The sequence below is a fragment of the Salvelinus fontinalis genome, chromosome 5 (genome assembly GCF_029448725.1).
Source record: "Salvelinus fontinalis isolate EN_2023a chromosome 5, ASM2944872v1, whole genome shotgun sequence".
Classification (NCBI taxonomy): Eukaryota; Metazoa; Chordata; class Actinopteri; order Salmoniformes; family Salmonidae; genus Salvelinus; species Salvelinus fontinalis.
In genome coordinates, this window is record NC_074669.1 from 5918239 (window position 1) to 6040134 (window position 121896).

At 43.3% G+C, this 121896-nt stretch overlaps 7 protein-coding genes and 1 pseudogene across 9 annotated transcripts; 2 read left to right on the forward strand and 6 right to left on the reverse strand.

Annotated features, from left to right (window-relative positions):
• The window catches only part of LOC129854833 (tripartite motif-containing protein 16-like), a 16105-nt pseudogene extending 11840 nt beyond the window's left edge, over positions 1–4265 (reverse strand).
• A 2624-nt stretch (positions 4266–6889) lies between these two features.
• Positions 6890–15979, forward strand: LOC129854966 (tripartite motif-containing protein 16-like). Its single transcript, XM_055922178.1, has 6 exons — positions 6890–7494; positions 9061–9165; positions 14082–14306; positions 14527–14686; positions 14812–14871; positions 15103–15979. Exons 1-6 carry the CDS (start codon positions 6898–6900, stop codon positions 15612–15614), a joined length of 1659 nt encoding a protein of 552 aa, XP_055778153.1. The 5' UTR covers positions 6890–6897; the 3' UTR covers positions 15615–15979.
• Positions 15980–24255: 8276 nt separating this feature from the next.
• LOC129854967 (tripartite motif-containing protein 16-like) lies at positions 24256–32369 on the forward strand. 2 transcript variants are annotated; one of them, XM_055922179.1, is made up of 6 exons: positions 24256–24862; positions 26684–26779; positions 30498–30731; positions 31091–31181; positions 31307–31366; positions 31603–32369. In XM_055922179.1, the coding sequence occupies exons 1-6, from the start codon at positions 24281–24283 to the stop codon at positions 32109–32111; spliced, it is 1572 nt and encodes a 523-aa protein (XP_055778154.1). In that variant the 5' UTR covers positions 24256–24280; the 3' UTR covers positions 32112–32369. The 2 variants fall into 2 exon arrangements, with proteins under 2 accessions (XP_055778154.1, XP_055778155.1); XM_055922180.1 differs by having other exon boundaries at positions 24260–24862; positions 31022–31181.
• Positions 32370–42474: 10105 nt separating this feature from the next.
• LOC129854969 (tripartite motif-containing protein 16-like) lies at positions 42475–51944 on the reverse strand. Its single transcript, XM_055922182.1, has 6 exons — positions 51326–51944; positions 48230–48358; positions 45249–45482; positions 44694–44856; positions 44511–44570; positions 42475–44273 (listed from the first exon to the last, which is right to left on the reverse strand). Exons 1-6 carry the CDS (start codon positions 51920–51922, stop codon positions 43759–43761), a joined length of 1698 nt encoding a protein of 565 aa, XP_055778157.1. The 5' UTR covers positions 51923–51944; the 3' UTR covers positions 42475–43758.
• Positions 51945–57091: 5147 nt separating this feature from the next.
• LOC129854968 (zinc finger protein 572-like) lies at positions 57092–59094 on the reverse strand. The gene is made up of 2 exons (XM_055922181.1): positions 58620–59094; positions 57092–58510 (listed from the first exon to the last, which is right to left on the reverse strand). The coding sequence occupies exons 1-2, from the start codon at positions 58801–58803 to the stop codon at positions 57507–57509; spliced, it is 1188 nt and encodes a 395-aa protein (XP_055778156.1). The 5' UTR covers positions 58804–59094; the 3' UTR covers positions 57092–57506.
• A 2819-nt stretch (positions 59095–61913) lies between these two features.
• LOC129854971 (kxDL motif-containing protein 1-like) lies at positions 61914–67779 on the reverse strand. Its single transcript, XM_055922184.1, has 5 exons — positions 67564–67779; positions 67010–67117; positions 66586–66738; positions 65081–65127; positions 61914–64442 (listed from the first exon to the last, which is right to left on the reverse strand). The coding sequence occupies exons 2-5, from the start codon at positions 67102–67104 to the stop codon at positions 64174–64176; spliced, it is 564 nt and encodes a 187-aa protein (XP_055778159.1). The 5' UTR covers positions 67105–67117; positions 67564–67779; the 3' UTR covers positions 61914–64173.
• Positions 67780–68363: 584 nt separating this feature from the next.
• Positions 68364–77788, reverse strand: LOC129854973 (SIN3-HDAC complex-associated factor-like). 2 transcript variants are annotated; one of them, XM_055922187.1, is made up of 6 exons: positions 77619–77788; positions 75502–75629; positions 74976–75075; positions 74701–74824; positions 74003–74153; positions 68364–71354 (listed from the first exon to the last, which is right to left on the reverse strand). In XM_055922187.1, exons 2-6 carry the CDS (start codon positions 75627–75629, stop codon positions 71057–71059), a joined length of 801 nt encoding a protein of 266 aa, XP_055778162.1. In that variant the 5' UTR covers positions 77619–77788; the 3' UTR covers positions 68364–71056. The 2 variants fall into 2 exon arrangements, with proteins under 2 accessions (XP_055778162.1, XP_055778163.1); XM_055922188.1 differs by lacking the exon at positions 77619–77788 and adding an exon at positions 75823–75978.
• A 403-nt stretch (positions 77789–78191) lies between these two features.
• LOC129854972 (DENN domain-containing protein 5B-like) lies at positions 78192–121515 on the reverse strand. The gene is made up of 21 exons (XM_055922186.1): positions 121160–121515; positions 112537–112646; positions 110553–111282; positions 109807–109994; positions 105801–106301; positions 105372–105603; positions 103645–103795; positions 103451–103526; positions 102987–103106; positions 93449–93601; positions 92774–92858; positions 92431–92506; positions 91811–91939; positions 91435–91556; positions 89444–89589; positions 89165–89283; positions 88642–88829; positions 88275–88357; positions 86640–86766; positions 86223–86385; positions 78192–80404 (listed from the first exon to the last, which is right to left on the reverse strand). Exons 1-21 carry the CDS (start codon positions 121269–121271, stop codon positions 80221–80223), a joined length of 3795 nt encoding a protein of 1264 aa, XP_055778161.1. The 5' UTR covers positions 121272–121515; the 3' UTR covers positions 78192–80220.
• Positions 121516–121896: the final 381 nt, after the last annotated feature.

Here is a 121896-nt window from a genome sequence, read left to right on the forward strand (position 1 = left end):
CTTCCCAGTTCTTCCTAACGCACCCCTCCGAGCCCAGAGACACACCAAGGATCTTGAGTCACTCACTGCGACCCCCCTGGAAGCTGTGGAGGTGCCCAGTTCCTCCATGCCCCACATAACAGAGCATCACTCTTGCCCCAGTTTAACTAAGCTGAAGACGCCAACCTCGTACACCCTCAAACTATTCTCCAGGGCCCGTTGGTCCTGCTCATCCCTAACCAACACAGACGTCATCAGCGTATGCTGACACTGCTATGCCTGTCCCCAACCCTGTGCATGGCTCCCACACTCCCTGTAGCCTCCTGCGTAGCAGGCTCAGAAATGGCTCAATAACAAGAGTGTATAGCTGCCCCGACAGAGGGCATCCCTGGTGAATGCCCCGCCCTACCCAGACTGGCCTACTGAGCCCTCCCCCCACCTTGACCATACATGAAGCCCCAGCATATAACATCTGAACACAGCCACAAAATTCTCTCCACAACCAAAACAACACATTGAACAGATATTTATGGTCCACCCTATCAAAGACTTTCTCCTGATTATGATTGAGCGTCCTGGTACACAGTACAGTTGGTCTCCTTTTTTGGGCAGGAGAGTCAAAGCCGCCCGTCTACCGCTTAGCAGCAGCTCATCCACCCCGACGCACTCACGCAACACGCAAAACAAGTCCTGTCCAATAATTCCCTGAACTTTTTATAAAATGCACAGGCAGACTGTCATAGACGGCAGCTGAGAGTTTGTGAAAGGCCAGGGAAATGTCAATTTGATTTCTCTGTGACAGATAGAGTTTGGAAAGGTCTGTGAGCAGAACCTGAAAACACCCAGGATCACAGAGTTCTGCCCTCTATAAATCAGAGTACAACTCCACAGCCCGCTGCCTCATCTCTCCACAACAGAAGTACCCACCAATCAGGGTCCCTCATCTCCCCACAACAGAAGTTACCCACCCATCAGGCTCCCTCATCTCCCCCACAACAGAAGTACCCACCAATCAGACTCCCTCATCTCCCCCACAACAGAAGTTACCCACCCATCAGGGTCCCTCATCTCCCCCACAACAGAAGTTACCCACCCATCAGGGTCCCTCATCTCCCCCACAACAGAAGTTGCCCGCCCATCAGGCTTCCCTCGTGCCCCCCCTTCCTATTCAATGAGCAAAGCACCTTCCTCCTCCATCTGCCCCCCTGGACTTCCTCCCTGATCAGTGCCTCTTCCGCAATGACAGGCAATATTTCCTGGGATGAGCCCACCAAGCCCTTACCCACTGGAGTCTCCGTTACTACAGCAACCTGCCTCTGCTCATGTTGCCCAGCTGCAAACTGCCTCACTTCCACCAGCCCTCACCCCTCCCCCAGTCTTTCACCACAGCCTGCACACCACCAATTGGCCCTGCCCTACTCTCTTCCCTCCTGGTACTCCCTCCAGTAGCCTGCCCCGTATCAGAGCTAGACCCATCCTCTGCCCCCTGAGTCGTAGGCCACATGCTCTTCTCAATTTACATCAACAACATAGCTCATGCAGAAGGAAGCTCTTTCATCCATTTATATGCAGATGACAGTCTTATACTCAGCTGGTCCCTCCCCGGATTTTGTGTTCAACGCTCTACAACAAAGCTTTCTTATTGTCCAACAAGCTTTCTCTTCACCTTGTTTGGAACACCTTCAAAACAAAGGTCATGTGGTTTGGTAAGAAGAATGCCCCTCTCCCCACAGGTGTTATTACTACCTCTGGGGGTTTAGAGATTGAGGTAGTCTCCTCATACAAGTACTTGGGAGTATGGCTAGACGGTACACTGTCCTTCTCTCAGCACATATCAAAGCTGCAGGCTAAAGTTAAATCTAGACTTGGTTTCCTCTATCGTAATCGCTCCTCTTTTACCTCAGGTGCCAAACTAACCCTGATTCAGCTGACCATCCTACCCATGCTAGATTACGGAGATGCCATTTATAGATCGGCAGGTAAGGGTGCTCTCGAGCGGCTAGATGTTCTTTACCAGTCGGCCATGAGATTTGCCACCAACGCTCCTTATAGGACACATCACTGCACTTTATACTCCTCTGTAAACTGGTCACCTCTGTATACCCATCGCAAGATCCACTGGTTGATGCTTATTTATAAAACCCTCTTAGGCTTCACACCCCCCTATCTGATATATCTATTGCAGACCTCATCTTCCACATACAACACCCTTTCTGCAAGTCACATTCTGTTAAGGTCCCCAAAGCACACACATCCCTGGGTCACTCCTCTTTTCAGTTTGATGCAGCTAGAGACTGGAATGAGCAGGAAGAAACACTCAAACTGAACAGTTTTATCTCAATCTGCTTTGCTTTATCTTGGCCAGGTCGCAGTTGTAAATGAGAACGTGTTCTCAACTGGCCTACCTTGTTAAATAAAGGTGAAATAATATATATATATTTTACCTCTTACAGGTTAGCCAGGTGCTATTTGTCTGTGCGCCATTTTATGATCTTTGTCATAAAGATGCACTGGGTTCCTGGGATTCCTTATAAATCTGGTCAATAGTTCGTTGCCAAATGGCTGGGGATGATGCAATGCCAAAAACCAGGCGGTTCTACCTGTCTAGACCTTTGTGTGTGTTTATTGTCAGGTACTGTTTGGAGATCAACAATTGCCTGTCAGCACCCCATTCATAATCAGAGACCCACACAACCAACTACCACGAAAGTGATGGAATGAGAGAGAAAGAGAGACATAATTAAAACACTGTACATAGACATAATATAACGTTTCTTGTTCTTTGGAGTTTAACGGCGATTGGAATCCAATATGTTGCATTACCTCCCAAAACTGAGCTATAATATCAATCTACTTCACTTTGTGATACAAAATGGGAAAAGGAACATTTTATTGAATTAAAAATAACAATACTAAAAAACACTCTTCCAACAAACCCTACACTCATTAAAAACCCTACACTCATTAAAAACCCACTACCCCACTCAACTGCTTTGACCCTATATGCTCCTGCACCATGCCAACGACCTGGAAGGACGGGACACCACCACTCAACACACCCTGGAACTCTTCTGAAATCAAATCTCATATGACCAAATACTTCTCTGTAGCTGTCACCACAACATCTATTTCCTGTGATTTAGGTTCCATTTCTGTGGTACAGTTGATAACCATTTCTATGAACGCTAAGAAGCTAACCTTACTGAAGCATATATCACTCGTTGGCCTATCCCTCTGTGCTGCACAGATCTACTACTCACAGGGATCCTCTCAGGATCCCTCACCCTTGACCCATCCTCCTCTACTTTCTTCACTGCCTCAGCATACAACACCTTCTGCACTACTCTGACTCTATCCACCTCAACCTGCCTCTCTCTCACCGGACACTTCTGATCCCCAGCAACATGGGCATCCCTACAGTTGACACACAACTTTATAAACCAAAACGACACAATCCTCTATCCCATGACCTCCTGCACACTTCCCACATCTTGGAATCTCCCTCCTACAAACTGCTGCAACTTGACCATAAACGTTGCACCTGAAACAGCTCAGTGGATTCAACACAAAGACTCTAACAGGATAACTGATATATCCTAACATGACTTTGTCGGGTAAAGACTCAAAACTCAAAAGGACTGACAGTGACTCCACTGTTTGACCACACTCACCACCGGATCTGTGTCGTACCAAACGGCAGGCATCACAAACACCAGGAGTCTTCAACTTGCTCCACCTCCACACTTAACACAATCCCAGAAATCACTCCTTTCAATGGTGTCCTGTTCCCAAGGCCAAATCAAGAAGCAGATCCTGACCAATGTAAACATCTGTTTCCCATGCCAATATAACCCTTTTGACAGAGAGAGAGAGAGCTCCAAGTTAATGTATAGGGGACACGAGTCAGTCATGGTTATGTGATGAGGTAGGCCCGCTTGCGACTTCAAAATCAGTGTTGGCCCAATGGGGACTGTCCTCTTGGTGTAACGGTCAAGATGTTGGTTTCTCCCACAGTAGACCTAGGTTCATATCCCGTTGGTTACATTAAGCAGTCTATTGTCTGAAAGGGGTCTAGACAGCCTGTTCCCAGCAGTAGGGTCAGTAGGATTGGACTGGAGGAGAGAAGTGAAATGGTATGTCTCCTCTGGTCAACAAGACTCACCTTGAAAGACTCCACAGCCTGTTGGAGCTCCTTCAGCTCCTTCTCTCTCTCCTGGAATCTCTGCTGGACCTTCTGCTGACTCATCCCCAGCTGCCTCTGTGGAGAATCACTCTTCAATGAGCTATCAAGCTGTATTAGTCCAGTAGATCAATAGTATAGTAATGTGACATAGGGCCCATAGAGAGGAATTGTGATAGAAAAATCTGAAATTAATAGTAAACAATGATATAATTATCTAGAGTAAGACTGGCCTGCTAAGGCTGAGGTTTATTGTGTCCACTCTATCTTCCTGCAGATAGTCTGGGTTTTAATAGAGATAGTCTGGGTGTAGAGGACATTGGTTTTAATAGAGATATTCTGGGTGTAGAGGACATGGGTTATAATAGAGATAGTCTGGGTGTAGAGGACATGGGTTATAATAGAGATAGTCTGGGTGTAGAGAACATGGGTTTTAATAGAGATCGCTTGAAGCTGACAATTGATTAATGTCTTGATGATATTAACCAAACAGTCAGATTCCAGTCTATGATTAGTGATGCATGTGAGACAAATGTCTCCGGTCTGACTGAGCCTGCATTCTATAGATCAGATTGTGTGAGTGACTCGAGATAGAGATAGCCTGAAAGAATAGAACTAACATGTCAGTGTTTTTTCTCATCCTTTCATCTGGGAAACGTAGCCTGAAGGAGTAGAATAACCTCCCCATGCAGATAAACATCAGGATGAACACAGGGTGGGTTATAGTGTCCAATCTACATGGGGGGCAGCCATGGTTGAAGCAGTGTTAGGTTTGGTATATAAAGACCCGCTATTCTCTGTATGATTCTAGCACTCGGTCCGACAGTCAAGACTGTTGGATTGACGGCTTCATTATTGTAATAATTAATCTATTTGAAATAAAATGGTAGTTGATGAAATGACCAAGTCTCTCTCAGTACTGAATTTCCACAACAATATCAAGCTGTATTTGTCCAGCGGATCAATAGTATAGTCATGTGACATAGGACCCATAGAGAGGAAGGTCCACAATCTTGATGACCTCTACCCCATCCCTCTCTAACTAACTCTAACCTCTACCCCCTCCCTCCCTCTCCAAATAACTCTAACCTCTACCCCCTCCCTCCCTCTCTAAATCACTCTAACCTCTACCCCCTCCCTCCCTCTCTAACTAACTCTAACCTCTACCCCCTCCCTCTCTAAATCACTCTAACCTCTACCCCCTCCCTCCCTCTCTAAATAACTCTAACCTCTACCCCCTCCCTCCCTCTCTAACTAACTCTAACCTCTACCCCCTCCCTCCCTCTCTAAATCACTCTAACCTCTACCCCCTCCCTCCCTCTCTAACTAACTCTAACCTCTACCCCCTCCCTCCCTCTCTAAATCACTCTAACCTCTACCCCCTCCCTCCCTCTCTAACTACCTCTAACCTCTACCCCCTCCCTCCCTCTCTAACTTACTCTAACCTCTACCCCCTCCCTCCCTCTCTAACTACCTCTAACCTCTACCCCTCCCTCCCTCTCTAAATCAATCTAACCTCTACCCCCTCCCTCCCTCTCTAAATCACTCTAACCTCTACCCCCTCCCTCCCTCTCCAAATAACTCTAACCTCTACCCCCTCCCTCCCTCTCTAAATAACTCTAACCTCTACCCCCTCCCTCCCTCTCTAAATCACTCTAACCTCTACCCCCTCCCTCCCTCTCTAAATCACTCTAACCTCTACCCCCTCCCTCCCTCTCTAAATCACTCTAACCTCTACCCCCTCCCTCCCTCTCTAAATCACTCTAACCTCTACCCCCTCCCTCCCTCTCTAACTAACTCTAACCTCTACCCCCTCCCTCCCTCTCTAAATCACTCTAACCTCTACCCCCTCCCTCCCTCTCTAAATCACTCTAACCTCTACCCCCTCCCTCCCTCCCTCTCTAACTAACTCTAACCTCTACCCCCTCCCTCCCTCTCCAAATAACTCTAACCTCTACCCCCTCCCTCTCTAAATAACTATAACCTCTACCCCCTCCCTCCCTCTCTAACTAACTCTAACCTCTACCCCCTCCCTCTCTAAATCACTCTAACCTCTACCCCCTCCCTCCCTCTCTAAATCACTCTAACCTCTACCCCCTCCCTCCCTCTCTAAATCACTCTAACCTCTACCCCCTCCCTCCCTCTCTAACTAACTCTAACCTCTACCCCCTCCCTCCCTCTCTAAATAACTCTAACCTCTACCCCCTCCCTCCCTCTCTAACTAACTCTAACCTCTACCCCCTCCCTCTCTAAATCACTCTAACCTCTACCCCCTCCCTCCCTCTCTAACTAACTCTAACCTCTACCCCCTCCCTCCCTCTCTAAATCACTCTAACCTCTACCCCCTCCCTCCCTCTCTAAATCACTCTAACCTCTACCCCCTCCCTCCCTCTCTAACTACCTCTAACCTCTACCCCCTCCCTCCCTCTCTAACTTACTCTAACCTCTACCCCCTCCCTCCCTCTCTAACTACCTCTAACCTCTACCCCTCCCTCCCTCTCTAAATCAATCTAACCTCTACCCCTCCCTCCCTCTCTAAATCAATCTAACCTCTACCCCCTCCCTCCCTCTATAAATCACTCTGACCTCTACCCCCTCCCTCCCTCTTTAACTCACTCTAACCCCACACCTCTGGCAGAACCAGGAAGTCCTTTCCCCTCCCACAAACTCTCTTCTGATGAAACAAAACTGATCTGAGTCTGTCTCATCTGTCTGTGTGAGAGTGAAGAACCGTCCAAATGGCTCAACAGGGAGTTCTGCTGGACCAGGACCAGTTCTGTTGTTCTGTCTGTCTGGAGCTACTGAAGGAGCCGGTCACTACTGCCTGTGGACACAGTTACTGTAGGAGCTGTATTGAGGGCTGCTGGGATCAGGATGTTCTGAAAGGGGTCTATAGCTGTCCTCTGTGCAGAGAGACCTTCAATCCGAGGCCTAATCTGAGGAAAAATAACATGTTGGCTGAGGTGGTGGAGGAACTGAAGAAGACAGGACTCCAGGCTGCTCCCCCTCCTGCTCTGTGCTATGCTGGACCTGGAGATGTGGCGTGTGATTTCTGCACTGGGACTAGAAAGCAGAAAGCCCTCATGTCCTGTCTGGCATGTCTAGCCTCTTACTGTGAGACTCACCTCCAACCTCACTATGAATATCCTGCTTTCAAGAAGCACAAGCTGGTCAAAGCCACCGGACAACTACAGGAGAAGATCTGCTCTCATCATGACAAACTGCTGGAGGTTTTCTGTCGTACCGATCAGCAGTGTATCTGTTATCAGTGTGTGATGGATGAACATAAAGGCCATGATACAGTGTCAGCTGCAGCAGAGAGGACTGAGAAACAGGTAAGACCATAACAACTTGTTGGTGACTGTCTGATAAACAAAGAATTAAAGATACAGTAGGAACTAAGACTGATTGAATATGAGATCATTCAAATGAAATGGATCCACAGCAGAACAAATATGAACACAAACCTTGATTATGTTAACCCAGATTCTCCAAATGTATCACCATTTTCTAAAGTCAAACACTATTATCATTCTGAATGCCCTTTAATGAGTCCAAAGTTCAGCCTCAACTCATTGATACATTTACACCGACTGTTAAAACTATAATCATTCACATAGCAACAAATCAATATCATATTGAAAAGGGACAATCAAGATTGTAGACCTTCCTCTCTATGGGTCCTATGTCACATGATTATACTATTGATCTGCTGGACAAATACAGCTTGATAGTGTTGTGGAAAATCAGTACTGAGAGAGACTTGGTCATTTCATCAACTACCATCTTTATTTAAAATAGATGAATTATTACAATAATGAAGCTGTCAATCCAACAGTCTTGACTGTCGGACCGAGTGCTTGAATCATACAGAGAATAGCGGGTCTTTATGTACCAAACCTAACACTGCTTCAACCATGGCTGCCCCCCATGTAGATTGGACACTATAACCCACCCTGTGTTCATCCTGATGTTTATCTGCATGGGGAGGTTATTCTACTCCTTCAGGCTACGTTTCCCAGATGAAAGGATGAGAACAAACACTGACATGTTAGTTCTATTCTTCCAGGCTATCTCTATCTCGAGTCACTCACACAATCTGATCTATAGAATGCAGGCTCAGTCAGACCGGAGACATTTGTCTCACATGCATCACTAATCATAGACTGGAATGTGGCTGTTTGGTTAATATCATCAAGACATTAATCAATTGTCAGCTTCAAGCGATCTCTATTAAAACCCATGTCCTCTACACCCAGACTATCTCTAGTAAAACCCATGTCCTCTACACCCAGACTATCTCTAGTAAAACCCATGTCCTCTACACCCAGACTATCTCTAGTAAAACCCATGTCCTCTACACCCAGACTATCTCTAGTAAAACCAATGTCCTCTACACCCAGACTATCTGTAGTAAAACCCATGTCCTCTACACCCAGACTATCTCTAGTAAAACCCATGTCCTCTACACCCAGACTATCTCTAGTAAAACCCATGTCCTCTACACCCAGACTATCTCTAGTAAAACCCATGTCCTCTACACCCAGACTATCTCTATTAAAACCCATGTCCTCTACACCCAGACTATCTCTATTATAACCCATGTCCTCTACACCCAGACTATCTCTATTAAAACTCATGTCCTCTACACCCAGACTATCTCTAGTAAAACCCAGACTAGCTGCAGGAAGATAGAGTGGACACAATAAACCTCAGCCTTAGCAGGCCAGTCTTACTCTTAGATAATTATTTAATTGTTTACTATTAACATCAAATAAATCAGATAAGTATGTCATTTTTCTATCACAATTCCTCTCTATGGGCCCTATGTCACATTACTATACTATTGATCTACTGGACTACTACAGCTTGATAGCTCATTGAAGAGTGATTCTCCACAGAGGCAGCTGGGGAGGAGTCAGCAGAAGGTCCAGCAGAGATTCCAGGAGAGAGAGAAGGAGCTGAAGGAGCTCCAACAGGCTGTGGAGTCTTTCAAGGTGAGTCTTGTTGACCAGAGGAGACACCATTTCACTTCTCTCCTCCAATCAGAGAGAGAGAGATAGGGGCCCCTCTCCAATATCACTGACCCCACTGTTGGGAACAAGCTGTCTGGACCCCTTTCAGACAATTGACAGCTTAATGTAACCGATGGGATATGAACCTAGGTCTACTGCGGGAGAAACCAACATCTTGACCGTTACACCTAGAGGACAGTCCCCATTGGGCCAACACTGATTTTGAAGTCGCAAGCGGGCCTACCTCATCACATAACCATGACTGACTCGTGTCCCCTATACATTAATATGGAGCTCTCTCTCTCTCTGTCAAAAGGGTTATATTGGCATGGGAAACAGATGTTTACATTGGTCAGGATCTGCTTCTTGCTTTGGTCTTGGGAACAGGACACCATTGAAAGGAGTGTTTTCTGGGATAGTGTTAAGTGTGGAGGTGGAGCAAGTTGAAGACTCCTGGTGTTTGTGATGCCCACCGTTTGGTGTGACGCAGATCCGGTGGTGAGTGTGGTCAAACAGTGGAGTCACTGTCAGTCCTTTTGAGTTTTGAGTCTTTACCCGACAAAGTCATGTTAGGATATATCAGTTATCCTGTTAGAGTCTTTGTGTTGAATCCACTGAGCTGTTTCAGGTGCAACGTTTATGGTCAAGTTGCAGCAGTTTGTAGGAGGGAGATTCCAAGATGTGGGAAGTGTGCAGGAGGTCATGGGATAGAGGTTTGTGTAGTTTTGGTGGATAAAGTTGTGTGTCAACTGTAGGGGTGTCCATGTTGCTGGGGATCAGAAGTGTCCAGTGAGAGAGAGGCAGGTTGAGATGACTAGAGTCAGAGTAGTGCAGAAGGTGTTGTATGCTGAGGCAGTGAAGAAAGTAGAGGAGGATGGGTCAAGGGTGAGGAGTAGATCTGTGCCAGCACAGAGGGATAGGCCAACGAGTGATATATGCTTCAGTAAGGTTAGCTTCTTAGCGTTCATAGAAATGGTTATCAACTGTACCACAGAAATGGAACGTAAATCACAGACAATAGATGTTGTGGTGGCAGCTGCAGAGAAGTATTTGGTCATATGAGATTTGACTTCAGAAGAGTTCCAGGGTGTGTTGAGTGGTGGTGTCCCGTCCTCCCAGGTCGTTGGCATGGTGCAGGAGCAGATAGGGTCAAAGCAGTTGAATGGGGTAGTGGGTTTTTAATGAGTGTAGGGTTTTTAATGAGTGTAGGGTTTTTAATGAGTGTAGGGTTTGTTGGAAGAGTGTTTTTTAGTATTGTTATTTTTATTCAATAAAATGATCCTTTTCCCATTTTGTATCACGAAGTGAAGTAGATTGATATTATAGCTCAGTTTTGGGAGGTAATGCAACATATTGGATTCCAATTGCCGTTAAACTCCAAAGAAGAAGAAACGTTATATTATGTCTATGTACAGTGTTGTAACGATGTCTCTCTTTCTCTCTCATTCCATCACTTTCGTGGTAGTTGGTTGTGTGGGTCTCTGATTATGAATGGGGTGCTGACAGGCAATTGTTGATCTCCAAACCGTACCTGACAATAAACACACACAAAGGTCTAGACAGGTAGAACCGCCTGGTTTTTGGCATTGCATCATCCCCAGCCATTTGGCAACGAACTATTGACCAGATTTGTAAGGAATCCCAGGAACCCAGTGCATCTTTATGACAAAGATCATAACATGGCGCACAGACAAATAGCACCTGGCTAACCTGTAAGAGGTAAAATATATATATATTATTTCACCTTTATTTAACAAGGTAGGCCAGTTGAGAACACGTTCTCTTTTACAACTGCGACCTGGCCAAGATAAAGCAAAGCAGATTGAGATAAAACTGTTCAGTTTGAGTGTTTCTTCCTGCTCATTCCAGTCTCTAGCTGCATCAAACTGAAAAGAGGAGTGACCCAGGGATGTGTGTGCTTTGGGGACCTTAACAGAATGTGACTTGCAGAAAGGGTGTTGTATGTGGAAGATGAGGTCTGCAGTAGATATCTCAGATAGGGGGGTGTGAAGCCTAAGAGGGTTTTATAAATAAGCATCAACCAGTGGATCTTGCGATGGGTATACAGAGGTGACCAGTTTACAGAGGAGTATAAAGTGCAGTGATGTGTCCTATAAGGAGCATTGGTGGCAAATCTGATGGCCGACTGGTAAAGAACATCTAGCCGCTCGAGAGCACCGTTATCTGTCGATCTGTAAATGGCATCTCCGTAATCTAGCATGGGTAGGATGGTCATCTGAATCAGGGTTAGTTTGGCAGCTGGGGTGAAAGAGGAGCGGTTAAGATAGAGGAAACCAAGTCTAGATTTAACTTTAGCCTGCAGCTTTGATATGTGCTGAGAGAAGGATAGTGTATCGTCTAGCCGTACTCCCAAGTACTTGTATGAGGTGACTACCTCAAGCTCTAAACCCCCAGAGGTAGTAATAACACCTGTGGGGAGAGGGGCATTCTTCTTACCAAACCACATGACTTTTGTTTTGGAGGTGTTCAGAACAAGGTTAAGGGCAGAGAAAGCTTGTTGGACAATAAGAAAGCTTTGTTGTAGAGCGTTGAACACAAAATCCGGGGAGGGACCAGCTGAGTATAAGACTGTCATCTGCATATAAATGGATGAAAGAGCTTCCTTCTGCATGAGCTATGTTGTTGATGTAAATTGAGAAGAGCGTGTGGCCTACGACTCAGGGGGCCACTGGAGGGAGTACCAGGAGGGAAGAGAGTAGGGCAGGGCCAAGTGGTGGTGTGCAGGCTGTGGTGAAAGACTGGGGGAGGGGGGAGGGCTGGTGGAAGTGAGGCAGTTTGCAGCTGGGCAACATGAGCAGAGGCAGGTTGCTGTAGTAACGGAGACTCCAGTGGGTAAGGGCTTGGTGGGCTCATCCCAGGAAATATTGCCTGTCATTGGGGTGGAGGCACTGATCAGGGAGGAAGTCCAGGGGGGCTGATGGAGAAGGAAGGTGCTTTGCTCATGGAAGAGGAAGGGGGGGGGGGGGGGCCTGATGGGTGGGTAACGAGGGGAGCCTGATGGGTGGGTAACTTCTGTTTTGGGGAGATGAGGGAGTCTGATTGGTGGGTAACTTCTGTTGTGGAGAGATGAGGCAGCGGGCTGTGGAGTTGTACTCTGATTTATAGAGGGCAGAACTCTGTTTTACTGGGTGTTCTCAGGTTCTGCTCACAGACCTTTCTAAACTCTCTCCGTCACAGAGAAATCAAATTGACATTTCCCTGGCCTTTCACAAACTCTCAGCTGCCGTCTCTGACGGTCTGCCTGTGCATTTTTATAAAAAGTTCAGGGAATTATTGGACAGGACTTGTTTTGCGTGTTGCGTGAGTGCGTCGGGGTGGATGAGCTGCTGCTAAGCGGTAGACGGGCGGCTTTGACTCTCCTGCCCAAAAAAGGGGACCAACTGTACTGTGTACCAGGACGCTCAATCATAATCAGGAGAAAGTCTTTGATATGGTGGACCATGAATATCTGTTCAATGTGTTGTTTTGGTTGTGGAGAGAATTTTGTGGCTGTGTTCAGATGTTATATGCTGGGGCTTCATGTATGGTCAAGGTGGGGGGAGGGCTCAGTAGGCCAGTCTGGGTAGGGCGGGGCATTCACCAGGGATGCCCTCTGTTGGGGCAGCTATACACTCTTGTTATTGAGCCATTTCTGAGCCTGCTACGCAGGAGGCTACAGGGAGTGTGGAAGCCAGGCACAGGGTTGGGGACAGGCATAGCAGTGATGACGTCTGTGTTGGTTAGGGATGAGCAGGACCGACGGGCCCTGGAGAATAGTTTGAGGGTGTTGAGGGGGCGCCTTCAGCTTAGTTAAACTGGGGCAAGAGTGATGCTCTGTTATGTGGGGCATGGAGGGACAGTGCACCTCCACAGCTCAAGATCCTTGGTGTGTCTCTGGACTCGGAGGGGTGGTTAGGAAGAACTGGGAAGCAGTGTCACAAGTGGTGGTGTCGAGGCTGACAAAGTGGAAGTGGCTCCTCTCCCAAGTGTCATACAGAGGGAGGGTGCTGATCATCAACAACTTGGCAGCATCCTCCCTATGGCAGAAACTGGCCATTCTCAACCCCCCGGTGGTCTTCTTGTAAACGTACAGAGCAAGTTAGTGATTTATTTTCTGGTCCGGGCGTCACCGGCTGAGGGCGTGACCCAGTGAGGAGGGGGCTGGAGCAGCCTGGAGCAGCCACCGTTTCCACCACTGCAAGTGACAGCAGAGACTGGGGATTGGAAGGAGAGTCCAGAAGACTTACTGGTTACAAACACTCTGAGCCTGAGGGAGTTTTCAGAGGTGGGGGGTAAGGTGCTTTACACCCTCAGTGTCAATGTTAGACACACCAAGAGCTTAGCGGGAGTGAAAGGGCATCAGTGGCAGGGGGTTGTGGGGTCTGAGAGCATGGCAGGGTATAGGTGGAGGGTGTGCCATAAGCTCCCAGTACTTGAAAGGTCAGGGGTCATCCAGTGGAGGGTATTACATGGAGCCATGGACACCAATAGCTAGTTGTCTCGGGATGACCTGGGAGTTGGGGAGGGGTGTCCGTTTTCTGCAATGACAGACTGTTCATCATGTTTTGTCTGTGTTGCCAGGGTAATGCCATTACTGTTGACGCCTTAGGGTTGAGTTTGAGTTTTACAAAATGATCAACAGTGTGGAGATGTTTCAGGAGGTATGGGGGCTCAGGGGGGCTGTCTGTACGGCTGGAGAGGAGGGGTTGGATGTACGGCTGGAGAGGAGGGGTTGGATGTACGGTTGGAATGTGGTGCTGGATGGTGTATTGTACTGTGGTGTTGGGTGCTGTATAATGTGATTGTGTGGAGGTTGTGGGGGCACGCAATGTGTTTTAGGAGGGAAGGGTGTTAGTGTAATGAGGATGGCTCATTAAATTAAGACAAGTCAGTCTCTCTCTCAACAGCGCTCTGCAGTGAAGGACAGTGATAAGATATTTGCTGAGATGAGCCGCTGCATTGAGAGAAGGAGCTCTGAGGCGAAGGAGCAGATCAGAGCCCAAGTGAAGTCTCAAGTTGGTCAAGCTGAAGGACTCCTGGAGCAACTGAAGCAGGAGATAGCTGAGCTGAGGAAGAGAAGCACTGAGCTGGAGCAGCTCTCACACACAGAGGATCACATCACTTTCCTCCAGGTAACTAAACTGCCTTGTTACATGTGATATGAAATTATCTTAATGTGAAACTATTCATCTCAATCATTTGGTTCTGTTCTCTCTTTGTCTCTGTCTATCTCCCTCTCTCCCTGGCCCTCTCTCTCTCTCTGTCTCTCTTGGTCTCTCTCTGTCTCTCTTGGTCTCTCTCTCTCTCTCTCTCTCTCTCTCTCTCTCTCTCTCTCTCTCTCTCTCTCTCCAGAGTTATCAGTCTCTCTCCAGTATCAGTGTATCTTCAGACTTACCCAGCATCATTGTCCGTCCTCTTCAGTATTTTGGAGATATGAGTAAGACTGTGTCTGAACTGAGAGAGAAACTAGAAGACTTCCTTAAAGGAGAATGGACCAAGATCTCCACTACAGGTGTGTTGAAAATAATAAGAACATCAACTTTAGACCATTGAAAGTTCCCTACTAGTCATATACATGTGGAATATGGTATGATGATAACGTTCCCTCTCTCTGTCAATGTGTTTGTGTGTCTGTAGTGAATATAGTGGATGTTGTACTGCCTCCAGAGCCCAAGACCAGAGAAGAGTTTTTACAATGTGAGTCTCTTTATTGGGAAGTAACTAACAGTCTCTTTTTACTGACACTCCTAACAATCTCTCTATAAATATATAGCAATATTAGATCTAATCAAAGACTGGGTATCTATTTGACTCCTCATATTTCTCTGATTTGATCTCTGCTGTGCTCTAATCAAAGACAGGGTAGATACAGTATCTGACTTAACTTATTGTTCTAACTCCCCTCATTGGTCTCTGCTCTTCTCCCAGATTCCTGTCAGCTCACATTGGACCCAAACGCAGCAGGGACACGCCTCTCTCTGTCTGAAGGGAACAGAAAGGTGACCTATACACGCCAAGTCCAACCATATCCTGACCATCCAGACAGATTCACAAACTACTACCAGGTTCTGTGCAGAGAGGGTCTGTCTGGACGCTGTTACTGGGAGGTGGAGTGGAGTGGGGTGTATGTTATTACATCGGTCTCATATAAAGACATCAGCAGAACAGAGAGAGGTAATGCATTTGGATGCAATGACAAGTCCTGGAGTTTACAGTGCTCCAATCATCGTTATTATTTCAGACACAATGATGTTGAGACTAAAGTATCAGGCCCTCAGTCCTCCAGAGTAGGAGTGTACCTGGATCACAAGGCAGGTACTCTGTCCTTCTACAGTGTCTCTGACACAATGACCCTCCTCCACAGAGTCCAGACCACATTCACTCAGCCCCTCTATCCTGGGTTTTGGCTCTCTGGTACTGCTGAGCTGGTTAAACTGTAGTAGGGTCCACATAGATACTAGTCATGTTGGTGTAGTCTATAGCTGAGCTGGTTAAACTGTAGTAGGGTCCACATAGATACTAGTCATGCTGGTGTAGTCTATAGCTGAGCTGGTTAAACTGTAGTAGGGTCCACATAGATACTAGTCATGCTGGTGTAGTCTATAGCTGAGCTGGTTAAACTGTAGTAGGGTCCACATAGATACTAGTCATGCTGGTGGTGATGGTCCCCAGGTGTGATGATTCATTCTGCTCTGTTTTATGTACAATGATTTAACTGATTTGATCTTCAATACTTTCATTTTGATTTGTACATATATACTTTCACTTAGATTTTTTCTGACTGATTAGAATTTTTAGAGATTTAAGGTGCTCATTTATAATAAAATAATAAAAATGTATCTTGTTCATTTCCATGAATCATGATGTATGGTGTTGATGTATATTGGTTGTCATTCAGAACCATTGATATGTTTTCTCAGTTGGTTCTCTGTCTCTATGTAATTCTCCTCAGTGTCATTGAACAGCTTATAGGCTCGGCCCTAATTGATGTGTTTTCCGTCAGCTGGAGCTGCATGGAAAATGGTCCAGGAACAAAAGGACAATGCAGGACTAGTCAGCCCACTACAAGCTGGTATCACTTACTTTCTACTAAACTATATGGTCTGGTTTCTCAGACACAGATTAATCCTAGTCCTGGACTAAAAAGTATGTTCAATGTAGATGTCCAGGAAACCGTCCCGAAATGAGGCAACTTTCATCCTCCCATAATGCTCAGTCAAGCAACATTAAACCTGTCCAGCAGGTGGTGATATTGACCAAACAATTAAACCAGCAGATATCTTGACTTGCCACTCAGTATATCAGTAATGTTCAGAATAGTACTTTAATATCATTGGAGATTGATGGTCTTTTTAATCCACTATCCAGAGTCAGGAACAGATGAAGTTAGGTCTGCTACTGTTCAGTGATTAAATCTGATTTATGGTGATGGGAAATAAAAAATCCAACACTAAACTTCATCTGTAATAGTTTTCCTTTGTTATTTATTCCAAGGTGTGTCTTTAACTTGTAAATGGATTGTGTGGAGGTGAGCTAGTGGCGTGGCTGATAGAATAGAATGAAAAGGGAGGATGGGAGGGGAAATGGGCAGATATATCAGACAGATGAGGAAGAGAAAGATGTTCACACAGGAGTTAGCGTCTCTGTTCCAAATAGCTCCCTATTCCCTGCGTAGTGCACTAGGCTTCTTTAGACCAGATCTAAAGTAGTGTTCTAGATGTTAGATTGTTTCTCCCTGTCATTACAACATGACAATATGGTAATGACTTTAGTGGTGTCCTCCTCTTTGTTGTTATTGTTATTTTGTTATGTGTGTTGTCAGGTTGTTCCTCTGTGTTCCTAATTGAAAATCCATTAACAATGAATCACAACCTAATGATATTCCAGTTGTGTTTAGACAACTTCATGGCTGACATCCCCCAGTTCTGTTCAGACCCATTGAACTGGGTCACATTCTAAGTGGTGACTTGTATTGATAGTCCACACTGCACCTAACTGTGGTTAACCAGACTGGAGGGGTTCTGATCACATATTCCCTCATCTCCACAACTTTACCTGGTGTCCCCTGTCCCTCTCTCTCTCTCTCTCTCTCGCTCTCTCTCTCTCTCTCTCTCTCTCTCTCTGCTTCTCTCTCTAAACCGTATAGAAAGCAGACAACTTCAATATGGTTTTAGTCCTGTAGTTTTCAGAACACATGGGATGTGTCCCAATTATCTCCTTTCTCTCTAAGTGTTAACTTGTCCACTTCCCTTCATGGATTCAAAGGAAATGACTGGTATATGTAAACCCTCCTCCACAGAGTCCAGACTACATTCACTCAGCCCCTCTATCCTGGGTTTGGGATTGGTACAAAATCACATCTCTAAATAATGACCAGTAGATACAGATCAACTATTTCAGATATTCTGGGTTATTAACAGTCTTCCACTAGGTCTATGATCTGGTTAGACTCCCCTTTTTTATTGTAATAAATACATTGTTTAGACAGCACATTGTAATTAGCCTGGTCCCAGATCAGTTAGTGCTATTGATAAACAGATGGCATGACAGCACATTCTAATTAGACTGGTCCCAGATCAGTTAGTGCTATTGATAAACAGATGGCATGACAGCACATTCTAATTAGACTGGTCCCAGATCTGTAAGTGCTATTGATAAACAGATGGCATGACAGCACATTGTAATTAGACTGGTCCCAGATCAGTTAGTGCTATTGATAAACAGATGGCATGATAGCACATTCTAATTAGACTGGTCCCAGATCAGTTAGTGCTCTTGTTAATCAATGTGATCTTTCAAAATAAAAGTCATCATCATGACATTAGAAATGCTCTATTATTGAATTGATTGACACAATGAATCAGTTATTTACAATAATCTATTTACCAGTAAATCCATTTAGACAAATATATGACACATAATACATTCCCACATCATATCCATGTAGACTAATAGACAGTGCATAATACACTCCCACATCATATCCATGTAGACTAATAGACAGTACATAGCACACTCCCACATCATATGCATGTAGACTAATAGACAGTACATAATACACTCCCACATCATATCCATGTAGACTAATAGACAGTACATAACACACTCCCACATCGTATCCATGTAGACTAATAGACAGTAGATAACACACTCCCACATCATATCCATGTAGACTAATAGACAGTACATAATACACTCCCACATCATATCCATGTAGACTAATAGACAGTACATAACACACTCCCACATCATATCCATGTAGACTAATAGACAGTACATAATACACTCCCACATCATATCCATGTAGACTAATAGACAGTACATAATACACTCCCACATCATATCCATGTAGACTAATAGACAGTATATAACACACTCCCACATCATATCCATGTAGACTAATAGACAGTACATAACACACTCCCACATCATATCCATGTAGACTAATATACAGTACATAATACACTCCCACATCATATCCATGTAGACTAATAGACAGTACATAATACACTCCCACATCATATCCATGTAGACAGTACATAATACACTCCCACATCATATCCATGTAGACTAATATACAGTACATAATACACTCCCACATTATATTTCAGTAGGAAGAAACACAAAGGTTTAAGTCTCTCATCATCTAAAGTGACTGTCTAAAACTGACTGTCAATGAACACAATCCACAGCACAGACATCAATAAACCAAGAGGAACTCCAGCGCTACAGAGGACAAAGATTGTGTAGAGGTCACAACTGTTTCTATGGAGACTGTTGTGGAGGAGCGTTCCATGGTGTGGTAGAATCGCAGGCAGGTATTGTACTGCAGGAGCTTCTCCCACTGTCACCTGTCTCAATGCTGTCACCTGTCTCAATACTGTCACCTGTCTCAGTACTGTTGCCTGTCTCAATGCTGTCACCTATCTCAGTACTGTCACCTGTCTCAATGCTGTCACCTGTCTCAATACTGTCACCTGTCTCAATACTGTCACCTGTCTCAGTACTGTCACCTGTCTCAATGCTGTCACCTGTCTCAGTACTGTCACCTGTCTCAATACTGTCACCTGTCTCAATACTGCCACCTGTCTCAATGCTGTCACCTGTCTCAATGCTGTCATCTGTCTCAGTACTGTCACCTGTCTCAGTACTGTCACCTGTCTCAATGCTGTCACCTGTCTCAGTACTGTCACCTGTCTCAATGCTGTCACCTGTCTCAATACTGTCACCTGTCTCAATACTGTCACCTGTCTCAGTACTGTCACCTGTCTCAATACTGTCACCTGTCTCAGTACTGTCACCTGTCTCAATGCTGTCACCTGTCTCAATACTGTCACCTGTCTCAGTACTGTCACCTGTCTCAATGCTGTCACCTGTCTCAGTACTGTCACCTGTCTCAGTACTGTCACCTGTCTCAATACTGTCACCTGTCTCAGTACTGTCACCTGTCTCAGTACTGTCACCTGTCTCAATGCTGTCACCTGTCTCAGTACTGTCACCTGTCTCAGTACTGTCACCTGTCTCAATACTGTCACCTGTCTCAATGCTGTCACCTGTCTCAATACTGTCACCTGTCTCAGTACTGTCACCTGTCTCAGTACTGTCACTTGTCTCAATACTGTCACCTGTCTCAGTACTGTCACCTGTCTCAGTACTGTCACCTGTCTCAGTACTGTCACCTGTCTCAGTACTGTCACCTGTCTCAATGCTGTCACCTGTCTCAATACTGTCACCTGTCTCAATACTGTCACCTGTCTCAGTACTGTCACCTGTCTCAATGCTGTCACCTGTCTCAATACTGTCACCTGTCTCAATACTGTCACCTGTCTCAGTACTGTCACCTGTCTCAATACTGTCACCTGTCTCAATACTGCCACCTGTCTCAATACTGTCACCTGTCTCAGTACTGTCACCTGTCTCAATGCTGCCACCTGTCTCAGTACTGTCACCTGTCTCAATGCTGTCACCTGTCTCAATACTGTCACCTGTCTCAATACTGTCACCTGTCTCAGTACTGTCACCTGTCTCAATACTGTCACCTGTCTCAATACTGTCACGTGTCTCAGTACTGTCACCTGTCTCAATGCTGTCACCTGTCTCAATACTGTCACCTGTCTCAATACTGTCACCTGTCTCAGTACTGTCACCTGTCTCAATACTGTCACCTGTCTCAATACTGTCACCTGTCTCAGTACTGTCACCTGTCTCAATGCTGTCACCTGTCTCAATACTGTCACCTGTCTCAATACTGTCACCTCTCTCAGTACTGTCACCTGTCTCAGTACTGTCACCTGTCTCAATGCTGTCACCTGTCTCAATACTGTCACCTGTCTCAATACTGTCACCTGTCTCAGTACTGTCACCTGTCTCAATGCTGTCACCTGTCTCAGTACTGTCACCTGTCTCAATACTGTCACCTGTCTCAGTATTGTCACCTGTCTCAATACTGTCACCTGTCTCAATACTGTCACCTGTCTCAATACTGTCATCTGTCTCAATGCTGTCACCTGTCTCAATACTGTCATCTGTCTCAATACAGTCACGTGTCTCAATACTGTCACCTGTCTCAATACTGCCACCTGTCTCAATGCTGTCACCTGTCTCAATACTGTCACCTGTCTCATCTACACAGACTATATTGACACTTTGTTCAGGTCACCTCAAGAGTTTTGTATCAATAAAAATCTTGAAGTCCAGGATTGAAAGAACTCTAATGTCTTCCTGTCCTCCTCATGTCTTCCTGTCCTCCTCATGTCTTCCTGTCCTCCTCATGTCTTCCTGTCCTCCTCATGTCTTCCTGTCCTCCTCATGTCTTCCTGTCCTCCTCATGTCTTCCTGTCCTCCTCATGTATTCCTGTCCTCCTCATGTCTTCCTGTCCTCCTCATGTCTTCCTGTCCTCCTCATGTCTTCCTGTCCTCCTCATGTATTCCTGTCCTCTTCATGTCTTCCTGTCCTCCTCATGTCTTCCTGTCCTCCTCATGTATTCCTGTCCTCCTCATGTCTTCCTGTCCTCCTCATGTCTTCCTGTCCTCCTCATGTCTTCCTGTCCTCCTCATGTCTTCCTGTCCTCCTCATGTCTTCCTGTCCTCCTCATGTATTCCTGTCCTCCTCATATCTTCCAGTCCTCCTCATGTTCTTTGCCTCATCTGTAATGACTGTACTGATACATGAGAGGTTGTCATACTGTACCTGTCAGATATCCAGCAGAACACCAGAGTGTTAAAGGTCATCAACATGGATAAGAAGAAGAAACGCTACAGATTCCCTTCATGCAGTGTGTTTGAGTACAAGTTACCTGTAGTTGGACAAGAGAACAGATTCCCTTCATGCAGTGTGTTTGGGTACAAGTTACCTGTAGTTGGACAGGAGAACAAATTCCCTTCATGCAGTGTGTTTGGGTACAAGTTACCTGTAGTTGGACAGGAGAACAGATTCCCTTCATGCAGTGTGTTTGGGTACCAGTTACCTGTAGTTGGACAGGAGAACAGTTCTATCAGTGGCCATAGGACTGAATCACCATAATGCAGACAGACCCCCATCAACCATTCCAACATGAATGTATGTTCCTCTTCAGTTTCTATGGTTACGATGATACATCTGTTAGTGAAGCATTTACCTCCAGAGAGTAGGTAGACCAGCTGGATGATGAGGGCTCCCAGGAAACAGCCCCCTCCGTAGGACAGGGTGAGGAAGTGCAGGGAGATGCCTCTGATATAACTGGGTGTCAGGTGGAAGGAGATCACAGAGCCTGGAACAGACAAGAGAGGAAGGCTGGGAAGACAAGAAGCATTCATTTGGTTCAAACGTCTCTTGTCTGTCTCTAATACACCAGTAGGGGTCATCCTAACTGTAGCTTCCAGAGTTCACAATACTATCCTCCATGTTGGCAGTTGGTTCCAACTCTCCAGATTCTAACTACATATGGCGTCCATTGACATTCTAACTACATATGGTGTCCATTTACATTCTAACTACATATGGTAGTATGCTCTAACGCTAGTTGGCACTGGCTCCCAAAATGACCTCTAACTTCCTTCATACTGGATGCAGAGACATAAAAAGGGTATCCATGAGTTCATCTGACTCTGGGTCAGTAGATAAAGGGCTTCATCTGACTCTGGGTCAGTAGATAAAGGGCTTCATCTGACTCTGGGTCAGTAGATAAAGGGCTTCATCTGACTCTGGGTCAGTAGATAAAGGGCTTCATCTGACTCTGGGTCAGTAGATAAAGGGCTTCATCTGACTCTGGGTCAGTAGATAAAGGGCTTCATCTGACTCTGGGTCAGTAGATAAAGGGCTTCATCTGACTCTGGGTCAGTAGATAAAGGGCTTCATCTGACTCTGGGTCAGTAGATAAAGGGCTTCATCTGACTCTGGGTCAGTAGATAAAGGGCTTCATCTGACTCTGGGTCAGTAGATAAAGGGCTTCATCTGACTCTGGGTCAGTAGATAAAGGGCTTCATCTGACTCTGGGTCAGTAGATAAAGGGCTTCATCTGACTCTGGGTCAGTAGATAAAGGGTTTCATCTGACTCTGGGTCAGTAGTTTAAGGGCTTCATCTGACTCTGGGTCAGTAGATTAAGGGCTTCATCTGACTCTGGGTCAGTAGATAAAGGGCTTCATCTGACTCTGGGTCAGTAGTTTAAGGGCTTCATCTGACTCTGGGTCAGTAGATAAAGGGCTTCATCTGACTCTGGGCCAGTTGTTTAAGGGCTTCATCTGACTCTGGGTCAGTAGATAAAGGGCTTCATCTGACTCTGGGTCAGTAGATAAAGGGCTTCATCTGACTCTGGGTCAGTAGTTTAAGGGCTTCATCTGACTCTGGGTCAGTAGTTTAAGGGCTTCATTGCCTAAATCCTAAGTATCCCTTTAACCTTTAAACTGAGTTGTTAAGTGATTGCCCAGTGATTATGCTCTGAGGAGAGATACGTATTTTATTATGCCTTTTGAAAGTGTTTTGTGAAACATTTATTTTTGACAAAACTCCAGGACATTTTCCTATTTAAACCGGTCCTTTACCTCCAGTGTCCTGGTCAGGCCCTGAAAACACCCTCCAGACAGAGTATTCTACTACCAGGGATGGACAGAATTTATTGCATTTATTAATTTTACATTTACATTTTAGTCATTTAGCAGACACTCGTATCCAGAGTGACTTTCAATTAGTGCATTAGTATATCTTAAGACAGCTAGGTGAGACAACAATATATTACAATCGTATCAAGTACATTTTCCCTCAACAAAGTATTTATCAATATTTTTACATATGCATTTATATTTAGTTCATTTAGCAGATGCTCTTATCACACCATAGTACTATCAGACTTCTGATATCATTGTTGTCATTTAGCAGACAGTCTTATCACACCATAGTACTATCAGACTTCTGATATCATTGTTGTCATTTAGCAGACATTCTTATCACACCATAGTACTATCAGACTTCTGATATCATTGTTGTCATTTAGCAGACATTCTTATCACACCATAGTACTATCAGACTTCTGATATCATTGTTGTCATTTAGCAGACAGTCTTATCACACCATAGTACTATCAGACTTCTGATATCATTGTTGTCATTTAGCAGACATTCTTATCACACCATAGTACTATCAGACTTCTGATATCATTGTTGTCATTTAGCAGACAGTCTTATCACACCATAGTACTATCAGACTTCTGATATCATTGCAGGGTGAAAGGGGGCCACAAAATGTGAACACTGTAAAAAATGGAATAGAAAACTATTTAGTATTTTGAAAATAAAAAATACAAAATGCAATGGAGTGTAGTTCAGCCCAGTGTAATTCAAATGACAAAATACTCAGAAGTAATTAAAATACATTTCAAAAAATACATTTCATTTCAAATTTCAAATACGTGTAACAGAAATAATAACCATCTCTGTCTACTACCCAACACTCTGTCATACTTCCTTATCAAAGAAACCACACCCCCTCTACATACAGAGAACCCCGTCAAGTAGGAAGCCACTCCCTGTCCTCTGGTGTAGAGTTCAATGAAACAGGAAGTCATCTTTGACACTGAACAGAAAGTAATCTATGACACTGCCATTGCTTAACCTACGGGAGAGAGCACCAAAATGGCAGAGAATCAGGAACTGTTCTGTTGCTCCATCTGTCTGGATCTACTGAAGGATCCGGTGACTACTGCCTGTGGACACAGTTACTGTATGGGCTGTATTAAAGAAAGCTGGGATCAGGATGATCTGAAAGGCTTCTACAGCTGTCCACAGTGCAGACAGACCTTTATCCCAAGGCCTGTTCTTAACAGGAGCACTGTGCTGGCTGAGGTGGTGGAGAAACTGAAGAAGACAGGACTCCAGGCTGCTCCCCCTCCTGCTCTGTACTATGCTGGACCTGGAGATGTGGTGTGTGATTTCTGTACTGGGACCAGAAAGCAGAAAGCCCTCATGTCCTGTCTGGCGTGTCTGGCCTCTTACTGTGAGACTCACCTCCAACCTCACTATGAATATCCTGCTTTCAAGAAGCACAAGCTGGTCAAAGCCACCACACAACTACAGGAGAAGATCTGCTCTCATCATGACAAACTGCTGGAGGTTTACTGTCGTACCGATCAGCAGTGTATCTGTCTGCTGTGTACAATGGATGAACATAAAGGCCATGATACAGTGTCAGCTGCAGCAGAGAGGACTGAGAAACAGGTAAGACCAGAACAACTTGTTGGTGACTGTCTGATAAACAAAGAATTAAAGATACAGTAGGAACTAAGACTGATTGAATATGAGATCATTCAAATGAAATGGATCCACAGCAGAATAAATATGAACACAAACCTTGAGTATATATTTTTTTATTTATCCTTTATTTAACTAGGCAATTCAGTTAAGAACAACTTATTTCTTACAATTAATTGTTTTACCTTTCAATAACTAAGTAAGTTGGTTAAAAACACATTCTTATTTACAATCACGGTCTACCAGGGAACAGCGGGTTAACTGCCTTGTTCAGGGAAAGAACAACAGATTTTTACCTTGTCAGCTCAGAGATTCCATCCAGCAACCTTTCGGTTACTGTCCCAACGCTCTAACCACTAGGCTACCTGCCACCTCTACACTCTAACCACTAGGCTACCTGCCACCTCTACACTCTAACCACTAGGCTACCTGCCACCTCTACACTCTAACCACTAGTCTACCTGCCACCTCTACACTCTAACCACTAGTCTACCTGCCACCTCTACACTCTAACCACTAGGCTACCTGCCACCTCTACACTCTAACCACTAGACTACCTGCCACCTCTACACTCTAACCACTAGACTACCTGCCACCTCTACACTCTAACCACTAGTCTACCTGCCACCTCTACACTCTAACCACTAGTCTACCTGCCACCTCTACACTCTAACCACTAGGCTACCTGCCACCTCTACACTCTAACCACTAGACTACCTGCCACCTCTACAGTCTAACCACTAGACTACCTGCCACCTCTACAGTCTAACCACTAGTCTACCTGCCACCTCTACACTCTAACCACTGGACTACCTGCCACCTCTACACTCTAACCACTAGACTACCTGCCACCCCTACACTCTAACCACTAGACTACCTGCCACCTCTACACTCTAACCACTAGACTACCTGCCACCCCTACACTCTAACCACTAGACTACCTGCCACCCCTACACTCTAACCACTAGACTACCTGCCACCTCTACACTCTAACCACTAGACTACCTGCCACCCCTACACTCTAACCACTAGACTACCTGCCACCTCTACACTCTAACCACTGGACTACCTGCCACCTCTACAGTCTAACCACTAGTCTACCTGCCAACCTCTACAGTCTAACCACTAGTCTACCTGCCACCTCTACACTCTAACCACTAGACTACCTGCCACCTCTACACTCTAACCACTAGTCTACCTGCCACCTCTACACTCTAACCACTAGGCTACCTGCCACCTCTACAGTCTAACCACTAGTCTACCTGCCACCTCTAAAAACAGATTTTTACTTGTCAGCTCAGAGATTCAATCCAGCAACCTTTCGGTTACTGTCCCAACGCTCTAACCACTAGGCTACCTGCCTAGTGGTTAGAGTGTTATCAAACATCCAATCAGCTCCCCTGATTTGTGTATTGTTAAAACTATAATCATTCAAATCAAATCAAATGTCATGTTATTGGTCACACACATATTTAGCATATGTTATTGGTGGTGTAGTGAAATGCTTGTGTTCCTAGCTCCAACAGTGCAGTAGCATCTAACAATTCACAGCAATAAACACAAATCTAAAGTAAAAGAATGAATATTTAAAATTTAGATTGAGCAATGTCGGAGTGGTGTTGACTAAAATCTAGTAGGATCACATACCAACATTATAATATAATTTCACACAGTCACTTCATCAACATTTTAATCCCTATCTTCTATGGGCCCTACGTCACATTACTATACTATTGATCTACTGGACAAATAAAGCTTGATAGTTCATTGAAGAGTGATTCTCCACAGAGGCAGCTGGGGATGAGTCAGCAGAAGGTCCAGCAGAGATTCCAGGAGAGAGAGAAGAAGCTGAAGGAGCTCCAACAGGCTGTGGAGTCTTTCAAGGTGAGTATTGTTGACCAGAGGAGACACACCATTTCACTTCTCTCCTCCAGTCAGAGAGAGAGGGAGAGGGGCCCCTCTCCAATCCCACTGACCCCACTGTTGGGAACAGGGTGTCTGGACCCCTTTCAGAGAATAGACTGCTTAATGTAACCGACGGGATATGAACCCAGGTCTACCGCAGGAGAAACCAACATCTTGACCAAGAGGACATTCCCTATTGGACCGAGGGCTGAGTTTGATGTCGCAGGCGTGGCTACATCATCACATAACCTTGAGTAACCATGACTGACTCATGTCCCCTATACATTAACATGGAGCTCTCTCTCAATTCAATTCACAGGGCTTTATTAGCATGGGAAACATATGTTTACATTGCCAAAGCAAGTAAAGTAGACCATCAACAAAAGTGAAATAAACAATTAGAAATGAACAGTAAACATTACACTCACAAAAGTTTCAAAGGAATAGAAACATTTCAAATGTTATAATTCAAGAGCAAACAGAGTGAGTCGTGCACCAGACCGAGTTCTGGAGGTGAAATGGAAATGAATGAGGGAGAGTTAAGTGAGGTAGAAGGTGTGGTGAAGAGCTCAGAACCAGAGCCTGGCATCAATGGACATGATAAAGAAGAATCTGGTGCAGTAGGAGTTACATTTTTGGAGAAAGTGGATCCATACCTTTTGGCAGATCCATTAGTGGTTTCAGGGTGGGTGGGAAAGGAGTTGGCTGCAGTTGAATCAGTGAAGGTAACCTAGGTAACCTGTAGTGGACTTGTGATATTTGTTTGTGTTTCTTCTGACCAGAGGGAGTGGGAGCTCCGTGTCACACAACTTGGGTCAAGATCTGTTTCTTGCTTCGCTCTTAGGAATAGGACACCATTGAAAGGAGTGATTTCTGGGGTAGTGTGGAGGTGGAGAAATTGAAGTTGAAGACTCCTGGTGTTTGTGATGCCCGCCGTTTGGTGTGACGCAGACCGGGTGGTGAGCGCGGTGAAACAGTGGAGTCACTGTCAGTCCTTTTGAGTTTTGAGTCTTTACCCGACAAAGTCATGTTAGGATATATCAGTTATCCTGTTAGAGTCTTTGTGTTGAATCCACTGAGCTGTTTCAGGTGCAACGTTTATGGTCAAGTTGCAGCAGTTTGTAGGAGGGAGATTCCAAGATGTGGGAAGTGTGCAGGAGGTCATGGGATAGAGGATTGTGTAATTTTAGTGGATAAAGTTGTGTCAACTGTAGGGGTGTCCATGTTGCTGGGGATCAGAAGTGCCCGGTGAGAGAGAGGCAGGTTGAGGTGGATAGAGTCAGAGTAGTGCAGAAGGTGTTGTATGCTGAGGCAGTGAAGAAAGTAGAGGAGGATGGGTCAAGGGTGAGGGATCCTGAGAGGATCCCTGTGAGTAGTAGATCTGTGCAGCACAGAGGGATAGGCCAACGAGTGATATATGCTTCAGTAAGGTTAGCTTCTTAGCGTTCATAGCAATGGTTATCAACTGTACCGCAGAAATGGAACCTAAATCACAGGAAATAGATGTTGTGGTGGCAGCTGCAGAGAAGTATTTGGTCATATGAGATTTGACTTCAGAAGAGTTCCAGGGTGTGTTGAGTGGTGGTGTCCCGTCCTCCCAGGTCGTTGGCATGGTGCAGGAGCAGATAGGGTCAAAGTAGTGGAATGGTAGGGTGGGTTTTTAATGAGTGTAGGGTTAGTTGGAAGGGGTTATATTTAGTATTATCATAATTTGTATCACAAAGTATCATGGATGTATATTATAGTCCAGTTGGGGGCGCTAATACAACATATTGGATGTCAACCGCCAGTAAACTCCAAAGAAGAAGAAACGTTATTATTATGTCTATGTACAGTGTTGTAATGATGTCACTCTCTCTCATTCCATCACTTTTGCTGTAGTTGGTTGTGTGGGTCTCTGGTTATGAATGGGGTGCTGACAGACAATCGTTGATAGATATTTATAGATTTCTGATCAGGACAACAATTGATTACGGGTGTATAGTGTATGGAACAGCAGCAAAGCCTTGTCTTCAGAAGCTGGACAGAATCCAGTATATAGCTTTAAGGATATGTATTGGTTTATTTAAATCAACATCTGTATGTGTCTTACTAGTGGAGGCAGGTGAGATGCCTTTGGATATACGGCGTAATAAATTGTCATTATCTTATTGGGTTGAAAGGCTGTGAGGTTGAGCATCCCACTGCTACTGTTCTAGATGACTGTTGGGAATATACTAGTAGACAAGGCTGTGGTTTTGGTTGGACAGTTGGAAAGCTTGCTGATGAGAGTGGTTTGAGGGAGTTGGAGGTTGGCCCTTCTGTGGTGATAGGGGAGGTTCCTCCATGGTTACTCCCAGATTCTGTTGTTGATCTAACCTTGGTAGAGAATAGGAAAGATTGGTCAGAAGTCAGTGATGAAGGGAAACTGTTTGACAGTTGAACTGTTGGTGATAATAGTTGTCCACCAGTGGGTGGAGGACATACAACCTGTTAGAATTATAGTATGCTCAGATTCTCTGTCTGTATTGAATAGTTCATCATCTGGTAAATCTAATAGGAGTGACTTACTATTGGAGGTATTAATGTTATTATGGAGAATTGAGAGAATGGGTGTAGTAGTGAGATACTGCTGGGTCCCAGCACATTCAGGTGTGGAGGTGAATGAAATTGAAGACCAGTTAGCTAAAAGAGCTTTGAAACAAGATATATTTGATATAAAATATATAATTACCTTGTCAGCTCAGAGGTTCAATCCAGCAACCTTTTGGCTACTGGGCCAACGCACTAACCACTAGTCTACCTGCCGCCCGTTCACAGATGCCTAGTTTCCGTTTACATGTAAGTCATTTAGCATAGGCAGGTTGCCGTAGTAACGGAGACTCCAGTGGGTAAAGGCTTGGAGGGCTCATCACAGGAAATATTACCTGTTACTGAGGAGGAGGCACTGATCAGGGAGGAAGTTCAGGGGGCAGACAGGGGAGGAGGAGGACGGTACTGTGCCAATGGAGGAGGAAGGGGGATGAGTCTGCGGAGGAAGATGCCTTGTTTTCAGACGGCTCATTGGATCCAGAGCTGACAGCCAGTCAGGCAGAGGGCCCAGTATATATCTGGGCTCTGAGGGGTGGGTTAGGAAGTTCTGGGAAGGAGTGTCACAAGTGGTGGTGTCGAGGCTGACAAAGTGGAAGTGGCTCCTCTCCCAAGTGTCACACAGAGGGAGGGTGCTGATCATCAACAACTTGGCAACATCCTCCCTATGGCAGAAACTGGCCATTCTCAACCCCCCGGTGGTCTGCTTGTGGAACTACAGAGCAACTTAGTTAATTATTATCTGGTCGGGGAGTCACTGGCTGAGGGTGTTGGTGATGTACCTGCTTGTCCAGGAGGGGGGACAAGGCCTGGTGGACCTGGAGAGCAGGTTGGCAGTGTTCTGAATCAAAGTGGTGCAGAGGCTACTGTACATACTGTCTCTCTCTCTCTCTCTCTCTCTCTCTCTGTCTGTCTGTCTGTCTGTCTGTCTGTCTGTCTGTCTGTCTGTCTGTCTGTCTGTCTGTCTGTCTGTCTGTCTGTCTGTCTGTCTGTCTGTCTGTCTCTCTCTCTCTCTCTCTCTCTCTCTCTCTCTCTCTCTCTCTCTCTCTCTCTCTCCCTCTCCCTCTCCCTCTCCCTCTCCCTCTCCCTCTCCCTCTCCCTCTCCCTCTCCCTCTCTCTCTCTTAACAGAGCTCTGCACAGGCAGCAGTGGAGGACAGTAATCAGATATTTGCTGAGCTGATCCGCTCCATTGAGAGAAGGCGCTCTGAGGTGAAGGAGCTGATCAGAGCCCAAGAGAAGGCTCAAGTGAGTCAAGCTGAAGGACTCCTGGAGCAACTGAAGCAGGAGATAGCTGAGCTGAGGAAGAGAAGCACTGAGCTGGAGCAGCTCTCACACACAGAGGATCACATCCATTTCCTCCAGGTAACTAAACTGCCTTGTTACATGTGATATGAAATTAATTTAATGTGAAACTATTCATCTCAATCATTATGTTGTCCCCCGCCTCTGTCCGTCCCTCCCCCGCTCTGTCCATCCCTCCCCACCTCTGACCGTCCCTCTCTCCCCCCGTCCCTCTCTCCCCACGTTCCTCCCTCCCCCTCTCTATCCGTCCCTCTCTCCCTCTCTCTGTCCGTCCCTCTCTCTGCCCCTCTCGCTCTCTGTCCCTCTCTCTCGCTCTCTGTCCCCCTCACTCTCTCTCTCTCTGTCTCCAGAGTTATCAGTCTCTCTCCAGTATCAGTGTATCTTCAGACTTACCCAGCATCGTTGTCCGTCCTCTTCAGTACTTTGAAGATGTGAGTAAGACTGTGTCTGAGCTGAGAGAGAAACTAGAAGACTTCCTTAAAGGAGAATGGACCAAGATCTCCACTACAGGTGTGTTGAAAATAATAACAACATCAACTTTAGACCGTTGAAAGTTCCCTACTAGTCATATACATGTGGAATATGGTATGATGATAACATTCCCTCTCTCTGTCAATGTGTTTGTGTGTCTGTAGTGAATATAGTGGATGTTGTACTGCCTCCAGAGCCCAAGACCAGAGAACAGTTTTTACAATGTGAGTGTCTTTATTGTGAAGTAACTAACAGTCTCTTTTTACTGACACTCCTAACAATCCCACTCGAAATATATAGAAATATTAGATCTAATCAAAGACTGGGTATCTATCTGACTCCTCATATTTCTCTGATTTGAGCTCTGCTGTGCTCTAATCAAAGACAGGGTAGATACAGTATCTGACGTAACTTATTGTTCTAACTCCCCTCATTGGTCTCTGCTCTGCTCGTCTCCCAGATTCCTGTCAGCTCACACTGGACCCAAACACAGCACACACACACCTCTCTCTGTCTGAAGGGAACAGAAAGGTGACCTATACAGGCCAAGTCCAACCATATCCTGACCATCCAGACAGATTCACCAACCAGTACCAGGTTCTGTGTAGAGAGGGTCTGTCTGGACGCTGTTACTGGGAGGTGAAGTGGAGTAGTTATGTTATTACAGCAGTCTCATATAAAGACATCAGCAGAACAGAGACAGATAATATATTTGGATACAATGACAAGTCCTGGAGTTTACAGTACTATAGAGGTGGTTATTGTTTCAGACACAATAATGTTGTGACTAAAGTATCAGACCCTCAGTCCTCCAGAGTAGGAGTGTACCTGGATCACAAGGCAGGTACTCTGTCCTTCTACAGTGTCTCTGACACAATGACCCTCCTCCACAGAGTCCAGACCACATTCACTCAGCCCCTCTATCCTGGATTTCATCTCTGTGGTACTGCTGAGCTGGTTAAACTGTAGTAGGGTCCACATAGATACTAGTCATGCTGGTGCAGTCTATAGCTGAGCTGGTTAAACTGTAGTAGGGTCCACATAGATACTAGTCATGCTGGTGTAGTCTATAGCTGAGCTGATTAAACTGTAGTAGGGTCCACATATATACATGTCATGCTGGTGGTGATGGTCCCCAGATGTGATGATTCATTCTGCTCTGTTTTATATTCAATGATTTGACTGATTTGATCTTCAGATGTTATGAATAAAAATTCAATACATTCATATTTTTTTAAGTGCAATGTTTTAATCTTGTACATTTCCATGAATCATGATGTATGGTGTTGATGTATATTGGTTGTCATTCAGAACCATTGATATGTTTTCTCAATTGGTTCTCTGTCTCTATGTAATTTTCTTCAGTGGCATTGAACAGGTAGTATCACTTACTAACTAACTAAACTATATAGGATGGACACAGATTAATCCTAGTCCTAGACTAAAAAGTATGTTCAATGTAGATGTCCGGGAAACCGGCCCTAAATTTGGCATCTTTCATCCTCCCATACTGCTCAGTCAAGCAACATTAAACCTGTCCAGCAGGTGGTGCTATTGACCAAACAATAAAACTATCAGATATCTTGACTTGCCACTCAGTATATCAGTAATGTTCAGAATAGTACTTTAATAAGGGATGACAGTTACTTCAAATGGATTGTGATATATGTATTGCCGATTTCATTTTTTGTTTCGATACAAATTTCCCCAGAATGGGATTTATTGAGTGAGGGATTCCAGGAGGGGTTAGGGTACTATCTTCCTGATCTGGTAACTCTTCCGAGAGGTCGCCAGTAACATAAGGGAGTTATCATGGAAGGTGTTGTCAGATCGTGTCTTAATGCATGGAAGGAATAATTTGACCACAAACAGTGTGTGTGAACCTCAAAACCCTCCCTAACCGGCTGAAGAAAGAGCGACAAAGGCGTGCAAAACGACAGTGCCTTTTAGCACTTCTGTCTGAGTCTGAGCCATAGGCCGGGTGTGCGGGCGGCAGGAGTGCTGAGAGCGCGTGTTGTGTGAGCGTGGACAGAGAGATAACGGCTCAGGTGAGATACTCGTTCGTGTACGTGAGAGAAACAGATTTATCTATTAGGATATTGAAATCTGGACATTACCAAGGGCCATCAAATGGGACAGGCAAGAGTTACATGTGCCGTTGGGAAGATAACTGTGAAGACGATCTGAAAAAGAGAGAGATCCGGAAGAAAGGGGGGGGGGGGGGGGTTGGTCTACACACTGTGAACAATTTGGACTAAGTATGTATTGAGATACTGATCTTTGATTACCAGGACACTCGTGACAGGAAAACAGGGGCAGAGGGGGGCTGTAATGAGAAGAGTTATTACCGGCAATAAAAGGATGAAAATGAAGGAGAAGGAGACCAGCATAATTTGGGCATGGAATGTAACGGATGGACGGTTCCCCAGTTTTAGTCGCATCAAGGGTGGTGTGAAGTTATTAAACATGTTTAACTTCAACATTTCTTCTCTTTCCTTTTCAAGTCAATATGTTTTAAGGTTTTGTGGAACATGAGACTGATCATTGTGTGTTATGGGTTAGATGGAATGATATATGTGCAAATGTATATATAGCAGGAGGCGAGGTGTTTCAGACAGAATGTTTACATAGGGTTGTTAAGTGATGGAATGTGACTGCAGTGGAGATCTGTGGGGGCTCATAAAGTAAGGTTGTGCTGATAGAGGAATATCATTCCCAGAGACTGAATATTGTTACAGGAGATAGCTCATAGGAGAGGGAGGACGGCTAACTGTACACAATATAGGGACTATTATGATGTTAACATATATTTTCCCTTCTATGTGCAAAAATAAACAAATTACAAAGTACATTTGTATATTTACCCAAAGACCAGGACCCCAGGAAACTGGTAATTTTCCCTTCGAACACATGATTCACAACGTGATTCAAAAACAACATGTTAAATCAAAAATAAACACATTTGAATAACCAATCAACTTATCTCATGAAGCAACGGTTAAATAGAGTAGAAACTGGTGTTTCTCATTCATTTTATAACTAAATCCCACCTGTTTCTATCATTTCTAGTGAGATTGATCTGGTCTCACCAGAAAGCCAGGACACAGGGCATTCGACAACATTAAATATTTCCTTTCTTTCCCTGTCCTTCAGAAACCATTTCAAAACCTTCCAAACATTTACATCCTTCTTCATACACAATTTACAACTGAATTGAAAAGACCCCATCCAAAATAAATCCCACACTATCAACACAACTAACGTATATTCATAACCAGTCAATTGTGTGTGCGTGCTGGTGAACCGTAGGTCAAAAACACACATGAACAGGCCTCACTTTTCTGGAACTCCGTTTATGGCCTAATCCAGATACTTTTATACTTAAAACTGCCGAATATCCCTAACTGCTCTCCCCAAGACCACAGTCTCCGGGGACATTCCAACGAGAGATAATGAAACCCCCTTTTCTGGAAAAGAAAGTGTACATTTCGTTAGCATTTACTATGTTACATTTTAATCAGCAAGCCAAAGGTATTAATTATAAACCAAACATGATAATTGTAAATCCACTGTCCTTACTCTAATCATTAAATGTTTGTTTCAATCCACCAATGTTTATGTATCTTTAATTTGGCATGTCCTATTCTCCATAACCACCACACCACAATGTTCATGAACTAACTGAAACAATGTCAACAAGTTCATTTTAGGTTTAGTAACACCTCTGCTAATTCCTCGTTACCCCTCCACCCTTTCATACATTCTAGAAATCTATTTCAGAATAAAACCACATCAAATGTAAATCTATTTCAGAATGAAACTACATAAAATGTAAATCTATTTCAGAACAAAACCACATCAAATGTAAATCTATTTCAGAATGAAACTACATAAAATGTAAATCTATTTCAGAACAAACCACATCAAATGTAAATCTATTTCAGAATAAAACCACATACAACATCTCATGAGATAAAACCCCCCAAGGCTTTCTGAGTCTGCAAGGAGTGTTTGGCCAGATCATTTAAATGTGTTACCTTTAGAATCCATTCCCCTTTCATTTCGCCTAGATTCTTCAACCCAAAATATGTTTTCCTATGGCAAATTTAGCCAATTTCTTATCATAAGGAATCCGCAATATTTGATCCCTGGCCTCTACTAAAAAGTTGGGTAAGACGTGATCACATACGTCTTCCTTCACATAGAAACTGTGATTTCTATGAACCACTATCGATGGAACTGAGGCTATACACCGATATGTGACATTTCCTCTCCTGCTGCTCTCAAAAGGATTTGTTGTTGCTCTTTTGTAAAAGATGCAAACGCATGTATAGCGTCATTTCCTTCGAATGCAGCAGGTTCCAGTCCCACTTTACACTCCCTTCTCCAATGACCAATAGCCCCACACCTAAAACAGGACTCTGTCTGCCTACGCTTTGATATTTTTCCACTACATTTCTTTGGTTTACCTTGGCCATTGAAACTATAGTTAGTGACTTTCCTGTGGGCCTGATAACCCCTCACACGTCTGTGAAGTGAGCAGAGTTATATTCCACTCTCAAAATATCTTGCTCTATTTCATCCACAACCTCCACAATTGTCGTTTTGATCAACAGGTTTCAAACCTTCCATCAAAGCCGAAGTACAAATTCTATCAATGTACTCCCGTACCCAGTCTTTTGGTAGCTGAGTACATCTATTAATTCCCCATATCTGAGTAGAATTGGTACAATGCTCGCGCTTCTTTCAGCGACTCCATGGCTTTATTAAAATCCTCTAGCTCCATCTTACAGGGAGAAACAGGGCCGTTTGTTGACATTTCAATAGTTATTATTCCCAAACCTTTCCCTTCTAAAATACACACCTTCTATTAACTATTTTCCAAGGCAGCGCTACCCACTTCCCCGGATAATAAATAATTGGTCACGGCACTTAATACCTTGAATTAGAACCTATACTATAGCGTCTGCAAATGTATTACTGGAGAATACGGATTACTTAATGTCTTATTCCAGTATTGCACCTCAAATATCACTATTATTGATAACCCATATTACCAAATTATTCACACTTGTCTTCCTATTTCCACATAATCTTTCATAACAGTTCAACTTTTCTGGGTTCCTACCTGCACCTTGCTCAGTCTCCCCTGTCCTTTCCAGGTCCTTTTATTTTACCTAAGAGGGCACAGAGAGAGTCTCCTTCTCATCTTCCACCTCTATTTCTCTCTTTATTTCCACCATTCCCGACACTATATTACCCACTGGTGTATGGTGAAGGTTTTGTAAACCATTCCACCTTCTTCCTGTCTGACTTTCCATTGTCTTTCTTCAACATTCCTCTAGTTTTCTTTATACTTTTCAACAATGCTTCTGCTTTGAACATTTTTATCACATCGTTGTTCCTTTTCTTTCCTGTGTCGCTTGTTTTATGTTTTTTTATTAGAGTTTCCATTTCCTCACATACTGAGACATCAAATGTTCCCTTAGTGCCCATTTTCCTGCTGCGTTTTTCCCAGTTCTAAACATTTATATTAGTTCTTCCTTACATAGGGGATGCCTTACATTCCTTACATTTGGTCTTCCTACCGTCAGTCTCAGTTGTATTCCTTTTCCTGTGTTAGGTCTGCTACTTACTAGTATTTTCTTTAATATTAGTCTACTGACAGTTTATATTTTTATTATTGCTGCTCTTTCATTTATTATCTTCCTTATTTGTTCTAACGCTGCTGATATTCTTGTTTCCAGGTTTATTTTCTGTTTATTCCTTCAGCTTCCTGCGATATTCCTTGCTCCCTTGTTTTGTTTTATTGTGCTATTCACTTTATTAAAACTACTCTCTTTCTCTTGTTCTTAGATTTCTCCCTCCTGGTCCAGGGCCAAACCTTCCTAACAGTCCGTTAAGCCCTGGATGTCTTGACCTTCTCTTGTTCATAGATTTCTCCCTCCTGGTCCAGGGCCAAGCCTTCCTAACAGTCCGTTAAGCCCTGGATGTTTTGACCTTCTCTTGTTCATAGATTTCTCCCTCCTGGTCCAGGGCCAAGCCTTCCTAACAGTCCGTTAAGCCCTGGATGTCTTGACCTTCTCTTGTTCATAGATTTCTCCCTCCTGGTCCAGGGCCAAACCTTCCTAACAGTCCGTTAAGCCCTGGATGGCTTGATCTTCTCTTGTTCTTAGATTTCTCCCTCCTGGTCCAGGGCCAAAACTTCCTAACAGCTCGTTAAGTCCTGGATGTCTTGACCTTCTCTTGTTCATAGATTTCTCCCTCCTGGTCCAGGGCCAAAACTTCCTAACAGCTCTTTAAGTCCTGGATGTCTTGACCTTCTCTTGTTCTTAGATTTCTCCCTCCTGGTCCAGGGCCAAAACTTCCTAACAGCTCTTTAAGTCCTGGATGTCTTGACCTTCTCTTGTTCATAGATTTCTCCCTCCTGGTCCAGGGCCAAACCTTTCTAACAGTCCGTTAAGCACTGGATGTCTTGACCTTCTCTTGTTCTTAGATTTCTCTCTCCTGGTCCAGGGCCAAACCTTCCTAACAGCTCGTTAAGTCCTGGATGTCTTGACCTTCTCTTGTTCTTAGATTTCTCCCTCCTGGTCCAGGGCCAAACCTTCCTAACAGTTCCCTCCTATTTATATCCACGTTATTTTGCTTTCTCCGATTATTGCACTCGGTCTATTGGTAATTACCTGTCTCTAGGTTTTTATAATTGTTCTCTCTTTTTGAGTATCTGCTTATTTCAAATGTTATTACTTCTATGTTTCTCGGTACTGTATATTCTTCTACCTTGCAGAACAGTATGCAATTTGTAATGGCCTTACTGGGCAATCGCTGATATCGTCATGACATTTATTACCATTTTATTTTGTGATGTATTTTTTATTTATCCTGACTGTTCAAACTTCTAGCATTATGTTACTTCAATGGTTATTCATGTACCATTCACACTTGCCTCCTTTAGTGTGGGACTGGGTGCGTCCGCCCTACCAGGTCACAGTCAAGTGACGGTCCGGTAGAAGTGTGCAACCCCTTCCCCACCAACAGCAGAGAACTTTTACACTCACTTTTACACACCTCTTACGCTTTCCTAAACGACCTGCAAATTCAGCCTTTTTCTGATACACTTCCTCGTCACAGAAAAAAAGCGGTTTTATACAGGGTTTTACCTGTCTGAGCAGTCCTTTGCTGATTCACTTCCTCAACACAGCCAAGCGGTAACCACAGGATATTTGCCTATCTGAGTAGTCTAAAATTGATTCACTTCCTCTGCACAATAGACGGTAAACATAGGTCTTTTTGCCTGTCTGAGCAGTCCCCTATCGATACATTTCCTCAACACTATAGGGCAGTAACCACAGGTCTTTTATTTCATTAATTCTATTCGACCATGCAGATGGACTGTTGACACTCCAAACTGGATGGAACAGAACAGTCAACAGGACAGATGAATGAGATGGAATAAATGCCACCAGATGTGCGACTGAGCGAGCTGGATGAATTGAATGACCCACCTGACTCGGACTCATTCAATAAGATGAATGGGTTGGGTCAAACAGTCTAAACAAACAAGTCTGGCAAAACTGAATCAGAAACACAATCCTAACTCAAACAGACTGAACAAACAAGTCTGGCAAAACTGAATCAGAAACACAATCCTAACTCAAACAGACTGAACAAACAAGTCTTGCAAAACTGAATCAGACAACACAATCCTAACTCAAACAGACTGAACAGACTGGTCAGATGAACCACCTGAACAAGACAGGAGAATAACCCCACTCAACTGAACCATCCAAAACAGATGAAACACACAACCCCCAATCTGCAGCGACCACACTAATATATATGTTATACTTTCACTGTTGCAACCCTGGTTCCAACCGCCATGTCTTTGTGAGATGCAGAGTAGGTGAACAGATGATCTCTGCATGTGTATTTCCCACCGTGAAGCATAGAGGAGGAGTGATGGTGCTTTGCTGGTGACACTGTCAGGAATTTATTAAGAATTCAAGGCACACTTAACCAGCATGGCTACCACAGCATTCTGCAGCAATACGCCATCCCATCTGGTTTGCGCTTAGTGGGACTATCATTTGTTTTTCAACAGGACAATGACCCAACACACCTCCAGACTGTGTAAGGGCTATTTGACCAAGAAGGAGAGTGATGGAGTTCTGCATCAGGTGACCTGGCCTCCACTTGATTTGTTTAACACGTTTTTGGTTACTACATGATTCCATATGTGTTATTTCATAGTTTTGATGTCGTCACTATTATTCTACAATGTAGAAAATAGTAAAAATTAAGATAAACCCTTGAATGAGTAGGTGTGCCCAAACGTTTGACTGGTACTGCATGTTAAGGGGATTGTTCACCCCAATAGAAAGGTTCATACCTCTAAATACCATCTTATTAGATGGAGCCATTTCCCCCCATTAGTTTGGGATTCAGACCTGCAGTCATCTTGATTTCAGACCACTTTGGAGAAGTGTTCCACAGGCAGTAAATCTATTGTAGAATAAATGGAACTTTGATCAATTTCATTTTATTAACATGGTTTATGTGTGTTCTATCAGTAATGGGGTAAACTGGATATTAAAATGACAAATCCATAGGTGCGTACCAGGTCAGGGGAGTTCATCTCTGCTCCCAGCATCCCTGGGACAGTACTGATCAACATAGCTGACCTGATGCAGAGGTGGACCAGTGATGTTTTCCTCTCAGTGGTGAGACCTGCCCTTCCATTTGACACACCTTTACATGATAAGATCATACAAGACGTTACAGGTTCATTGCATGTGGAAACAGACCTGCGTTCAAATACTATTTAAAATAATGTTGACTATTTAATAATCAGTGGTTGATTGAGTTTGTTGTAATGGAACCAATAGAAAAGTCCTAAAAGTACAAACAAATCCAACCCACCTGGGGGACTAAAGGAAATTCTCAAAGTATTTGTAAGATCTTAAATAGTATTTACTCTGCATGCAGAATTCTGCCCAAAATATCCTCACCAGTGTACAACGTAAAACACCAAATAATGCATGCAGAGCAGAATTAGGCCGCAACCTGCTAATGATCAAAATCTAGAAAAAGAGCCGTTAAATTCTACAACCACCTAAAAGGAAGCGATTCCCAAACCTTCCATAACAAAGTCATCACCTACAGAGAGATGAACCTGGAGAAGAGTCCCCTAGCAAGCTGGTCCTGGGGCTCTGTTCACAAACAGACCCCACAGAGCCCCAGGACAGCAGCACAATTAGACCCAACCAAATCATGAGGAAACAAAAAGATAATTACTTGACACATTGGAAAGAATTAGCAAAAAAACAGAGCAAACTAGAATGCTATTTGGCCCTAAACAGAGAGTACACAGTGGCAGAATACCTGACCACTGTGACTGACCCAAACTTAAGGAAAGCTTTGACTATGTACAGACTCAGTGAGCATAGCTTTGCTATTGAGAAAGGCCGCCGTAGGCAGACATGGCTCTCAAGAGAAGACAGGCTATGTGCACACTGCCCACAAAATGAGGTGGAAACTGAGCTGCACTTCCCAACCTCCTGCCAAATGTATGACCATATCAGAGACACATATTTCCCTCAGATTACACAGATCCACAAAGAATTCGAAAACAAACCCGATTTTGATAAACTCCCATATCTACTGGGTGAAATACCACAGTGTGCCATCACAACAGCAAGATTTGTGACCTGTTGCCACAAGAAAAGGGCAACCAATGAAGAACAAACACCATTGTAAATACAACCCATATTTATGCTTATTTATTTTCCCTTTTGTATTTTAACCATTTGTACATCGTTACAACACTGTATATAAATATGACATTTGAAATGTCTTTATTCTTTTGGAACTTGTGAGTGTAATGTTTACTGTTCCTTTCTAATTGTTTATTATCCATTTCAATTGAGTTGGCAATGTAAACATACCAATAAATGCCAATAAAGCCTTTAAATTGAAATTGAGACAGAGACAGAGAGGGGACATCAGGTAAAGTTGTGGAGATGAGGGAATATGTGATCAGAAACCCTCCAGTCTGGTTAACCACAGTTAGGTCCAGTATGGACTGTCAATACAAGTGACCATTTAGAATGTGACCCAGTTCAATGGGTCTTAACAGAACTAGGGGGTGTCAGCCATGAAGTTGTCTAAACACAACTGGAATATCATTAGGTTGTGATTCATTGTTAATGGATTTTCAATCAGGAACACAGAGGAACAACCTGACAACACACATAACAAAATAACAATAACAACAAAGAGGAGGGAACCACTAAAGTTATTACCATATTGTCATGTTGTAATGACAGGGAGAAACAATCTAACATCTAGAACACTACTTCAGATCTGGTCTAAAGAAGCCTAGTGCACTACGCAGGGAATAGGGAGCTATTTGGAACAGAGACACTAACTCCTGTATGAAAATCTCTCTCTCCCTCATCTGTCTGATATATCTGCCCATTTCCCCTCCCATCCTCCCTTTTCATTCTATTCTATCAGCCACACCACTAGCTCACCTCCACACAATCCATTTACAAGTTAAAGACACACCTTGGAATAAATAACAAAGGAAAAGTATTACTAGATGAAGTTTAGTGTTGTATTTTTTATTTCCCATCACCATAAATCATATTTAATCACTGAACAGTAGCAGACCTAACTTCATCTGTTCCTGACTCTGGATAGTGGATTAAAAAGACCATCAATCTCCAATGATATTAAAGTACTATTCTGAACATTACTGATATACTGAGTGGCAAGTCAAGATATCTGCTGGTTTTATTGTTTGGTCAATAGCACCACCTGGTGGATAGAATTAGTGCTGGTTAATCTCCATTGAACATTCTCTTTAGGCTTAATCTGTGTCCAGGAATCCAGTCCATATAGTTTAGTTACTATCTGTTCCATGTCCAGGAAACCAGTCCATAAAGTTTAGTTACTATCTGTTCCATGTCCAGGAAACCAGTCCATATAGTTTAGTTACTATCTGTTCCATGTCCAGGAAACCAGTCCAAATAGTTTAGTTACTATCTGTTCCAGGTCCAGGAAACCAGTCCATATAGCTTAGTTGCTATCTGTTCCACTGAGGAAAATTACATAGAGACAGAGAACCAATTGAGAAAACATATCAATGGTTCTGAATGACAACCAATATACATCAACACCATACATCATAATTCATGGAAATGTACTAGATTAAAATATAGCATTTTATATAATATGAATACAAAGCATTTTAATGCATGACATCTCAGAAGATCAAATCAGTCAGGAAAATATATATTGTATAAAAAAAAGAGCAGAATGAATCATCACATCTGAGGACCATCACCAGTATGACTAGTAACTATGTGGACCCTACTACAGTTTAACCAGCTCAGCTATAGACTACACCAGCATGACTAGTAACTGTGTGGACCCTACTACAGTTTAACCAGCTCAGATATAGACTACACCAGCATGACTAGTATCTATGTGGACCCTACTACAGTTTAACCAGCTCAGCTATGGACTACACCAGCATGACTAGTATCTATGTGGACCCTACTACATTTTAACCAGCTCAGCTATAGACTACACCAGCATGACTAGTAACTATGTGGACCCTACTACAGTTTAACCAGCTCAGCTATAGACTACACCAGCATGACTAGTATCTATGTGGACCCTACTACAGTTTAACCAGCTCAGCTATAGACTACACCAGCATGACAAGTATCTATGTGGACCCTACTACAGTTTAACCAGCTCAGCTATAGACTACACCAGTATGACTAGTAACTATGTGGACCCTACTACAGTTTAACCAGCTCAGCTATAGACTACACCAGCATGACTTGTATCTATGTGAACCCTACTACAGTTTAACCAGCTCAGCTATAGACTACATCAGCATGACTAGTATCTATGTGGACCCTACTACAGTTTTACCAGCTCAGCTATAGACTACACCAGCATGACTAGTATCTATGTGAACCCTACTACAGTTTAACCAGCTCAGCTATAGACTACACCAGCATGACTAGTAACTATGTGGACCCTACTACAGTTTAACCAGCTCAGCTATAGACTACACCAGCATGACTAGTATCTATGTGGACCCTACTACAGTTTAACCAGCTCAGCTATAGACTACACCAGCATGACTAGTATCAATGTGAACCCTACAACAGTTTAACCAGCTCAGCTATAGACTACACCAGCATGATTAGTATCTATGTGGACCCTACTACAGTTTAACCCGCTCAGCTATAGACTACACCAGCATGACAAGTATCTATGTGGACCCTACTACAGTTTAACCAGCTCAGCTATAGACTACACCAGTATGACTAGTAACTATGTGGACCCTACTACAGTTTAACCAGCTCAGCTATAGACTACACCAGCATGACTTGTATCTATGTGAACCCTACTACAGTTTAACCAGCTCAGCTATAGACTACATCAGCATGACTAGTATCTATGTGGACCCTACTACAGTTTTACCAGCTCAGCTATAGACTACACCAGCATGACTAGTATCTATGTGAACCCTACTACAGTTTAACCAGCTCAGCTATAGACTACACCAGCATGACTAGTATCTATGTGGACCCTACTACAGTTTAACCAGCTCAGCAGTACTATAACAGAGATAAAACCCAGGATAGAGCGGCTGAGTGAATGTGGTCTGGACTCTGTGGAGGAGGGTCATTGTGTCAGAGACACTGTAGAAGGACAGAGTACCTGCCTTGTGATCCAGGTACACTCCTACTCTGGAGGACTGAGGGCTTGATACTTTAGTCTTAACATTATTGTGTCTGAAACAATAACCATCACTAAAGCACTGTAAACTCCAGGACTTGTTATTATATCCAAATACACCATCTGTCTCTGTTCTGCTGATGTCTTTATATGAGACTGCTGTAATAACCACATTACCAGTCCACTCCACCTCCCAGTAACAGCATCCAGTCAGACCCTCTCTACACAGAACCTGGAAGTGGTTGGTGAATCTCTCTGGATGGCGAGGATATGGTTGGACTTGGCGTGTATAGGTCACCTTTCTGTTCCCTTCAGACAGAGAGAGGCGTGTGCCTGCTGTGTTTGGGTCCAGTGTGAGCTGACAGGAATCTGGGAGAAGAGCAGAGCAGAGACCAATGAGGGGAGTTAGAACAATAAGTTAAGTCAGATACTGTATCTACCCTGTCTTTGATTAGAGCACAGCAGAGATCAAATCAGAGAAATATGAGGAGTCAGATAGATACCCAGTATTTGATTAGATCTACTATTGCTATATATTTCTAGAGGGATTGTTAGGAGTGTCAGTAAAAAGAGACTGTTAGTTACTTCACAAAAAAAGAGACTCACATTGTAAAAACTGTTCTCTGGTCTTGGGCTCTGGAGGCAGTACAACATCCACTATATTCACTAGACACACAAACACATTGGCAGAGAGAGGGAATGTTATCATCATACCATATTCCACATGTATGTGACTAGTAGGGAACTTTCAATGGTCTAAAGTTGATGTTCCTATTATTTTCAACACACCTGTAGTGGAGATCTTGGTCCATTCTCCTTTATTAAGGAAGTCTTCTAGTTTCTCTCTCAGTTCAGACACAGTCTTACTCACATCTCCAAAGTACTGAAGAGGACGGACAACGATGCTGGGTAAGTCTGAAGATACACTGATACTGGAGAGAGACTGATAACTCTGGAGAGAGAGAGAGAGAGAGAGAGACTGATAACTCTGTAGAGAGAGAGAGAGAGAGAGAGAGAGAGAGAGAGAGAGAGAGAGAGAGAGAGAGAGAGAGAGAGAGAGAGAGAGAGAGAGAGAGAGAGAGAGAGAGAGAGAGAGAGAGAGAGAGAGAGAGAGAGAGAGAGAGAGAGAGAGAGAGAGAGAGAGAGAGAGAGAGAGAGAGAGAGAGAGAGAGAGAGAGAGAGAGAGAGAGAGAGAGAGAGAGAGAGAGAGAGAGAGAGAGAGAGAGAGAGAGAGAGAGAGAGAGAGATGGACATACAGAGACAGACAGGACAACATAATGATTGAGATGAATAGTTTCACATTAAGTTAATTTCATATCACATGTAACAAGGCAGTTTAGTTACCTGGAGGAAATGGATGTGATCCTCTGTGTGTGAGAGCTGCTCCAGCTCAGTGCTTCTCTTCCTCAGCTCAGTTATCTCCTGCTTCAGTTGCTCCATGAGTCCTTCAGCTTGACTCACTTGAGCCTTCTCTTGGGCTCTGATCAGCTCCTTCACCTGAGAGCTCCTTCTCTCAATGGAGCGGATCAGCTCAGTAAAGATCTGATCACTGTCCTCCACTGCTGCCTGTGTAGAGTGCTGTAGAGAGCGAGAGCGAGATGGAGAGAGAGACTGACTTGCCATCCTCATTACACTAACACCCCCCCTCCTAAAAACACATTGCGTGCCACCACAACCTCCACACAATCACATTATACAGCACCCAACACCACAGTATAATACACCATCCAGCACCACATTCCAACCGTACATCCAACCCCTCCTCTCCAGCCGTACAGACAGCCCCCCTGAGCCCCCATACCTCCTGAAACATCTCCACACTGTTGATCATTTTGTAAAACTCAAACTCAACCCTAAGGCGTCAACAGTAATGGCATTACCCTGGCAACACAGACAAAACATGATGAACAGTCTGTCATTGCAGAAAACGGACACCCCGAGCCAACTCCCAGGTCAACCCGAGCCAACCAGCTATTGGTGTCCATGGCTCCATGTAATACCCTCCACTGGACGACCCCTGACCTTTCCAGCACTTGGAGCTTATAGAGCACCCTCCACCTATACCCTGCCATGCTCTCATTCCCCACAACCCCATGCCACTGATGCCCCTTCACTCCCACTAGGCCCACCTCCGTACGGTACAGTAGCCTCTGTGCTGCATTGAGTCAGAACGCTGCCACCCTGCTCTCCAGGTCCACCAAACCCAGTGATCAGTGGGTTGTGGAAGATGGTCTCCTCCCATACCCATGGCCCAGGCACCACACCCCCCTCTCGTGTGGGTCTCAGCAGCTGCCAGGCTCTCAGTTTTGCAGTATAGAAATCATAGACCCCTGCTGTATTGAGTCTCTCCGGCCGGTTGATGAGGAGCTGCTGATCCAGCCACAAACCCAATTCCATTTTCCCTAAATGGCACCAAAAAATGTCTACCTTTTTATTTGACCACTAAAACCTGTTTTTATGACAAAACTGGGGAAAAAATATAATAATAATAATAATAACTGGTTTACGTTTTAACTACCAGCAATTGGTAACAGCATTGTACGCTGCCCAAACTTACATCATTAGAAATAATAGGTCATCCTGATTAAAATGGTGTGGAACTTCAAAGCATTAACATAAATACATCTATTAGAGATAATTGGAGAAATAGACAGACATGTCCCTATTTCCCCAAAACAACGTCAGTCTGAAAGTTAGAACAGCAGTCTTTTATTTAACCAGTTTACCATTTATCTACGACCATTTGACTTTTGTGTTTAACAGTTAGTGGTTTGTAATCTACCGGTTAAGAGCGTTAGGCAGTAACACAAAGGTGGCTGGTTCGAGTCCCCAAGCCGACTAGGTGAGAAATGTGTCGATGTTCCCTTGACAGATTTAGGCTCTTTACCCCTAGTCACTCTGGATAAGAGTGTCTCCTAAATGACTCACATGTAAATGTAAACTTGGCCTCTGTGAAAGCGTGGCTAAAACTTACAAACTTTTCATTATTCACAGACAGACTCCTCTGAAGGCAAGCAGGCAGCAAACTCCTGAAAACTAACTGCTCAGCAAAGCAAAGTCTCTTCTGAGAGCTACCAGATATATATTAAAAAAGCTCATTTTCAGTATCTGTGTCCAGTGTCTGTGTTTATATGTTAAGGGGGTGTTACTTTGGCAGATAATGTCACCCATCTAGATAAATATACATATTTTTATATAATTAACTAAATGTTTGGCGTTTTTTGGTTTATGTCAGTTTCATTATGCTATACATTTTTATTTTATGGTTGTTAGTGATAAAGTGAACTACATTTTATATTTTGCAATTCTGAGTAATTACTACTTTAGTAAGGATATACACTTTATTCAGTACTGCTGCAGTTGATAAATCAATCAAATCAAATCAAATTTTATTTGTCCATTACACATGGTTAGCAGATGTTAATGCGAGTGTAGCGAAATGCTTGTGTGTCACGATCGTGTGGAGGATTGACGGACCAAAACGCAGCAGTAGGAAAATAAGCCATATTCTTTTTAATGAATACGAAGGCAAAAACGAAACAAAAACACTTACACACTAACAAAACAAGAAAACGATCGTGAGGCTATGAACGAAGTGCACATAAAGGCTACAAACGTATAACATAGACAATTACCCACATCAAATGAAAGCCTATGGCTACCCTAAATATGGCTCCCAATCAGAGACAACAGAAATCAGCTGTCTCTAATTGGGAACTCATTCAGGCAACCATAGACTCTCCTAGAAAACTTAACCAACATAGACACAGCTAGACACATGCACTCAACACAAACCCATACACTACACCCAACACCCCCTTTACCATATAATCACCCAAAACCAACAGAACACAAACATTCCCCATGTCACACCCTGACCTAACTAAAATAATAAAGAAAACAAAGAATACTAAGGCCAGGGCGTGACATTGTGCTTCTAGTTCCGACAATGCAGTAATAGCCAACGAGTAATCTAACCTAACAATTCCACAACTACTACCTTATACACACAAGTGTAATGAGATAAAGAAAATGTACATAAAGATATATGAATGAGGTAATGTGATGAGGTAGCCACGCCTGCAGCTTCAAAATCAGTCTTGGCCCAATAGGGAATGTGCTCTTGATGTAACGGTCAAGATGTTGGTTTCTCCTGCAGTAGACCTGGGTTCATATCCCGTCGGTTACATTAAGCAGTCTATTCTCTGAAAGGGGTCCAGACACCCTGTTCCCAACAGTGTAATTGGAGAGGGGCCCCTCTCCCTCTCTCTCTGACTGGAGGAGAGAAGTGAAATGGTGTGTCTCCTCTGGTCAACAATACTCACCTTGAGAGACTCCACAGCCTGTTGGAGCTCCTTCAGCTCCTTCTCTCTCTCCTGGAATCTCTGCTGGACCTTCTGCTGACTCATCCCCAGCTGTCTCTGTGGAGAATCACTCTTCAATGAGCTATCAAGCTATTTTTGTCCAGTAGATCAATAGTATAGTAATGTGACATAGGGCCCATAGAGAGGAAGGTCTACAATCTTGATGGTCCCTTTACAATATGATATTTATATGTTGCTATGTGAATGATTATAGTTTTTATGTTAGGTGTACATGTATCAAGGGGTTGAGACTGAACTTTGGACTCATAAAAGGGCATTTAGAATGATAATGGTATTTTACTTTGGAAAATGGTGATACATTTGGAGAATCTGGGTTAACATATCAATATACTCAAGGTGTAATGCTCAACTGATGAAGAAGGAGTGGACCAAGGTGCACCGTGATATGTGTTCATGATAAATTTATTAAACCTGAACACTGAAAAAATAACAAAATAGAACAAAACGAAACAGTTCTGTCTGGTACAAACCCAAACAGAAAACAACTACCCACAAAAACCATGTGGGAAAAAGATACCTAAGTATGGTTCTCAATCAGAGACAACAATAGACAGCTGCCTCTGATTGAGAACCACACCCGGCCAAACAACAAAGAAATACAAAACATAGAAAATGAAAATAGAATGCCCACCCAAATCACACCCTGACCAAACCAAAATAGAGACATAAAAAGATCTCTTCGGGCCGGGCGTGACAGTAGCCCCTCCCCCAATGATGCGGACTCCGGCCGCAAAACCTGAACCTATAGGGGAGGGTCTGGGTGGGCATTTCTCTGCGGTGGCGCCTCTGGTGAGGGACGTAGACCTCGCCATCGACCCTGGACTAGGGACCCTTGTAGTGGGCCCCGGACTGAGGACCCTCGTAGTAGGGTCCGGACTGGGTACCCTTGTAGCGGGCCCCGGACTGAAGGGCGCCTCTGGAAGCTCCGGACTGAAGGGTGCCTCTGGAAGCTCCGGACTGAAGGGCGCCTCTGGAAGCTCCGGACTGAAGGGCGCCTCTGGAAGCTCCGGACTGAAGGGCGCCTCTGGAAGCTCCGGACTGGAGACCGTCTCTGGAAGCTCCGGACTGGAGACCGTCTCTGGAGGCTCCGGACTGGGGATCGTCACTGGAGGCTCCGGACTGGGGATCGTCACTGGAGGCTCCGGACTGGGGATCGTCGCTGGAGGCTCCGGACTGGGGATCGTCTCTGGAGGCTCCGGACTGGAGACCGTCTCTGGAGTGGAGAGACACACAGGAGGCTTCGTGCCATGGATCATCACTGGAGGCTTCTTACCATGGATCATCACTGGAGGCTTCGTGCCATGGATCATCACTGGAGGCTTCTTGCCATGGATCATCACTGTAGGCTTCGTGCCATGGAACATCACTGGAGGCTTCGTGCCATGGATCATCACTGGAGGCTTCTTACCATGGATCATCGCTGGAGGCTTCGTGCCATGGATCATCACTGGAGGCTTCGTGCCATGGATCATCACTGGAGGCTTCGTGCCATGGATCATCACTGGAGGCTTCGTGCTATGGATCATCACTGGAGGCTTCGTGCCATGGATCATCACTGGAGGCTTCGTGCCATGGATCATCACTGGAGGCTTCGTGCTATGGATCATCACTGGAGGCTTCGTGCCATGGATCATCACTGGAGGCTTCATGCCATGGATCATCACTGGAGGCTTCTTGCCATGGATCATCACTGGAGGCTTCGTGCCATGGATCACCACTGGAGGCTTCCTGCCATGGATCATCACTGGAGTGGAGAGACACACAGGAGTCCTGGCTCTGGAAGCAGGCACAGGACTCACCAGGCTGGGGAGACATACAGGAGGGTTAGTTCTGGGCCGAGGTACAGGACCCCAGGCTGGGGAGATCTACAGGAGGCCTTGTCCTTGGCCGAGGCACCGGATACACTGGGCCGTGGAGACGCACTGGAGGTCTCGAGGTAAGAGCCTGCACAACCCGTCCTGGCAGGAGGGTGACTTTGGCCCGGCACGTGCGGGGCGCAGGCACAGGATGCACTGGGCTGTGCAGACGCACTGGAGACACAGTGCGCAGAGCCGGCGCAGGATATCCTGGGCCGTAGAGACGTCCTGGAGGTCTGGAGAGCAGGGCTGGCACACTCCGTCCTGGCTCGATGCCCACTCTAGCCCGGCCGATGCGAGATAGCGCACTGGGCTATGAGTGCGCACTGGGGACACCGTGCGCATCACCCCATAGCACGGGGCCTGACCAGACACATGCTCTCCACGGTAAGCACGAGGAGTTGGCTCAGGTCTCCAACCTGACTCTGCCACACACCCAGTGTGGCCCCCCCCGAAAAAAAAATTGGGGGGCTGCCTCTCGGACTTCCTTGTCAGCCGTGTTCCCTCATACCGCTGGTTCCCTTTTCCTGCTGCCTCCGCTCTCCTTGCTGCCTCCACCTGTCCCCATGGGAGGCGATCCCTTCCAGCCAGGATCTCCTCCCATGTGTAGGATCCCTTGCCATCCAGGATGTCCTCCCATGTCCAGTCCTCTCTTCCACGCTGCTTGGTCCTTTGGTGGTGGGTAGTTCTGTAACGCTGGTCTGATGAAGAAGGAGTGGATCAAAGTGCATCGTGGTACATGTTCATGATAAATTTATTAAACCTGAACACTAAAAAAATAACAAAATAGAACAAAACGAAACAGTTCTGTCTGGTATAAACACAAACAGAAAACAACTACCCACAAAAACCATGTGGGAAAAAGCTACCTAAGTATGGTCCTCAATCAGAGACAACGATGGACAGCTGCCTGATTGAGAACCACACCCGGCCAAACAACAAAGAAATACAAAACATAGAAAATGAACATAGAATGCCCACCCAAATCACACCCTGACCAAACCAAAATAGAGACATAAAAAGATCTCTTCGGTCAGGGCGTGACACAAGGTTTGTGTTCATCTTTGTTCTGCCATGTATCGATTTAATTTGAATTCTCATATTCAAACAGTCTTAGTTCCTACTGTATCTTTAATTCTTTGTTTATCAGACAGTCACCAACAAGTTGTTCTGGTCTTACCTGTTTCTCAGTCCTCTCTGCTGCAGCTGACACTGTATCATGGCCTTTATGTTCATCCATTGTACACTGATAACAGATACACTGCTGATCGGTACGACAGTAAACCTCCAGCAGTTTGTCATGATGAGAGCAGATCTTCTCCTGTAGTTGTGTGGTGGCTTTGACCAGCTTGTGCTTCTTGAAAGCAGGAGATTCATAATGAGATTGGAGGTGAATCTCACAGTAACAGGCCAGACACGCCAGACAGGACATGAGGGCTTTCTGCTTTCTGGTCCCAGTGCAGAAATCACACGCCACATCTCCAGGTCCAGCATAGCACAGAGCAGGAGAGGGAGCAGTCTGGAGTCCTGTCTTCTTCATTTTCTTCACCATCTCAGCCAACATGTTATTTTTCCTCAGATTAGGCCTTGGAGTGAAGGTCTCTCTGCACTGAGGACAGCTATAGACCCCTTTCAAAACATCCTGATCCCAGCAGCCCTCAATACAGCTCCTACAGTAACTGTGCCCACAGTGGATGGTGACCGGCTCCTTCAGTAGATCCAGACAGACAGAACAACAGAACTGGTCCTGGTCCGGCAGAACTCCCTTCTGAGCCATTTGACGGTTGTTCACTCTCACACAAACAGATGACACACAGACTCAGATCAGTTTAGTTTCCTCAGAAGTGAGTTTTTGGAAGGTATGGACTTTCTGGTTCTGCCAGATAGGTGAGTTTAGAGGGAGGGAGTGAAGGAGGGGTTAGAGAGAGGGAGGGGTTAGAGAGAGAGAGAGGGAGAACTGCATGCAACATTGAGAGACATATTTTAGTTCCTAGATTAGGACCCTTAATATGGAATATATTAGAGTGGTTAGAATACATAAAGGGTAACAGTTTCTATGAAGTACATATTATAATTATTTTAATAACCTTTATAATGCCTTATAATACACCTATGTGTTATAACACTGATTATAAGTGTCTATAATAATTAATAAGTGGTTGTAATGAGGGGGGACTTGATATTGATACAATGTACTGTAGTAGAAATGAATACTGTATGTATTGACTGATCATTGAGAATGAGGTAATACTTTACATTACAGGTTGGTTATTACTGTTAGGTCTAGGGTCAGGGTTAGAGGTACTACATTCAGCAGTAACCTTAGACATATCTAGGACTAAACAGAGAAGACATTTTACAATCAGAGTTCTTTGTATCTCTTCTTAGTCATACAGATACCCCCACATCTTATAGGTGGACGGGGTTATGAACATATACAATACATTACTTCTGAAACCAGATGAAATGAAACTGTCTTTCAGCAGGAACAGCTTCTCTAATAATCCTAACCATGGCTGGGTGTCTTGAGAGACTGAGAGGTATAGTGACACACTGTCAAGTCAAAACATCTGGCTGTGATTTCATGTCAAAACCCTTATTCTATTCTAGTCATCATATTATATTGTATTATATTCTATGATAATACTGTATATGATATCCATAGGGTCCACTCAGTATAGTGTTAATGATGACTGTTTGTTGAGTACATTGACTGAATGGTTAGGACTATCTCTCTGTAGTCACAGTTTAAATCCCAAGAGACCAGGAGACGTAAAGGAAGCCTTCAACACTGCGTCCCTCCATCCAGTCATAGTAAACAACCTCTGTCTGTCCGTCTGTCTCTCTCTCTCAGCCTGTCTATTGTGACAGCTGTAAACACAGCCAACTTCTCTGTAGTGGTTGTTGTTGCTATCAGTGCTGCACAGCTATTTTCAGGTCTCTCCAGAGATGGTAGATCAGGTTCAACTCTGACTGGGCCACTCAAGGAAATTCAGAGACTTGTCCCGAAGCCACTCCTGTGTTGTCTTGGCTGTGTGCTAAGGGTTGTTGTCCTGTTGGAAGGTTTAACCTTCGCCCAATATTCAGTACAGTAAATGATTGTGTTTCTAGCACCAGCAGTACAGGAAATGATTGTGTTTCTAGCTCCAGCAGTACAGGAAATGATTGTGTTTCTAGCTCCAGCAGTACAGGAAATTATTGTGTTTCTAGCTCCAGCAGTACAGGATATTATTGTTTCTAGCTCCAGCAGTACAGGAAATTATTGTGTTTCTAGCTCCAGCAGTACAGGATATTATTGTGTTTCTAGCTCCAGCAGTACAGGAAATTATTGTGTTTCTAGCTCCAGCAGTACAGGAAATGATTGTGTTTCTAGCTCCAGCAGTGCAGGAAATGATTGTGTTTCTAGCTCCAGCAGTGCAGGAAATGATTGTGTTTCTAGCTCCAGCAGTGCAGGAAATGATTGTGCTTCTAGCTCCAGCAGTGCAGGAAATGATTGTGCTTCTAGCTCCAGCAGTGCAGGAAATGATTGTGCTTCTAGCTCCAGCAGTAAATGTCTAACAGTACAATACTAATGCGCAAATACACCCCACGTCGTTTAAGAGATTTTGGCAGTACGTCCAATCAGCCCCAAAACATGTATAAGAAGAAATATCAGAATATTTTTTATTTAACCTTAATTTAACTAGGCAAGTCAGTTAAGAGCTAATTCTAATTTACAATGACGGTCTACCCCGGACGGCAATGGGCCAATTGTGCGCCGCCCTATGAGACTCCCAATCACGGCCGGATGTGACACAGCCTGGATTCAAACCAGGGACTGTAGTGACGCATCTTGCACTGAAATAGCAGTGCCTTAGACTGCTGTGCCACCTGGGAGCCCAATATATAGGATGAGCAATAGGATGAGCTAAAGTATGTGGAGAAGACAGTATGTACAGCAGTAGTTATATAGAATGAGCTACAGTATGTTGAGAATACAGTCTGTACAGCAGTAGTTATATAGAATGAACTACAGTATGTGGAGAATACAGTATGTACAGCAGTAGTTATATAGAATGAACTACAGTATGTGGAGAATACAGTCTGTACAGCAGTAGTTATATAGAATGAACTACAGTATGTGGAGAATACAGTATGTACAGCAGTAGTTATATAGAATGAACTACAGTATGTGGAGAATACAGTATGTACAGCAGTAGTTATATAGAATGAACTACAGTATGTGGAGAATACAGTATGTACAGCAGTAGTTATATAGAATGAACTACAGTATGTGGAGAATACAGTCTGTACAGCAGTAGTTATATAGAATGAACTACAGTATGTGGAGAATACAGTATGTACAGCAGTAGTTATATGAGATAAGCTACAGTATGTTGAGTATACAGTATGTACATATAAAAGTGAGTAATCAGTTAGCTTAATTTCTCAGAGATCAAATTAAATGTCAACAGAATAATGTTGCAGAATTGCTAATGTTATCTGTATCTAACAACAGAAACCATTTCAGAACCATAAACATTATGCAAACATTAACGTGGCCAGTGTTCAATGAGTCTATGTACCTAGGGCAGCAGTCTCTAAGGTGCAGGGTAGCGTACTGGGTGGTAGCCAGCTAGTGACAGTGTCTAAGGTACAGGTCAGGGTACCGGGCAGATGCCGGCTAGTGATGGCTGGTTAACAGTCTGAAGATAGAAGCTGTTTCATTCTCTCTGTCCCAGCTTTGATGCACCTGTACTGTCTCCGCCTACTAGATGGTAGGAGAGTGAACAGGCCGTGGCTTGGGTGGCTGAGGTCCTTGATGATCTTTTTGGCCTTCCTGTGACACCGGGTGCTGTAGACGTCCTGGAGGGCAGTCAGTGTGCCCCCGGTGATGGGTTGGGCTGACCGTACCACCCTCTGGAGAGCCCTGCGGTTGCGGGCAGTGCAGTTGCCGTACCAGACGGTGAGACAGCCCGACAGAATGCTCTCAATGGTGCATTATGTAGAAGTTTGTGAGTGATTCAGGGGCCAAGCCCGGCTGTTGCGCCTTCTTCACCAGTGTCGGTGTGGAGGGACCATTTCAGGTCCTTAGTGATGTACACGCCAAGGAACCTGAAGCTTTTGACCCTCTCCACTGCGGGCCAGTCGATGTGGATGAGGGCGTGCTCTCTGCTGTGTCCTATAGTCCACGATCAGCACCTTCATTTTGTTAACGATGAGGAAGAGGTTATTTTCCTAGAACCACTCTGCCAGGGCTCTTACCTCCTCCCTGTAGGCTCTCTCGTCGTTGTTGGTATTCAGGCCTACCACTGTTGTCATCAGCAAACTTGATTATTGAGTTAGAGATGTGAGTAGCCAATTGCTGGTCAAAACACTTAAAAAATACAATAAATGTACTTTCCCTCATGAAGTGGAAACTGACATCAAGCCCATAGATATGATAAATCGGTGTGTATAGGATTGTCTCAGCTCCTGTGGACACTGGAGGACACATAACCACAAAGTAACCCATATTGTTAACACTACTTTAGCGACATCAAAACAGATATAATGTGACACAGTTTAACATAGTGGCAAAATGTAAACCTTTAAAACAAACATGTTTTATGTATAAATGGAGGACGTGGGTTCAAATGGCTTAGTGTCATCCCATAACTAATGAGCAGACTCCTGTAGCTCAGAAATCCACTACCTGCTCTCTTATAGACGGCGATGGGGAGTTCTTAGGTTCAAGCAGTAACTCACAGTGGGGGAAAAAGTATCCAATTGTCATACTTGAGTAAAAGAAAAGATACCTTAATAGAAAATGACTCAAATAAAAGTGAAAGTTACCCAGTAAAATACTTTTTGAGTAAAAGTATTTGGCTTTAAATATACTTATGTATAAAAAGTAAATGTAGTTGCTCAAATATACTTAAGTATCAAAAGTAAAATAATAAATGCTTTTAAATTCCTTATATATAGCAAACCAGACAGCACCATTATACATTTTTATTTACGGTTAGCCAGGGGCACACTCCAACACTCACACTGCAACACACAGACAATTTACAAACAAATAATTTGTGTTTAGTGAGTCCACCAGATCAGAGGCAGTAGAGACAACCAGGGATGTTCTCTGTTTAGTGAGTCCACCAGATCAGAGGCAGTAGAGATGACCAGGGATGTTCTCTGTTTAGTGAGTCCACCAGATCAGAGGCAGTAGGGACGACCAGGGATGTTATTTTGATCAGCTTGTGAATAGGAACCTTTTGTTTTCCTGCTAAGCATTCAAAATGTAACGAGTGCTTTTAGGGGCCAGGGAAAATGTATGGCATAAAAAATACATTATTTTCTTTAGGAACGTAGTGGAGTAAAAGTTGAAAAAATCTAAATAGTAAAGTAAAGATACCCCAAAAAACAAACTCCTTAAATAGTCATTTGAAGTATTTTAACTTAGTTATTTTACACCACTGGTAATTCAGTCATATATTATTCATCCAAGAGTAGTGTCCTGAGGAGCATCTACCTATCGCATTCTCCATGCCACTGACACTTTCACTGATTTCACTCTGAACCAGAGACACTGGTTGGTTCTGATTCTCTATAGTCCTCTCCGTCAGGTTGTTTTGATCATTTCAGTTGTAGTACTGGGTAGAGTGTCTCTCTCTGTCTGTTAGAATGCATCTCTAAATCTTCTGTCTGAAGACTTTCCCCAAACAGCACATTATCATGTTTCCTCCATCTTGTGACCGTTGTTAATGTAACTTTGTAGGAGTTCTATAATAAACATTTTAAAAACTCTGCAATCATTGCACCTATACAGTGTTTCAGTGAGTCCTCATGTGCACTTTCAGATTGATGCCAGTACTGAATACTTTTGTCTTTTCTCTCCTGTGTGAATCTTCATGTGCATTGACAGATTACCAGCAATGCTGAATCCTTGAGAAGCATCCAGCTGCAGATTATGCGGTCTGAAGCTGCCTGTCTCAGATGGTATTTTGCATCTCAGATGGTATGCAGTCTGAACTCCAGCCGTAACATAGTAAATGTTTTCTTGTGTCCCTCCGTTTTGTATGACATTACATTTCTATGTATGATTTTGTATCGGTCCCTCCAATTCGTGTGATATTAATTTAATTAATATATGTTACAAATGTGTGGCTAACGTTAGTTAGCTGGCTACATGTCAGTAGCTCTGGTCCAGGGCGTTATGTTAAGTATCGTAGTGGTAAAAGTTGGGAGAGTTAGCAGAGTATAAATTGGCTACACTTGCTAGCTAGCGTTAGCTAGCACTCTGTCAGGATTCGACATCCTGTCTCAGGTCATATGTCTCACAGCGTGTGTGTCCTGAGAAGGTATCTGCTGGAGCCAGAACCTATTGGAATCATTTGCCACAATCAGGGCAGCGATATAGATAATCCTGTGTAAATTCTAGTGTGTTTTTTCAGATCACCGCTGGTGCCAAATCCTTTGCCACAATCAGGGTGATACAGTTGTTCTCCCGAGTGTCTCCTCGTGTGTCTTTTCAGACCACCGCTAGTGCTAAATCCTTGGCCACAATCACAGCAGCGATATGGTTTCTCCCCTGTGTGGATCCTCATGTGCTCTGTCAGTTTACTGTGACAGGAAAAATATTTACTACAAATATGACAAGAAACATTAGCTGCAATGTGAGTTTGGAGGTGATCTTTCTTACTTTCTGTAGACTCCATACTTTTCCCACAGACACCACATTGATGATCGTTATCCCCTGTATGGGTTTTAACATGTCTAATTAATGTACTCGTGTAATTAAAAAATTTGCCACACACCTTGCAACAACAGGGAGAAGCAAAACTTTGCCTGTGTGATTTCAGATGGGACAACTGTGTGGATGTGCTGCCCATAGTAGTGATACAGGAGTTTTGCCCTTTTACCATATTTTTTCTCTTTGATTTGACTGGCTTAAAAACTATCGCAGGTCCTCCATTCTCCATGCCACTGACAATTTGACTGTTTTCACTCTGAGCTGCAAAACAGTCTGGATTTGCTTCAGAGAATGGCTGAGAGACACTGGTTGGTTCTGATTCTACATAGTTCTCTCGGTCAAGTTGTGTTTTGATCAGTTCGGATGTAGTACTGGGTAGAGTGTCTCTCTCTCCGTTTTCTTCCTTTTGGGTTTGATAGAGATGTGAAGGGTGAGTTGGGTACTCATCACAGTCACTTTTCACATAGGCGGGAGTGAAAATGGAATCTATGGTATCTGCCTCAAGCCCTTGAAGCTGCTCTTCTTCCCGACTGGTCCCTATTTCCTCCGGTTCCTCTTTTATCTGTGTGGGCTGTGGGTCCTCCTGCCTCAGACTGGTGTTCCACTCTTGCTGCTCAGGGGGAACCTCCACTTCAGAGACGGAGAGAGAGTGGTCTGGAGGAAGAGAAGCAAAAGGAAGAAACTGTTAACTCAATGCTGACTCACTTTGGCATGGCTCCTTTGGTCAAATAAAATTATGATTTAGTAAGTAAGACAAACGTACCGAGTAACACACCTGCCCTGCGTAGCTTTATCTCAGGTTGAAGAACTATGTCGAGCAGCCTTTGTAGACGGACAACTTCCTCCTGATACTCTATTATAGTTTTTTCAACGACCCCGAATATCTCATCGGCAGCATATGTTAATCTCTCGTTGAGAAAAACCCTCAACAACTGTATGTTAGACATTTCTACTTTTTAGATAACGCGAGTTTCTAGCTAACGTCTGGGTTGTTTTCGTCACTAATGTAACACCCCTGATGAATGATTAACACAGTCACAAAGTCATAATTGTGGCTAAACTCCGCTTATTTCTACAATTTATGTTATTAAAAACTTATTTTAAATGTAAACCTACCCTTAAATGATTACCAAAAATAACATTTTGTAGCCAATTATGCCTTTGTGGCTGTAATATCGGACTTTGTGGCTATGCTATCTAGTGGGAAACCGTTGTTTTCATCATGTGCAGCATCAGCGACAAAGACATCCGGTGACAATAAATAATATGCGCTCTTGTCGTAAACGAGTAAATACATTTCTCTATCGCCACCTGCTGGAGTGGAGTTTGACAAAGGTTTGGCTTATCAGCGACAAAACACATCCTCCTTGATTCGTTGAGAAACATAAACAATAAAACAAAACAATAAAAGTACATCATTAACAATAGATTAATAGCATTTGAGAAAATGTATAAAAAAATGGTCCAGTGATAATCTTATCAACTACAAGAGCCTTATTTAAATTCAACCTGTTTGGCCTTTATAGTACTTTATTTGTATTACACATTGTATGGATTGGTGATTAGATAACTGCCAAACATTTCAATGTCTCCAATGTTTCATAATCGTACAAAACCGTCAGAGCACAACAAATTGGCCAGTGTTACCTAGTGTTGATTTTTTTGTGTAAAGTTTTTCAGTGTGGATTCAGGTGTTACATTGAGACTGTAAGTGTTAAATTAACACTCAGTGGTGTAAAATAACCCCAGTGTTGGTGTTAATAACCAGTGTTGAGTGTGATTGTGTCAGTATTACTCTGTGGAGAGTAAAACACTCCCACCATTATCAGATTTCCCAGCATGCTCAACTGCAGGGAGAAATTTTTGTTTATAATATCGGTGTTTTTGCATGTACATTTCTTGATTGATGAATCTTATGCTACACAAAGATAAATAACAAAAAAAATCTGAACTAATCGAATCAGTTAGTTTGATTTATTGCACCCGTTACTGAAAAGGTTTAGGTAGCCTCCTCACAATGTTCTTAACCCTGACAGTCATTCTAAATGCAGGTTGCAGGTGAATAAAATTCAAACTGTTGGATATCCTAACTCTGTCTGAATTCCAATAAGAATTACAGATCACTTTGCAAGCCATCATAATGTGACTTGCATGCCTGATGTAGCCTGTAAACCAGGAGGTTCCTAACACTGTGTTAGGGTAAAACTTGGCCATTAAAGTAAGGCCTTTAATAATACATTGTCCTAAAGAGTTACATTTTAATTATAATGTATGCCTAGAACCTGATTTGGTAAGGTCCACAGTCCAAAAATGAATTAATTCAACACCCATGCCCCTCTAACAAATAGTCATGGATGGTAACTCTACAATTTACTTGAAAAGGCAAGGCACACTGGGGAGTTATATTGGAGGCTTGGCTTAGTGGGGGGGGGGGGGGGGGGGGGGGTGACTTTCAATGTGTTGTTTTTGGCCATCTGTGAGTGGAAGTACAAGTTTAAGTGGTATACAGTTATGTTAAAGTTTGAACTTGTTTGCTGCCAGTCCTGAAGTATTTGTAAATATGTACATAAGAGCATGTGGCATAAAATACATACAAATATTATTGTAATATCCTTAATCAAACATTGCTGCAAACTATATACACTACCTAGTGTTAAAAATACTAATGTGATGTGTTAATTACCTAACACAGACAAAGTATAACAGCGTCAGCAGTGTTCATTTAACATTGGAAGATGTGGACCTGTATAGACACTGGCCCAGTTTTAAAAATGCAACACTGTCCGAGTCATATATTAAGCACCTTAACATGTTATTCTGTCTACTTTTCCCTCATAGTGAATATTGGCATCAAGCTCATAGAGGTAATAACAAAAAAATTATAGGATTGTCTCTGATCCTGTAGACACCAGAGGACCCATAAGCACAAAGTAACCAATATTGTGAACACTACTTTAGCAACACAATCACTTGGTTCTTCAAACCTTAAAAAAGGTTGATTTACTGTCAGGGAATGCATCTTTAAACTGCAGGTATGCCTCTCTCAGGTTGCACCGCAACAGTAGTTTTAAGACTATAATTTGCCCTTCAAATAAAGACACATCTTTTCCAACTGTCATCGCTTATGTACCAACTTTCCATTGTTTCCTTTGAGTCCTGTGAAACTCCCTTAACTTTGGGACAGGTAAAATCCCATGCGTCTGTCATTTTTTTGGCTTTCTGGGCCATAGCCTTTTATTTGCCAAACTCTTGTACGATCTTTCGGATGGTCCAGAGTTAGTGCCGAAATAATTTGTATTTTCCTTTTGCAATACGCACATTTTTGCTTCAACTGGGCAAATCCTTTCAATGCCACTTTCCTGCCTCATGTCAAACAGTGACAGGCGATCCATTTCCTTCCTCATTGTATTTTGGATTTAGCGCAACTTCCTTTTACTGTACTTTCTGATGGTTTCAACAACAAAAAAAGGTGTATCGGAGATTCCCCAATAGTAGACATTAATTGACGTTTTCAAGCTCTTGCTCAGTCTTCATTCTGATTGTCATGGCGATTGTTCAACTGGTGCATGACCTGTGGAGAACAATAACAGATGAAGAGACCCAGCAAACTGCATTGTACAGTTTGCGCCCATTTAAATTATTTGACTATTTCACAATGTTTTGATGACCCAACTGGCCTGGTTTACACATGGTCCTCAGGAAGCTTTTTACAACAAGGTGCAGAAATGCTAAACCCAGGTACAAATGGAGCAGAGGGGAATGTTGAAACTAAGGTCCCGAAGATTAGATTCAAATGTGCATTGGTCTCAAAAAAAGCTACACCTACTCTATGAAAATCCACAAGGTTGTTTAGCATATAGTATTGAGCTGTGTGTTAGAAATGCCGTCTCAAAGATATGTAGTTGTAATATTTGAATTCGTTGTAAAACCATGTAATGATGTCAGTCATAGCTGAGCATGGAGATGCTAGTCTATGACATATCAATTGGGCGGGTATATAAAGTATTCGAGTGCCAGATGCATGTCAGAGTGGTGGGATAAAAGGTACATTTAAAGCTTGAGTTGTCATATTTTAATAATTTAACTGTTAAACAAACCAATTAATTTCTTTAGCATTCAAGTAAATACACAACATTTTCCGATATGATACCGATAAACACTTAAAGAGCTTCAGCTAGCCACTTAAATCGAGAGATCGTTCACAGATTTACAATGTAGCCTAGTACTTGAGCTCAAGTTATCCCAACAAAATAAAATAGCGTATCTGAGAAACAATGGAGAACAACAATACTGAACTCTTCTATGCAGCAACTCACACATTTTACATTTTAAAAACAAAGTCTATTTTTCAGTGTGATGTTTCAGTAGGGTAAACCACATTTGAGGTATGTATTACTCAAAAACAAAACCATATTTTGGCAGGCCGTAACCATTGATTAAAAGCTGGCTTCCAATAGGCTTGCCCATGCCCAGAGTTCACCACCTCATTAAAGGAGTACAATATTTCCAAGCTAAACAAATAATGATAGAGAGACTCTCCTGTGCACACAAACAATGAATAACTGGGGGGCAGTCCTCCTGTGGCAGCAGTAAAGGATTCAGTTCTTCAAAACAACACAAATTCAAGTATCTTCTTCATTGCTTAGGGGAGAAAGTGCTGGACAAGCATGTATTCAAAAGGGATGTATGGTGTACTCTTATAACAGTCTTGGCGGTTACAGGTAAACAGCAGTCAGACCTGACTAGCCAGATAGCGGGTCAAAACTCAAAAGCCAATCAATCACGTTGACCTTCTGCTGCAGCTTGGGGCTTCTACACTAAATTACCAAAAGTATGTGGACACCTTCTAGTCAAAAATCTCATCCCAAAATCATGGGCATTAATATGGTGTTGGGCCCCCCTTTGCTGCTAGAACAGCATTCACTCTTCTGGGAAGACTTTCCACTAGATGTACATTGCTGCGGAAATTTGCTTCCATTCAGCCACAAGAGCATTTGTGAGGTCGAGCATTGATGTTGGGCGATTAGAACTGGCTCGCAGTTGGGGTTCCAATTCATCCCGAGGTGTTCGATGGGGTTGAGGTCAGGGCTCTGAGCAGGCCAGTCAAGTTCTTCCACACCGATCTTGACAAATCATTTCAGCATGGACCTCGCTTTGTGCACAGGGGCATTGTCATGCTGAAACAGGAAAGAGCCTTTCCCAAACTGTTGCCACAAAGTTGGAAGCACAGAATCGTCTACAATGTCATTGTATGCTGTAGTGTTAAGATTTCCCTTCACTGGATCTAAGGGGCCTAGCCCGAACCATGAAAAACAGCCCCAGACCATTATTCCTCCTCCATCAAACTTTACAGCTGGCACTATGCATTGGGGCAGGTAGCATTCTCCTGGCATCTGGCAAACCCAGATTCTTCCATCAGACTACCAGATATGAAGCGTGATTCATCACTCCAGAGAACGCATTTCTCCTGCTCCAGAGACCAATGGTGGTGAGCTTTACACCACTCCAGCTGACGCTTGGCTTTGCGCATGGTGATCTTAGGCTTGCGTGCGGCTGCTTGGCCATGGAAACCCATTTCTTGAAGTGCCCAACAAACAGTTCTTGTGCCGACGTTGCTTCCAGAGGCAGTTTGGAACTCGGTAGTGAGTGTTGCAACTATTTTTTAAACGCTACGTGCTTCAGCACTCGGTGGTCCCATTCTGTGAGCTTGTGTGGCCTACCACTTTGCAACTGAGCCGTTGTTGCTCATAGACGTTCCCACTTCTCAATAAGAGCACTTACAGTTGACCGGGGCAGCTCTAGCAGGGCAGACATTTTATGAACTGACCGTTGGAAAGGTGGCATCCTATGACGGCGCCATGTTGAAAGTCACTGAGCTCTTCAGTAAGGCCATTCTACTGGCACTGTTTGTCTATGGAGATTGCATGGCTGTGTGCTCGATTTTATACACCTGTCAGCAAAGGGTGGTGCTGAAATAGCCGAATTCACTACTTTGAAGGGTTGTCCACATACTTTTGTATATAGGAGTATCTAATCTACAGCTACTGAGCCAACCCAAGGCCTAGGCCTGTGTTACAGAGGCTCTACTCTGCAAGTACTGAATAGAGCCCTAGGCCGGGGTTACGAAGGCTCTAATCCACAGGCACTGAATAGAGCTCTAGGTCACGAAGGCTCTACTCCGCAGGTACTAAGTAGAGCTCTAGGTCTAGATTACGAAGGCTCTACTCCGCAGGTACTAAGTAGAGCTCTAGGCCTTGGTTACGAAGGCTCTACTCTGCAAGTACTAAGTAGAGCTCTAGGCCTGGGTTACGAAGGCTCTACTCTGCAGGCACTGAGTCCGGACCCTCATCTCTCAGCACGCCCATCTCAGGGCTAGGCAGGGCTGGGTCAGAGGTAGGCGTGTCGGCCTGCTCCTGGGAGAGGTCTTCGGAACAACGGCTCACGGTCGGGGAAATGACGTCGGGGCTCGTGTCACATGACTCTGTGCTCTGCTCCGACATGGCGGTGGTGATCGTCGCGGCAACGCTGGGCGAGATGAGATCAAACTCGTCGTCGTCCTCCTCCAGGATAGGCGACTCGTGGACGTCTATGGGGAAGAGGGAGAGACAGGGTGAGTCTCAGTCTAAAGTGGCATCCATCTACACACATTGTTTAAAAAACAGCACCTGTCCAATTTCTTTCCCATCATTTCAGATAAAGGAATGGAAGAATTAACGCCACTTAGATGCACCATCAGAGAGGCACTGAGGAGAAGGACTTACTGTGGTGTCTCTCGTCATGTGTGTTTTGTCCTATACTTTCTTTTTAATCTCAGCCCCTGTCCCTGTAGGAGGCCTTTTGGTAGTCCGTCATTATAAATAAGAATTTGTACTTAACTGACTTGCCTAGTTAAATAAAGGTTAAATAAAAAAGACATAAATAAAAGTAGATTGAATTCAGTTACTTGGCAATGTTTCAATTCAAAGTGTGATGTGTAGTGCTAACTAAAGGGCTCTACGCAAAGTCGTATACCATCTGTTCAAAACATTTCACAGCACACAAGTATGTAGAATTACATACAAAAAGACACTCCATTGCTGCGTTTACATTATGTTGTCTCATCTTGTTAAGGCCGCAACACACAACAAAAAACACTGAAAAATGTATGATTAGCAACTATTTACAGTAAACAACATTTGTTTGTCTGCCAATGTTGCGGTCATGACTGTAAAATGTCAAACTCACTGCTGAAGGCCTCTGGGTACTGCTTGGCGATCTTGCCCTTTAACGTCCTGCGTGGACAGATAGAACCATGAATAAATGGATTATGTTCTCATTACAGAAGGAAACCAAGGTCAGAGCAATAATTGTGTGACTACTCCCATAAGCGAGTGTAAAATTTGGACAAGAGAGTGAGTGACAAAGTTTCCATTCGTAGTCGGTATAAAGTTCACTTAAGAGGAAATCTACAATCCACCAAGAGTATAGATAATCCAATAAACCAAGGGTTTGTTAAACAACCCCTTGCCCCTTATGCTTGGAACTTCATGTACAGTGCATTTAGATTCAGACCCCTTGACTTTTCCCACATTTTGTTATGTTACATACAGCCGTACTCTAAAATGGTTGACATTTTTTCCCCCTCACCAATCTACATACCCCATAATGACAAAGCGAAAACCGGTGAGACATTCATGCACATTTTTAAAACAGAAAACAGAAAAAACTTATTTACGTAAGTAAATAGAAACAGGTGCATCCTGTTTCCATTGATCATTCTTGAGATGTTTCTACAACTTGATTGGAGTCCACCTGTGGTAAATTCTATTGATTGGAAATTATTTGTAAAGGCACACACCTGCCTATGTTAGGTCCCACAGTTGACAGTGCATGTCAGAGGAAAAACCAAGCCATGAGGTCGAGGGAATTGTCTGTAGGGCTCCGAGACAGGATTGTGCAGAGGCACAGATCTGGGGAATGGTAGCAAAAAATATATGTAGCATTGAAGGTCTCCAAAGAAAACAGTGGCTGCCATCATTCTTAAATGGAAGAAGTTTGGAACCACTAAGACTCTTCCAAGAGCCTGGCCAAACTGAGCAATCATGGAAGAAGGGCCTTGGTCAGGGAGGTGACCAAGAACCCAATGATCATTGACAGAGCTCCAGAGTTCCTCTGTGGAGATTGGAGAACCTTCCAGAAGGACAACCATCTCTGCAGCACTCCACAAATCAGGGCTTTATGGTAGTGACCAGACAGAAGCCACTCCTCAGTAAACGGCACATGACAACCCGGTTTGAGTTTGCCAAAAGGCACCTAAAGGACTCTTACCATGAGAAACAAGATTCTCGGTTTGATGAAACAAAGATTGAAATCTTTGGCCTGAATGCCAAGCGTCAAGTCTGGAGGAAACCTGGCACCATCCCTACGGCGTAGCATAGAAACTTCCCAAATACAGGTGTGCCAAGCTTGTAGTTTCATGCCTAAGAAGACTTGAGGCTGTAATCGCTGCCAAAGGTGCTTCAACAAAGTACTGAGTAAAGGTGTTTTTATTTATTTAATACATTTGCAAAAATGTCTAAACCTGTTTTCAGATCTACAGAAATGTTTAGGGGGTAAGGCCTGAGGTTATTTTTTGTAGAGAATAGTGGGGCTAGAGGCCGGGTCTAGGGGTAGTCCATTGTCTTACGTAGAATGAGGTCATCTGTGGGTTGACAATGGGGGGTAGCCTAGTATTAGGCCAGGTCTTTCACCTGATTCTCCTAAAGATGCTGTCCAAGTCTTTCTTCATCTCCACCAGGGTGCGCGTGTGAAGCAGGAAGTGTTCGTTCATCTGCAGCAGCCGGACGTTGGACAGCCCGTTGAAGTTGATTAGCATCTCATTGGTCTTCTCAAAGCGGTCCAGCCTGGAAGAGGAGCAAATGATGAGCGAGATAAATAGGCTTAAATTAATGGTGTTAAATTTGTATCGTGCTGTGCCAAAGCTGTGCCTATTTTGCCATAGTCTACCCACGCTGACTGCTAACCAATGTTGGGCTGTATTTGACTAACAAATCACAGTGAGTGCAAGGCCACCCATCAAGACCCCCTTGCAGACAGTCTTCCCTCTGTGAGAAATATCAATAAATCCAGCAGATGTACAATGTGGACTGTGCTGTAGTTCAGACTGTCACTCACATGTGCCTTTGGGCTTGGATGATGGCGTTGACATCCTCTGAGTTTACCATACTGAGCATTCTGTTACAGAATATTCCAGAGGCTGTGGGTTCCATGGTGCTGGTGATACTGGAAAGCAATTGGAAAATAAATGCTACACCATTAACAGTGCTAATACATGAATGTCAAACAACTAGGCTAACTAGCTATGCGTTTGTATCACCAAATACACCGAGATAGCAAACAAATGTGAGCCTGTTACGTTAGGTAGTAGGCCTATCGTGGTCAAGAATTGCTATGGGCATTGGCAAGATGCAAGGCTTATTGGGCGTTATCTATAACGTTAAATGTTTGCTTAGCCGGATAGCCAACCACGTAAAAATCTGTCGTTCTGCCCCTGAACAAGGCAGTTAACCCACTGTTCCTAGGCTGTCTTTGTAAATAAGAATGTATTCTTAACTGACTTGCCAGTCAAAGTTAAAAAATAAATGTAAAAAAATGTTAGCTGGTGCAGAATACTAGCTAACGTTACCTAACTAAGTAGAAAGACAGACCGTTAGCTAACAATTACTTACGACAGGTTCCAAACACTTTATATCCGTGAATTTTCTTCAACACTTGAACGGAACTATACACGTTTACATTAAGCTACTGTCAGTCACTTCCATAACTGAAGCTAACTGCAATTTAGCAGGCTGTGGCAAAGAGAAACATTTCATAGTTTGGGAAAACAGAATGCTACGCCGCACTTCAGTGCTGTGAAAAATGTGTATCACGTGACAGCAAATGCATGTCAGTCATTTCCGGTGGAAAACTAAAGCTAGTTTAAATAAGATATATATAGATCTTATGTGATGTTGAATTTACGATGTGTTTAAAATGATGTAGGGTTTTCCCCCTCTATTGGGCGAGTGTAAGTGTTTTTATGCCGCGTTCAAGACAACTCGGAAACTCGTAAATATCCGATTTGGTTAACTCGTTTAAATAATCCGAGTTCTCTTGAATATGGGACTAGATTTAGCCCTGAAATATCATAAAGGAGCATGGCATGGCTTTTGGGAATATAATAATCATGCAAAAAAAATAAAAAATCCAGACTCAAACTCACAAAATTACTTTTATTGAAAGACTAGTAAAAAAAAAAAAAAAAAAGGTACATCGTCATGTATAAAAATACAAAATGTATAGAGCTAACTTGGTAAATAAATGCAAGTGCATAGCTACAACACATGCATGTAGCGCTAAAGCACTAAAGCTATTTTAAGAAATGCACAATTGTAAATTGCTCTGGTGAAGAGCGTCTGCTAAATGACAAATGTAAAGCTAAATCGACTTAAATTATATTCAGGTCATATGCAACATCACAGGGCAAAGATAAGAGGAAAGTATAGTTTTAATATACATCAAAAAATTAAATTCATATTTCAACAGGCTGGATACCTGATACGGAGGTACAGGTCCAATCAAATGCTTGTTTATAACATAATAAATTACTACACGATAATGTTGATTAAAAAAAGTATTGATCCCAATATTTCACAAATACTGTTATAAGTTGTGAATTTCTGACTAGAACACTGCTTGCTTAAGATCTACATTAAAGCTAATCATATGACAGAACTACCAAACTTTGAATAAAACATCTTTAAGTTATTACAGTGAGAAACCAGACTCAGAATACAGTAATATGGGGAAAATGCTGTAATAGAAATAAATATTAAATAAATAACAGAAAAACTGAACTAGAAAGCCGTCACCCTCCATTTAAATATGTACACATACATACGATCCTCCCTATGTTATGGCTCATTAAAAACAGATTTTAGTGTCCTTTTTATGCCACTAATAGCCTGCAAAATAAATTGAAATTATCAGTTTTGCATTTCAAATTGAATGAATTGAATTGTGCTTTGGTTGTTTGATATATGTATGCTAGTATATCATGGTTGCTTAACTAACCAAGGAATGAGGAATCATATATATATATATATATATATATATAAAAACACACTGATATGTAAATCATCTCCTCAAAACAATCAAAAAACAATACACTGTTATTGACAACAGGGGTGCAGATTTAGAATGTTGTGCTCATGTAGAGAAAACACTTAGAGGGTTTGATTTCCACCCATACATGAAATGTATCCATGCATTACTAAGTCATTTTGGATAAAAGTGTCTGCTAAATGGTATACATTCCATTGTAAGTCTAGGATGTTGCGGCAGATACATACATACATATGCACACAGTGTATGTATGTATGTATGTATGTATGTATGTATGTATGTATGTATGTATGTATGTATGTATGTATGTATGTATGTATGTATGTATGTATGTGAGTTGGTTCTTCTATACTTGTGGGGATTGAAAATCCCCAAAAGGATAGTGAAAGAAAAGAAATTCTCCATCGTGGGTACATTTTCCACATCCCCATGAAGACAAAGGCTATTTTAAATTCAGGGGTCAGGTTTAGGGTTACACTTAGAGTTATGGTAAGGGGTTAGGTTTAGGGTTACGGTAAGGGTTAAGATAATGGAAAAAAATGTTAGGTCCCCACGAGAATAGAAGAACAAAACATGTGTGTCTGTGTTAATTACATCATCCTGTCCCCTTACTGACAGTAAGAAAAACTCAAGTATAAAAGTTTTCCAGCCTCTAGAAATCTAGAAGGAATAGGTCATGATCTGAACTGGTCACTATTGTATTTGCTGGTGTATAATACAGCAGGAGACAATTTAGCGAAATTTTCCCCCCTTTTAAATAAAACAATACTTTGTAATTTCGGGGCATTAGGTCTGGATAATACGAACAAGACTTTCACAAAAATTGTAGTTATGCTTTTAAGGCCATGCAAAAGCTTATTAGACTTATGCATCTGATCTACAGATATTTTGGATGAGAGGGGTTATTTTCTTCGGCATTCATGCAAAACTCACTAATGTGTTGCTTCTCTTCATTTTGAAAGCCTAAGGCCTCCATTAACATATAATAAACAGGAGAAAACTCACAAACTTGCACTAACTATTATGTCTCAAAAAGGGACATTGCACAATTTTCAACTTCATATTCATCATCTCCAGCATCCACCTCAACAAATGCGAAAAAAGCGCACTTCGCTGTTGTGTAGTCATAAAAATAGAGGAAGAGTAAGAAAAGGGTTTCTGATGACATAATCCAGAAACACTTTTGACATGATCAGGTAGTTCCTAACCTTTGCCTGCTCATAGTTGGTTTTAAAAAAATCACGATGTCAAACGTTTTTCATCGGAATCCATTTTCTTTTACGTCATTTGGTGTGCATCCTTTAGACTACAAAACATAGATAACTGCCATTTTAAAATATGTTGATGTTGGGGTGATGCTGGAGATAATAAATATCAAGTTGAACCTTTTTGAAATGTCCCTTTAATATCATCCCTTAGTACCAACACTGACAAAACACTGGCGCTGCCTTCCCTCACTAAATTAAGGCTGGTGTATTGGCTGTTGGTGGTGTATTGGCTGTTGGTGCTGTGAATAGGCCTTTCTCAATCGAGGCCTATATATAAATATATACAGGCCCATATAAAGAATCAATAAAAAAATGGTATAAATGCAAATGTGTTTCAGTATAATACAAGTGCTACTGTACGACTGTAACCTGTAAAAGGTATGCTGGTGATCAGTCAGAGCTACAGCATTTCATGTCAAGGAGAAAAACATACCAAGAAAGGTGTTCGAACATTTGGGTCATATTCATTAGGAACCTAACAGAAGAAAATAGATTGCAACACGTAGGTACTACATAACTTGCCCAATAAGAAAAGCTCATTTTCCGTTGCATAACCGGCCTAATGAACATGAACCCAGGACAAGGAGAATACCAAGTACAAGACCTGATGGCTCAGTCATTCCACAAGTTACCAAATTAACAAAATTAATGTAAAAAAAAAAAAAAAGTAAAAATGGGTTTCAGCTGCTCGTTGACTGAAGGAAATCCGACCTAACTCATTTTTGTAAGCGCTTGTAAACCAGGAGCACTCCCAAGGCTTCCTCAAAGATGCACACACTGTGGTGCAGCGTCACCAGTCTCCCCCCTCAACCTCCTCCCCCTCCTCTACGGTCTGAGGTGTTGTCATGGTGACCTGTAGCTGAGGAGTCTCTAAGCTCTTCTGGCTATTTGACCTCTTCACCTCCTCTTCCTCCTCCGTCACTTCTACCACCTCCACCTCTTCTTCCTCGTACCCTTCCTCCTCCTCCTCCTCCTCCTCCAGCTCCTGCCGCTGCCGTTTCTTGCGGCAGCAGGGCTTGAAGAGGTGGGGGTCGATGAGCACCTCCCCAAACCGGCCCTTGTAGATGATCCCACAACACACCCTCTGCCTAGAGGAGGATCAAAGGAGCATGGGATTATTCCTGTGATACTGACAGTACATCCAACCATGCGAGATACAGACAATTATTGTTACAGACACTAATACATGTGCGCATATAAAATACAAAATAAACTCTCCTTCGATGGCTCATCTTTCTTTCTTTTGCTTTCTCTTTCATTCATTCTTTCCTCTCTTTTATCTAACTACCAGAGCAGTGGTGAGGCTGCGCGTCTGGTGAAAATTAACAAGGAAGCTTCAAGGCTGGAGATTACAGATGCAGTGTTCTGTTAGGAGGCTCATGAGCTCACCACACACACCACTGCATTGTGTGAAGTTTATTGTTTTTAAATAAACTGGGAAAGGATAATGAATTCATGATGTACCACTGACTGAAGACTGTATGAGTGTTATCAGACATGGGGGACACAGGAAACAAGTTACAGTCACTCAGATACAACCTATGGACACATTCTTCCTGTTTATCATCCTCATTATCATTGTTCTCAGAGGAATAAATCCACTTCAAAACACTTGTGACCATGGATATGGGAGGCTGCATATGGATCAGAAAACTTCCCACATTTGTTCCGCACTAAATCAATACAAACACTGACTAAATAAGTACAGAAAATCTACCAGAACAAAAAAAATATATATATTTTAAGGGAAAATGTATTAAATGAAACATTTGGACAAGGCAGTCATGAATATTCTACATCTCAAACAGAGTTTGCAGGACAGAAAGGGACGCTTTTCCCCAGACCCAGATTAAGCCTCGACTTCATATACCCCATTCTGTGTTTCCAAACATTGCCGCACAAGGGTGATGCGCACAAGTTGGTGGTAAAACACGGGGAAGTTGTTATAGAATGCCAGCAAAAAAAAGCCTATATTTACATGTTGCTTATGAGTACATTTCACTCTACTTTTGGATTATAATTGGATTTTAAGGCTCGTATGAATGTCCTGCTTAATATAATGTTTGTGTTATCATCGCAAATAAACTGCATTATACTTAAACAAATAGTTAAACTTCAACCAGTAAAATGGCTCTTTGGCTAGCTTTTGCAACAGCCTATGTCAATAAGCGTTAGCATTCTAGCTAACAACTGCTGCATCCAAAATAGTTATTTTGCAAAGTTCACAGACAAATATAATCTTAGCAACTGTTCAAGCAAGAATCGAAACATCATTGTAGCGTATGAGAACCTAAAAAAGTGATTTTGTTTAGAAGTAATAAAAATGTAAATCTAGGCTGTTGAAAATGCGCAGATGGCGATGGCTTTCTTACTGAAGCAAAGAGTCGCGCACATCTGTGAGTGACGTCAGTGTGGCGTGTACTGGAAAGGGGTCGGTTGCACTTTCAATGGATATTTTCAGCCCCGGACAAGGTTTAAACTGTGTCCTGGGAAACTGGCCCATACTGTCTATCAGGGCATGTATACTGAACAAAAATATAAAACGCAAATTGCAACAATTTCAAAGATTTTACTGAGTTACAGTTCATATAAGGAAAACATTCAATTTAAATAAATTCATTAGGCCCTAATCTATGGATTTCACATGACTGGGAATACATATATGCATCTGGAGGTCAGAAACCTTAAAAAAAACAGTAGGGCGTGGATCAGAAAACCAGTCCGTATCTGGTATGAGCACCATTTGTCTCATGCAGCGCGACATCTCCTTCGCACATAATTGATCAGGCTGTTGATTGTGACCTGTGGAATGTTGTCCCACTCCTCTTCAATGGCTGTGCAATGATGCTGTATATTGTCGAGAAGAGGAACATTCTGTCGTACGCTTCAATCCAGAGCATTCCAAACATGCTCAATGGGTGACTGGTGAATATGCAGGACATTGAAGAACTGGGAGATTTTCAGCTCCCAGGAATTGTGTACAGATCCTTGCGACATGGGGCCGTGCATTATCATTCTGAAACATGAGGTGATAGCGGCTGATGAATGGCACGACAATAGGCCTCAGGATTTTGTTGTGGTATCTCTGTGCATTCAAATTTCCATTGATAAAATGCAATTGTTTTCTTTGTCCGTAGCTTGTGCCTGCCCATACCATAACTCCACTGCCACCATGGGTCACTCTGTTCACAATGTTGACATCAGCAAACCGCTCACCCTCACGACTCCATACACATGGTCTACGGTTGTGAGGCCGGTTGGACATACTTACAGATTCTCTAAAACGACGTTGGAGGCAGTTTATAGTTGAGAAATGAACATTCAATTCTCTGGCAACAGCTTTGGTGAACATTCCTGCAGTCAGCATGCCAATTGCACGCTCCCTCAAAACTTGAGACATCTGTGGCACTGTGTTGTGTGACAAAACTGCACATTTTAGAGTGGCCTTTTATTGTCCCCAGGACAAGGTGCACATATGTAATGACCATGCTGTTTAATCAGCTTCTTGATATGCCACACTTGTAAGGTGGATGGATTATCTCGACAAAGCAGAAATGCTCACTAATAGGGATGTAAACAAATTTCTACACAAAATTTGAGAGAAATAAGATTTTTGTGCATATGGAACATTTATTGGATCTTTTATTTCAGTTTATGAAACATGGGATCAACACTTTGCATGTTGGGTTTATATTTCTGTTCAGTGTAGTTTACTGGAAAGATCCTCCAGCCTTACCTCTTCCAGTAAGTGAGGTCCAGGAAGGAGAAGACAGGGGAACGGCTGGAGCCAGGGGAGAGTTCTGTGTCGGTGCCCTCATCTGAGGGGTTGCTGTAGCCGGGAGACTGGGCCGGCGAGGCACTGGACGTGGTGCTGTGGGCATCAGAGTCTGGAGAGGGGGTAGAACCATAGATGAAGTAAGCTATACTGTAGTGTACATTATTTGGTAGAACGCAGCAGGGGTATGTTCAGAGTGGGAATGTCACACAAAGTTTGAAACATCTCATCCGCCAGAATATTTACATAATAATTAGGTGGGTGCTTATATTTGTCCTATACAAGCGTGTATAATACACATGTGTGAATTGAAAATGTGTTATTTTGCATATCCCAACTCCCCCTGAGACACCCTCGGAAAGTGGGTCCACGGCCAGCCATTATAAATGGCGACACTGGAGCAATTAGGGTTAATTGCCTTGTCAGCTCAGGGATTCGAACTAGCAACCTTTCGGTTACTGGCCCAATGCTCTAACTGCTAGGCTACCTGCGGTTAGGCTACAATACAAGGATACTCGTGAAATGGAAAAAAAATGTTGCCTGCCTCAGTGCCTCAACACCTGAAAAGCACTGAGATTGGGTCCTAATGGTTGCATTGATCTATTATTGAAGTGGTCAAACCCCATTATGTTTATGGTTGCATTGTGAACAGGACGTACTGTTTCTCTTCAGCTCTTTCTGCAGTCGGCTGATCTGGCTTGGCCTGGCTCTCTTGGAGAGGGACTTCAGCTTCTTTGGCCTGGAAGACATCTTTAGGCTGGGGCCTCCTCGGGCATCAACCACCTAAGATAAGAGAGGAGGGGAGAGAAGAAGAGTAGAGGGGGATAAGAAAGAAAAGGAGATAGGAGCTCCTCCCCTCTTTTTGGTGTTATTCATAACCATTTTCAACAGACAGGTAAGTGGTGAAGAAGAGATCAAGACATGTGGAGCTTACATGATTCCAGCTTTTCTTAGACCCCACTGGGAGTTTCTTCCATCGTTTCACAAGGAGTACACAGGCATTGCAGATTTCACCAGACCGAGTTTCACACAATCTACATGAGGGGAAAACATGTGAAATATGGGTTAAGCAGGGCAATGTGAACAATGTTAATATTATGGTTCCTAATGTCATTACATTTCGGTTACCATGACATTTTATTTTAATTCAAACCATTTTAGATGAATTCACATGTAGTTGTCAACTCATAGGGACAATGTTTTGTAATTGTGAGAGTGTGTGCTTGGGATGCAGCAATGTCCCTATACTACACCTGTTTCCTGCATAGTGGTACGTAATTTACGCACCACACGCAATGGAAACAGAACTGAATATGTGGCATTTCATTGACTCAGCTCCGTTATTTAAAAAAAAATTAACTATATTTTGTACAATGCCTGCAGCAGACTACAGTCATTCTATTTTTACAACGTGGAAACGCACTATAAAGCCGCGGTAATTGTCAGAAATTCTTGCTTACCCGAAACAGCTCGTGAAGTCCTTCTCGTACCGCTTGCTATCTGTGAAGCGCGAGCTGGAGGACTTAGCGCGGCAGATGCAACATCCGTCTAAACTCCGGTACATCTTCGGCTTGTGAAAGCCAAACATCTGTTTTCGGAAACAAAACAGCAAAGGCAATTTGCAGTTTATTAAAATGAAGAAAAAAAATCAATAATAATGAAAAGGATTGGCCTATAATCAGGCGATGGTTAGCCTACATGCCTGTTACATTTTGGGGATATATATTCCCTAGTAATGGCTTATTCAAACGCTATGCAAAATATTCCGCCTGTGTACCAACCAGCGGAACAGGCTAACATTTCAACGTGTTTCTATATGGAGATGGTTGATATAGCTGACTTGCAATATTTGTTAGACGGTTCGCGCAATAAAGCGCGCTAGATGAAAGTGAGCGCCATACTCTGACCCAAATGGGACTGAATATAGGTCAGCTGTTTGCACGTCAGACAGATAATGTCCCCCTGCCGCCGCGCTCTTATCGCCCTCTGAGATTTGCATAGCTTCCGCACCGATATGGCAAAATATAACATATCATAAGCTAGGACAAACCTGTAAACTCTGGTTTTGATGCTAAAGGACAGACCCGCCTGCCCAGTGAATGAAAGAGGCTAATGTGATGAGACCTGCTTGTGTGAATACCTCGTGGTGCAATAAATTGTTTAAAAAAACGTTTTTTTTTAAACATGGGTGTATGGTTTAATTCTAATCGACATTTAAAAGTAGATGTTATCTTATGTTGCCATGCAAACCCTATCACTAAGCACATGGAGGCCTTCAAAATAATCATGCGGCAAAACCGTGAGCCGCGCCCCCATGCTACTTGTTTTGCCATCTAAGCGGCAGTCCTTCGGGTCTCTTGACAATGCAGTGGTACAACCACAGACAGTAGCAGGATAATACAGTAGGCCTATGTGCGGTAACTCTACATGGCAACACACTTCAAAGGTGAGGAAGGGGGAATGAGGGCGTGGTGTGTGATGCGCTATCATGTGCGAAATATTTCGAATTTTAAAGTTGTAAAACTGACTTAACATCGTTAATCATTAAAACTGACTGTGTTTAAAAACTAAAAACTCGTCGGTCATGATAAAAAAAGAGAACCTTTCCACCGAGGAAAGACTATTGTAAAATCGATACGTTCACCGCCCACTTTCGCCAGGAAGCATGGCACACGAGCAGCCTCATGCGCACCCATTTTAAACGGAACCTTTCAACTCGTCGTCGGTCGTCTACCAGTCCATAAACTCGATTGTCGATGACACAACCGCATTATCAAACTTATTTCAGAAAACGGAAATATTCCTCTCTAAAACGATACAACCATGCATTGGAATAGTCTTGTAATATGATCTTTATCCTTTGTTATTTAAGCGATGCCGCGTCACTGGCCAGTGCACCTCCAAACACGCACCAAGTTCAACGCTTCGGTTTTTAACAGTGACAACGTACTTCAATGTTATCGAATTGTGGTTTAACCTTGCCATCCTTTGGTTAGGCTACTACTTGTTTTGTCGTTATAGATGCATCCATGAATGTGTTGACACACGGAGTAATCGCGTATAAACTCATCTCGGGTGGGCGTGATGGGAGCTCGAACTTGGGCATTAGTTACATCAGTATACTATGCAGTCATTAATCACAAACGGAACATGCATATTTCAACATTGCAAACTTAAAAATGGAGTTAGAAGCTATGAATTCACCTATTCAAAATCACAATTAAAACGAATTAATCATCAAGACACCATACAATAATGTACAAGGCATAGAGCTAGAAATCAAGAGGATACAATGCGTTTAGGGCCAAATCTGCATTAAACATTGTTGCAATCGTATCTCCAATTATTATTTCAATTTAAAACTAGCCTATAAAAAAAAGTGGTAAAATAGTAGGCATATGGTAGCCTTATTAATGCTTAATTCTAACGGTGACATCGATGTTAATTGTTCTCCTTCTCAAGTGGACAACTCGAGCTTACTTGTTTTGAATCATAGCCTACAATAGCCAAGCAAACAGACACCAAAAGCTTGCACAGTTTGAGTAGCTTATTGAACAATCGCCAACACAATTCTTACCTTGATGGAAATCGAACGTAGTTGATACAAAGTAATAACCTTGAACACGCGTCGTTACAATGTAATTACTCTCACAATTCACCAGCATCAGTAACCAGCTCTCTGTTGTTGACGTCTCGCTGGTATTGTCTGGGACTGGGGAGTTGTGGACTCACTGCGCGTGCGCTCCATCAACGCCTCCATTTTCTGATTTTCTTCAATCAACCTAATTTGCATTAACGGCTGACGTTTCAGTGCGTCTGCGGTCTGCTGGCCTTATAAGGATGGGAACATTGCGCGGGAAGAGGGGGCTCGTCTCTCGTTGCTATGGCACAGTGGAGAACGTAAGCAAAGAGGCGGAGCCAATCGTTTTACTATGGAATGCCAGATGGCTTGTGCAATTATGATCGTCAAAGTTAAAGCCATTTTGTGAAAGTAAAGACCAACTAGGTCTAATGTATGCCCAAACAAACATTATTTTTAAACAAATTATATAACCAACCATTGCGCGCGCACGCCACCTTTGCATCAAATGATAGGTCCTATCGTTGCCTACAGTTGTGAGAATTGTCACCCGACAAAACAAAAAGTCAGTTTTATATCTTAGCAGAAACTTTAATCTTTAACACAATTCATTAAATGTTGAAAATAATAGCCTAATATCAATTTTCAAATAATAATAAGCTATTCTTCATCATTGCGGGTTTGACAAAAAGGATAGTGCAGGAGATGACATTTTCCATCTTATCAACAAAAAAGCTAAACGTAATATCAATATAATATCAAGCTTGTTTTCGAAGAAAAACCTCAATGTTTTGACCAAGCAATTACAATTAAATAAGCAACATGACATTTAGAAAACAAAATCCAATTTTCTGTCAACAGAAATGTAGACAAATGGGGGGGGGGGGGGGGGGTTCTCTCTATCAACTGAAAAGTCTATGGTAACATTGCATGACTGAAGGACAACTTCTTACAAAGCAACGTTCAAATAGTCACAGTATAAAAAAACATTACATTTTAAATTGACAAAAGACAATTTTCAATATTTCAAACCAATATTTTCTATATTTTTGTCAGCAAAGCCAGAATGATCCTGTAGGAGGCAACAAGTCTATAGAACGATAAACAGACAGGCCTACAGAAACAGGCCCGAGTCAGGGAACATTGAGAAGCGTCGTGGTGCTAGTGCTTCAGTCAGTCAAATAAAACCTCTGATGTACAGGACCTGGCAACTGCTGCACAGAGACAATTTCAACAGAGTTTTTACATTAACATTCATGAAAGGCATTCATAAACTATTAATAAAGTATTTTTAAGCATTACATTTTATAAGCATTTTATTACATTTATAGTTTATAAAGCATTTATGATGGTTCATTCAGGAAAGTTATTACCAAGTGTTGGCAAACAAAAATATCCACCAGTTTGAGCAGAGTAACTATCCTTAATCTCCAGAATTTTTTAGTTTAGAAATAATCCATTCAATGTCCATACCATAATAATACAGACAATCGGGAAGCAGAATAACTGTAGCTAGAGACTGCATCACTGAGAGGAAAAACATTGGGTGTATTCATTAGGGCACACCGGTGTGAACCATAGCAAAAATGTTTTGCAACGATAACGAGCGTTCAGTTTAGTCCCTCCTCGTTTCGGGCTGTTTGGTCCATAGTGAATACACCCCTGATATGGCCATGCATGTCAGGTTTATATGCCAGGTTTATATGCCAAGGGCAAGCATAACAGCAATATGACTTGGGTTAAGTAGGGGCAGGACAGGTAGGTGGAGTCAAAGTTCATCACAACTCTTTTCTCCCTTGCCCTTCACAGTGTGAGCTGAGACATCAAAGCTGGTTGGTTAAGGGAATCACTCCGCCTCACTCCAAGAGACAGATCACAGTGTAAATGAGGAAATTAAGAAATGCAACACTGTTTCCTGTACGTACGTAGGGGCGCAACTTTCGTTTTAGAACTGAGGGCGACAGTTATATATATTTATCCAGTTGGATAAACACTCCAAACAGCCTACTCGATCGCTCGGAGGCGTCCGCATGGTCCTAAAGCACACCGTTGCCTCGTTTTGTATCACATTCCAATAATAAAACTCGAGGGGAAGAAAATGAAAGTTGTATGTATGCATGTCATTGTAACTTCAATGGATATGACATATGCATCAGCAAATGAGGCAATAGGCCTGCTGTGGCAATATAATAGGCCTGCAGAAGCTGCCAGGTCAGTGGCTTGTCTTTGGTGTTCCATCCCCTCCTAGATTCACATCAGCAAAAAGGTCTTCCATTGTCACTTCCTCTCTTGTCGTGAGAGTTCAGCTGTCCAGTTCTGACCAGGCAGGCGCTGCTGGCTGCGTCTCAATTGTCTAAAGTGACTTCCTGTCCTCGTGTCCTCTCCCTCACTAGATCTGACAGGATTGAAGTGATGATCCAATGATGGGCTTGTGTCACACTTCTTACTTACACCTGTCATGATCGGTGCGGAACCGAAGGAGAGGACACATGGAGAGGCAGTCACGACACTATTGAGGCCCAGCCACCTTGTGTGTGTTGCGCAGTCTGTGGATAGGGGTTAAAACGCCATTTCACCAATGTCCTCAGCGGCAGTGAGGTTAGAGGTCCACCCCCTTGACCAGGGCGGTCTCCAGGGCAATGGGGAACTCGTGGAGGGTGTGGAGGACACGGGAGAGAGTGTGGACGGCGGCACGATCCCGGACCAGGGCTGACTTCTCGTATTGAACAGCCGTCAGGTGGCACTGGGCCAATAGGTGGAGCCACTGGGGCAGCAGCCGGTCCCTGCCAACACACAGGGTTAAAGGTCAAATCCTTTTCTCCACAGGTCTGTTCAGGATGGAGCAACACTACATAACATTCAAGCAAAAATGCATTGTGTAGAACAAAAGTGATTTGCATTTATGCTATAATGGTTAAGGTCTGGAATTGGGGCTCGGAAACCAACTTGTCAACAGCTCCAGGGACTAGATTATCATAGATGCAAGTTTGCATTTTATTTAAAATTCAACAAAAGCAAATTGAGTCAGTCTTTGTGGGTTTAATTTGAGGATTCTTCCAGTAGTGGTCAGTTTCTAGCTAGCTAGGTAGGTAGTCTATCTCAGGAAAATGTAGATGCAATATATAGAAGACTAGATCGTAATAAAGCCACGTTTTCAAATGCAAGCTCCAAGGTGTACCAAAGCACCTGAGACCACTTACTTCAAATTAAGTGTTGTTTTTAGTTTATTTTAATGAATTAATGGCATTTATAAACTGGGTGGTAAGAGCCCTGAATGCTGATTGGCTGACAGCTGTGGTATATCAAACCGTATACCACGGTTATGACAAAACATTTATTTTTACTGCTCCAATTACATTCGTAACCAGTTTATAATAGCAATAAGGAACCTCTGGGGTTTGTGGTATATGGTCAATATACTACGGCTAAGGGCTGTGTCCAGGCACTCTGCGTTGCGCATACGAACAGCACTTAGCCATGGCATATTGGCCATATACACCACACTCCCTCGGGCCTTATTGCTTAATTATATATCGCCTTTCATTAGGCCTCAAATGCATGAAATGGAATGAGGAAAATGTATCAAGTTCAGACCATATACACCCATTAACAAACCAGATGAATTGTCATTGTATATAAAACTATTATTAGTTACGTTTGATTTTATAGCCCATTACTTAGAAATTATTACTTACTAAAAACAATTGCCTAATAATTGAATAGTTATTATATCAGTTTCTTTGAAATTCATTGACACGAAAGTCAATATGTATGCTGTGGTAGACATACTGGTTAAATACTGGCGGTCCTCATGAGAGACAGTTTGATGGTTTAAGCTGGTTGAGAGAATGCCAAGAGTGTGCAAAGCTGTTATCAAGGCAACGGGTGGCTACTTTAAAGAACCTCAAATACAAAATATATTTTGATTTGTTGAACACTTTTTTGGTTACTACATGATTCCAGGTGTTATTTCATAGTGTTGATGTCTGATTCTACAATGTAGAAAATAATAAAGAAAAACCCTGGAATGAGTAGGTGTGTCTAAACTTTTGACTGGTACTGTATACATTTCATATTGGTTTTCTTCTTCCACTTACTTAGCTAGCGAATGCGGCTAACTAGTTTTAGCCTACTCAAACAAAGAGTGATGCTATGTTACCTAGCTGGCTATTACTATCCAACACACACTTCCAAGGTAAGCGGTAAAAAAAAATTGCCAGCAGGGCTTGCTGTTGTAAGTGCTAAACTGCTTGTTAACTGTACTGCATGACTGTAGTAAGTTTACTCATGCATTAGTTCTATTAGCTGTGTTGACAATGACGTTACTTTAGTGACTTACTAATGTGGTATAATATGATTTATTAGTCTAGTGACTTACTAATGTGGTGTAATATGATTTATTAGCCCAATCTAGTGACTTACTAATGTGGTATAATATGATTTATTAGCCCAATCTAGTGACTTACTAATGTGGTATAATATGATTTATTAGCACAGTCTAGTGACTTACTAATGTGGTATAAAATGATTTATTAGCACAGTGACTTACTAATGTGGTATAATATGATGTATTAGTCCAGTGACTTACTAATGTGGTATAATATGATGTATTAGTCCAGTCTAGTGACTTACTAATGTGGTATAATATGATTTATTAGCCTAGTGACTTACTAATGTGGTATAATATGACGTATTAGCCCAGTCTAGTGACTTACTAATGTGGTATAATATGATTTATTAGCCCAGTGACTTACTAATGTGGTGTAATATGATTTATTAGCCCAGTCTAGTGACTTACTAATGTGGTATAATATGATTTATTAGCACAGTCTAGTGACTTACTAATGTGGTATAAAATGATTTATTAGCACAGTGACTTACTAATGTGGTGTAATATGATTTATTAGCACAGTGACTTACTAATGTGGTATAATATGATTTATTAGCACAGTGACTTACTAATGTGGTATAATATGATTTATTAGCACAGTGACTTACTAATGTGGTATAATATGATTTATTAGCACAGTGACTTACTAATGTGGTATAATATGATTTATTAGTCCAGTGACTTATTAATGTGGTATAATATGATTTATTAGTGTAGTGACTTACTAATGTGGTATAATATGATTTATTACTCTAGTGACTTACTAATGTGGTATAATATGATTTATTACTCTAGTGACTTACTAATGTGGTGTAATATGATTTATTAGTCCAGTGTCTTATTAATGTGTTGTAATATTATTTATTAGTCCAGTCTAGTGACTCACTAATGTGGTATAATATGATTTATTAGCCTAGTGACTTACTAATGTGGTATAATATGACTTATTAGCCCAGTCTAGTGACTTACTAATGTGGTATAATATGATTTATTAGCACAGTCTAGTGACTTACTAATGTGGTATAAAATGATTTATTAGCACAGTGACTTACTAATGTGGTGTAATATGATTTATTAGTCTAGTGACTTACTAATGTGGTATAATATGATTTATTAGCACAGTGACTTACTAATGTGGTATAATATGATTTATTAGCACAGTGACTTACTAATGTGGTATAATATGATTTATTAGCACAGTGACTTACTAATGTGGTATAATATGATTTATTAGCACAGTGACTTACTAATGTGGTATAATATGATTTATTAGCACAGTGACTTACTAATGTGGTATAATATGATTTATTAGCACAGTGACTTACTAATGTGGTATAATATGATTTATTAGCACAGTGACTTACTAATGTGGTGTAATATGATTTATTAGCACAGTGACTTACTAATGTGGTGTAATATGATTTATTAGTCCAGTGACTTACTAATGTGGTGTAATATGATTTATTAGTCCAGTGACTTACTAATGTGGTGTAATATGATTTATTAGTCCAGTGACTTACTAATGTGGTATAATATGATTTATTAGCCTAGTGACTTACTAATGTGGTATAATATGATTTATTACTCTAGTGACTTACTAATGTGGTGTAATATGATTTATTAGTCCAGTGTCTTATTAATGTGTTGTAATATTATTTATTAGTCCAGTCTAGTGACTTACTAATGTGGTATAATATGATTTATTAGTCTAGTGACTTACTAATGTGGTATAATATGATTTATTAGCACAGTGACTTACTAATGTGGTATAATATGATTTATTAGCCCAGTGACTTACTAATGTGGTGTAATATGATTTATTAGCCCAGTCTAGTGACTTACTAATGTGGTATAATATGATTTATTAGCCTAGTGACTTACTAATGTGGTATAATATGATTTATTAGCTCAGTGACTTACTAATGTGGTGTAATATGATTTATTAGTCTAGTGACTTACTAATGTGGTATAATATGATTTATTAGTCTAGTGACTTACTAATGTGGTGTAATATGATTTATTAGTCCAGTGACTTACTAATGTGGTGTAATATGATTTATTAGTCTAGTGACTTACTAATGTGTTGTAATATGATTTATTAGTCCAGTCTAGTGACTCACTAATGTGGTGTAATATGATTTATTAGTCTAGTGACTTACTAATGTCGTATAATATGATTTATTAGTCTAGTGACTTACTAATGTGGTATAATATGATTTATTAGCCCAGTGACTTATTCATGTGGTATAATATGATTTATTAGTCTAGTGACTTACTAATGTGGTGTAATATGATTTATTAGTCCAGTCTAGTGACTTACTAATGTGGTATAATATGATTTATTAGTCCAGTGACTTACTAATGTGGTATAATATGATTTATTAGCCTAGTGACTTACTAATGTGGTATAATATGATTTATTAGCTCAGTGACTTACTAATGTGGTGTAATATGATTTATTAGTCTAGTGACTTACTAATGTGGTATAATATGATTTATTAGTCTAGTGACTTACTAATGTGGTGTAATATGATTTATTAGTCCAGTGACTTACTAATGTGGTGTAATATGATTTATTAGTCTAGTGACTTACTAATGTGTTGTAATATGATTTATTAGTCCAGTCTAGTGACTCACTAATGTGGTGTAATATGATTTATTAGTCTAGTGACTTACTAATGTCGTATAATATGATTTATTAGTCTAGTGACTTACTAATGTGGTATAATATGATTTATTAGCCCAGTGACTTATTCATGTGGTATAATATGATTTATTAGTCTAGTGACTTACTAATGTGGTGTAATATGATTTGTTAGTCCAGTGACTTATTCATGTGGTATAATATGATTTATTAGTCCAGTCTAGTGACTTAGTGGCGCAGTGGTCTAGGTTACTGCATCGCAGTGCTAGCTGCGCCACCAGAGTCTCTGGGTTCGCGCCCAGGCTTGGCTGGCCGCAACCGGGAGATCCGTGGGGCGACGCACAATTGGCATAGCGTCGTCCGGGTTAGGGAGGGTTTGGCCGGTAGGGAGGGTTTGGCCGGTAGGGATATCCTTGTCTCAGTATGTAAAAAATGTAATAAAAAATGTATGCACTCTACTGTAAGTCGCTCTGGATAAGAGCGTCTGCTAAATGACTAAAATGTAAATGTAAATGTTTAGCTAATATGGTGACAACGATGTTATGATATGGTTTGGCTTGGAAAGGTTTTTTCGCCTGGTCTCATACAGCTGATGTGTTGTGCATTGAAGTCCACAAGCAAAGGGAAAAAGGTGAGAGGAGAGCGCATAGATGCGAGAAGGAATACAACGTGGCTGCTATGAAAGTGAAATGTGTTTACGTATGATCAGGGGTGTTTTCATTCTGCAGATTCCGTTGAAAAGCGTTTCTTAAAAAGCGAAGCAATAGAAACTCTTGATTGCAACAGTGGGACTAATGATTACACCCTAGATCAGAGATGCAGGCAAGAGTGTGCAAAGCGGTATTGAATGTCACCATCTGTGCATGTGTCACTGTCGGTCACCTCAAATTTCTCTCGACCTGTGTGCAGCTACTTTCATTCATAGGCTAGGTTGTAGCAACCTCATGATGGGTATAGGGAAAATGTCAATGTTACATTGGAATGGAATTTGAATGACAGCCATCCAATATGCTGTAACAGAAATAACGCCATGCTCATAATATATATATTTTTAAATTGTCCTCCCTCATCTTAAAGCGGCACCGACCGCCACTGTTTTGACCACCCCAACGCTGCAGGCCTGCAGCAGCCCAAATTCCTGGCTGAAATAACAGTGTATGATGTAAATGGGTCAGGTCTATGACTGAGGCATTGGAGACCAGTCCTGCTGCAGGCCACTGCTGCTGCGGAGTGCTCAGAGGGGCTACAGGGAAAAGGAAAGTGTCACTCGGGACTGATCAAATTAACCACCAGAATGGTGACGTTCACATTTTTCATTAGAGGGCCCTGTTAGAATGCATCTGTCATGTCATACTTGCACAGTCTTACACAACTGGGGTCTATTCAGAAAGATGCAACGTTCAGTGCGTGAAGATAGAAATAAGATGTAGAGCTGGAATTATTCCCTATTCTGCATGACAGAAAGTCATATCTGTTCTACAAAATATGTTCTGTGACATGTTAGATCCCCTTGGCCCTACCATCTCCCTTTCCATTGCCGTTTGAACTTTCAACTTTGACCTCTCACCTGACTCCCAGGCAGACCAGCAGCTGGAACTTGCCCTCCTTTCCGATGTTCCGTGGCGAAGCGTTGATGGCGTTGGCATAGTGACACAGCGAGTCACATAGTTCTGTTGACTCCCGCAGGTCACCCATCTGATCCGCAGTCTCCATGGAAACCACCACTTTCTCTGTGTGTGTGTTTGTGTGTAGGTAAAACAGAAGGACAGTGACCATGGAAATAGTGTGACTAATCATACACTAGAACGCTAGAAATTCCATTTCTATGACAAGTTGATGCCATTCACTGGGGGTACTAGGTGAATCACGCTGTGCTGCACTAACACAGAGAATAATGAAACATTTAACTTGTCAAATTAGCCACTAGATGGATACAAATGACATTACTACACAACACATATTCTGTGCCCACACACACACTTACCCACAAAGTCCCATATGAACACACTCCTTTGAAATAGGCGCGAGGACTTAAAGCCGTGGAGGAGGAACTGTTCCAGGGAGCGCACCAGCCCCCCCTCTCCACAGAGCAGAGCAGTCAGGTTCCCCCTCTGAAAGGAGAGGAGACAAGAGGAGAGGTTCAATGAGTCGCTAACTTGAAGAATATGGTTCTGGGTATACAGTTACAATGGTAGTTTAAAGAGCGACTGAATAAAAAATTATTATAAACACGGCCTGTGGCATCGATACGAGTCAGAAACATTTATTCTAGTGTCAAAATTGACTACAAATAAATAAAATAAATATGATAATTTGTCATAAAGCCAGGTCTCTTCCAAAACTGAGATTATTAGGGGGGGTATGTCATGGAATGAAGGGTACGTAACAGTTTTCCTTCAGTTGGGTGATCGTCAATTCAGAGCACATCTGCACAAGACACATTTGTAATTCCCAGGACACTGACCATGGTAAATTTGGTTTGACTTTGGATATCCCTATTGGGCTAGTTAGGGGCAATCAGTTGTCCCATTTATGTTGTGTAATATATTGACAGTCCCACATATAGGCCATCCAAAGTCAAACCAATTTTGCCATGGTTGCACATCCGCCAGCTGAAGCCAATTGGCCATCTTGCTAGCTAGCCTACTTCCAGACACAAGACCTGGTTAGACTGTTTCAAGTTATCTAGAAGGGTGAGTGACTAACTGTATACTGTTTTTGCTGAGTGAATATACAAATGCTTCCCACGTGTGAACACACACACACACACACACCCAAAGCCCGCATTCAAGACCCAAATCTCATTCTCAGTTGTATTTCCTAATGATGATTGAAAGCGAGGCTAAATCAGTAAGTTCAGCCCCCCTTTAAAGATGCTACATCCCTTTTTAAGCTGGACACAGCAGAACCCTCAGACTGCGGAAGCAATCCCTCTGAAGTTTCTTCAGAAACCTTCCATCCGCATTCATTCAGTCGTCCTTACAAATTAAGCATTATTGTCTTGCCTACAGTGTTGTACAATTGTTGGACTGCAGTGTGGAGGAGTTGAATTATGGTTGCCAAGGTGACAAACCTAAGCCCAGGGCGATATTATCTAGTACATTTCCAGAGAAGGCCCTCAAAGCAACACGATTCAGCTTTCCCCTCCAGGTTCCAACAGTCTAAGATGAAATTAAAAACCAGATTCAAAAGCACATGCTGTGACAGAATCTCCCAAAGCAGTGAGTGGTTTCTGGGAAGCTCTTATACATAATAATATAATTTCATGGATTTGAAGGCCCCCCCCCCCCCTCAATTTTCTTTAATTTAGAATTCACTGAGGGGCTATGTGAATCTTCATGGCGCCTCTGCTACGCCTTTTTTTTTTTAAACGGTCAGAACAGGCTTTTAAAGGGGAGGTCAGGGCAGGCCATAGACTAGAGAAAAAAAACTCAGTCTGCCATTAAACTATGGGAGATTCTGCCTTGCAGAGTGAAGGCCGTGAATCGTGCTGATGATAACCTCTAGACACACAGAGACTCATATATCCAGACACAAACAGCAGCAGACAAAGGCTGAGAGGCTAAAGTCTCCTCTGCTCCCTCTGTTTTCTGTGTTTGGAATCTCTCACACAGCCTACCTCCTGCTCTGCTTTGTGGAAGTACTTGACAAGATTGTTCACTGCCTCCCTCGTATCCTCCTGCACCTGGACAGAGGAGAGCTCTGAATGGAGGAGAGAGATGGCAGGAAGGTGGGAGGGAGAGAGGAATTTAGACAATGGCATGAAAGACGATAAGGGGAGGAAAGATGGAACATTAAAAGTAAAGTACAGCAATGAATTACAGAAAATGTACATGACCATAGGAAAGATAAGATATTACGCTTAATGGTTAATATAAAAAGTGTAATCTGTTTTTTTACTTTCCCCTTCATAAAATTCCAGGTAAAAACTGTTACCAGGTGTAGATGCTCAGTAAATCTGACCCTCAGTGTGTGTCCATACATACTGTTGCTGCGGCCCAGAGACCCCAGACTCCCCGTGCGTCCGCTCTGTGGGGGCGAGCCTTGCTCTGGGGGAGTCCCCGTCGACCTCCCAGAATCTTCCTCTCCTCCGGGCGACACCAGCTGACCAATCAGCACCCTCTCCAGGCTTCCGTCACCCACACCCTTCCCTAGCCAGCGGCCGCACGGGAACCTAGGAGGAGAGCGCAGGTAGAGAGATAAGGGGGTGAGAGGCTACATGTGAAACAGGGGCAAATGAGCAGTCCATTTTAAATGTGTTAATTCAGTATTTTGAGGCAGGATCACGTTCATTAGGGACCAAACAGAAGGACAACCTGGGCTTGTCTAATCCGAAACACAAATGTTCCTTTCCTGTTGGTGTTAAAGTGGTTTTCCGTTGTGTGTCCTAATAGACACAACTTGTGTACACACAGAAATTAGAGCAACACTAACTAACTTGGTCAACAACAACAAAAGTGTGCAGTGCAATGCAGATTTAACAGAAGAAACACCGTGTGTGTTTGTTACCTGTAGGTGTGTCCAGTGATCTCATTGTGCACAATTACACAGTCCACCAGACACTTAGCCAGCAGGCCAGAGTTCTCCTGGCCCAACTGCAGGGTGCTCAGTCTGCCCAGGTTCTGACACTAACACACACACAGAGACAGACTAGAATAAGAACAGAGTGTGCCAGCGTGCGTGTGTGTGTGTGTGTGTGTGCGTATGTCTGTTTGATGGAGAATTCCTAAGCAGTAGCTTCCATCCGCTCCACCCAGCCCAGGGAAACAATGGGACTGAGCAGCTCACCTGGAAGAAGATCTCCTGTGTGTTCTTGGGGATCTGCCTGACCCCGGAGTCACCCAGCTCGCCAGAAACACACACCCAGGGGTTGGACATTGTCATGGCAATGCTCAGCTTCTTCATGGGCGTTATGACAACACGGTACGGAATACCTGAAGGGACGAGAACATTTACATTTTAGTCATTTAGCAGATGCCCTTATCCAGAGCGACTTACAGGTAGTGAACACCTTTCACGTTTCAGTGCAATGTTAGATGTTTATGGACTGTTAAAAGGTTGCTTTAGTTTAAACCAGCTAAGAATGTTTAGATCCCAGAACATTTCTGGTACGTTAATGGTAACGTTCCTCTATCCAAGATGACAGTGTTCTTAAGACCATTCCTTCTTAAAAACGGACCAGGAACGTTTTCAAAACTGCAGGGGGATGCTGACTTATATGAAGATAATAGAATGATATTGCAGAAACATTAACTAAAACGCTTCAATAACGTTAGAACATTCTCTCATACAACCAAATAGGAATCCAATGACATCATAGTAAAACTCCCTGTAGGCTATTTTTAAAAACACACTCAAGTTGTGGTCTGATAATGATGGCGTCCCTGATTAGCCTGAGTACCAATCTCTTTAGTGAACATTCCATTCCTTGCCACTCGTCACTGCCACAGAGACTGGCCTTATGCAGCCGGATTTACGGCGCAGTTGCTGATTGGCAGTTAGAAACAACATTAATAGTTTCCATGAAAATGTGTAAGATTGTTGTTCTTAATCTCTTCACCGTTCCCTTCTTGCTAAATTCATGCATCTCCACTGGCCTCTCTCTCGCTCTTCTATCCTCATACAGCTCTTGAACCAGTAGCCTAGCCCAATGTGTCCCAGAAGTAGAAACATCGTTTGGTCACTTATTTTGAGAAAGAAAAAAGATAATTATCCACACACACACACACAACTCTTGCTCGCTGGACATACAGTAAAATAGTCTACAGCGTTCACAATGAACTGGCGGGGAAGTTTGAATGGCGAGAGCTTTTCTTTGATGTGATCCCATTGGCTGGTGATAAATGCAATAAACAGGAATCCTCTGTTCTCCCAGCACCCGATGATTCCACTGAAATGTATTGTCAGAATGCCCAATGTTAATGTACCCACTGAAATGTATTGTCAGAATGCCCAATGTTAATGTACCCACTGAAATGTATTGTCAGAATGCCCAATGTTAATGTACCCACTGAAATGTATTGTCAGAATGCCCAATGTTAATGTTCCCACTGAAATGTATTGTCAGAATGCCCAATGTTAATGTTCCCACTGAAATGTATTGTCAGAATGCCCAATGTTAATGTTCCCACTGAAGTGTATTGTCAGAATGCCCAATGTTAATGTTTCCACTGAAATGTATTGTCAGAATGCCCAATGTTAATGTTCCCACTGAAATGTATTGTCAGAATGCCCAATGTTAATGTTCCCACTGAAATGTATTGTCAGAATGCCCAATGTTAATGTATTGTCAGAATGCCCAATGTTAATGTATTGTCAGAATGCCCAATGTTAATGTATTGTCAGAATGCCCAATGTTAATGTATTGTCAGAATGCCCAATGTTAATGTTTCCAATGAAATGTATGAATTAATTTAGGAAACGTTCTATCAGTCTAATTTGCATAAACATTGTGATTGGATGATAGCTGTGCAGGTTAACGAATCAGGATCAAATCCTCTGATCTCCTCGAGCTCATTAAGAATGTTCATGTTTGAAGATCGCTAAAAAGGCCAGTATCTTTGGCAATGACGAGGAGTGGCATGTTAGCGAAATAGACTGGTACCCAGGCTAATCCCTGATGAATTTGCTGTCACAAAAGGCTCCCCGGCCCCAAAAAGTCTGAGAACCCCTGCATTAGTGCACAAGAAAATAAATGAATATTTCTCATTGGACAATCTCAGGTACTTCTTCCGTTTGGTGCCTAATGAACACAGACCTGTTGAATCTCCCAGACTTACTGATGGAGGTGAATGTGCGTGTGAAGCAAAGGTAGTCTACAGTGTTGAGCGACAGCAGGTGGAACAGAAACTGCTCCCTCTCCTCCTCACACAGCAGGAATGCATAAGGCTTATACAGCTGCCTGTAAGGAGAGGACAGAGGTTAACACACACTCACACACAAATGAAGCATGCATCTGAAGAGTCATCGGTCTGTTACCCTTTTCACATTATCGTGCCGACCCCAACCGTGCTGGCGCAGATATTTTCTTATCACATTGTACTTTCCAGCACGGTTCTAGCGACTATCCTGGATGTGCAACCAAGCCAGCTCAGTACAGCTTGGCTCTGCTCAGCTCAGTAGTGTGAAGAGGGTATACGGGATATGGGTGTGTACCTAATCAGGTCATGGTTGGCCAGCAGCAGTTTGAGGTGTTGTGAGAGCAGTTTCTTCTCCAGGGCCAGATGAATCCAGGCCCGGGCCTGACCCACTTCACTGAGACCCCCACTCATGTTCTGGACAAACCTGAGGTGGTAAAACACATTCCATTCTGTTTTCAAAGAGAGCAGTTTGTTGGGTTGCGCTGTCCTTTAGGAAAGCTGCCGTGGTTTCAAAACTCCCTGTAATTGACCATAGTTACCGGAATTTTCTGAAATGTTGGTTTATTAAAAGGTAATTTTGGAAATCTATGGACACATGGTCCTTTAAAGTATATTTTTTTCCATAGTCTTTATGTGTCCATTACTTTCTGTAGATAGACCATGTGGTTCAAGAGAAAATAGCCTTCATGAAAAAACATCAACAATGACATAATTTCCAATGAAATCCACAACTTACAACTCCAGATTTTTTCCACAACTGCCAAAACATTTACAACACAATGTTGACATAGTAAAAATAAATAAAAATGTTAAAATATTTCATTGTGAAACCCTTCTATTAAAAACAGCAAAAGTGGGTTACATTTAATTTACATTTAAGATCATGTTTTACAGCTTGGTGAATCCACACATTACCTCATATCCTGTACAAAGGAGCCCTTTGGCGGTGGAAGCCCCTCCTCCAGCCTCCTGCTGTCCGACCCATTGAACACTGTAACCAGGAAGAGCGTTATTGGCAGATGTGATCCCTTCAAAAGAGCATACCTAGCAGACAAACTACTGTATTATCTGGTTAATGACTGGTGATGCTAGCAGACCAGACCAATAAAATAATACCAGATGGATATTACTGTACAATCTTTCTAATATCTATAGTATCTAGCCTGGTCCAACATCTGTTTGTGCTGTATATCTAATTCCGATGATCGTTGTCAACACAAACAGATCTGGGATCAGATTAGTATGCATCTACTCTGACCTGGAGACTCGGCCTTTGAAGGTGACTCCATCTTCTCCTCGTTGGCCTGGTAGTGGAGCAGGTGGGACCACAGAGCCGACCTCCCCTGGACGGTACAAACACAAATCAACAGCACTCACAAAAGTTTAGGGAAACATTATATATATATTTTTTAAGTGTATTGCAGCGTGCAGATTGCTAATTTGATGCCACCATCGTTTTGTACTTCCCAGAGACAAAGTCATCATTAGGATGATTATTGCTAATTTGCATGTCTGTTTGAATCCCGGGCTTCAGTGCACTCAGAAAGTATTCCCTTGACGACCCCCCCATGCACTGTCAACTGTGGGATCTTATATAGGCAGGTGTGTTTTTTTCATGTTCAAACAATTGAATTGGCCACAGTTGGACTCCAAATTAAGTTAGTGACATCAAGGATGATCAAAGGAAATTGGATGCACCCAAGCGCAATATGGAGTGTCATGACAAAGGAGTGTGAATTTATTTTCAATCAATTTGCAACATTTCGAAAAACATGTTTTCACTTTGCATTATGGGGTATTGTGCCTAGATCGGTGAGAAAAAAACGATTCAATCCATTTTGAATTCAGGCTGTAATGTGGCTGTAATGTGGAATAAGTCAAGGGGTATGAATACTTTTTGCCGTCCGTCTGCCTGCCCGTCCATGCGACTAACCTGTTTGAGCTGTAGCCCGTGGCCCCAGGTCCTCTCCAGCAGGTCACAGAGGCTGTGGATCAGTCTGTTCTCCTGCAGGCCTGTAATGTTGGCCTCGCCCTGCCCCAGCTCCACACTCTCCTTCCCCATCCTTTCCATCAGCATACGCCTGGTCTGCATCACAGACACACACAATCAGGGTTACATCATAATTCTAAACACTCTTCTCCTAAAAAGTGTGCACTTGCACACACTCAGTAATGGATTTCAGGATTTTAAATCCATGACGAGGAGGAGTGTGCAAGAGCTTGGCTGACAACGTCACAAAAATAAAGTCATCAACAGGGCCGGAAGCTGTACGGTACGATTCTGGACGGTCAGATAGTTAGCAACAATGACAAGACGCTGCCAAGTCGGGAATTCAAGGTGGCTTGTTTCAGCTAGTTGTATCTTGTTATTGATACCATTTCTTGTTTAGAGGTGTTTTGACTGATTTCATGTCAATGCTAATATGGCTAATTCGCTAGCTAGCTAACCAACCACTTTAACGTATTTGAGAGACAACAAGTGCTCATTGTGCAAATGTATTTGTTTTAAATAAACATTTGGAGAGGAAATCGTTCACAGGTTGCCAACCCAGTGTGTTTTACCCCATAGTTGGGCACGAGTCAGTTTTGTTGCTAAACAACCAGCCAGTCTATACTTCAGAAGTGTGGACAATTGGGACACACATCCTTAAAATCTTCCATTGACGTCTATGCAGGCTTCATGCAAGGGACAGAATTAAAGCTGAAATCCGTAGCGGTGAAATTGCCAAGTCCATTTCCGATATTACAACAGCAAAGATGTTACTTCAAACAACAAAACCGTTATTATATATATATATATATATATTTTTTTAAATCAGTGATAGAACACTTTTTTTTTAACCAGAATGCTAATATATATATATATATATATATATATATATATATATATATATATATATATATATATATATATATATATATATACACACACATATCAAAATAAATAATAGTATTGTGGTGTATATAAAAATGTTTTACCCCTCCTCCACTTTTAGAAACATTACAAAAACAACAACAAATGTGCCTGGGGCGACCAGTGGCCTGTTTCTCCTAATGCGGATCCACTTCAGTTTTAAGCACATGCAACTTAAGTAAAGAGGACTTGGCCCTTATTGAATGTAGTCTTGATTTATGTTATTTCAAGAAGTGGATTTTTTGGATACAGATGCCCTGCAAGCAGGCATACTGCATTTATCACGAGTCGCAACACAATAAACCAGGATTTCCCAAAGTTGGTCCTGGGGCCCCCCTGGGTCAGATTCCTTGAGCTGAGTTGAGCCGTTCCACGTCCTTTCCTACGGCTCTGCTAAAAAACACGGCATGTGCACAGGCAAAAAAATATATTAAAAGACTCCCGCTTCAAATTCACACAGTTCATTAAAATCACAATTTAACCACCACCAATCTATTTTTGCGACTACCTGGACCTACCAATAGTTTATGTATTGATACCATATGGATTTGAATGAAAAGCATTCGAATAAAAATGAAAAGGTGAATGTAAGAGGCAAAAATAATTTCAAAGTAAGCTACATGTCATATTAAAACAGCATTTAAACACTAAATAGGTCAGGAGCCTAAGGAGGAACGAAAATGAATTATTTAGGTTATATTATTTCAAGGCTATAGCCTACAAAGAAACATTTGCGAGTGTGACACTAGGCTGGTCGGGACATAAAGCTCATTTAATCATGTCTTTGTATAAAATCCATAGTCTATAAATTGCACATATAGTCTGTGACTTAGAATGAAATACAAATTTAATGAAAAATTACTTATTAGCGCCTTTGAATTCATTTTTAGAAACAGGAGTTTGGCCAGTCTCTGGATTCAGGGTCATGCGATGGTGCCTGGAGAGCAGGCCATCAGCAGATAATATCCTGTCCACACTTGCAGAGCCACTGGGGATGCTAAACACCCTTTAGGCCACTCTTTTATTTTTCCTATAGCTAGGCCTAAAGGTTTTTAGGCAAAATAACCCTATAAAAACAGAAAGCTCCTTGAACATCGACCTTTACGTGTGGATGTTTAATGTAGCCAGTGTATAACTACCATATCCCACATGTCGGACGACCATATCCCACATGTCGGACGACCATATCCCACATGTAGGACGACCATATCCCACATGTAGGACGACCATATCCCACATGTAGGACGACCATATCCCACATGTAGGACGACCATATCCCACATGTAGGACGACCATATCCCACATGTAGGACGACCATTTCCCACATGTAGGACGACCATTTCCCACATGTAGGACGACCATATCCCACATGTAGGACGACCATATCCCACATGTAGAACGACCATATCCCACATGTAGAACGACCATATCCCACATGTAGAACGACCATATCCCACATGTAGAACGACCATATCCCACATGTAGAACGACCATATCCCACATGTAGAACTACCATATCCCACATGTAGAACTACCATATCCCACATGTAGAACTACCATATCCCACATGTAGAACTACCATATCCCACATGTAGAACTACCATATCCCACATGTAGAACTTCCATATCCCACATGTAGAACTACCATAACCCACATGTAGAACTACCATATCCCACATGTAGAACTACCATATCCCACATGTAGAACTACCATAACCCACATGTAGAACTACCATAACCCACATGTAGAACTACCATATCCCACATGTAGAACAATGACACCCGGTCTGTAACCTAATAGTTTAGCCCCATAACAGCAGGTAGCATCCAGTCTAATGTGGTAGCATTTTCCAGTCATCTGGTGATTCTCAGTAACTATACTGTTCTCTTTGAAGTAGAAAGAAGAATCAATATAAGTTTAAATATTAGACATATGTCAGCAGAATGAAGGCTGAAGCCCATTTGAGTGTACAAAGCTGGATCAATATCAAATTGACCATTGGACGTGTAAAAACAGAACGTAAGCAGAATCTGTGTAGATGAGGGTAAACTAACAAGACGTGACTGGTCTGGGCCATATCTGATCTTGTGAAGGCTACTGGACACGCACATGAGTAATCATACATAGACAACCTCAGCCTGAACTTGTAAAGACCTTTGGACAGGAACATTAGCTAAGGGGTATGCATGTCATGCCATCAATAGAATCTATGCCCCAATATCTGAGCCAATAAGAGAATGGAAACCATGTAACAAAAGTAAAATGGGGTGATGACATTATGTAAGGGAAAAACTGTTAAAAGGCAAGCACTAAGAATGAGGAGGCAGCTCTTCCATGGAGGTGCTCGGCTTTGTTGCTCTCTGCAATAAAGTCTCATTTAATTCACAAGCTCCGGTATCTGAGAAGTATTTGATTTAATATTTTTCCACCACAGTAACCTAATAGTTTAGCACCATAACAACAGGTAGCATCCGGTCTGTAACCTAATAGTTTAGCAGCATAACAGCAGGTAGCATCCGGTCTGTAACCTAATAGTTAAGCACCATAACAGCAGGTAGCATCCAGTCTGTAACCTAATAGTTTAGCACCATAACAGCAGGTAGAATCCAGTCTGTAACCTAATAGTTTAGCACCATAACAGCAGGTAGCATCCAGTCTGTAACCTAATAGTTTAGCACCATAACAGCAGGTAGCATCCGGTCTGTAACCTAATAGTTTAGCACCATAACAGCAGGTAGCATCCGGTCTGTAACCTAATAGTTTAGCACCATAACAGCAGGTAGCATCCGGTCTGTAACCTAATAGTTTAGCACCATAACAGCAGGTAGCATCCGGTCTGTAACCTAATAGTTTAGCACCATAACAGCAGGTAGCATCCGGTCTGTAACCTAATAGTTTAGCACCATAACAGCAGGTAGCATCCGGTCTGTAACCTAATAGTTTAGCACCATAACAGCAGGTAGCATCCGGTCTGTAACCTAATAGTTTAGCACCATAACAGCAGGTAGAATCCGGTCTGTAACCTAATAGTTTAGCACCATAACAGCAGGTAGCATCCAGTCTGTAACCTAATAGTTTAGCACCATAACAGCAGGTAGCATCCGGTCTGTAACCTAATAGTTTAGCACCATAACAGCAGGTAGCATCCGGTCTGTAACCTAATAGTTTAGCACCATAACAGCAGGTAGCATCCGGTCTGTAACCTAATAGTTTAGCACCATAACAGCAGGTAGCATCCGGTCTGTAACCTAATAGTTTAGCACCATAACAGCAGGTAGCATCCGGTCTGTAACCTAATAGTTTAGCACCATAACAGCAGGTAGCATCCGGTCTGTAACCTAATAGTTTAGCACCATAACAGCATCCGGTCTGTAACCTAATAGTTTAGCACCATAACAGCAGGTAGCATCCGGTCTGTAACCTAATAGTTTAGCACCATAACAGCAGGTAGCATCCGGTCTGTAACCTAATAGTTTAGCACCATAACAGCAGGTAGCATCCGGTCTGTAACCTAATAGTTTAGCACCATAACAGCAGGTAGCATCCGGTCTGTAACCTAATAGTTTAGCACCATAACAGCAGGTAGCATCCGGTCTGTAACCTAATAGTTTAGCACCATAACAGCAGGTAGCATCCGGTCTGTAACCTAATAGTTTAGCACCATAACAGCAGGTAGCATCCGGTCTGTAACCTAATAGTTTAGCACCATAACAGCAGGTAGCATCCGGTCTGTAACCTAATAGTTTAGCACCATAACAGCAGGTAGCATCCGGTCTGTAACCTAATAGTTTAGCACCATAACAGCAGGTAGCATCCGGTCTGTAACCTAATAGTTTAGCACCATAACAGCAGGTAGCATCCGGTCTGTAACCTAATAGTTTAGCACCATAACAGCAGGTAGCATCCGGTCTGTAACCTAATAGTTTAGCACCATAACAGCAGGTAGCATCCGGTCTGTAACCTAATAGTTTAGCACCATAACAGCAGGTAGCATCCGGTCTGTAACCTAATAGTTTAGCACCATAACAGCAGGTAGCATCCGGTCTGTAACCTAATAGTTTAGCACCATAACAGCAGGTAGCATCCGGTCTGTAACCTAATAGTTTAGCACCATAACAGCAGGTAGCATCCGGTCTGTAACCTAATAGTTTAGCACCATAACAGCAGGTAGCATCCGGTCTGTAACCTAATAGTTTAGCACCATAACAGCAGGTAGCATCCGGTCTGTAACCTAATAGTTTAGCACCATAACAGCATCCGGTCTGTAACCTAATAGTTTAGCACCATAACAGCAGGTAGCATCCGGTCTGTAACCTAATAGTTTAGCACCATAACAGCAGGTAGCATCCGGTCTGTAACCTAATAGTTTAGCACCATAACAGCAGGTAGCATCCGGTCTGTAACCTAATAGTTTAGCACCATAACAGCAGGTAGCATCCGGTCTGTAACCTAATAGTTTAGCACCATAACAGCAGGTAGCATCCGGTCTGTAACCTAATAGTTTAGCACCATAACAGCAGGTAGCATCCGGTCTGTAACCTAATAGTTTAGCACCATAACAGCAGGTAGCATCCGGTCTGTAACCTAATAGTTTAGCACCATAACAGCAGGTAGAATCCGGTCTGTAACCTAATAGTTTAGCACCATAACAGCAGGTAGCATCCGGTCTGTAACCTAATAGTTTAGCACCATAACAGCATCCGGTCTGTAACCTAATAGTTTAGCACCATAACAGCAGGTAGCATCCGGTCTGTAACCTAATAGTTTAGCACCATAACAGCAGGTAGCATCCGGTCTGTAACCTAATAGTTTAGCACCATAACAGCAGGTAGCATCCAGTCTGTAACCTAATAGTTTAGCACCATAACAGCAGGTAGCATCCGGTCTGTAACCTAATAGTTTAGCACCATAACAGCAGGTAGCATCCGGTCTGTAACCTAATAGTTTAGCACCATAACAGCATCCGGTCTGTAACCTAATAGTTTAGCACCATAACAGCAGGTAGCATCCGGTCTGTAACCTACTAAGTTTAGCACCATAACAGCAGGTAGAATCCGGTCTGTAACCTAATAGTTTAGCACCATAACAGCAGGTAGCATCCAGTCTGTAACCTAATAGTTTAGCACCATAACAGCAGGTAGCATCCGGTCTGTAACCTAATAGTTTAGCACCATAACAGCAGGTAGCATCCGGTCTGTAACCTAATAGTTTAGCACCATAACAGCAGGTAGCATCCAGTCTGTAACCTAATAGTTTAGCACCATAACAGCAGGTAGCATCCAGTCTGTAACCTAATAGTTAGCACCATAACAGCAGGTAGCATCCGGTCTGTAACCTAATAGTTTAGCACCATAACAGCAGGTAGCATCCGGTCTGTAACCTAATAGTTTAGCACCATAACAGCAGGTAGCATCCGGTCTGTAACCTAATAGTTTAGCACCATAACAGCAGGTAGCATCCGGTCTGTAACCTAATAGTTTAGCACCATAACAGCAGGTAGCATCCGGTCTGTAACCTAATAGTTTAGCACCATAACAGCAGGTAGCATCCGGTCTGTAACCTAATAGTTTAGCACCATAACAGCAGGTAGCATCCGGTCTGTAACCTAATAGTTTAGCACCATAACAGCATCCGGTCTGTAACCTAATAGTTTAGCACCATAACAGCAGGTAGAATCCGGTCTGTAACCTAATAGTTTAGCACCATAACAGCAGGTAGCATCCGGTCTGTAACCTAATAGTTTAGCACCATAACAGCAGGTAGCATCCGGTCTGTAACCTAATAGTTTAGCACCATAACAGCAGGTAGCATCCAGTCTGTAACCTAATAGTTTAGCACCATAACAGCAGGTAGCATCCGGTCTGTAACCTAATAGTTTAGCACCATAACAGCAGGTAGCATCCGGTCTGTAACCTAATAGTTTAGCACCATAACAGCAGGTGGCATCCGGTCTGTAACCTAATAGTTTAGCACCATAACAGCAGGTAGCATCCGGTCTGTAACCTAATAGTTTAGCACCATAACAGCAGGTAGCATCCGGTCTGTAACCTAATAGTTTAGCACCATAACAGCAGGTAGCATCCGGTCTGTAACCTAATAGTTTAGCACCATAACAGCAGGTAGCATCCGGTCTGTAACCTAATAGTTTAGCACCATAACAGCAGGTAGCATCCGGTCTGTAACCTAATAGTTTAGCACCATAACAGCAGGTAGCATCCAGTCTGTAACCTAATAGTTTAGCACCATAACAGCAGGTAGCATCCGGTCTGTAACCTAATAGTTTAGCACCATAACAGCAGGTAGCATCCGGTCTGTAACCTAATAGTTTAGCACCATAACAGCAGGTAGCATCCGGTCTGTAACCTAATAGTTTAGCACCATAACAGCAGGTAGCATCCGGTCTGTAACCTAATAGTTTAGCACCATAACAGCAGGTAGCATCCGGTCTGTAACCTAATAGTTTAGCACCATAACAGCAGGTAGCATCCGGTCTGTAACCTAATAGTTTAGCACCATAACAGCAGGTAGCATCCGGTCTGTAACCTAATAGTTTAGCACCATAACAGCAGGTAGCATCCGGTCTGTAACCTAATAGTTTAGCACCATAACAGCAGGTAGAATCCGGTCTGTAACCTAATAGTTTAGCACCATAACAGCAGGTAGCATCCAGTCTGTAACCTAATAGTTTAGCACCATAACAGCAGGTAGCATCCGGTCTGTAACCTAATAGTTTAGCACCATAACAGCAGGTAGCATCCGGTCTGTAACCTAATAGTTTAGCACCATAACAGCAGGTAGCATCCGGTCTGTAACCTAATAGTTTAGCACCATAACAGCAGGTAGCATCCGGTCTGTAACCTAATAGTTTAGCACCATAACAGCAGGTAGCATCCAAGCCTTATGTTTTGAACACACAGACAGCGTTATTTCATTTTGGTCCACCAGAATTACTAATTTCCAATGAAACGCTGTGTTTGCAGTCCAACAGGGCCAATTGCCAAATAACAAGTATGCTGCTTTAGACTCAGACCAATGAAAACATAGCACACCTAGCTATGAGTTCAGGACTGACATTCTTAACAGATGTTGAACTGAAAAACAACTGTTTCCAATGACCGTTAATTCTATTCCTCTCCGTTGTGTATTTATCTTCAACATATTCTTACAATACGTTGGATTTATAGAACGTATGCGTCAAACTGTATTCGTAGACAGCTTGACAGAAATGGTAGCAGAAGGTGAATGTTGAATTTTTGTTGAATACATATCCAGATGATGCTGCGTACTATTTTGTGCAAAATGGCTGCTGGTGTGTTCGAAGGCTTACACATAACAGCGGATGCTACATCACCGCACTCCCTCTCTTGGTTCTTATCTTGATTTAGCACCTGTGTGTTATATAAGTTTCTTTATGAAAATATTTAGCTTACTCCATGACAGTAGCTACAGCAAGGGGCTACAAATGCATGCTGGGGCAGGGATGCCCTGAACTCCTGAAGTGAGCACTACTGGAGCGGGTGAGAAGACAGACGCTCCAGCCTTTGGGAATCTCGCTCCAGTCAAATTGGGTACGCTCCGCTCACATACTCTGCCCTGGGTGCACGTTTTGGTTTTTGCCCTAACACTACACAGCCGATTCAAATAATCAAAGCTTTATGATGAGTTGGTTATTTGAAACGTATTGCTAGGGCAAAAACCAAACCATGCACCAAGTGGGGGACCCAGGACAGACAGAATCCCTGCACTAAACTACAGGTAATACACACCTTGACACTACTTCCATCTTGAGGACAGAATAACAGCACCCACACATTGGTTACCTCTGAAATGGCATCCTTTTCCCTATATAGTGCACTGAGGCAAAAGTAGGACACTATATAGGGAAAAGGGTGCCAATTTGGGACATAGACAACCATTTGATTTTTAATATGGTGTCTTTACAATCCCGTAAGGGATGGGTTGCCAACTGGCGATTGACACAAAAATAAAAGTGTTAACAGGTGAGATTGACTTCATCACTACTTGTTTTTGTAAGAGGTGTCGACATGCTGAATGCACAGAGTTGTCTGTTTACACTACTAGCGCACCGCTCGGACAACCATGCATACCCCACAAGTCCAGAACAGACTACGGGAGGAGCACAGTACTACATAGAGCCATGGAACTATTCCACATCAGGTAACCGATGCCAGCAGTAAAATCAGGTAAAAATACCCCTTATGGAACAGCAGGGGACTGTGAAGAGACACACAAATCTAAGATAACTCAATAAATCAATTTTACATCTCACTAAGATGTTTGGTGCAGTATTTATCAATGAAACAATTTGCATGAAAACAAGTTGTCTCTCATTGAATCCCTACTGTTGACCAATCACTGACGAAGGGGCCTAGACTTCTGCCCCGAATTTAGGCTGGCCTCCCAAAGAAAAAAAAAGAAAAGAAAAAAAGTGCCCGAACAGCTGAATAAGTCCAAAACATCACAAAATGTTGTCATAATATCTGCACAAACTCTACTGGCTGGGAAGCATTCAGATGCCTTAAGGAGACCCCTTACCTTCACACGACACTCCCTCAGCAGCCCCTCCACGAACCCACGCTGGGTTTGAGTGACAGCCAAGGGGGAGGGGTCAAGCAGCTTAGACTGGCATAGGCTCCTCCTCCCGGGAGAGAACTTCTATTGGATGAACACAAAGAACAACAGCCAATCAGACAATAGTAAAAAGTTGATTCTGAAAACAGCCAATAACTCCTTTCCTGGCCTAGCCCCTACCCATCCTGGGTTTGTAGATCAGACTGAAACAGAGAGGCACTACCTGGACTTGTTCAATAAGGTACATTTTCCCATTACAAATCGTTGTTTTAGAAATGTTTTCCATTGTGTGCCCTTATGAACACAGCCCAGAAGGCAGAATGGTGTTCACGCAAAGAAAGGTAAAGGCATTACAATATTGTTTACACCAGGTATGGGAAACGGGCTAGAGGTAGATTTTGGACTATATAACTAAAGCAGGAATTTACCTCTCTCTGGTCATTGTCCAGTCCTGAGGTGGTCTCAGTAGTCACTGGTCTCTTAGGGATGTTACGACTTGACCACCTGCACACAGACACAATGTACGGTGTGTGTTTGTGTAGATCATTTGTGTGTGTAGGTAATTGTTGTGTACGTGTGTATATATGGGCGTATATGTTATATGTGTATATATGTTACTTACTTGTTGGTGTGGTGTCCCTGTGCCAGTACATCAGCCTGTAGCCTGGGGAAGCAGCCCTGTTGGTGTCGGCCCTGGCCAATCTTCATGTCCAACAGGTGGGGGTGGATGGCCGTGTGGTCAGCCTTAAGCAGCCTGCGCTCCATGGCCTGGACTGGGAACCAGAGGAAAATAGAGATGGGGGATGTGAGTGGGGCCTACTGGAGAAGGCTGTAGGAGAGGCAGCCTCTAGTAACCTTTTCACACTAGTGTGCTGACCCAAGCCATACTGTGCTGCCTGATATTTTCCTGTCACAGAGGCAATTCCATGATAACGGAATTACGGCGATTACCCATTGTCATTTCCAGGAACTATGCTGGATATGTAACCAGGCCAGCGCAGTAATAACAGCCATTTAGCAGACTGCATTATCCAAAGCAACTTATGTTCATGTATTTTTGTATGGGGTTGCCCCAGCGGGAATCAAACCCACAATCCAGGCATTGCAAGTGCCATGCTCTACCAATTGAGCCATACAGGACTCTGCTCAATAGTGTATTTTCTACTTTCTAAATTCTCATTCCTCTGCAGTCCGACATCGAAGGACTATTTGTAGAAGCCTCCTTTCAAATCCAGAGTTGTAGATACAACGTCATACTGCACGTCTAATCTGGAAAGCACTTTGTGCAGAAACAAGGACATGTGTTGTTGTCGTGAAGTGGATCCCTATCTGGTTTGCTTTAAAAGCCCACATTCCTGGGAAACACGGAGGGAGAGAAACAATTAAAACAGAGACCCAGAGAGAGACTGAAGCAGACTTAGTGGTGCAGTCTCTGCAGAGCGCTTGGCAGAACTTCAAAGCTGAGAGTTGAGGGTCTCATTATAGGGACACAATGTACTGTTTTCCACATGTGCTACTTATCCTCCACCCTCACCCTATCATCCACCCCTCTAGTATTCCCCGTCTCCATCATCTTCTCCCCCATTCATCATTTTGTACCTCTTACCATCAATTCCTCTGTTATTCCCTTCTCTCTCGCGTCTACCTTTCTATCCCTCTCGCGTCTACCTTTCTCCCCCTCTCAGATTGATACTGAACTCCCTTTCCCCAGAACGGAATATTCCCCATCACTCTCATGTTCTGGCATTCTACGGTGCTCTGGCAAAGTTTTCCCTCCTTTGTTTCTCTTTTCAGTGGAACTGAGGGAATATATGGAGTAGAATGAAAAAATGACATGACTAACAATGTGTGTTCTGTGGTTCTGGAGATGCTTGCATCCTTAGCTAATCCCTGCCTCCCAATGTCCTCCATGCCAGGGTTGCCCGGTTTCCTTGAGGGGGAGGGTCGGGGGGCCGGAGCATAGATAAATAATTTTTACACAAATTGACAGCAAGACCCCCAAACATACATAGTATTTGACAAAAACAGAATTTCAGTCTTTTTTGCTCAGAAAACGTGGGGGCCGAATAGAATCACCCATAGGCCACTTATTGGAGAACCCTGCTCTATGCTTTGGACAAAAAACAAACAGAACATGTACATCAGGCAACCCCCCCCCCCCCAAAAAAAAGTGGCCTGAAACAGTGATCTAAACTTGTCCAAGAAGAAGCACTCATTGTGGTGTACTGTTGCAAAAGCTTTTATATTTTTTATTCTGTTGTGTTCCCTAACAACCACATGCAGTAATAATGGAAAATATTGAATAAGTACTACGGTAGCACCCCTGAATCCAGTTTCCCCTGAACCCACCTGAGTCATGGAGCACTGTGCACTTCCTGTAGTGACGGTTGCCAGGATCGTCCTCGAATGTGTTGTAGAGGCGCTCCCTCACCAAGCGCCCGTCGAACACGCGCTGCAGTGGCTCCCGGTCTGCCCAGCGAGACAACACCTTGCTGTCTATGAACGATGAAAACATGGCCGTCTCCAGGAACCGAGACAGGAAGTGTAGGTGTGTGGCGGGCTGCGCCGACAGGAAAGAGCCCTGGGGATAGACAAACGCACAAGTACACAAAATGTTAACACTTCACTTAAAATCACTAACAGCGGTAGAATATTGCTTGTATCCTGAATGACAGCTTCCTGTCCATGTATGTAGGATTACTGACTGAAGGAGTAGGCTATGGATAGGAGAGTCTATGGTATTCATTCAGTGAATGATTGTTGATCGATCTTCATTACCTTATCAAAGTTGCTCGTTCCCTCACGGTTGCCCAGCCAGGACTCCAGGTCGTGAGCGCTGTGGATCACAAACTCTTCGTATCTCCCGAACATGGAGGTGAAACGCCCCGCGAACACCTCCCTCAGCTGCACGTTCATCTTGGCTGCCTTCAGCTCCTCCTCTTCCTCCTCGAACGCCCGTCCCAGCGTCTTCCCTCCCGCCATCCCCCCTCCTCCACACCTCCTGGCCAGTGCCTGCAGTCGTTCCAGCACGGCCAACTCCTCCCCTCCTAGGTTCCCGTTGCGCCGGTCTTCCATCAGGTCCTCCAGGACGAGGCTGCTGAGGCAGGGGGGAGCGACAGGGGCAGGCTTGGTGGTTGTAGAGCCCCCGTATGGCTGGAGGCCGAAGCGCAGCAGCACCTCGTTCAGTTCCTGGATGAGCTCCAGCTGGTCTGGGAAGAGGGGCAGGTCCTCGGGTAGATCCACGCGGTGGTTGTCAATGTCCACGAAGCACAGATTGGCCTGGAGAGGGGGATGGGAAGGCAACAGTAAACATAAAAATCTGTTTAACTATCATTATCAAAGTGCATACTTTGGGAGAAGGCTGCAGAATTGGAACCCTTGTTAAAATGTTCAAAAAGGGAACACACAGACCCATCCTGGCAGAGTGGCACAACAAGCAACTCTTCTTCGTGTAGATAATTCAGACTGTACAGAGGTTATTACCACTGATAGCATTAGGGCCAAGTATGCAAACATCCCATTTAAGATCAGAGATTTAACTATGCTCGTTGACATTAGACCACAATTAGCGCAGATACTGACATATTAGCATTCGCAAACTATTGCTGTTATCAGTTACAAAGGGGGGGGGGGGTAATAGTAAAACTGTGCAAAAGGTTAAAAAACAGCAAAGCTACAATATACCACAGGAGGTTGATGGCACCTTAATTGGGGCGGACAGGCTTGTGGTAATGGCTGGAGCGGAATGCTATCAAATACATGGTTTATGCCATTGACTCCAGCCATTATTATGAGCCTTCCTACACTCAGCAGCCTCCGCCCCCACCAAGCGGGCACATTTTTTTAGTGGCCCTCCTGAAGGTGGGGAGAAAGATTTACGTTTTAAAATTAATTTCCTGCAATTCAACACATTATGCCATGTGGCGTAGACACACTGGGTGCGTCTCAGTTCAGATCTCCCAAAGTGTGCACTTGTTCACTCCCTTCATGGTTTTTAAAGAAAAATGACTGGTGTATGGAAACTCCCTCTGGCCCATGAAAACACCAATCCAATGCTTTTACAATTATGAGGAGTAGTGAACGAATAGACATTTCAGGAGCTAAGAGAGATTTATTGGGATGCACCCTCTGTACCCACCCAGGTCCATTAAAAAAAAAAAACAGTTAGTCAAGCAGTGGTACAGTTGTGGATAGTAAACTTGTTTTAAACCGTAGAGCTCCTATAAGTCACAACCCTGAAGCAGAGACGCTAGAGTGCCGTGTTGCACGCACACTGAGGCAATTTTTCGACCTAGCCTAACGTTTTAGGGCCCGCAACTGTACTGAAAGTGCAACTGTCATCTGTAAGGAGGTGTGTTGTGTAATAAAGAGAGTTGCCCAACTGTCTGTGGAACTTAGTGGCCTTATGGGTAGAGTATCTGCCTTGAGATTTGAAAGTTGGGGGTTCAATCCCTGTTCAAGTCAAACCAAAGACAAAAAAATGGGTCCGGTGTCTCTCTGCTTGGCACTCAGCAAGATGGATCGACAGTTAAGGCCCTGCGACAAACTAGCGTCCTGTCCAGGGGGTGTAGTTGCCTCAAGTTGCCTCAAGTTACAGAAACAGGGGACAGTCTCCTGCAATATGGGCCATCCCATGGATAATAAGCAATAAGGCTTACATAAGCAGTTACCTATGCAACAGCCGCCACAACACCATGACCTTCTGACAAGTAGTGCACTGCCCCAGGGGAGTATGGGAGATGGAGTGAGCAGCTGCAGTGATGTATGTATATTCCTACACCGTTTGTCTGCAACTCCTACCTTCAAATCCCTCTTCCCCAGATCAGTCTCTTCCTACATCGCGTCTCTCCTTCCCCCTCTCAAAATGCCCCCTCTATGGCCCATCTCACTTGGCATATACTAGATTTACATATCCTGGTCCCATAGGTCTTTGTACTGTATAGCCGACTCTGTCCATTGGAGTTGGCTAAACAGCCCAAACAGATCTGGGACTATCACCTCCTTCAGACACACATTTTTTTATAAATGCAAAAACAGACAGAAAAATGAGTCGACCTCTGGAGAGAAGGCACTAGCCTGGCACATAGAACTACGTCAGAGACTGACACCAAATCCCATTCAACAACATTGACAGTGTGCTCAGCAGGAAAAAAATAAAATAATTAAACCCCATGTGATGACTGATTCACACAGACTACCGTTTGTTTACAATTCTACTTTAAAAGGCCCACTCCTCAACTTGAAAAACAACAAGACAGTGATATTCTTTAAGAGCGGGCATGAACAATGGATATCATTCATTTAAGTTGTCAAACATAACGTAGAATGCGCCTTTAAAGGGTGATGTGATTCTAATGCGTCACTGCTCCTCTTCTCATGGGAAAGGCAACAAACCCTCTATGATAAACCCCCCCCCCCCCCCTCGCAGTATGGTGACCCAATTCACCATGACAACATCTGAGAACATTCTACTGTGATGCATCAGCTAAATTCTGTTAAAACAAATCTGTGCCGTTTAAAAAGCCTAGTCTTCGGATAAGGATACAGGAAAAAAATATGATTCAATCCTGCTGGAAGGATGGGACTACAAGGAGAGGATTGTATAAAACTACATTTACAATAGGACACGTTCTCGATGCGTTCTGTCATCTGCCTAGCTACCTACCATGTTACCCGTGTCCTCTCAAGCACACCCAGAAACAAAGTGGGCAGTTCTTAAACCCTGTTAATTATTCACGTTGTCCGATTTCTCTGGAAATGTGATGTCCGGTGCCTTCCTCCTCCCACCGTCGCCCACGGCTCAGCGCTCTCCTTCTACTGGTGTATTTATGGGCCAACTCTACCACTTCAAAGAAAACTCCTGAACTGTATCCTAAATGGCATCCTATTCCCCTACATAAATCCCTATGGGTCCTGGTCAAAAGTAGTGCACTATATAGGGAATAGGACCCAATTTGGGATGCAAACCTAGCAAAACGCTTATACAGCATGGTGTGATTTGGGGATAAGTGTAGGAGATCGCCTGAGGAGGTGTGTGAATCTCTATATTTCGTCAGCACCAGAGAGCAGGGGGATATTAATATGCAACCAGAATAGGATTAATTAGTACAGGCACTGCAAGAATGCAGCAAATGTTACAATGCTCTTTCACGGTCCGTTACAATGCTCTTTCACGGTCCGTTACAATGCTCTTTCACGGTCCGTTACAATGCTCTTTCACGGTCCGTTACAATGCTCTTTCACGGTCCGTTACAATGCTCTTTCACGGTCCGTTACAATGCTCTTTCACGGTCCGTTACAATGCTCTTTCACGGTCCGTTACAATGCTCTTTCACGGTCCGTTACAATGCGTACTAGAATGACTGACAGTGTACATTAGACTGCTGGAAAGCTTGTTGGAATGTTTTGCAAGGTCAGTGAATGCCTGTCAAAATGTGTATCACAATGCCTACTGGAAAGCTACAGAGAATGTGAATTAAAATACTTCTAATTCCATGTGGTAAAGCCAATTAAAATGGGATTCAATAGTGGATTTAAAACTCATTCTTAATAGAGAAATAGGAACTTAGGAATAAGTGGCAACATTGTTTGTCCTACTGCATCGCAAGTGCAATACATTCATCACTCCTTCTTGGTCAGGTGGTTATTAAAGAAGATCATGTGTTCACAATAAGTCAACTGGTTAAATAAAGCCATTTTGAGGATAAAAGTGTCTTTAAAAAAGGCCTCCATTACATGGCTACAGTCCCAAGATGACTAAGTACATGCCATTCTAATACTCTACCTCATTGGACAGATCCAGATTGGAGCGTTGGGCGCCGTCCCACCTCTGGATACCCATGAGGAAGGGCACTGGTGCATCCAGGAGGTGGTGCAGGGGAGCGGGCAGGATGGGCAGGTAGATATGCTTCCAATGGAACGGGAACAGCAGGGTGGTGATGCCCTCTGCCACAGTCATCAACCGCTGGTAGTCTGGAGACAGAGATATGGAAAGACGGAGGGAATTGGACCTCGGTGTACTAATGTGTTGTATTGTTAAGTTGTTGTCGTCAACCTTTTGATAGTATGAAGACAGAGACGGAGGGGGAGATTTTAAATTGTCACTGATTTGAGGAATTTGACCCTGGTGGTACTCGTGTCATGGATACATGTGTTGCATTGTTGTGGTGAGGTTTTAGTTGTGATTAGGTTGTGGTCTGAATCTCAAAAGTGTGCACTCATACACTCACCACCATGGACTAGTGCCGCTTTTCCAAACCCCAGTCCCCCCAACACCACATGTTGTAGCCCCAGACAAACTCACCTGGGGGCTTGATTATTAGTTGAATCAGATGAGTTTGTCTGGGGCTACAACAACGTGTGCTGTTCAGGGTACAACTCCAGTACCGATCTAATACTTTAAAGTGCATGATGGGAATTGAACATGTACACACTTTAGAGTGAAGGTTAGAAATAAAATAAGAATAAGAAAATAAAAAAACCTAGGTTGTTGATCTTTCAGCAAACGCTGCCTGTTCCTTTGGTCCTCACCTTGTGAGTAAAGCAGGATCTGGGTCTCCAGTAGCACGGAGGTGAGCAGCCTCACCAGGTTCTCCACCCCTAGCAGTGAGAAGGCCTCTCCCAGTGGGTAGTCCCCCAGCGGGAGCTCCTCTGGGCCGGGCTGCTGGCACACGATCGGCCCCTGGACCCCGTGGAACCGGAGCGACCGACCAGGCGGCGGCGCAGGCACCTCATACAGGATGTTGTGGATGTAGCTCTCTAGGGGCAGCGGCGGGGCGGCGTGCGATGTCACCGCCTGGTGCAGCTGGGACAGGAAGTGGCGGGCGGCGAGGAGGAAGGGGAGGGTTGTCAGGAGGCAGAGGGCCTTGGAGACATACAGGGTGTCCCGGGCCGGCTGGAAGGAGCCCGCTGTGCAGCCCAAACAAGCCAACAGGGGACGCTCTGCCAGGGAAGCAGCATCCGACTCGTCCAGGCTGCTCACCAGAGAGTCCATGCTGGATGTGGAGGGGGAGGAGGCGGAGGAGGTAGAGCGGGATGAAGAAGAGGTGGATGAAGAAGAGGTGGAGTGATGCGCCACATGGTGCATCTGATGGAGGGTCTGCATCGCCGCGGTGATCTGGGTGCTCGTCACCTCCTCGTAGTACATGTGCACAAAGCCGTAGGAGTGTGTGCCGTCGTCCCGAGCGACCGTGAAGGAGTGGAAGCGGGAGTCACGGCTGTCCGCCTGACTACGGAACGACAGGCCCCGCGGCATGCAGAGCTGGGGAAAGAGAGAGAGAGATGGAGACAGAAACGAAGGGAGGGAGGAGGAGAGAGGGGGGGGGGGGAGGGTGATAAGGGAGAATTTTTTTTAAAGATAAGTGAGAGTAAGGAGGATGAAGAGGTGGTGGGGGAGAGATATGGACAGAAGAGTTGGGATGTTTTAGAGGACAGAGCAGAGGAACAAAGGAGAAAAGGTAGAGCGGTAGGAGGGGAAGAGGGAAAATACAGAAAGAATGGCAGTGTCAACTGCCTTCAATAACATGTTCTTATATCAAACACACAAGGAATTATGGACAGGGATGAGGGGTCAAATAATTCTGAAGGGCGTCCATTCTGACATTTAAAAAAAACTCTAGTCTTCAATGTTAAAGAAAGAGGGCCCTTATTCGCTTCCCGAGTGGCACTGCATGACAGTACTTGGTGTCACTACAGACCCGAAATCGATCCCGGACTGTCGCAGCCGGCAGCGACCGGGAGACCCATGAGGCGGCACACAAGTTGCGTAAAGGTTGTTCAAATAAAGAACAACGGGGTGTTATTTGTGGAGAGTCTGAGTGTGGCTCCATGAAAAGGTGCTCTATCCATCTGTTACAAAGTACTTCAGTGTCTGTGCTCACAACAGGCTTTAGCTTCATGAAAAACTAACATTTATTTATTGGTTCATTTAAAATGAGATGCTGTCGAGTTTCTGCCTAGTGCCTATCCAGACAAGAATGTGCCATTAAACAACTTCTTCTTTTATTGAAATTCCATACATTTTGAAGGATACTAATGTTTCAAAAATGTTTCTTAAAAATTACAACACTTGAAACAGAAAATATTCTAATTTGCATAAAAGAGAAATGCATTGTGGTACTGGAGAACAAAACAAAGTAGTGATGTCATAGCAGTGCCAAACCATCAGCTTTTTGTTTATTACTTTCAATGGGTTCAATTACTAATTTACACTGACAGATTTGCGACAGCATTGTTAAACCCCAAAAACGTACATTAACAAAACAATAGTGCACAAACCGATAAAGTCCCCTAATCTGTGTAACAGAATAGAACAGAATGTCCATAATAAGCTGTACTTTAATTCAACATGACACATTTTCTTGTAATGAATGCAATAAATGAAGCTGTTTTCACATGGACATATGACAACCATCTCTAGAAAGGGCTAAAACAGCCCAAATGCCATAAAAAGAATGACTTAACCCTCTTCTCTGTATATAAGTTGTCTAAACGTATCGTAGCTCCACTGTCTTACCATGTTGACTGCATCTCTGTTGAAGGGACTCCTGTCTGTGCTCTCAGGGTAGTGGGACAGAACCTTGGACTTGAAGGACCTCCGGATGGGGCTCTGCTCAAAGCCCTCACCTAGGAAAGAGATGAGAGAAGACGGACAGATGTTGAAATAGAGAGAGGGAGGGGAGAGACAAAGAGAGTGATGAGCATGTCAGCGTTGAAATACTGGCACAGACAAAATCAGAGGGACAAGTGACCTTCATCGCCACACTGAATTCTTAATAAAGGGACATGGTGGAGAACACTGTGGTTACCAGACAGGGTCAGGATTTAATAGAGACAGCACACCCGTTTATCCTGAATTTGACACCAGCTAAAAACCCTGTGTGTGTTTAATCCCTTTATTGAGCGAGAGGTGAGATTGTAGAGGGTTGAGACAGAAGCAGTGAGACCAGAGAATGATCATAAAAAGGTAGCCCGCTAGCCATTTTCAGACAGGGCTTAGTAGAACTTGTAGAAAAGGTGAGACAGAGGGGTGGTCCTACAGTGAAGAGGGGAAGCCCTGGGAGACCCAGATCACAACCACCCCAGAGGAGCTTCCACAGCAGCTCCTGCACCCTCCACCCCCTCACGCTGCACCCTCCACCCCCTCACGCTGCACCCTCCACCCCCTCACGCTGCACCCTCCACCCCCTCACGCTGCACCCTCCACCCCCTCACGCTGCACCCTCCACCCCCTCACGCTGCACCCTCCACCCCCTCACGCTGCACCCTCCACCCCCTCACGCTGCACCCTCCACCCCCTCACGCTGCACCCTCCACCCCCTCACGCTGCACCCTCCACCCCCTCACGCTGCACCCTCCATCCCCTATCTGAAAATGAGTAAATAGGTTATAGAAGCAGGAGCAATGCACAGAATGGATCCCAAATTAACGGTTTACGGTACATGCTGAACTTGGGGCCCGATAAAAAAAAATGATTACCCTTGGTTTGGCACTGAAGGGAGGGAGAGAATTCCTTTAAAAAATTAGAGGCCGTTTGAGTGCGTCACCAGTGACATGCATTTCCTCTGACCTTGATGTATTACCTTGTCTGCCTGATGCATCTCCTGCCTCTCACTGTTCCCTGTGTCAGCTGCCTGATCCGCTTACATAGAGAGCTCTGTGTGTGTGTGTGTGTGTGTATGTATGTATGTATGTAAATAACTATCCTCATGGCTACCAGAAAATCCACAAAAGTCCCCACAGGGAAAGTAAAACAAGAAATTGTACCAAGTGGGGACATTTCCCATGTCCCAAAGACAAAGGCTATTTTAGGCTTAGGTTTACAATTATGGGTTAGGGTAAGGAAAAATAGTATTTTGAATGGAAATAAGATGTTAGGTCCCCGCAAGGATAGTAAAACATATCCTGTGTATGTAGGACACAGGGGAGTACACTCACTACCTAATTTAAAGCAACACCATCACTCTCCTTCCCTTGGAGGGCACCACTCTTCACAATACTACTCTGCCTGGCATTTGGACACACACACACAAAAACACTCGCTGCTCAAAATCACATCTCGTAATCTGATGCTTTGACGCATCTCCACTTATCCAGCATTCCACCTGCTTCTCCGATGACGCACGGAAAGCCAAGAACAGTAAGGATGCCGAAGGCAAGAGACGGAGCAAAACGGAGAATTGCTTTACTTTGAATCAGGCTGGTGGGTGGGTAGTAATGAAGGTTGGGTGCTGGGAAGAAGAAAACATCCTGAAATGCAGGACTAGCTGAAAGTGTCCAAAAAGAAACGCTTGTATTCGCTGTCCATTGCGTAACGTTCTGCTACTGTGTGTGCACTATTGAATACGACTCTGGTGGGTGGGTTGTACACGTGTAATGTTATGAGAACAGGGCAGCCATGTTGGATATCAGTGTGATAAGGAAGCGATTCAGAGCTGGTATTAAAAACGACACCATCTTGCTGAGTGTTGTACCGTACCGATTCTCTATTTGATTTTAAATCAAGGGACACGGCATGCAGAGATGTGATGAGTCATCACAGTGTGGTCTTTGTGTTAATCTACCAGGCCTTGATCTTCCTCAGGGCCTCGTCGTCAAGAAGAAAACTATGTCTGGTTGCCATGGTAGCCGTCTCCGCTGGCGTTACGGTTATCATGGCCTTGAAGAAGCCAGTCATCAGCTGACGCAATTAGTTGGGTGAACATTCACACACACACACAGCCATTAAGGGTTGACACCATGTACAGTACACACACACACAGTGTGAAAGCTCGATTTAACCCGAACCATGCCTGGGATTGTAATTTGGCTTTCACTGCTCAGTGCTCATGTGGACTCGTTGAACCGGTTCTTCCAATGCCTTACCATGACCCATTTAAAAACGCAAGCACTTGAAATGAATAGCTTCCAGTGTTGTGTCAGAGATGGAAGGCAAATACTAGGAAGTTGCTGACCACATTAAAGATTTTAAGGAGAGAAAGAAAGAGAAATGGAGAGAGGGGAAGAGAGAGAAATGGTAGGAGGCGAGGGGGTTCAACTGACAGAAGTGGGATGGAGAGATGTAGGAAAAGAAAGAGGGAGATAACAGGAGAGATGGTGAAGCAGGGCGCGAGGGAGGCTTGTTATGGTTCTGTGGATGAAAGATTAAAACGGTGCCTCGGTTAGGCTGTGTGACTATCTCCTCAAAGCACTGAAATCAGCTCAGCCCACTCCAGAGAGCCTGCAACAGATCTGCTGGCAGGGGTAACACACTACCGAAACACATTTAACCCTTCATGAAGTAACACCAGCGAAAGCAAGATTCTCCTACGTACATGTATGCTCCCACCACGAGGGATCAGTGGTTACTCAGAGGAAGGACAAAAGATAGAAAGAATGAAGGATAAAGTGAATTTGCGTCAGAAGAGGGCCTCAGTCTCATAGTTCCACTCCAGGGACTGCAACGTCACCGTCTCCCAGACACTGCGCGGAATCTCAACACCACAGGATCCCACTCCAGCAGGGATGGATTTCTCAAGGGGAGTTTAGTCAGAGTCACGACAGTACTCAGCCTCAGTAAGAGGACCATGTTATGCCACATATTACCATTTCATTATCAAACTGGAGTTTTTTTCAGTAGGCACACTTACAGAACAAAAATAAAATGGGAAGGCAGTACAAGACCTTGTCAAGACTTTTTTTATTGGACTTGGTTTGTTGAGAAATGTTTTAAAACATTTTGATATGGTGTGCCCTAATGAACATTGCTGATTGATCACAGGATGACATCTGGTTTTCATTGGTCTATAGATGTAATGTTTGATGTTAAAGAAGATAACAAACACATACAATTTCATAGGATCTAGACTGTTAAAACACCCAGTTCTCATACAGCAGATATGCAGACAGAGGAGGGATCTGACGCCTAAAGACGAGGCGCCTATGATGAAACAGCTGACATATTTGAACATATGATTAACAGTCATACGCAGCTTTCCATCCTTCAAACAGACAGATAGACAGGGATGACTGGATGAGTGAGAAGAGAGATGCATTTCATCCTTGCCTAACTCAATTGCTCCACCACATTCAATTCATCATACCCTCGGAGGGGCAGATGAGGAGGAGGAGAACGAGATGGAGGTGGGTTGAGAGATGAAACGACAGAATGAGCAGACACTGCCTCAATTACACTGAGCAGACACTGCCTCAATTACACTGAGCAGACACTGCCTCAATTACACTGAGCAGACACTGCCTCAATTACAATGAGCAGACACTGCCTCAATTACAATGAGCAGACACTGCCTCAATTACACTGAGCAGACACTGCCTCTCATACACTGAGCAGACACTGCCTCAATTACAACAACCTCCTACGTCTGTCTCCTGGTTGAATAAATGTAGCAGATGTGGTTTGTCAAACAATGCTTTCTCAAATGATATCTAACCTTGCCCCCAGACTGGAAGACGTGTGAAGGCTTTCGCACAGAGGGATAACACATTCTTGAGAACGGACGACTCGGGTTTGATCATTTGATTGATTGGTTACAGAAGCAACTAAGATTTCACAAGATAAAAATGCAATGTATAGTCACCAGCCTTTCATATTCAATTATATGGAACATAGCCCAATCGGATTTCAACAGTCCATCCTTGCCTTCCTGTTTGCGACATTTCAGCATCCCTGAACATCCCACTGTGGTTCCCGTCTGACACTGATGTCATTCCCTGTGACAGTCACCCGTCCGTTTGGAGCCGGGAGCGGAAACCATGGCGACCCGGCATTCCAGCAGGGAACATCATGTGAAATTTGATTAGGGCTGCAGAAACAGAGGCATCTATTGAGGGGCCAACAAGAGCAGATTGTTTCTTTATAAGTCACTCTCCAATTACAAACACACATGAAAATAAGACGTCTCAAAAAAACATTCACCATCGACAGATATGCAGACACACACACACACCCCTCAAAGCAACACATTTATCTACTGACACACATAAATCCATGAAAGGCAGTGTTGCCTTGCTGCAGCAGAGATTAGTATGACCTGATGTTACATAAGCAGACAGGTGAAGGCCAGATCCACTAGCACCAGCAACCCCCCTCCGTTCTTTCCTATTCACTGCCAAACCTGATAAGGTGATCCTCAGCAGGGGGTGTTGTGAATGTGAGGGGGTGTAAGGGTAGGGTTTTTCACATCCTGACACAAATACCAGGATAGATAGGATGTATGACGACAGTCTTGGGGGGTTAAATGTGTCCGGTTACCACCCCACCATGTTCCCTGGAGACCTATTCTACAGAGGATATTCTGCCTTGGATGCTCAGTCCCCTGTCCTGTCCTTCTCACCCACCTCCACAAAGAATACAGGGTGTGACTGTGTGTTCTGTGAATTTGACAAGATGGTGCAGATTGTTCTATTCTGAATAACGCATTCCTTGCCTCTTCCTCACTTTGGATTCTCCATATTAAGTCCCGTATACCAGAGCTTGCAAAATACCATTTACACACCACAGGGATTCTTTCCCAGCCCCCTCTCTTTTAATCCTGTTGGTGTCAACAACCTGAGGGATGGAAAGAGGAACATCTATTCTATACACACACTAAGGTTGGAGACATTGAAACTTGTTTTTCAACCACTCCACAAATTGCTTGTTAAAAAACTATAGTTTTGGCAAATCAGTTAGGACATCTACTTTGTGCATGAGAAGTAATTTTCCCAACAATTCTTTACAGACAAATTATTTCACTGTATCACAATTCCAGTGGGTCAGAAGATTACATAAACTAAGTTGACTGTGCCTTTAAACAGCTTGGAAAATTCCATAAAATGATGTCATGGCTTTAGAAGCTTCTGATAGGCTAATTGACATCATTTGAGTCAATTGGAGGTGTACCTGTGGATGTATTTCAAGGCCTACCTTCAAACTCAGTGCCTCTTTGCTTGACATGATGGGAAAATAAAAATAAATCAGCCAAGACTTCAGAAAAAAAAAAGACCTCCACAAGTCTGGTTCATCCTTGGGAGCAATTTCCAAACACCTGAAAGTACCACGTTCATCTGTACAAACAATAGTACGCAAGTATAAACACCATGGGACCACACAGCCGCCATACCGCTCAGGAAGGAGACGCGTTCTGTCTCCTAGAGATGAACGTACTTTGGTGTGAAAAGTGCAAATCAATCCTAGAACAACAGCAAAGGACCTTGTGAATATGCTGGAGGAAACAGGTACGAAAGTATCTATATCCACAGTAAAACGAGTCCTATAACAACATAACCTGAAAGGCCGCTCAGCAAGGAAGAAGCCACTGCTCCAAAACCGCAATAAAAAAGCCAGACTAGGGTTTGCAACTGCACATGGGGACAAAGATCGTACTTTTTGGAGAAATGTCCTCTGGTCTGATGAAACAAATATAGAACTGTTTGGCCATAATGACCATCGTTATGTTTGGAGGAAAAAGGGGGAGGCTTGCAAGCCGAAGAACACCATCCCAACCGTGAAGCACGGGGTTGGCAGCATCATGTTGTGGGGGTGATTTGCTGCAGGAGGGACTGGTGCACCTCAAAGTAGATGGCATTATGAGGAAGGAAAATTATGTGGCTATATTGAAGCAACATCAAGACATCAGTCAGGAAGTTAAAGCTTGATTGCAAATGGGTCTTCCAAATGGACAATGACCACAAGCATACTTCCAAAGTTGTGGCAAAATGGCTTAAGGACAACAAAGTTAAGGTATTGAAGCCCTGACCTCAATCGTATAGAAAATTTGTGGGCAGAACTGAAAAAGCTTGTGCGAGCAAGGAGGCCTACAAACCAGTTACACCAGCTTTCATTAGGAATGAGCCAAAATTCACCCAACTTATTGTGGGAAGCGTGTGGAAGGCTACCCAAAACGTTTGACCCAAGTTAAACAATTTAAAGGCAAGGCTACCAAATACTAATTGAGTGTCTGTAAACTTCTGACCCACTGGGAATGTGATGAAAGAAATAAAAGCTGAAATGAATCACTAATACTATTCTGACATTTCATATTCTTAAAATAAAGTGGTGATCCTAACTGACCTAAGACAGGGAATTTTTACTAGGATTAAAATGTCAGGAATTGTGAAAAACTGAGTTGAAATGTAGTTGGCTGTAAACCTCCGACTTCAACTGTACATACATACATAGATAAACAATCTCATATTTGAAATGATAAAGGAGGATTCAAGAAAACTACACCGTGAAGACGATTTTCTAAAAGCAGTGGGTGACTGATTACCTAACGATCAACTGCTGGGGGAGAACAAATGGTGGCGATTCAACATTTAAAAGAAAAAGAAGATTTAACAGAAAAATATGACTGCCGATATTCTGGTCAGAGCCGATAGGAAGGCCACCCACTGCTTTAGACATTCATCTTCGCTGTCTTTTCTCTTAGAGATAATATCATGAAAGAGTCTAGCCATATAGCTATGGAAGTGACCACTCCCCCCACCTCAGGTTTCAGGCACAACCGCAGCAGCACTGTGGTTGACTGGCATGGTCACCATGGCAATCTGACACCCTCCACCACTGCATCCAGGAGACCTGACCAGAAGTCCGACAACCACAAAGGAGTTGGCTACAGAAGAAACAGACTGGCAGCTACTCAGGGCGGTGACGATACCAGTATCGCAATACTTTTTCCATGGCAAAAATTAAAACAAAGCGGACTAAACTATTTGGTCCTTTAAAAACCTGCTGTATGTAAAATAGTGTAGTGTAGCATGGGAAATGAATCAATGTGACATAATGGTAATGATGTTTCCAACATTAGGGCTGTTTCCCTAAAGGAGTTAAAACCGCTTTGTGTTTTGTCTCGTCACGATACTAACGAGTATCACCTTACTGGCATCGTCAGAGCCTTAATGGGTATACCAGTTCCCTACAGGCACGAAACAGAACAATCTGAAAAGGAGTAAAATGAACTTGTACTATCTGAACTTGTGAGGTCTAAGGTGATGGATTGGCGCCTCTGCCCCAGCCCATCTTCTCCCCTGATGATTCCAGTCTCACAGACCACCATCCGCCTCCCAGTCATCTCCTCCCCTGATGATTCCTCGCCTGATGATTCCTCCCTGTCTCATCCTGTGGTGCATTTGAGTGCTACTAGCCTGGGTCATGTTCATTGATTATGGCACAAAATGTTTGTTTTTTTAAATGTTGAGCAACAGGAAGAAAATAAAAAAAAGTTTGGATAGTACAAGTTAATCTCACTTCTTTTCAAATAGTTACCAGGTAGAACAGAAAACCAGCAGGCTCTGGACCTCCTAGGCCAACTTCAGTCCTGACTGGTGTCACTTTCACCCCAGCTAATACACCCAACTCCAATAATCTTCAGTTTAAAATGCAATTAGTTCAAATATTTAAAAAGCTATCTTTGCTAGAGATGGGGAAGTGTGACACCAGTCCAGCCCAGAATACCCTGGCCTACATGGTTGCTATCAGCCGTTCTCCTCTAATAACTACACAACCCCATCCCCCAGGCAGTGATGTGGGTAGTGTTCAGCAGACTTGATAATGACAATAAAAACACAAATGATGCTGTAATCCTGGATATATATATATATATATATATATATATATATATATATATAGGCCAGGGATGGAAGCTCCAGTTCTCAGGGCCATGGCCCCAGTCAACACACCCGACTCCAATAATCAACTAATCATGATCTTCAGTGTATAAGTCTCAGCTGTGTTTGTTAGGAATGGAGAGAGCATGACAATACTCCGGACCCGAGGACTGGAGTTCCTCATCAGTCAAAATTGCATTGTGTTAAATATGAATTGATTGAGAAGGCAATTTTAAGGGATTTCTAGATCTGCTCAGCTGTGACTGTCAACACAATAAACACTCCCAGCTGACCGTCACAGTCTCAGCTGTTTTCCTGACGTCTCACCGAACCTGGATGGATTGGCACCATTGCACTTCTCACCTGACTGGGCTCGATAAAAAATGTTTTAAAAAAACCTCGGACGGTCGCCTAGTCACTTTGATAAATCAATTGATTGAAGACCTCTTGGTGATTTCACCTTCAATTGCGTTGGCAAATTCGGGAGTTAACGTTATTTTTTTAATTATTAGTCTATATTATGCTATAATAGGCTATCAAAAAACGATATTTACCAGTTAATTCTTCGGGTTCTAGACCAGTCTCCGTATCCAATCCACACACAACGAAGTACTGAGCGAAGCGGCACGAAGCCGAGCCTGTGGCAGAGGTAACCCCGCTCATCATCGGTTTAGATGTGGTAGGCTACTCCGTCCGTCTCTATTCCGCGCTCTGGATCTCCATAGTGTAGCCTACGCAGGTCAAGTGAGAACAAACGTTAGACTCTTATTCACGTTTCAAACGAACTCCTCGTATTATATTTGGGATGAAATGTGCTCTTCTGTTCTCCGTCCACGGTCGGCAGCCTAGTGTCAGTCCGTTTTTGAATGTGTTGTCGAGGCACAGGCAGCCTATTTTTGGGAGGATTTCAATTGCGTCTCCTTGCATCCTCTCTCCACGCCTCCTTCTCAAAACCCATTGGATGGGAAAGCCAGAGGTTCCTCCCCTCTGACCTTCTCCTCCAATGGGTTTTGAGAAGGAGAGAGGATACGAGGAGGACACTATTGAGATTTTCCCAAAGTGTGATAAGGGGAGGAGGGGAGAGAAAGGAGGGGAAGAGAGGGAGTGGGGAAGAGAGGGAGGGAGGGAGGGAAGGAAGGAGTGAGATTGAGAGGAAGAGGGAGGAGGGGGGAGAGAGAGGGAGGGGAAAGAGAGGGAGAGAAAGGAAGGGAAGAGAGAGATGGAGGAGGGGGGAAGAGAGGGAAGGGGAGAGAGCGGGAGGAGATGGGGTAGAGAGAGCGGGGGGGAGAGA

Excerpts from the sequence above, each read along its gene's own strand:
- LOC129854968 (XM_055922181.1), bottom strand. The coding sequence starts at position 58,803 with ATGTCTAACATACAGTTGTTGAGGGTTTTTCTCAACGAGAGATTAACA. Across the intron at positions 58,511-58,619 it reads CAGGGCAGGTGTGTTACTCG|ACCACTCTCTCTCCGTCTCT; the intron begins GTACGTTTGTCT and ends CTCTTCCTCCAG.
- LOC129854967 (XM_055922180.1), top strand. The coding sequence starts at position 24,281 with ATGGCAGAGAATCAGGAACTGTTCTGTTGCTCCATCTGTCTGGATCTA. Across the intron at positions 30,732-31,021 it reads ATCACATCCATTTCCTCCAG|AGTTATCAGTCTCTCTCCAG; the intron begins GTAACTAAACTG and ends CTCTGTCTCCAG. Across the intron at positions 31,367-31,602 it reads CAGAGAACAGTTTTTACAAT|ATTCCTGTCAGCTCACACTG; the intron begins GTGAGTGTCTTT and ends CTCGTCTCCCAG.
- LOC129854973 (XM_055922187.1), bottom strand. The coding sequence starts at position 75,629 with ATGTTTGGCTTTCACAAGCCGAAGATGTACCGGAGTTTAGACGGATGT. Across the intron at positions 75,076-75,501 it reads GACTTCACGAGCTGTTTCGG|ATTGTGTGAAACTCGGTCTG; the intron begins GTAAGCAAGAAT and ends CCCCTCATGTAG. Across the intron at positions 74,825-74,975 it reads CTAAGAAAAGCTGGAATCAT|GTGGTTGATGCCCGAGGAGG; the intron begins GTAAGCTCCACA and ends CTCTTATCTTAG.
- LOC129854969 (XM_055922182.1), bottom strand. The coding sequence starts at position 51,922 with ATGGCTCAGAAGGGAGTTCTGCCGGACCAGGACCAGTTCTGTTGTTCT. Across the intron at positions 48,359-51,325 it reads CAGAGAGGACTGAGAAACAG|CTTGATAGCTCATTGAAGAG; the intron begins GTAAGACCAGAA and ends GGACAAAAATAG. Across the intron at positions 44,571-44,693 it reads GACCAAGATCTCCACTACAG|TGAATATAGTGGATGTTGTA; the intron begins GTGTGTTGAAAA and ends TTGTGTGTCTAG.
- LOC129854972 (XM_055922186.1), bottom strand. The coding sequence starts at position 121,271 with ATGATGAGCGGGGTTACCTCTGCCACAGGCTCGGCTTCGTGCCGCTTC. Across the intron at positions 105,604-105,800 it reads GAACGAGCAACTTTGATAAG|GGCTCTTTCCTGTCGGCGCA; the intron begins GTAATGAAGATC and ends GTCTATCCCCAG. Across the intron at positions 92,859-93,448 it reads ACGGGCTACAGCTCAAACAG|GGGAGGTCGGCTCTGTGGTC; the intron begins GTTAGTCGCATG and ends TGTACCGTCCAG.
- LOC129854966 (XM_055922178.1), top strand. The coding sequence starts at position 6,898 with ATGGCTCAACAGGGAGTTCTGCTGGACCAGGACCAGTTCTGTTGTTCT. Across the intron at positions 14,307-14,526 it reads ATCACATCACTTTCCTCCAG|AGTTATCAGTCTCTCTCCAG; the intron begins GTAACTAAACTG and ends CTCTCTCTCCAG. Across the intron at positions 14,872-15,102 it reads CAGAGAAGAGTTTTTACAAT|ATTCCTGTCAGCTCACATTG; the intron begins GTGAGTCTCTTT and ends CTCTTCTCCCAG.
- LOC129854971 (XM_055922184.1), bottom strand. The coding sequence starts at position 67,104 with ATGGAACCCACAGCCTCTGGAATATTCTGTAACAGAATGCTCAGTATG. Across the intron at positions 66,739-67,009 it reads ATCCAAGCCCAAAGGCACAT|GCTGGACCGCTTTGAGAAGA; the intron begins GTGAGTGACAGT and ends CTCCTCTTCCAG. Across the intron at positions 64,443-65,080 it reads GTACCCAGAGGCCTTCAGCA|ACGTCCACGAGTCGCCTATC; the intron begins GTGAGTTTGACA and ends TCTTCCCCATAG.